This window comes from Pituophis catenifer, unplaced genomic scaffold, assembly GCF_029215685.1.
Source record: "Pituophis catenifer annectens isolate HBS135680 unplaced genomic scaffold, rPitCat1.0.hap2 SCAF_5, whole genome shotgun sequence".
Taxonomy (NCBI): Eukaryota; Metazoa; Chordata; class Lepidosauria; order Squamata; family Colubridae; genus Pituophis; species Pituophis catenifer.
This window is the reverse complement of record NW_027256885.1, coordinates 16,555,625-16,699,803: the sequence shown is the minus strand read 5'-3', so window position 1 is coordinate 16,699,803 and position 144,179 is coordinate 16,555,625. Positions and strand designations below refer to the sequence as shown.

The 144,179-nt window shown below is 43.3% G+C and overlaps 1 protein-coding gene across 1 annotated transcript; it reads left to right on the top strand.

Annotated features, from left to right (window-relative positions):
• The first annotated feature begins 34,957 nt into the window (after nucleotides 1-34,957).
• On the top strand, nucleotides 34,958-91,823 carry DHX30 (DExH-box helicase 30). The gene is made up of 19 exons (XM_070944401.1): nucleotides 34,958-35,008; nucleotides 51,307-51,437; nucleotides 52,935-53,045; nucleotides 53,786-54,111; nucleotides 56,754-56,877; nucleotides 56,986-57,135; nucleotides 58,315-58,467; nucleotides 60,337-61,155; nucleotides 63,815-63,893; nucleotides 72,715-72,819; nucleotides 72,998-73,173; nucleotides 73,842-74,048; nucleotides 77,550-77,631; nucleotides 77,716-77,909; nucleotides 80,182-80,341; nucleotides 81,408-81,562; nucleotides 89,836-89,939; nucleotides 90,030-90,169; nucleotides 91,507-91,823. Exons 1-19 carry the CDS (start codon nucleotides 34,981-34,983, stop codon nucleotides 91,740-91,742), a joined length of 3,480 nt encoding a protein of 1,159 aa, XP_070800502.1. The 5' UTR covers nucleotides 34,958-34,980; the 3' UTR covers nucleotides 91,743-91,823.
• The last annotated feature ends 52,356 nt before the right edge of the window (nucleotides 91,824-144,179 follow it).

Sequence of the window (144,179 nt, the reverse complement as noted above, 5' to 3'; positions counted from 1 at the left end):
AGACCCAACGGGTGCCAATTGCTTTCCTCTTTTTGGGGACTTCCATGGGGATGAAGACTTTCAATTTTTTGAGACTGTCCATTTCCCGCTCCATTGCCACCCTCCACCTGCGCTGTTCTTCCTCGGGAATCTGGAGGACATCTGAGTACGTTTTAGGGGCCATGGTAACGCTGTTGACCGAGGCAACACAGCCAATGTCCAACCTTTTGGGTGGCACCCCTTTATTGGAGCGTTTTGATCGTCTGGGAAATTGCCACTCACCATCATCATTGTCATCCGGAGCATCGGTGTCAGAATTGGAGCTGCCGGAGGTATCTTTCCAATCAAAATGGGGTGGGCCTCTGTCCCAGGCGCTGCGAAGATATGGTCGTTTAGGTGAGGCAGGAGGTGTGAAGTCACCCAGGGATTCCTTGTCTGAATCGTCAGAGTCAGGTAGGGATTCATCACCATCTGGATCTTCGCTGGTCAGTTGCTTGGAGTTTGTTGGTTCATCCTCTTCAGGTGGTGCTGCTTGTTCAGTGTCGCTTCTAATAGGGGAATAACCGGGTTCATTGGAATGAATTTTTGACCAATTTGACCCCTCCTTAAAGGAAGCTGATCTAGAGACAATGACAAGGTTATTTTTGTCTACAAACCTAGAGGCCTTGCTTCCGGTTGCATAACCTATAAATCTGAGCCTCCTTGATGCTTTGCCCCCCTTTCTTCTGAGGTGCTTGGGAATATGGACCCAGGCATAGGAACCAAAAATTCTCAGGTGTGAGAGGCTAGGTTTCCTTCCATGGACCAGGAAGTATGGGGTTTGGTTAATGGCACTACTCCACGTCCTGTTGACTAGATAATTAGCCATTTTGACCGCTTCTGCCCAAAAAACTTGGCTCATGTCAGCATCTGCAAGTAGGCAGTTCATGACATTCTGCAGCACGCCATTTCTCCTTTCTGCAATGCCATTCTCGGATGGAGTTCGAGGGGATGATTTAAAATGGAGGATACCTCTCTCCTTCATCCACTTTTCAAAAATCTTGGATGTAAACTCAGTCCCCCTATCACTCTGCACCTGAGCGATGCACACCTTGTGTTGCGTTTGGATCTGGTTGTAAAGATATTTGAAGTTGGTAAAGACTTCAGTTTTGTCCTTTAAAATAAATACATGGCCGTAACAAGAGTAATCATCTACTACTGTTAAAAAATAACGCCCCCTACCAAGGGAGGGTCTAAAAGGACCAACCAAATCCATGTGTACCAGCTGATAAGGGTACCTTGCACGACGGGAAGAGACCTTAGGTATAGCAGCAGTTTTAGATTTTGCTGCCTTACAGATGGCACATTCCAAATAGGTATTACAATTCTTTATCTTAAGCCCATCAGAAAAATCTTGCATTTTCTTAATAACCGGGAAGCTGGCATGGCCGAGCCTGCGGTGTAATATATGAGCACAATCCAAATGTAAAGGTTTACCCGTGCATACTTTGTCAACCTTATGTATCTTACCATTACAAGCCTTGGTCTGTTCAGTAATGAGAGTAGGCACTGGATTAATGGTCACCTTAGAGTTCCTCAGGGTTGGCTGAGGAGTTGTGACCTTAATGGGCTCAGCCTTAATGGCTTTGGATGTCCTAGGAGCTGGTTTAAAAGCTTCATTGGTTTTAGGTCCAGGGTCCTTGAGTTTGGACAACCTGGGGGCTGGCACAGAAGCTTTCTGCTCTATCTGGGCGTTAGCTCCCTGAGCCCTCTTGTTAGGTTTCTTGTGCCTTTTGACCTGTGCTTTTGGGGAAAAATAAGGCAAATTGTTGATTTTTACAATATCGCCAACAACACCCCCATTTTCGAAAACATAACCTCCACCCTTCTCAAAAACCAGTTTTACGTTTTTATCCTCAGTCAATTTTAAGATGCTTAAAAGGTTGTTCTTGATTGAGGGAACATACAGTGCCCCTGTGACATCTCCTATACCAGGCACATTGATCACGCCTTCCCCAGTTACCTCTGCCTTGTCCCCAGTGGCAACTTTTACTGAGGACTTGAGTGGGTGTAAAACCTTAAATCGTTGCTTCGTGTTGGCTATATGCGTTGATGCACCTGAATCAAGAAGCCACAGTCCCTCAGCATCCTTTACCTGGGAGGTGTGATTGTCACTAGTGACACTACAGTATTGGTATCCTTTATGACCACCTCCCCCTCTTCCACGGCCTCTTTTATTTTTATTGTGCTTAAGTCCAGCCGTGTTGGCCCTAGAGCGAGGGCACTCCCTTTTAAAGTGACCTTGAATGCCACAGTCAAAGCAGGTGGGAAGGGTATTAATCCTTTCACTTGTGTCCTGGCGCCTCCTCTGAGGCCTAGGTCTGTGATATGCCTCCTTCATTTCTTGTTGTTCCTCATCTCTGCGCCTTAAATCTTCCTCAATAAAGCGGCCAGAAAAGTATTCTATATTTCTTTGTTCCCTAGAAACCCCTTCTAGAGAAATAATAAAGGGACTCCAGGATTTGTCTAGGGAGTTCAACATCACACTAATTAAAGTGGATTCAGAAACAGGCTCCCCCCTCTGTATAAGCTCATCCCTCATGACTTTAAGCGTTGCCAAATGTTCCCCCATTTTGACACCAGGTTTGAGTTTATAGTTGTGGAAAATTCTTGACAATCTGCTGGTTGCAGCCATATTGTCACTATGGAACAAATTATATAGGGCAGTCCAAACTTCCTGAGCTGTGAGGCCGTCTGAAAGACTGGCATACAGAGCTGTGTCTATAGAACTTAACAGGGTTGTGTAAGCTCTTTTATGCAGGAACTCAATTTCAGGGCTCCAAGGTAAAGGGGGTGGTCTTTTGATCATGTCCAGAGTATTTTCTCTTAAGAGAATTATCTGAATCTCTTTACACCATTTTTTAAAATTCTGACCACTTAAATGTAATTTTTCAAAATTATTTGGCAAAGTTACAAAATTATTGCCATTAAACTGCATGGGGAGTTGTTCAAATGGCTGAAAAGAGCCTGTTGTGAATGGCATTGGGATCCCTAAGCCTGGGATCGATTGCTTAGGTCTGGCTCCTTTTTGTAGTCCTTCTGTAGTTTGAAGCAACTGGGCACGTGCAGGAAATGGAGCATGCTCCAAAGCCTTTTCTTGTTGGAGCTCCGATCTCCCTCTCTGAGCTCTGAAGTCAAGTCTGGCTGGAGCTTCAGTATAGGCCCGGACATCAGCGATGTGGCGGGGAAACCTTGGAGGAGTGGGAAGAAGGCCTGGAGATCTTTCTGGAGACTGGGGGCCCATCAGATGAGGTCCATGGGCTGGATAGGCCTGGAAATGTCTCTGGATCTCCTCTTCTCCATCAGAGGAGCGGGATTGCAGCTCTGGATCATCCCAGCAGGACCGGAAAGGTACGGGGGCCTCAGCCTGGGCCTCCGTGGAGCATTCAGTGAATGGTGAGCGCCTCTGCAGTGGGGGGTGGGAGGCTGCAGGTCCATCTGGGTTCCTCCGGGGGTGGGAGGTTGGATTTGGGGCCCTCCTTAAGTGGGCAGCTGGGTCTGGGGCCTCGGGGCGGCCGGTGGGTGGTTGCTCCATAAGTTCCAGGGCAGCGACCAGGGCCTCTATGGCCTCTTTGATGTTTGCCTTGGCAGGCGGGGCCTGGCAAGGGGCTTGTGGATTCGGAGTGGTCCTCTGGGCCGCTGGAATGCTGAACTGACTGGCTGGCGTTGTAAGCCTGGGCTGTGGAGCTGGGGATGGCCTGGCTCGTGGTGCTGGCAAAGTGCCCAGGGGAGCAGCCATCTTGGAGGAAGTTGCCTCCGGAAGTGGCCTGGCGGCCATTTTGTTTGGCGGGAAACTGGGTGGGGGGGAGTCTCTCTGGCGGCAGACGCCATCTTGGAGAGATCAGGCAGGGGAGTCCTTACCGGGATGGCAGGCATCTCTGGTACTGCCTCCTCAGGCCTCTTTCTGGCTGCTGCCCTTGTCTTCAGGAGGAAGGCGAGCGCTGCTCGGCACTCCTCTTCTGACATCTCAGCCACTTGCCTGTCCAGGCTTTCATATTCTCTTTCTGCCCCCTCTTCGTCAGTGCTGAAGAAGCCTTCTCCAACATTGCCTGGCTCGGCCCCTGGGATCTCTTGCTGCATCTTGGTGGCCTCTGGCTGCCAGGGTGTACCTGGAGTGGAGTTCTGCTACCATTCCCTCTGCTACCATTCTGTGGAAATTGGGATCGTAGAAACACCCAGGAGCATAGACGAGTCCAAAGGCAGATGCATGAATAAATGTGATAAATGTATTTATTCATATAACAAAACATATTAACTATATACAAAGGCTGTCTTAATATCCATTAGGATAGGGGGCACACAGCGTGTGTGACTACCCCTATCAAAGATCATGTCTCATGGAGAACAAACGTAAAAAGAGAGCTTGGTGGAAAGGTTAGAGGAGGTTTTATACTCAGTGTAAGCCCCTCCTCTCCACATAGGGGTGGGGGCACTTTCTGCCTCCACTAGTGTCTGTATGATATATGTGCCAATGGCTTGCAAATACTTGACACTCTCCTCCGGCGCTTCAACTCCCGGAGCTCCTCAGTAAACCAAGGGGCCAACCAGGATCTGCACCGGGTCAGAGGTCGCAAAGGCACGACACGGTCAAGAGCCCCGGCGGCCGCCATTTCCCAGGCATCCACCAGGGTCTCGACTGGGGCATGGGAGAGGGAGGCAGGTATCGTCCCAAGGTCCATCAGGCGCCTGGGGCGGAACCAGTTGGTCGGTCCCGCATCCCAGTGGCGAGGAGTGGCATAATGGAAGCCCAACCGGAGGAGATAATGATCGGTCCATGAAAGGGGATGAATAACTGGTATTCCCCCACCGAACTCATCACGCCACTGTCCCGAGATAAAGACTAGATCGGGCGCGTGTCCCTCCCCCATGAGTTGGGGATGGGGGTTGTTCCTCCATTCTGGTGCTACTTGACCTCTCAGTGGCTTTTGATATCATCGACCATGGTATCCTACTGCAACGGCTCCGGGGGTTGGGAGTGGGGGGGCACTGTTTTGCAGTGGTTCTCCTCCTACCTCTCGGGCCATACGCAGTTTGGGCGGGGGGGTCAGAGATCCTCTCCGAGACCCCTCACTTGTGGGGTACCACAGGGGTCGGTTCTCTCCCCCCTGCTCTTTAACATCTATATGAAGCCGCTGGGTGAGATCATTCGTAGTTTCGGGGTGAGGTATCATCAGTACACTGATGATACCCAATTGTACATCTCCACCCCAGATCAACCCAGGGATGCCCTTTCCGTGATGTCTAAGTGCCTGGAGGCGGTACGGGTCTGGATGGGTAGAAACAGGCTCAGACTCAACCCCTCCAAGACCAAGTGGCTGTGGATCCCAGCATCTCCTGATCTAGTCACCCCATCACTTTTGATGGGAGGGGAGTTGCTTACTCCCTCTGAAAGGGCTCGCAATCTTGGCGTCCTCCTTGATTCACGGCTGTCCTTGGTGGATCATCTAACGGCTGTGACAAGGGGGGCTTTTGCACAGGTTCGCCTAGTGCGCCAGTTGCGGCCTTTCCTAGACAGGGATTCCCTCCGCACAGTCACTCAAGCTCTCATCATCTCTCAGTTGGATTACTGCAACGCCCTCTACATGGGGCTGCCCTTGGGGTGCACCCAGAGGCTCCAGCTGGTCCAGAATGCAGCCGCGCGGGTTATTACAGGAGCTTCCCGTTACTCCCGTGCAACACCTCTCCTGCGCGAGTTGCACTGGCTGCCGGTGGCCTTCCGGATCAGCTTCAAGGTGCTGGTACTTACCTATAAAGCCCTTCATGGCATGGGCCCGAGGTACTTGCAGGACCACCTCCTACCGGCCTCCCACCGCCCAGTGCGTTCTCATAGAGCTGCCCTCCTCCGGGTGCCATCAGCCAGACAATGTCGGCTGGTGACCCCCAGGATGAGGGCGTTCTCTGTGGCCGCACCGACCCTCTGGAATGGGTTACCCACTGAGGCCCGGACGGCTCCCGATCTCCACACTTTCCGCGCTGGCCTGAAGACATGGCTTTTTCAGCAAATTCCCTGACTGACTATGAGGCTTTTAACTTTGGGGATTTTAAATGTGGATTGGTCTTTAGTATTTTATTGTTGTGGTTTTTATTGTGTGAGCCGCCCCGAGTCCTACGGGAGAAGGGCGGCATATAAATTTTAATAATAAATAAATAATAAATAAATTTTATTCACCAGCTCTTCATTTTCCATTAGGTTCATCTTATGCTTTTTCAAGTCCATCAAATTTTTAATCTTTTTGTCATGGGGATCTTTCTGCAACTCCATCTCTAACCTCTTATATTCCTCCTCTAGTTTCTTTTGCGTTTGCCTGTTTTGTTTATTTCGTTTTCCTAAATATGTCATTGTCAATCCTCTAATATATGCTTTGCTAGTGTCCCACACATTTTGTAATGATGTATCTTCTTTCTTATTCTCTTTAAAGAAAAAAGTCAATTCTTTTTCCATATATTGTTGAAAATTCTTTTCATTTAGTAATTTTTGATTTAATGTCCATCTCATTTTTTTTTTCTTGCCCTTCCACGTCATTGTTATTGGATTGTGGTCTGCCCATACATTTGTTTCAATATCAATCTTTTGTATTCTAGCTATTAATTCTGTTGACATCCACATCATGTCTATTCTTGACCACGACAAATGTCTATTTCAATAATATGTGTATTGCTTTTCTTTTGGGTAACTTCGTCTCCAAGCATCTTGTAGACTTAGTCTATCATTGTGAAAAAAGTTTTTGGAAGTGTCTTTCTTAACTTCTTATTCAGTTTTGTGAATTTATAATCCAGCTCATCATCTACTATCGCATTAAAATCCCCTAATACACATATGTCTTCATATTCATATTCTATTATTTTTTATGCAACTTCACATAGTATTCTTCTTGACTATCATTCGGGGCATATATTGCCACTAACAATATTTTTTTTAATTCATATTTATTTCAACCATTAATATCCTTCCTTCCTCATCTTCAAAAATTTGTTTAGATTGGATTGTCTTTTTAATGTATAGTGCTACACCTCTTTTACTTTGACTAGCGAGTGTTGTATATAATGTTCCCAATTTCATTTGCTCCAATAAATATTTATGCTGTTTCCTAATATGAACTTCTTGTAAGCATATAATCTCTAATTTTAATTTTTCTAGTTTATTAAATATTCTTCTTTTTATTGCTGAGTTTAGTCCATTTATGTTTACTGATATTACTTTTACTTATTCCATTTTTATTTGTCTGTTTGGTTGATCTAGCCGTTCTTATTTCTCTTTGTTCTCTTGCCTCTTTCGCCCTTGCTCCCTCTCTTAATGATCTTTCCTCTTGTTCCTTGGTTGTCTCTTTTAATTGTTCTTTTTTCTCTTCTTGGCAGCTTGCCCCTCCTTCTTCTCTCACTCTCTCTTTTTCTTGATGTTCTATGTATTGCTGATAAAATAGTTCTGCCTTTTCTACTGTATCCAATCTGTGTCTTTGTTCTTGTTGGTTCACCAAAATTCCTTCTGGTACCAACTATCTAAAACCCACTCCTTTTTTAATCAAATGTTTCGTCAAGAATTGGTATTCTTTTCTTAAGTCTCTCACCCTTCTTGGAACTTGGTTCAACACCGTTATCTCTCTACCTTTATATTTTATCATCGTGTTCCTCATAAGCTGCAAAATCTCTGTTCTCAATGTTTGTTTGGTGAATCTGACATGTATTTCTCTGGGTAAATTATTTCTCATTGCGTATCTTGTATGCACTCTGTAGATTTCATCTATCCCATTTATTATCTTTTCTGCACTCTTTCATGACTTCTGCTAGTATTTCAGCAATTTTTTCTGGTAGATTCTCTCCTTTTTCTTCTATATTTTGGAATCTTAGATAATAATCAACCTTATCCATTTCCAACTGTATAATTGTCTTTTCCTGATTTTTGTCTGTAATTGTAAATCTATAATCCATCTCCACCTTTTTCTCTGTTGATTCAGCTTTATCTTCCACGGCTGTCAACCGTTGTTCATTTTTTCCCACCATGTCTTTCACCTCTTTTACTTCTTCTTCCACTTTGTTTATTCGTTCCTTAAGGTCTTCATGCATTGCCTGCAATACATTTTTAAAATTCCATATTAGTTTTCTCTTGCTGTGTTGCAATATCTGCTGTTTTTTGCGCTGCGGCACTCGATGCTGTTGTTATTGACGATGATGATGATGTGATGTTAATTTCTTCATCTTGGTCTTTCAAACCACACAATTTGTAATCCAATTTGTAATCCAATTTGTAATCCAAATATCGCAATTAATTATCCACATTTGCTGTCTTGACCACCACAAATCTTCAGGTTCTTGTTACCTTAATCCATATACTTAGAAAACAATAGTTGCAGAAACCAAACAAAGATATTCCACGTGAAAGGAAAAAAAAGAAAAAACCACGATAAGAAACAACCCCCCACACAAAACAAAAATGAAAAAAAAAATTCCAAGCCCCAAAAAAAGAAAGGCATCAAAAACCAACCAAAAAAAATCTAATTGGAAAGAGACAAAAATAAAAATGCCATAAAAGCAGAAGAAAAAAATAGGCACCAAAAATACAAAGTCATACAAAAAGAGAAAAAAGAAAATAAAGAATAACAACAAAAAAAAACCCCAACAATATCCAAATTCTTGACTTCCAATGTTTCCAATGTTAGAAAAAAGAAAAATCCAAAAGTCTTAGATCCACATAGCAGGAAAAAATAATAGGACAGTAGGCAGTGTATATAAAAAGAAAAAGAAAAAACAATAGCAGTCAAACAGGACAGTCTTTAATCTGTTATTCGGCCGATAGCCTTCCCCCCCTTCTTTTCCCCTTCTCTTCTTTTCCCCTTCTCTTCTTTTATTCCCCACAAATCACAAGACAGTTTATTTTCAACGTTCTATTTCACCATTTATAAACATTACTCAAGGTCGTTCTTTGTTTTTAAGTCCGTTATTTGTCCATACAAAGAGAGCGAGAAAAAAGAAGAAATTTTTTTTACACCACTAGATGGCACTGTATAGCTCCGCAATTCACTTCCACTGATTTTAAGTCTATTTGATCCAATTTAGATCTTTCAACTGTAACTTTGAATTTTAAAAGTCCCAAATTTCTCGGTATTTCAACCAAAAATCACTCTACCCAATCTGCTTTCCATTACTTTCCAAATCATTTCATACTTCTTAAAAAAAGTTTTTCATTTTATGGCCGCCGCCTTTTCGCTGCTAGCCCGGAAATGGGGAGGTAGCCCACTTCCTCCCCTTTCTCTCAGCTGTTTTTCTTTAATTATACCTCTTTAAAACTCAGGGAGTATGCTAAAAATAGGAGTCTTGTTTCCAAGACAGAACTTTCACTCTCACCCAGACGATGTGTCTTGCTTTCTGCTTTACTCCTTTTCACGCATGGCTGCTCCAGCTTTGCGACAGCTCTCAATGGCTGTCTTCCCAGCTGCAGTCGAGGGCTCTCTGCCGGCGCTACAGGGAATTTGCAACTTCCCTGTCCACACCAGCCTGTGCCCCCTTTCTTCCCTGTCCCCACGGGACAGCTATGGTCCGCTGTGGACCCCCAAAACAGCTGAAACGTCGGCGCTCACCCCGGAGCCTCTGAAGCACGCGTTGTTCCGCTGTGGTGCTGGCCATGCCCCCTCTAATTTTCTTGAAGAAATCTCTGGTCCTCCCTATTCTATTGTTTTCTATTTCTTTGCACTGTCCATTTAAGAAGGCATTCTTACCTCTTCTAGCTATTCTCTGGAATTCTGCATTTAATTGGGTGTACCTTTCTCTTTCTCCCTTGCCTTTCACTTCCCTTCTTTCCTCAGCTATTTGTAAGGCTTCCTCAGACAGCCATTTTGCTTGCTTGCATTTCTTTTTCTTTGGGATGGTTTTAGTTGCTACCTCTTGTACAATGTTGCGAACCTCTGTCCATAGTTCTTCAGGCACTCTGTCTATCAGATCTAATTCCTTAAATCTATTTGTCACCTCTACTGTATATTCATCAGGGATATGATTTAGCTCATACCTGAGTATCCTAGTGCTTTTCCCTACTTTCTTCAATTGAAGTCTAAATTTTGCCATGAGAAGCTCATGATCTGAGCCACAGTCAGCTCCTTGTCTTGTTGTTGTGATCTAGGCTTCCTGAGTCATTAAAACACACGAGTAGTCCCAAAAACCTCTTTTATCGCAACAGCTGTGAATTACATTCATTCACAGCTGAGTCCCAATTATTTGCAAAAAGTCCTTCCGGTGATTATCCTTTGGGATAATCACCAACCTTTATCTCCCCTGACACGCTACCAAAGACCTACTTGGTAAAGCCACACAGAGTCCAGAATCAAACAGAGATGCCGACTGGGAACAGAATTAACAACATTGCTTTCCTGCAAAGGTCCCACGTGCCTTTGCTCTCCTTTTAAGCCTTATGGGAGGGGCCAATCATCTCCAGGCCTTACTCCCAAGTTGTCCCTTTTGTTTTAACTGTTCTTGCCTTCTGGCAGCTCTGCACATGCGCGTACTAGGAACAGGCTCCTCCTGTTCCTCTCCCTCTCTGATGTCCGACTCTGGAGGATCCAGAGTCCGCGCATAACTCCCAGATGGCCCTGGCCCCATCTCTGCCTCCAACGCAGAGCCCTCATCCAAGCCCTCCCCATTCTCCAGGACTGGCCCATGTTCCTCCCCAGCCTCCTCAGTGTCCGACTCCGCTGCCAGCTCCGCAGGCTGCTGGTGGACCACAACACTTGTTTTTACTGACTGTATAGAGCTTCTCCATCTTTGGCTGCAGAGCACATAGTCAATCTGATTTCTGTGTTGACCGTCTGGTGATGTCCGTGTGTAGAGTTGTCTCTTGGGTTGTTGGAAAAGAGTGTTTGCTATGACCATTGTATTCTCTTGACAAAATTCTATCAGCCTGTGCCCTGCTTCATTTTTTACTCCAAGGCCAAACTTGCCTGTTATTCCGGTTATCTTTTGGCTTCCTACTTTAGCATTCCAATCCCCCATGATGATAAGGACATCATTTTTTGGTGTTAATTCTAGAAGGTGTTGTAGGTCTTCATAGAACCGGTCAACTTCAGCCTCTTCAGCACCAGTGGTTGGGGCATAGACCTGGACTACTGTGATGTTGAATGGTTTGCCTTGGATTCAAACTAGATCATTCTGTCATTTTGGGGATTGTATCCCAGTACTGCTTTTCCTATTCTTTTCTTGACTCTGAAGGCTACTCCATTTCTTCTGAGGGATTCTTGCCCACAGTAGTATACCTGATGGTCATCTGAATTAAATTCACCCATTTCTGTCCATTTTAGTTCGCTGATTCCTAAGATGTCGATGTTCAGTCTTGTCATCTCTTCTTTGACAACATCCAGCTTGCCTTGATTTATGGATCTTACAGTCCAGGTTCCTGTGGAGTATAGATCTTTACAGCATCAGACTTTCCTTTCATCACCAGATACATCCACAGCTGAGCGTCCTTTCGGCTTTGGCCCAGTCACTTCACTCTGGCGCTACTAGTGCTAGCCCTCTGCTCTTCCCCAGTAGCATATTGGACACCTTCCGACCTGAGGGGCTCATCTTCCAGCATCATATCTTTTTTCCTTTTGGTACTGTCCATGGGGTTTTCATGGCAAAGATACTGGAGTGGGTTGCCATTTCCTTCTCCAGTGGATCACGTTTTGTCAGAGCTCTCTGCTATGACCTGTCCGTCTTGGGTGGCCCTGCCATAGCTTCATTGCGCTGTGCAAGCCCCTTCGCCATGACAAGGCAGTGATCCATGAAAGGACATCCATTCATTAGAATGCTGCAGAAGGGCATCATTCATTCGTTCGTTCGTTCGTTCATTAGATTTTTATCCTGCAGGAGACAATACCTCATAAATTCATTTGATCGTTTGTTCATTCATTCATTCATTCACTTGATTTTTCTACAGAAGACCATAACTCAGTTCCCCCAGTACCTGGATGAAGCAGTCTATCTCGATCCGTTCCAGTCGAGCTTCAGACCTAGGCATAGCACGGAAACGGCATTGGTCGCATTGGTTGATGTTCTCTGGAGGGCTTGGGACAGGGGTTGTTCCTCTGTCCTGGTCCTATTAGATCTCTCAGCGGCTTTTGATACCATCAACCATGGTATCATGCTGCGCCGGTTGGAGGGGTTAGGGGTGGGGGGCACCGTGCTACGGTGGTTCTCCTCCTTCCTCTCTGACCGGTCGCAGTTTGTGTTGACGGGGGGCCAGAGGTTGACCCCGAGGCCCCTTGTATATGGGGTGCCGCAGGGGTCGGTCCTCTCACCCCTTCTGTTCAACATTTATGTGAAGCCGCTGGGTGAGATCATCCGTGGTTTCGGGGTGAAGTACCATCAGTACGCTGATGACAGTCAGCTGTACATCTCCATCCCGGACCACCCCAATGATGCCCTTGACGTGATGTCCCAGTGTCTGGAGGCTGTACGGATCTGGATGGGGAGAAACAGGCTCAAACTCAACCCATCCAAGACCGAGTGGCTGTGGCTCCCGGCGTCCTGATATAGTCAGTTGGTGCCATCTCTGACTATTGGGGGCGAGTCGCTGGCCCCCACAAAGAGGGCTCACAACTTGGGTGTCCTCCTGGATGCACGGCTGTCTTTAGAAGAACATGTGACGGCCGTGGCCAGGGGGGCTTTCTATCAGGTTCGCCTGATTCGCCAGTTGCGTCCCTTTCTGGATCGGGACTCCTTGCGCACGGTCACTCATGCTCTCGTCACTTCCCACCTGGACTACTGTAACGCTCTCTACATGGGGCTCCCTGTCACTGTGTTGTTTGTTTGCCAACTGAGCTCCCATTCTAAGACTTATGGTAGCCTGGCCAGGGGACTTATCTGTAGCTGAGATAAGGCTGGTCTTCTGAGACATTGGACTGCTGCGCATGTCTACATTTTTTCTTTCCTTTTTCCTTTGTCCGTCTGTGTGATGAGACTGCCGGTAACAATGTAGTTAGCTAGTTTTGTACTTTTATAATAAAATGTTTCTTAGAATATGTACTTCGGGTTTTCTTTCTTTAAGAGTATGCACCATGGAAAACAAGATTCAGTCACCTCTAATTAATTACAGTTTCCCCAGGGGGGGAACGAAGCTGATTCACGTTTCGACAATGGTAGCAGGGGCTGGTTTGATTTATTTTGTTTTCCTTGGATGTTACTCAACTGATAAGCGAATAGGCTATTTAGGCAATTAGTTTTCAGCGACTGCAGAACGCTGATTATTTACTGCAAATATGCCGAGAAAGAAAACGAAAACCAGATACAGAGCTGAAGACATAAATCTCTCTGATCTCTCTGATGAAGCAGTGGAAAGAACCATAAATAGGTTTTCAATTTTCCAAACACCACTTGCTTCAACAACCAAGCTCGAGGAAGGTGCTGTTGGAGAAGCTGTTGGGGAAGCTTATCATGAAGACGACGTGCTGCTGAGGTCAGTGATGCCCCCTTCTGATTCCATATGCCCCCAATTAGTTCCTATCGAAGCCCAGGAATTTGAAAGGCTTGGTGCCAAACCTAAAATTCCACAAGTGGCTGAGTTTTCTTTACCCACAGAGAGAGGTGATATTCATTACTCTCCTCCTAGCCCTGAAGAAACTCTGCATGATAAGGCTGTGCGAAATTATTGTGATCAAATAGAGTTTCTAGAACATGAGCTGCACAAGGCAAAAGCGTTTGTTTCTATGCTCAAACCAGATAAGAGGGACTCTCATCTTTTTCAAATTCCTAACTCCTCCATCTTGTCTTCTCCTCCGAAGCCAAAGCCACTCCTCCAGGAGGGTTTTGTGTCAAGCGAATCAGAACAGAAAGCAGTGTCCACGTCACATTTAACTCGTGATGCTGGACCTTCTCTGATTACACATGACTCTGCAATGCCTGAAACTAATGTTGCGGCACCACCTGCTGGTGAAAGTAATTTACAAGATAAAGCTGAAATGCACAGAACGATGCAACAGCAGTTAAGCAAATTACATCAAACTATTTCAACAATGTCTCTAAATCAATCAATTCTTCAGGCTGCAACCGAGCCTCCACAGGCTCAATCATCAGCACCCCCTGGTGGTACTGATGACATTTTTGTCCTAATTCCTAATTTAGATGGGGCACAACAATGCTTAATGCAGCAAAGACAAGTGCCAACGTCTCCAGCAGGCCATTTTGGTATTGCAACTCAAGCACCAGGTGCAGATGGAGCACAGCAACCACAGGTTCAACCACAAGTGCCTTTAGCTGCACAGCCCGCTCAGCCAGGACCAGCGCCTGTTCCAATGGTACCACAGGTGTTTCCGCAACAGGCAACTTCTATTGTTCCACTAGCTGGTGATTCAAAATTAAAGCGTTCAGGACTAAATTATAAGGCATGGGTCAGTGAGGTTGGACTTTTGCTCCGTAGAGAAGGTACCTATTGCATGGTGTTTAATCCTCCTGACCAGCCATGGACTCCTGCAATAAGAGACTTAGATACTAAAGCATGCACAACATTATTGATGTCCATGGATACTGAACTGCAGGTTACTTTTCCACCTGATGTAACTGCCCAACAAATTTGGGCCCAATTAGAAACTTGCTACCGGCCTGTTTCAATTGAATCTACATGTTTGCTCTTGTCTGAGTTCCATGGTTCGAGATTAAAACCTGGTGAATATATTGGAGAACATTTAACAAAAATGAAAGGAATGAGAAAGGAATTGGGCGAAAGAGGGTATAATATTGATAATTTTCAAATGATCAGCATTATTAACTCATTGAATTATGAATGGAAAGATGCCATTACAAAGATTAACCAAGTGCCTACTGCTCAACGCACAGTGGATTATGCATGCAGAATTTTAACTGAAGAAGAGGCATTTATGTTAGCCACGCCACATTTGAGAGGACCACCCGCATCAAGAGCTCCAGCGCGGCGCTCCTTCCGAGGAAGAGCCTACGTTCCAAGGATGCCAAGATGCTACATCTGTAATCATGTGGGACATGCCACCCGGGATTGTCCCCAACGATTTCCAGCTCCCATCACGTACCAGCCCAGAGGAACAGACTCCAGAGGAGGCAGAGGCAGAGGCGGAAGAAAAGGTTGTCGTGGTCCAAGGCGTGATCCGCAAGCTCCACTCGCCACATTGGCTTTAACCAATGATCCACAACCTCGTCCAGAATACAACAGACAACTTCTGTGGACTTTGGATAGTGGTGCAGCATTGCATGTTACCTACAGAAAGGAACTTTTCACAGAGATGCACGAGCCTGAACCTGAACTACGTGAACTTTATTCTTTTTCCAATCATCCTTGTCAGGTCAGGGGAAAAGGAACTGTTTATGTTGAAGAGCTCGATGCATTCATTCCTGATGTTTATTACATACCAACAGCAAATAGTAGTTTGCTTAGTTGGAGTCACTTGTCCAGGGTATTAAAGTTCCAGGTCCACCACCTTGAAAAAGCAAGTTATATAGTTAAAAATGGAGATATTGTTGCTGAAACCATGTTAATTGGTGGTGTTTATTACATAAAGCCAAAATCTAAACCGCAAGCACAGGCAAGTATACAGACTCCAAAAGGGGAGAGCACAGGCCCAGAAAGAGATGTTCCAGTGAGAGATCCTGTTGCTACTCCAAAGGCTCCTAAAGCCAACAAAAAGAAAATTAGGAAACAGGTTGCTCAGAGCAAGCCTGAGGTTCCTCACAAAACTGTTAATGTTGAAAATTCACTAACTGGTAAACCTTTGCATTACAGGTGTATCCATAAGTGGCATAGAAGATTGGGGCATGCCAGTTTCCGTGTTCTTAGGAAAATGCCGGAGTTCGCAAAAGGTTTGGATCTAAAGGGGTGTAAGGTGTTTTTGGATTGTGCTGTATGCAAGAAAGCCAAATCCAAAGCAGCAGCCATTCCCAAGACGACAAGGGGTTCTGCAAACCATGATGCGTTGTCTCCTAGAAGACGCCAACCTCAGTATCCCATACTGGGGTGAAGCTATTAAATATGCAAATTACATTGTCAACTGTAGTTGGAGTAGTGTAATAAATCAGACTCCTTTCTTCATGTTGTATGGGTACAAGCCTGATCTCAAAAACATCCATATTTTTGGTTCATACGCTATGGTGAACATTCCCTTAGCTCAAAGAAGGAAAGGAGGTCCAGCAGCAAAGAGGCTGAGATTTATGGGTATTGATGATAATTCAAAGTGGAGCAAATTTATTGACTCCAAACATGTGATAGTGATTTCCCAATCCGCCAGTTTTGAGGAAGATGCTGACTGGTCCAGGATTCACTCCAATGATCCTGGAGTTTTTTTTCCTAGAGATGATGTTGCTGATGCCGTGCAATCTGATGACCAAAATCTACAGGCAAATGTTCCAGCCACTAGTTCTTCTCAACCTGATGTTCCGTCTTCGCAAGCCGCAGATGCTGATGCTAGCAATGATGGTGAAGACGAGGACGAAACAGAAGAAGAATGGACGGTTGTTCCGAGGCGTTCCAAGAGGGCCACAAAGGGGATCCCTCCACAGCAATATTCGTGGCAACTGACAAAAGCACCCTTGCCTTTGATTTGTACTGTTACACTTCCTCCTGATAAGTTCACACAAATCAAGCATCTTCCCAACTCAGAGCAAGAGAAGTGGTATGAGGCAATGCAGGCTGAAATGGACAGTCTAAAGAAACTTAAGGTGTTTACGCCTGCAAAACCTCCAGCAAACAAAAAAGTCATTGGCACTCGATGGGTCTACAGAATCAAAAAGAAGCCAAATGGTGAGTCATTGTACAAAGCCAGACTTGTAGCTCAGGGTTTCGCTCAACGTTATCCTGAGGACTACACAAATACCTACTCACCGACAGTCCGGACTGAGAGTGTAAAAATTGCTTTAGCCACCGCCACTATTCTTGGTTTAGAAGTTTTCCAGTTCGATGTTGACACAGCTTATCTACATGCTGACCTAGATGAGGAGTTCTACGTAAAAGGTCCTCCAGGGTTCCAACAGCAAGAAGGGGATACCTGGTTTCTACACAAAAGTCTTTATGGTCTGAAACAGTCTGGTTTAATGTGGTACTTATGTCTTACTGACAAACTAAATTCAATGGGCTTTATTAAGTCCGAAACTGATGAATGCGTGTTTACAAAAAGATCTGACAATATGTATGAGATAGTTCTTGTTTATGTTGATGATATTGTTTATATTGGTCCAAATAAGCAGATGAGTGAGAATTTTGCTAAAGCTTTGCAGAGATATTTCACATTGAAATCTTTAGGTCATGTTAGCACTTATTTAGGTGTTCAGATTGACAAAACACAGAAGGGGTTTAGTCTTTCACAAATAAAATTGAACAAATTTTGCATCATTGCAACATGAAAGATGCTAATACAGGATGCATACCCATGCAAACAGATTTTCACAACTTGACACATGAAACAAGTCCTGAGTTCGCGGATCAAACACTTTATCGTTCAGTTATTTGGTCACTGTTGTATATTAGTAGTTGGACTAGACCCGACATTGTACTTAGTGTTAATCTCTTGTCTCGACACATAGATAAGGCAAAACAGTTTCATTGGACATGTGTTAAGAAATTATTGAAATACCTAAAACACACTAAACATATGAGGTTATTGTTAGAACCGACACATACTGATTATGCAAAATTATGTTGTTATGCAGATTCTGATTGGGCAAGTGATAAAACACGTAAAAGTACTTCAGGTTATATGATGTTCTTAAATGGATGTCCTGTTTAGTGGCATGTGCGAAAACAGAATTTTGTTTCTTGTTCATCTACTGAGGCTGAATATGCTTGTGTTTCAGATGCATGTAATTCTCTAACGTGGTTTGATGCTTTGGTCACAGATATCTGGACACACCCGAGCCAACCAATCACCGTGATGAAAGACAATGAATCTGTAGTTTATATTTCTGAATCACGTTTCACGGGTTCTAGGTCCAGACACATTGACATCCGTTATAAAAATATCAAACAATTAGTGAAACAAGGTTTTGTTAAATTGCAGTACGTGCCTACACATGATCAGATTGCTGACATGCTCAACAAACCATTTCCAGCAGCTCAGCACGAGTATCTGCGTAAGAAGATGTGCCTTAATTGATGGCAGTACCTGATGTCCGCTCAACTGACAAAAAAGGGGTTGTCACTGCGTTATTTGTTTGCCAGCTGAGCTCCCATTCTAAGACTTATGGTAGCCTGGCCAGGGGACTTATCTGTAGCTGAGATAAGGCTGGTCTTGTGAGACATTGGACTGCTGCGCATGTCTACATTTTTTCTTTCCTTTTTCCTTTGTCCGTCTGTGTGATGAGACTGCCGGTAACGATATAGTTAGCTAGTTTTGTACTTTTATAATAAAATGTTTCTTAGAATATATACTTCAGGTTTTCTTTCTTTAAGAGTATGCACCATGGAAAACAAGATTCAGTCACCTCTAATTAATTACAGTTTCCCCAGGGGGGGAACGAAGCTGATTCACGCTTCGACACTCCCCTTGAAGAGCACCCGGAGGCTCCAACTGGTCCAGAATGCGGCCGTGCAGGTGATTATGGGAGCGTCATGGCGCTCCTATGTAACACCTCTCCTGCGTGAGCTGCACTGGCTCCCGGTGGGCCTCCGGGTGCGATTCAAGGTGTTGGTGACCACCTTTAGAGCGCTCCATGGCTTAGGACCTGGATACTTAACGAGACTGCCTTCTGCCACCGAGAGCCTCCCACCGGCCAGTACGCTCCCACAGAGAGGGGCTCCTCCGGGTGCCATCGGCCAAACAATGTCAACTGGCAGCCCCCAGGGGAAGAGCTTTCTCTGTGGGAGCACCTGCCCTCTGGAACGAGCTCCCCCCGGAGATATGGACGATTCCGGATCTACGTACTTTCCGTCGGACCCTCAAAACTTTTTTATTTCATCAAGCCGGGCTGGCCTAATTCTCCAATGGTGTAATTTTAATTTGAATTTTAAATGGGGGATTTTAACTGTCGGGCCAAATTGCTTAATATATTTTTAAATTGTTTTTAAATTTTGTATTCTATGTTTTTTATCTATGGCTGTTCACCGCCCTGAATCCTTTGGGAGAAGGGCGGTATATAAATTTAAATATTAAATTAAATTAAATTAAACTTATTAGTCTCTAATGGTCTCATTAGAGACCATTCGTTCATTTGTTCGTTCATTCATTCATTGGATTGTTTATCCTGCAGCAGACAATAGCTCATGTATTCATATGTTCGTTCATTCATTCAGTCATTCAATTTTTATTCTACAGTAGACCACAATTTATTAGTCTCTAATAGAGACCATTCGTTTCTTCGTTCATTCATTCATTGGATTGTTTATCGTGCAGGAGACAACAATAGCTCATATATTCATTCACTAGCTGTTGTGGCCCGCCAGCGGCCTGCGCGGATCCCGACGATGAGGAGGCTGGTGTGTCACGCCAGCAGCCTGCACAGCCGGCGCTCGCATCGGACAGTGAGGAGGCCGAAGAGGATGTGAAGCCAGAGGCAGAGACTCAGCCAGGGCCTTCAGAACCTCCAGAGGCTCCTTCCAGTGGAGAGAGCGAAGTGGAGGAGCCTCTCCTCAATGCTCGGGCGCACAGGGCTGCCAAAAGGCAGGAGTGGCTACTCAGGAGGAGGAGGTCTACTCGAGAGTAGGACTTAAGGATAATTAGCCACTCCCTTAGCCTATTTAAGTCGCATGCAGCTAGTGCTTTCTTGCTAGAAACAATGTCTCAATACTACAGAGCATCTTGGAGAGTGAGCGACTTCTCATATCTGGTTTTCTGGGCTGGTTGCCAACCTTTGTCGGACTTTGTTCTTAATAACTTTGATAAGGACCCTTTGCACGGGAAGCCTGCATTCTTGAAAGGGATTTGTTTGGAATTAAACAGTGTTTGCGAAGCTTGGTGTGTGTCACATTCTCTGGGAATCCGAAGCTGGGGCAGAACACTAGCTGGATACCCGTGCTTCACTACAAAACTATGTGATCGGGCTTGATAAATCAACGCAGCTTGAAAATTAATGAGTAGTTATGATCGGCCTCTCCTTTCCCCTTTTCTCCCTCAGCCTTGCCCCACAGTAACGTCTCCTATTCTAGCCCCTTCTCTCCCTCAGGCTTGCTCCACAGAAGCCTCCCCTATCCTATCCCCTTCTCTCCCTCAGGTTTGCTCCACAGAAGCCTGTCCTATCCCCTTCTCTCCCTCAGCCTTGCCCCACAGAAGCCTCTCCTATCCTATCCCCTGGTTGCTGCTGTGAAAGTAAAACTGAAAGTGAAACTCCTCTGCTTGTGTTTTGCATTTGGAACAGATTTCAGGTGAGGAGGGGGAATAGAACTCCTTAGCATCAGAGTGTGTTAATAATAATATAGGAAATACTAATGCTCTGATGGTCATTTCGAAAAATCCTTTCTTAGTGAGCACCTAGAAGCCAAGAGGAACATACATGGCAAATTTCAAGTTTGTAGGCTTTACGGTTCTGGAGATTTTGTGATTACAGTGTGAGTGGTTTTTGCGTTTATATGTATAGATTCCTTCGTTTAATTTTTAATGGTCTCAGTAGAGACCATTCATTCGTTCATTCATTCATTAGATTTTTAACCTGCAGGAGACAATGCCTCATATATTCATCAATTCAATTCAAACCTTTGTCAACGCATAACGTGTACAATGAGATTGGCTGAGCCTCCCTTAGTGCACCCCCCCAACACAATACATCTCAATAACTCACAGTGAAAGACAGAAAATCCCTAACCCAGGAAATCATACTAACAAACACAATCCTCTATACATATATGTGCATAACATTATTATAATATATTGCGCCAATATGAGCATGTTGCACGTTGCGCCGGCCCTGCAAGTCTATCATACTACATACTTATGAAGTTATGTGGCATTTAGGAGTCTGACAGCCCACGGATAAAAGCTGTTCTTCAGCCTGTTCGTATGATTGGCTATGCTTCTATATCTCCTGCCCAATGGTAGGAGAGTAAAGAGGTGCTGACCAGGGTGTGAGTCGTCCCTGAGGATTTTCCTCACTCTTCTAAGGCAGCGAGTCCTAGCAATTTTGTCTAGTGGTGTCAGGGGACAGCCCATGATGTTTTGTGCCTTACTCATCACCCACTGTAGTGTCTTTCTAGCTGCGGTTGTCAAGCCAGCATACCATACCGTAATGCAATAAGTGAGGACGCTTTCTATTGTGGACCGGTAAGAGGAGGTCATCAGTTGTTGTTCCACCTTATTTGTTTGTTCATTCATTCATTCATTCGATTTTTATTCTACAGAAGACCATAACTTATTAGTCTCTAATGGTCTCATGTTCATTCATTTTTTTTTATTGAAAAGTTTTACAAAAAGTTTACATATTCCCCCCCTTCCCTACCTCCCCCACCCCCTTACCTTACCTTCCCAACCACCCACCCACCCCTCCTCTTCCCAGAACAAGTTACAGGGTATAACCTTCAACAATCATAATCAATTCTAGTCTAGATAATTATAACATTCCACATCTCTTGTTCCTTCAATTCCCTAATTTCCCTACTAACTTAATTACTTAAACAGACACCAAATATCTGTATAATCATTCATAACCTATCTGCAATTTCTTATTCCGGTATTTATTTTGGATATAATCTATCCATCTTCTCCAATCCCTTAAATATCTTTCATTTGAATGGTCCTTCAGGTACGCCGAAATTTTTGCCATTTCCGCTAGGTTTATAACTTTCAATGTCCATTCTTGGATTGTAGGTAAATCTTGCTTCTTCCAATATTGTGCCACCAACAGTCTTGCTGCAGTTATTAAATTCAAAATCAATTTAGTCTCTAACCGTACAATCCATAACTATACCCAGCAGAAACAGCTGTGGTGCAAATTTCAACCTCTTTTTAAGAATATTTTGTAAAATCCACCACATTTTTATCCAAAATGCTTTAACCTTTTTACATGTCCACCAAATATGAAAATAAGTAGCAACCTCACAATTACATCTCCAACATTTTGGTTGAACATTTGAATACATACGAGATAACTTTTTTGGATCTAAGTGCCATCTATAAAACATTTTATAAAAGTTCTCCCTTAAATTTTGCGCTTGAGTAAATTTCACATTTGTTAGCCATATTTTTTCCCAAGTTTCCATCATTATTGGTTGTTCAAAGTTCTGCGCCCATTTTATCATACAGTCGTTAACTAGCTCTGTTTCCGAGTCTATCAATGTATTATACAATCTTTTTATATGCATTATACTTTGGTCTCTAATTTGTTTTATTAAATTTTCATCACTTTGTGTAACACCAGTTTTCTGGTCTTTTCTCCATCTGGCTTGTAATTGTACATACTGAAACCAAGTTTGAATTATTTTTTCCTCTTTCAACACATTCACAGGTTTTAGTTTTAATATACCTCTTTCAGTGTTAAGTATGTCTATATAAGTAAATACATCCTGTCTACTTTCTATACTCATGTTTTCTATTGCGTGCCTGGGTACTGTCCATATAGGTATCTTTTCATTTAACTTGTATTGATATTTCTTCCAGACATGCAATAAAGCATTCCTCAATATATGACTCTTAAATGTTCTATCAACCTTTTTATCATACACTAAGTAAGCATGCCAACCGTAAACCAAATCATGCCCTTCAATATTCAATATTCTTCCATTTGTTAAGTTAATCCAATCACTAATTGCTGACAATGCAGCTGCTTCATAATATAATTTTAAATTTGGCATTTTCAACCCCCCTCTTTCTCGTATATCCTGCATTATTTTCAATTTTATCCTTGGTTTCTTACCTTGCCACACAAACTTATTAATACCTTTCTGCCATTCTTCCAGGTTGGCATCCTTTTTTAGTATTGATATCATTTGAAAGAGGAATAAAAACCTAGGCAAAACATTCATTTTTATAACTGCTATTCTACCTAGCAAGGACAATTGTAATTTCTTCCATTTATCCATTTCGGCTTGTATCTTATGCCATATCAGTTCATAATTATATTTATACAATTTACCATTAGAAGGTGCAATATAAACTCCTAGATATTTAACTTTCTTAACTATTTCACATCCCGTTACCCTTTGTAGCTCCTCTTTTTGGCTTGTTGTCATGTTCTTAACTATCATCTTTGTTTTTCCAATGTTTATTTTGAACCCAGACACCTGACCATACTGATTTATTATATCCATCAAAACCTTCGCTGATTCCACTGGATAAGTTAAGGTCATAACCAAATCATCTGCAAATGCCCGTATCTTATATTCATACTCTCTATCTTTAATTCCCTTTATCTCATCTATGTTACGTATTTTGTTTAACAACAGTTCTAAAGTTAATATAAATAATAATGGCGATAAGGGACATCCCTGCCTCGTACCTTTTTCAATTTTAAAAGTTTCTGTCAGACTGCCATTAACAATTATCTGTGCTGTCTGTTCCTGATATATTGCTTTTATAGACTGCATAAAATAATTCCCAAATTGCATCCTATTAACCACTCTCAATAAAAATTGCCAATCCAATCGATCAAAAGCTTTTTCCGCATCTAAAAATATAAGCACCACAGGGATTTGGTTATTCCTTTCCAAATATTCCAATATATCAACAATTTGTCTTACATTGTTTTTCATTTGTCTACCTTGTATAAAACCAGTTTGGTCAGCGTGAATCATTTTTTGCATTACTAACATTAACCTACTTGCCAATATCTTAGCAAATATCTTATAATCTGTGTTCAATAATGATATAGGTCTATAATTCTTGGGATGTGTCAGATCTTGATCTTCTTTTGGTATTAACTAAATAAATGCTGTTTTCCATGAAGGTGGTACTCCTTCCCCCAACTGAATCTATTAAATAATTCTTTAAGAGGTACAGCCATCTCCAATTGTAAATATTTATAATACACAGCTGTTAATCCATCCGTACCAGGAGCCTTACCAGTTTTTAACTGTTTGATTGCTGAGAGGATCTCCTCCTCTGTTATTAATTGGTTTAACCGTTCTCTTTGCTCCTCTGTAATTATAGGGATATTCTGTCTATCCAAATATCTCTCTATCTCTGCACCTTGTATTTTATCTGCAGTATACAGTCTTGCATAAAATTCTAAGAATGCCTTTTTGATCATATTTTGATGATAAACCTCTTTACCTTTATACTCTATTTTCTCTATGGTACGAGATTTTTGTTTTTTCCTTAGCATATATGCCAACCATCTACCTGGTTTATTAGCATTACAAAAAGTATTATGTTTAGGACTTGGTCTTCGTCATCGCTAGACGGTCTTTTTTTAGACCGCCAGCCCCGCCGTCTGTAAAGAGCCGCTTCGCGAAAAGAGAAGCGGCTTGAAAAACTCCAAATCCATAAGGAATTGCGAGCAGAGCCGGCGAGACTTGGTTGAGCCCCTGTGAAGCCCCCAGACTGCTTTTTTTTTTGCTTCTGGGGGAGGAAACAGGCGAGGCTCCCTCTCCAGACCGCCGAAGCTCCGGACCTCGGGGACGCTTCTACTTTGTAGAACAAGATGGCGTGACCATCCTAACAAGTGAAAACAAAGAAAACTTCCTAATTGTACAGGGTGAAACCGGGACTTGAACCTCAAAACCGCAAGTATTTGTGCTGTGCTGTGCTAGCCCTGTGATTAAGCTTAAGTGAGAGATTGAAAGTTTCCTGAAAATGGCGCCCGGCTTCAGTGCAGAGGAATGCTGAAAGTGAAAGTGGATTTGCCTAGTTATTTTAACATGCTACAAAGTCTCACTGTCAACTGAAGAGAAAAGACCAAAAAATTTTCCTAAAAATAAGCAAGCTTGACTTTGACTTAACTTCTAATTTGATCAAACCTGGGGGAATTTTTTAGAGGACTTTGTGGAGGAAGAAGGGAAAAAAGAACCTCCCTTTTTGAAAAAGTTAGGCTACGTGGCAGAATGGCTTCTAAACAGCCAAAGCAAGATATGAAGGTGGCAGGGGGGGATCCCCCACGCACAAGCCGCATCAACAGCCTTCTAGCCAGCAGAGTCAGAAAAAGGAGATTGATCTTGAAAGTTTGAAAGAGTTTATTGCCCAGGCTTTGATGAGACAAGATGAAAATATGGATGCGAAGTTTAAAAAAATCTCAACAGGAAATTAAGCAGGAGATTAAAGAAATTAAAGAGGTGGTTCAAGAAAAATATGACAAGGTGACTAAAAAGTTAGTGACAGTGGTGACTGGCCTCTCAGCTGCAGTTGTGCAAACTGATAAAGTAGAGGAATATAAATCTGAGATGGATATTAAAATGAAGCAAACAGATCATAAAATTTTTAATGTTGATAATAAAATGCAAAGGATGGAAAATGAGCTGACAATGATGCAGTTCAGGGCTATGGAATTTGCTATAAGACTTAGAGGTATAAGAGAGGATATTAGAGAAGATTTGAGAAAGATCTGTGCTGATGCCTTAGCTGTGTTGTTAAAGATTAGTCCTGAAGAGATTTTTTGTAAGATGGATAAAGCTTATAGAGTGAATTCCTGGGTGGCTAGACAAAGACAATTGCCTAGAGATGTGGTAATATATTTCACAGATAGAAGAATAAGAAATGATATTCTGCAAAGGTCCTTTGTCTCTACTGTGCAAGTGGATGGAAGAGAAATTGGAGTTTACAAAGAGTTGCCACCTAAGATGTTAAAAGATAGAAAGGACTTTGGATTTTTAGTGTCTGAACTAAAGAAACAGCAAATCCCATTCAGATGGGATGCCCCAACTGGTATAATATTCAAGTATGAAGGAGAAAGGTATAGATTGAACACAGTTGAGAAAGCGGAAGAATTTTACTCTGCAGTTTTTAAAAAAACAGGTACAACATCCCCACGCACATCTTCAGTGTTGGAGATAAAGGAGAGCGATAAGGAGAAGCAGTTTGAACAAGAGACTGAGGAGCAGCGCAAACAGTCGGAGCGGGAGGCAATGGAAACGCAGGGAGCTACAGGTGGATTTCTAGATGAGCCTTTGTTAGATCTCCTTCTGGAACCTGCATTTGGAGTACCCACTAATACAAGAGAAGTGGCTTTGGACCTGGCCCGGATGGCTGAAGCTAAAGAGCAGCGTATAACTCGAGCAGTCTATAAGCAATTTAAAGAAAAACAACAACAGGAGAGGTCCAAGCCACAACAAGAAAAGAAGGGAGCTAAGGGTACACAAGCACGTGAAGCCATGGGGGGAGCTGAGCCGAAGACTATCAATCTGGATGAAAATCTTCAGCAATTGCTCCTATCGCTTCAAGAGATTTCAGATGACAATTAAGTTCTTATCTTGGAATGTGAATGGATTAAACTCACCACAGAAGAGGAGAAAATTATTTAATTATCTGAAACAGTTTAACAATGATATTATTTGTTTACAAGAAACTCATATTCGAATACAAGATCAAAAATACTTAATAAATTCCAGATTAGGAACACAATTTATAGCTTCTAGTTCGGAAAAAAAGAATGGAGTAGTGATTTATGTAAATAAAAGACTATCATCTAAAATTGTAGAAGCAGATGATTCTGGGAGGTTTATAGCAATTGAACTTTATACAGAAAATGGTCCAATTTTGGTGATTGGAATCTATGCTCCTAACCAACAACAAGAAGATTTTTATAAAACATTGTATTCTAAAATATTGCAATGGGACTATAGATCTATCTTAATTATGGGAGATTGGAATGGAGTAATTGATCCGAAAATAGATAAACAGAGTTTGGCAAAGTCAAGGAATAGACTGCCACAGATTTTTTTTGATATGAAAGAAGATTTGGAATTAAAAGATATTTGGAGAATACATAACCCAAAAGACTTGGACTTTACCTTTTTTTCAGACAGACACAGATCCTTCTCTAGGATTGATTTTATTTTATTATCATCTGACTTACTTGCAAAAACAAAAAAAACAAAGATTTTTCCAAGGACTCTAACTGACCATAGCCCGATATGGATAGAAATTGAAATGGGAAAGACTGAGAGAAGATCATGGAGAGTAAATGAAAATCTGTTTAGATATGAAAAAAATGTAAATAAACTTAAAAAGCAAATGAAAGAATTTTTTGAAATGAATTTGAATAAGGGTACCCCTATTGAAATTGTGTGGGATGCGAGTAAGGCATATATGAGGGGGGTACTTATTCATATGAATTCTAAACATAGATTAAACCGACAAAAGAGAAGATTGGAAATGGAAGCAGAGATAAAGAAGAAAGAGCAGCTACTTATAAAGAACCCAACAGATGAAAGAACACGAGGAGCTATTAAACTTTTGAAAGATCAATTTCATATGCTTATGGCGGAGCAAACAGCAACTAATTTACAATTTGTGAAACATAATACATTTTGTAACGCCAATAAACCGGGCAGATGGCTGGCCTACACATTGAGGAAGCGTCAGAGTACACAGGTTATTGGCAGTATTGACATTGGAGGGAAGGAAATTTTTCAACAAAAACTGATTAAAGAAGCTTTTTTAGATTATTATACTAAATTATATGCTAAAGATGAAATAAAGACTGGTCTTATAGATAAATACTTAGAAGAAAAAAGAGTTATAAAAATTTCTAGTGATCAAAAGGAAAGAATGAGTCAATTAATTACAGCAGAGGAGATTATTGTCGCAATTAAACAATTGAAAACAGCCAAAGCGCCAGGGACAGATGGCTTAACTGCGGTGTACTATAAAACTTTACAAGCAGAAATGATTGAACATCTTAAAGACTTATTTTGTAGTATACAACAAGGGGGTAAAATACCTCCTTCATGGAAATCAGCCTATATTTCATTGATACCAAAAGAGCAAGTAGGTCTTAAAAAAACTGAGAATTATAGACCAATATCCCTTCTGAACAATGATTATAAAATTTTTGCAAAAGTATTAGCCAACAGATTAATGCCAGTTATTCAGGAGGTGATTCATCATGACCAAGCAGGATTTATAGAAGGCAGATACATGAAAGATAATGTAAGGCAAATAATAAATTTATTGGACTATCTTGAGAAGAATAAACAGCTATCTGCAGTGCTGGTGTTTTTGGATGCGGAGAAGGCCTTTGATAGAGTGGATTGGAACTTTCTATTAAAGACTTTGAGAAAAATGGACTTTGGGAATCAGTTTACACAGGCGGTTTCAGCAATCTATCAACAGCAAACGGCACAAATTATTATTAATGGAAGTCTGACTACAAATTTTAGTATTGAAAAAGGAACAAGACAAGGTTGTCCGCTATCCCCATTGTTATTTATTTTAACATTAGAAGTCTTGTTGAATACAATATGGGACTCAAACTTATTACATGGCATAGCTATCAGGCATGAGGATTACAGGACCAGGGCATTTGCAGATGATCTGGTTGTTACCCTAACACAGCCGACGGAATCAATAATCCAGATGAAAGACATTATAAACGAATATGGTCTGATATCAGGATTTAGGTTCAACCAGAAAAAGACTAAGATGATTGTTAAAAATATGACACAAGATCAGAAGCAGGAACTTGAAAGCAAGGCAGGCTTTGAAATAGTATCAAAGGTTAAATATTTAGGAGTTCAAGTTGCAGATTCAAATTCAAAATTATTCCAAAATAATTATGAGGTGTTGTGGCGAGAGGTACAAAAGGATATGGAGACCTGGAAAAAACTGCAGCTGTCTCTACTTGGAAGAATAGCAGCAGTTAAGATGAATGTTTTGCCTAGATTTCTTTTTTTGTTTCAAATGATTCCGGTGCTTAAAAGTGATAAGCAACTGAGAGAATTGCAAAATGGATTGAATAAGTTTGTTTGGAATGAGAAAAAGCCGAGAGTCAAACTGAAAATAATGCAAGATGCTCCAGAAAGGGGAGGCCTTAAACTTCCAAATCTACAATTGTATTATGAAGCAGCAGCTTTGACGCAAGCGATTGGTTTGGAAGGAAAAAGACTGGAATATTGAATATAGAAAGTTTTGATCTTGAATTTGGTTGGCATGCTTACTTATTTTATGAGAACAAAGTGGATAAAGTATTCAAAAGCCACATACTTAGGAATTCTTTGATGAGAGTTTGGAAGAAGCACCGATTTAAATGGGATTACAAAATACCGTTATGGCTGGATCTTGGTCATATCATGTGGAATACAAATATAATGTCACTCGGGGGGGTTTTATACAAAGAAGTTCTTTTTATGGATGGGGGCAGATTGCAATTAAAGACATTGGAAATGCTGTTGGAAGAAGGGATTAACTTAACTTGGTTACAGTATAATCAACTTCAACTGAGATAGAAAGAAGATCAAAAAACTGGTATAATGATGCATGAAGAAGAATTGGTTAGAGATATAAAAGAGAAAGGTCCAATGCATATTAAGAGGGTTTATAATGTTTTGCTAGAAAGGGACTCGGAAAATGAATTGGTTAAAGATTGTATGATAAAGTGGGCACAAAATTTTGCAGAACCAGTGATGTTGGAAACATGGGAAAAAATATGGGTCCAGAATGTTAAATTCACACAGTCGCAGAATTTGAGGGAAAATTTTTATAAAATGTTTTATAGGTGGCACCTAGATCCTAAGAAGTTATCGTGTACGTATCCTAATGTTCAACCAAAATGCTGGAGATGTGATTGCTTAGATGCCACATATTACCATATGTGGTGGACTTGTAAGAAAGTGAAGGCTTTTTGGATAAAAAATTGGTGGGTTATGCAAAATGTTTTGAAGAAAAAACTTCAGTTTTCTCCACAATTGTTTTTATTGGGTATAGTTAAGGGTTTTACATTGGGTGAAACAAAGTTGATATTGTATATGGTGACAGCAGCGAGATTACTGATAGGTCAATATTGGAAAAATGAAGCTATGCCCACTATTGAAGAATGGACTTTGAAGATGGCTAGTTTTGCTGAGATGGCGAAGATTTCAGCATATTTAAAAGACCGAACTCAAGAGACTTATGTATGGGAGTGGAAAAAGTGGATAGATTATGTGCAGAATAAATATCAAATTAAGAAATATCAGATAGCTTTTAGCTGAATGAATGTATTATGTAGGGACAAATTAATAGAGCTTTATGAAGGTATAAATAGTATATAGAGGGAGGAGGGGTTTAAGTTTTATAAAATGTATTTTTCGATTAGGATTTTATATTGTGGAAGTCCAGGAGGGGAAAAGGGGAGGGTTAGGGAGGGTATGGGGGGTTTGGGGTGGGGGGAACTGGGGAGAAAATGTATTTGTAAAACTTTTTAAATAAAAAAAAAAAGTATTATGTTTAGCATATTGTAGATTGGTTGCCACTTGATCTGAAAGCATCATATTAAATTGTCCCCGTAATAGGGTGATCTCTTCTTTGATTTTCTTATCCCCTGGGTTATGAATTAACCCCCTTTCTTTTTTTTTAATCTCTTCTTCTAATTCCCTCCTTTTTTCCACCTGTCTGCGCCTATGTGCATTATTCATATTTATCAGAACTCCTCTCATATATGCTTTGCTAGCATCCCATACCATATCCATAGATGTTCCCTTGTTCATATTAAAAACAAAAAATTCTTTCATTAGTTTTTTACATTCTATTACATTTTTCTCATATCTGAAAAGATTTTCATTTAACCGCCAAGATCTCCTGGATCTTTCCCCACACTCCAGTTCCATCCAAACTGGACTATGATCCGTTAAAATTCTGGGACAGATCTTTATCTTCTTTACCCTGGAAAAAAAATCATTTGTAGTTAGTATAAAGTCAATTCTCGAAAAGGATTGATGTCTATCTGAAAAAAATGTAAAATCTTGTTCTCTATAATTCCTTTCATGCCAAACATCTCTTAATTCCATATCCTCCATCATATCAAAAAAAGATTTAGGCAGTCTGGATCGCAATTTAGTAGATTGTACTAATCTTTTCTTATCAATACTAGGGTCTATTACTCCATTCCAATCTCCCATCAATATACATGAATTATAATTCCAATGTAGTAATTTTGAGTGTATCAACTTGTAAAATTTTTCTTGTTGTTGGTTGGGAGCATATATCCCCAGTAAAAGTGTTTTCTTTCCTTCTATCAGTAACTCAATTGCCAGAAATCTTCCTTGTTGATCTGCCTCAATTAATTTAGCCATCAAATCTCTTTTCAAATAGATCACTATTCCATTCTTTTTTTCCGGGGCTGATGCGACAAAATGTGTTCCCAATTTTGTATTTATTAAATATTTTTGATCAATTGTCCTTATATGTGTTTCCTGCAGGCATATTATATCATTTTTAAATTGTCTCAAATGGTGAAATATTTTCTTCCTTTTTTGTGGTGAGTTTAAACCATTAACATTCCAGGTTATAAACCTAGAAACCATCTTCAGATTCTCGAAGCTTGGCAAGAACCGCTTGATAATCCTCTTGGAATTTCCTTTTCGGTCTCGCCCCTCCCACAGCTTCTGTGCCAGTACTCAACTTCTTGTGATAAAGCCTGCTCTTGTAACTTTTTTAACTCCTGTTCTTTACATTTAGTAACTGCTCTGGTTTGTCTTTGATCTTTTTTATTATTATTATTATTTATTTGATTTGTATACCGCCCTACTCCCGAAGGACTCAGGGCGGTGAACAGCCAAACAATAAAATACATAGATACAAAAAATTTTAAAAACCAGATAAAATCAAATTAAATAGTTTTGGCCCTGATTTAAAAAACCAGATAAAATCAAATTAAATAGTTTTGGCCCTGATCTTTGCCTTCTTCTTGTTTTTCTACTATATCCCATGCTTGAACAGCACTTGAGAGTTGCAGTACTTCTTCCTGCATACTCATAGTTCCGCCTTCTACTTGCTTCTGTTGCTCCTCTTTCCTTCCCTCTGTCGCCTCTCTTGCTTTTTTAGATCCCACCGCTGGTGGGTATCCAGCCTTTAATATGTTACTATAAAAATCTCTTGCTTTCCATATTGTATTGAGGCGATGTCGCTCTCCTGCATAGTCCACCGATAATCCAAATGGAACTTCCCATCTGTATTGTATCTGTCGGTTTCTCAGCTCATCTACCAGGAAAGCATACTCTTTCTTGGATTTCAACATTTTAGGTGGTATTTCTTTAAATACTGCAACTTCTTGTCCTGCCACTTGCAATTTATTTTTATAGGCGGCTTGTAGAATCTCGTTTCTAATCCTTCTGGTAACAAAGTAGATTATGACATCTCTTGGTAGTTTCCTTTGTCTAGCTACCCATGAATTAACATGAAAAATCTGGTCAATTTGCCATTCAAGTTCTCCTCTGGGCTCTCCTATAAACAATGCCAGAGCATCTTCAAACATCTCTTTCAAATTTTCCTTAGGATTTTCTTTCAAGCCTCTTATTCTCACAGCAAATTCCATCATTTTGTATTGTGTCAGCAACACTTCAGCTTCTGTTTTATCAATCTTTGTTTGTGTTTCTTCAACTTTGCCATCTAAGACCTCATTGGCTTGAACAACCTCATCAATTCTATCTTCTACATCAGTGGTCCCCAACCTTTTTATCGCCGCGGACCAATCAGCCTTTGATAATTTTACCGTGGCCCGCTGAGCGCGCGCAGGGGTGGGGGCTTTGGGCCACACGTGCGTACCTGCGCGGGGCTCTCTTCCCTGGAGCCTTTGCGCACGGCCCAGGAGCTTTTGCGCACGGCCCAGGAGCTTTTGCGCACGGCCCAGGAGCCTTTGCGCTGCAGCGTTCATGTCCCCCGGCCGCTGCGCGGCCCGGTGCCAGGTACTCCACGGCCCGGCACCGGTCCGCGGACCGGGGGTTGGGGACCACTGTTCTACATGATTAACATGCTTTGCCAGTCCCTGGAGTGCAAGAACTATATCTTCCCTTATATGTTTATTTCTTGTCTTAATTATGTCCTTCATTTCTTCCATTTGTTCTGAGACTCCTTTAAATGCAAATGCAATGTCCTCTTTAAAGCCTTCTTTAATTTCTTTCATGGCTTCTTGAAACATCTCAAGTGTTAATATTTGTGCTTGTGGTTGTGGTTGTGGTTGTGATTGAGTTTGTATATCTGCTGGAGGCAATAAGGTTTGCAACCTACTAGTCTGAGCAGGGGAACTTCCCGCACTCCCTGCTTTAGGCAGCACCAATTTTGTCTGCTTTGAAGCCATTTTAAAGTCACACAGTCTCAGAATCAATTCTTAAAGTTCTTGTAGCCAGTGAAGAAAAATTAGAAAATCTTTAAATTTTGATTCCCAAAGTCTAAAATACAATACTAAATCCAAATCCAGTTTTAAGCAGAGTTGTTAGCTATAAGGCGTTAATGAGTTAACAAGTCTATAAGAACTTTCTTCTTAACTTTCACTTTCGTCTCTTTGTCTTAACGAGCCAGCGCCATCTTCCCCTCCCTTTCCGCTCCAGCTCCGCTCTTAGAGGCTCGAAAAGAAGCGATGTTCCAAGGAATTAAAGCATAAATACTTGCAATTATGTAATCTCCTGTCCTTGTTCTGCCTGCTTCAGTTTTCAATTTGTATCAATTCGTAGCAGGGGCGGACGTGGCGTTTTGCTCTGCCTTCTGGCAGAGTCGTCCCAGCTTTGGAGCTTTCCCAAGCTCTTGGGGAGCACTCACCTTTCGAGCCCCAGAATCAATTCTAGGGGTCTTAGGGTGCTCTACCCTGCGCCTGGCTGCTCGCTTCCCCCTCTTCTCCCGGGGGGGAAGGTTCTTCGCCGCTAGACAGCTGTTGTTTTGCTGTTCTAGTGGCTAACTAAGTTGCGGGGCTAGCGCTCCACTGAGGAGCGTCCACAACGTCCTGCGGAGGCGCCGGAAGTCTATTCATTTAATTTTTAATGGTCTCATTACAGACCATTCATTCGTTTGTTCATTAGATTTTTATCCTGCAGGAGACAATACCTGATATGTTCATTTGTTCATTCATTCATTCATTTGATTTTTATCCTGTCTAAAGGTCTCATTAGAGGCCATTCATTCATTAGTTCGTTCATTCATTGTATTTCTATCCTACAGGAAAGCATAACTCATATTTTCATTCATTCATTCATTCATTCAATTGTTATCCTGTAGGAGACATTAACTCATGTATTCATATATTCATTCATTCGATTTTTATCCTGCAGGAGAGCATAATTCATACATTCATCTATCAATTTTTTATTCTGCAGGACAGCTCAACTCATGAATTCATCTATTTCATTTTTGTCCTACAAGTGAACATAACTCATATATTCGTTCATTCATTCATTCATAGATTTCTAGCCTACAGCAGAGCATAACTCATATATTCATCCATCCAGTCGTTCATTCTTTCCTTATATTTTGATCCTGTAGGAGAATATAACCCATGTATTCATTTGTTCATTCCTTAAATTTTTATCCTGTATGAGAGCATAATTCATATATTCATTTGTTCGTTCATTAGATTTTTATTCTGCAGGAGAGCATAATCCACATTTCTTCATTCATGCATTCATCCATCCATCCATCAGGGAGGCATTTCTTCAGCAAGTTTTGCTCCATTTTCTCTCTACGGTCGCTCAGTGAATCGCTACAGTTGATAAGTTAGTCCCACGGTTCTTAAGCAAATCGGGCTTCCCCATGGACTGTGCTTTGTCAGAAGGTTGCAAAAGGGGATCACCTGACCCCGGGACACTACAACCATCGTAAATATGAGTCAGTTGGAATGTTCATCGCATGACCACGGGGTTGGGTGCAATGGGTTTAAGCCTGAAAAACGGTCCAAGTCCCTTTTTTCAGGGATATTTCACGTTTGGATGGTCGCTAAATGTACTGTCATAAGTCAAGGACTTCCTGTGCCCCCCCCTTGTCTTAAGTGAATCATTGTAAATCGAGGACAACCTGCAGTGAATACACAGGCATTTACACAAGCACTTGGATGTTCTCTCCCACTGTTTCAAGATTTTAAAACTTTTCTTGGAGAATTGGTACACAATTGTCTTGCTTTCCTGAAGGTGTTTTATTTGATTGAGTGACTGAGTGACTGACTGATTGATTGATTATGAAAAATCATCTCCTTTTTTTCCAGGAAGTGGATCATTTCGGTCTGCCAGAGATGTTCTCCCTGAATTCATGTAGAAGAGGTAAGAGTTCGATTGAGCCGGGAGCAGAAGGGTTGGGGTGTAAAAATCCTTGCGATTACAGAACCTTCGAATAACAGAAGAGACCTTGGAGGTCATCTAGTCCAACCCCCTGCTCGAGCAGGAGACCCTGTACCATTTCAGACAAATAGGCTGTCCACTCTCTTTTTAATAGCCTCCAATGATGGAGCACCCCTAACTTTTGGTGGCAAGTCGTTCCACTAGTTAATTGTTCTAACTACCATATCGAGAAGTTTCTCCTAGGTTTCTCCGCCCCCGACGTCCATCCTAATTAGGAAAATCATGGAATGCTTTCGGATGAGGTTAAGATTATATGCTAGGTAGTGGGTTGGATTGCAATTCCCATTGTCCCTAGCCAGCATTCTCAGAAGGGGCAGGAATTGTAGTCTGGCAGATCTGAAGCTCAACCCATTGGTTCGTCTTGCCTTAGAACAAGATTTCCCAACGTTTAAGACGTGTGGACTTCAACTACCAGAATTCCCCAGCCACCTGACTGTGGGGTCCTTGATGATGTCTGACCTTGGGGGTTTCCTTGCAGATGTCTCATGACCTGACTAGGGAACCTCATCAATGCTGGAAGGGAGGAGTAGGAGGAAGGACTGTTGTTGTAAATCAGAGGTCCAGGCTTTTGCTCTGTTTCAAGATGTCTCCCAAGATGTCTCTCTCGACTTCGTAGAGAGCTTTATTTTTATACAGTATTACACAAGCAGATAAAAGGTAGCACAGTAACAGGGTTCTGATTGGATAGAAAATATTCACCCCCCTCTCAAGATGCCATCTTCTCTAGGTAATATTAGATCATCCACATCCAAGCCAAAATGAAGTAAGCAGGAAAGATTCACAGAGCACAAGCCGGCAGTGTGCTGCTACAGCCTGGAAACGCAACCTTTGACCTACTGACCCACAGACTGTGGGGTCCTGGTTGCTCCCTGAGCTGGGTGGTTTCATTGCAGATATTTCATGACCCAACTAGGTAACGTCATCAGTGCTAGACGAGAGGAGGAAGGGGAAGAGGAGGAAAAGAGGAAGAGGAAGAAAAAGACTGGGGGGTCCTTGGTTCTCTTTGTGCTGGGTGGCTTTCTTGCAGACATTTCATGACCCAACTAGGAAACATCATCACTGCTAGACGGAAGGAGGAGGAGGAAGAAGAAAAAAAGGACTGTGGGGTACCTGCTGCTTTCTGAGCTGGGTGGTTTTCTTGCAGTTGTCTCATGACCCAACTAGGGAACATCATCAGTGCTAGAAGGGAGTGTGGTTTGGGGAAAGGAGGAGGAATGTGGAGTCCTTGGTGCTGTCTGAGCTGGGTGGTTTTCTTGCAGGCGTTTCATAGCCCAACTATGTAACATCATCAGGGAAGCAGGGAGGAAGGAAGGCTGTGAAGTTCATGGTGCTCTCTGAGCTTGGTTTTCTTGCAGACGTTTCATAGCTCAACTATGTAACATCCTCAGTGCTGGAAGGAAGGAGGGAGGGAGGGAGGGGACTGTGAAGTCCATGGTGCTGTCTGAGCTTGGTAGTTTTCTTGCAGACGTTTCATAGCCCAACTATGTAACATCATCAGTGCTAGAAGGGAGGGAGGAGAGGAGGAGGAAACCGACTGTGGGCACCTTGGTGCTCTCTGAGCTGAGTGGTTTACTTGCAGACGTCTCATGACCTATCTAGGCTACAACATCCACCTGCTCTCCGCCATCCCCTGGTGATGTTCCCTAGCATTCGAGGCAGTGGTAGGTTTCAAAATTTTTTACTACCGGTTCTGTGGGTGTGGCTTGGTGGGCATGGCAGGTGAAGGATACTGTAAAATCTCCATTCCTTCCCCAATCCAGGGGATGGTTAGTGCAAAATCCCCATTTCCTCCTGATCAACTGGGATTTGGGAGGCAGAGAATAGATGGGGGTGGGGCCAGTCAGAATTTTTACTACCGGTTCTCCGAACTACTCAAAATTTCCGCTACCGGTTCTCCAGAACTGGTCAGAACCTGCTGAAACCACTTCCGGTTTGCTTCCTGTCGCCGAAAGACGGTCCCGTTTTTGGACCGCCAGCCCTGCTGCCTGTCAGAGCCGCTTCGATCAAGAGAAGCGGCTTGGAAGTTCCCGAATCCTCAAGGATTAGCGGAATAGAGTTGGTGAGAAGCAGGTTGAGCCCCTGTGAGCCCCCAGACAGCTACCCTTTGCTTCTGGGGAGGAAACAGGCGTGGCTCCCTTCCAGCTCGCCGAGACTCCGGACAGCGTGGGACGAGTCTACCCAGCGTAGAACAAGGCGGCAGGAGCAACCTTTCTACCGAAAACAAAGCAAATTCAAACAACCAGGGTGGAATAACAACTTGAACCACGAAACTGCAAGTATTACTAGCCCTGTGATTAATTTTAAAACAGAAGAGTGAATGAGTGAAAGTCTCTTAAAAATGGCACCCGGCTTCAGCGTTAACGAGCTGAAAGCGAGAGTGGATTAGCAAAGTTATTTCAACAAGTTACAAAGTAGCACTGACTGCAACAAGTGGAGGAAAAGAAAATCCTTTTTAAAACAAGCCTGATTTTGCTTCAATTTCACCTTTAATTTGACTAAACCTGGGGGAATTTTTTAGAGGACTTTGTGGTGGAGGAAAGGGAAAAAGGATTTCCTTTTTTGGAAAAGCTAGGCTACGTGGCAGGATGGCTTCTAAGCAGACTAAACAGGAAGTGAAGGCGGCAGTGGGGGGATCCCACACACACAAACCTGAACAGCAGCCTCCCAGCCAGCAAAGCCAGAAAAAAGAGATTGATCTTGAAAGTTTAAAGGATTTTATTGCTCAGGCTTTGATGAGGCAAGATGAAAATTTGGATGAGAAATTCAAAAAGTCACAACAGGAAATCAAGCAGGAGATTAAAGAAATCAAAGAGGTGGTGCAAGAAAAATATGACAAGGTGACCCAAAAATTAATGACAGTGGTGACTGGATTGTCAGAAGCAATTATTAAAACTGATGCTAAGGTGGAAGAATTTAGATCAGAAATGGATGTTAAAATGAAGGAGACTGATTATAAAATCTTTGATGCTGACAATAAAATGCAGAAACTTGAAAATGAGATCACAATGATGCAGTTCAGGTCTATGGAATTTGCTATAAGGCTGAGAGGCTTAAAAGAGAATGATAGACAGGACCTGAGACAGATTTGTGCTGATGCTCTAGCTGTGTTGTTAAAGATTAGCCCTGAAGAGATTTTTTGCAAAATGGATAAAGTGTACAGAGTGAATTCGTGGGTGGCCAGACAAAGACAATTGCCCAGAGATGTGGTGATATACTTTACAGATAGAAAAATGAGAAATGATATTTTGCAAAAGTCTTTTCTCTCTGCTGTGCAAGTGGAGGGGAAGGAGATTGGAGTTTATAAAGAGCTACCACCTAAGTTGTTAAAAGATAGAAAGGATTTTGGATTTCTAGTGAATGAATTAAAAAAACAACAAATTCCATTTAGGTGGGATGCTCCAACTGGTATAATCTTGAGGTATAAGGGAGAAAGATACCGATTAAATACTGTTGAGAAGGTGGAAGAATTTTATTCTAATGTTTTTAAAGAGAGCTCACCATTCCCACGTACATCTTCTGTGTTGGAGATAAAGGAGAGTGATAAGGAGAAGCAATTTCAGCGAGAGATGGAAGAGCAGCCTAAGCAGCTGGAATTAGAGGCAATGGAAATGCAGAGAGCTACAGGAGGTTTTCTGGATGAGCCCCTGCTAGATCTTCCTTCGAAAATTGTGACTGAACCACCTAAGACTACAAGAGAAGTGGCTTTGGACCTAGCCCGGATGTGTGAAGCTAAAGATCAGCGTATAACTCGAGCAATTTCTAAGCAACTCAAAGAAAAACAACAACAGGAAAGGCCCAAGCCACAGCAATATAAGAAAGGAGTCAAGGGTAATATACAAGAATGTGAAGCCATGGGGGGAGCAAAGCCGAAGACTACCGACTCGGAAAATCTTCGGCAAATGTGCTTGTTGCTTCAAAAAAGTGTACATGACGATTAAGTTTTTATCTTGGAATGTGAATGGATTAAATTCACCACAGAAAAGGAAGAAATTATTTACATACTTGAGACAATTTAACAATGATATAATCTGTTTACAAGAAACTCATGTTAGAACACAAGACCAAAAATATCTGATAAATTCAAGATTAGGAACACATTTTATAGCTTCAAATTTGGAAAAAAAGAATGGTGTGGTTATTTATATAAATAAAAGACTGTCAGCTAAAATTATAGAAGCAGATGAATGTGGTAGGTTTATAGCAATTGAACTGCGCACAGCAAGTGGCCCAATTCTAGTGATTGGAATTTATGCTCCTAATCAACAACAGGACAATTTTTACAAAATTTTGCATTCTAAAATATTGCAATGGGACTATAGATCTATTTTAATTATGGGAGATTGGAATGGAGTAATTGACTCTAAAATAGATAAAAAGAGTTCGGCGAAGTCAAGGATTAGACTACCACAGACTTTTTTGATATGAAAGGAGATTTGGAAAAGATATTTGGAGAATACATAACCCAAAAGAATTGGACTTTACTTTTTTTTCAGATAGACACAGATCCTTTTCTAGGATTGATTTTATTTTACTATCAGCTGACCTACTTGTAAAAACAAAAAGAACAAAGATTTTTCCAAGGACTTTAACTGACCATAGCCCGGTATGGATAGAAATTGAGATGGGAAAGAATGAGAGAAGATCATGGAGATTAAATGAAAATCTGTTTAGATATGAAAAGAATATAACAGAACTTAAAAAGCAGATGAAAGAATTTTTTGAAATGAACTTGAATAAGGGTACCCCTATTGAAATTGTGTGGGATGCGAGTAAAGCGTATATGAGAGGGGTACTCATCCATATGAATTCTAAACACAAATTAAATCGACAAAAGAAAAGATCTGAAATGGAAGCAGAAATAAAGAATAAAGAACAGTTACTTATAAAAAACCCAACAGATGAAAGAATACAAGGAGCAATAAAACTTCTGAAAGATCAATTTCAAATGCTTATGGCGGAACAAACAGCAACAAATTTACAATTTGCGAAACATAACACATTTTGTAACGCTAATAAACCGGGCAGATGGTTGGCTTATACACTAAGGAAGAAGCAGAGTACACGGATCATTGATAGTATTGATACTGGAGGGAAGGAAATTTCTCAACAAAAATTAATTAAAGAAGTTTTTGTAGATTATTATACTAAATTATATGCCAAAGATGATACACAGAATGGACTTATAGAGAAATATCTAGAAAATAAAAGAGTCATAAAAATTACTATTCAACAAAAGGAGAGAATGAATCATTTTATAACAGCTGAGGAGATTATTGCCGCAATTAAACAATTGAAAACAGCTAAAGCTCCTGGGACGGATGGTTTAACTGCGGTGTATTATAAAACTTTACAAGCAGAAATGATTGAACATCTTAAAGATCTATTTTGTAGTATACAACAAGGGGGTAAAATACCTCCATCATGGAAAACAGCTTATATTTCATTGATACCGAAAGAGCAAACCGGTCCTAAAAAACCTGAGAATTTTAGACCAATATTACTTCTGAATAATGACTATAAAATATTTGCAAAAGTATTAGCCAACAGGTTGATGCCAGTTATACAAGAGGTGATTCATTGTGACCAAGCAGGATTTATAGAAGGCAGATACATGAAAGATAATGTAAGGCAAATAATAAATTTATTGGACTATCTTGAGAAGAATAAACAGATATCTGCAGTGCTGGTGTTTTTGGATGCAGAGAAGGCCTTTGATAGAGTGGATTGGAACTTTCTATTAAAGACTTTGAGAAAAATGGACTTTGGGAATCAGTTTACACAGGCGGTTTCAGCAATCTATCAACAGCAAATGGCACAAATTATTATTAATGGAAGTCTGACTACAAATTTTAGTATTGAAAAAGGAACAAGACAAGGTTGTCCGCTATCCCCATTGTTATTTATTTTAACATTAGAAGTCTTGTTGAATACAATACGGGACTCAAACTTATTACATGGCATAGCAAGGCAGGCTTTGAAATAGTATCAAAGGTTAAATATTTAGGAGTTCAAGTTGCAGATTCAAATTCAAAATTATTCCAAAATAATTATGAGGTGTTGTGGCGAGAGGTACAAAAGGATATGGAGACCTGGAAAAAACTGCAGCTGTCTCTACTTGGAAGAATAGCAGCAGTTAAGATGAATGTTTTGCCTAGATTTCTTTTTTTGTTTCAAATGATTCCGGTGCTTAAAAGTGATAAGCAACTGAGAGAATTGCAAAATGGATTGAATAAGTTTGTTTGGAATGAGAAAAAGCCAAGAGTTAAACTGAAAATTATGCAAGATGTTCCAGAAAGGGGAGGCCTTAAACTTCCAAACCTACAATTATATTATGAAGCAGCAGCTTTGACGCAAGCAAGTGATTGGTTTGGAAGGAAAAAGACTGGAATATTGAATATAGAAAGTTTTGATCTTGAATTTGGTTGGCATGCTTACTTATTTTATGAGAACAAAGTGGATAAAGTATTCAAAAGCCACATACTTAGAGACTCTTTGATGAGAGTTTGGAAGAAGCACCGACTCAAATGGGATTACAAAATACCGTTATGGCTGGATCTTGGTCGTATCATGTGGAATACAAATATAATGTCACTCGGGGGGGTTTTATATAAAGAAGTTCTTTTTGCAGATGCGGGCAGATGGCAACTGAAGACTTTAGAAACGCTGTTGGAAGAAGGGATTAATTTAACTTGGTTACAGTATAATCAACTTCAATTGAGATGGAAAGAGGACCAAAAAACTGGTATAATGATGCATGAGGAAGAATTGGTTAGACATATAAAAGAGAAAGGTCCAATGCATATTAAAAGGGTTTATAATGTTTTGTTAGAAAGGGATTCAGAAACTGAATTGGTTAAAGATTGCATGATAAAGTGGGCACAAAATTTTGCAGAACCAGTGATGTTGGAAACATGGGAAAAAATTTGGGTTCAGAATGTTAAATTCACACAGTCGCAGAACTTGAGGGAAAATTTTTACAAAATGTTTTATAGATGGCATTTAGATCCTAAGAAATTGTCGTGCATGTACCCTAATGTTCAACCAAAATGTTGGAGATGTGATTGCCTAGATGCCACATATTATCATGTTTGGTGGACTTGTAAGAAAGTGAAGGCTTTTTGGATAAAAATCTGGTGGGTTATGCAGAATGTTTTGAAGAAAAAAATTCAGTTTTCTCCACAATTGTTTTTATTAGGTATAGCTAAGGGTTTTACATTGGGTGAAACAAAGTTGATATTGTATATGATAACTGCAGTGAGATTACTGATAGGTCAATATTGGAAAAATGAAGCTATGCCTACTATTGAAAAATGGACTTTGAAGATGGCCAGTTTTGCAGAGATGGCGAAGATTTCAGCATATTTAAAAGATCGCTCACAAGAGACTTATGTATGGGAGTGGAACAAGTGGATAAATTATGTGCAGAATAAATATCAAACTAAGAAATATCAGATAGCTTTTAACTGAAAGTATTATATAGGGATAGAATAATAATAGAACTTTGTGAAGATGTGAAAAATATACAGGGGGTGGATGGGTTCAAGTTTTATAAAAAGGGGATTTTGATTTGGATTACTTTTTGAGGAAGTCTGGGGGGGAGGGGAGGGTTAGGGAGGGTTAGGGAGGTCTGGGAGGGTTGGGGGGGGAATTGGGGAGAAAATGTAATTGTAAAACTTTTTCAATAAAAAAGAACCTGCTGAATCCCACCTCTGATTCGAGGGCTCCCTGCATTGAGGAACTCCAGTTCTTGTGGCGGTGGCGGCAGCAAAAAGCTCTCTCCCCCTCGTCTCCTTCCTCGCGGACGCTCTGGCCCCACTCTCACTTCCCCCTGCCATTCTGCGCTCATCCTGGGGCCACTCGGGGTCGATCTCTTTCATCTTCCCCGCCACAGTCGCTCTGGCCGCACCCTAGATCTCTCTTCCCCCAGCTTTGCTGCACTCTATCTGGCGCTGCGTGGGTGTGCTCCCTCTCCTCTGCACACTATCCTTATGCTCTGCCTAGCGTGCTCTCTCTTCGTCATCGCCGCCGCCACCACAGACACTCTGGCCTCGTTCTCGCTTCCCTCTGCCGTTCCGCATTTGGCCTGGCGCCGCTTGGGGGCGCTCCCGCACATTCTCTTCATCGCGGTCTGCCCTGGCTCTCCTGCAATCTGCATGGCAGTCCCTTGCCGGCTTTTGCGGGGCCTCCTGCTGGGGGAGGCTTCACAGGAGCCCCCGGCTTGGTGGGCCTTGGCGATCCCGCTGCTACACCCGTGTAGCCGGGCCGGAGGAAGCGGAGGAGCCCTGCCTGGAAGGACACATGGCCCGGGAGGGTGAGGAAGGCACCAGCCTGCGGGTCTCCCCCCCCAGCTGCCCCGGGGTAAGTGGGGAGGGGTCCCTATAGGGCAGGATTGGGGGAGAGGAGCTGTATCCCGGGGTAAGTGAGGGGGGCTCTCATGCCCCTCGTTTTGGGGCCACGATTGGGGTGATTGAGCCCCCCTTTAGAGGCAGGATTGAGGGTGATTGGGCCCCCCTTTGGGGACGGTATTTTTTTTTATTAAAGTTTTTTATTTTTTAGACAAACATTTAATACATCAGTTTTCTCTTCCCTGTGACATCTCGATGTTATCTTCCAAAGTTTTTCTGTATAGTCGGATGCAGTTTGGGGATGGCAGGTGGGGAGGGGTGGGGCCGGGGAGACACGAGACATGCCTCTTAGTTGCCTTGGAGCTCTGTCACGTGTCTCGCCATTGTCTGCAGACAAACACATTATAGGGTAAAACCAAACTTCTCGCGAGTTCGAGAAATTTGATTGAACTCGCAAGGTTTCTTTTACCCTACAACGTATTTGCCAGCAGACAACAGCAAGACACGGGAGGGTGCTACAAGGCAGGTAAGACACATTTCACATCTCCCCAGCCCCACCCCTCCCCGCTTGCCACCCCCAAATTGCATCCAATTGGGGCAGGGACAGGAAGCCCTGCCATGCCCGGCGAGAGGGGGAAGAAGAGATGGCAAGAAGAGCGAACCCTGTCTCGATCCATGCCTCTCGCTTCTCCCCCACCCCCCTCAATAAAGAGCCGGGCACTGTGGAAAAGGGAGCCAGGCGGGCACAGGCTTTGGGCGTCTGGGGCTGCTGGGAGTTGCCCGGCGGAGAGGCGGGAGCAGGGCGGGAGTTTGTAAGGGATCACTTCCCCTTTGCCTTCTCTCCCAAAAGTGCTCCTTGGGCACAGCCACTTCTGCAGCAGGAGACTCGCGCCTCACGCCGGCCTTCCGAAGGGTACCATAGCAGCAGCGATCCACAATTTGTTAACCCTTATTTCGTCCTGACCCACGTGGCCCAATACGGTCGGGACAAAATAAGGGTAAAAAAATTGTGGATAGCTGCTGCTACAGTACCTTTCAGAAGGCCGCCGCGAGGCACATGGGGTGCATCGCTTGGCCTCCTGCTGCAGAAGTTGACATCCATATCATATCTATCCTTGACCATGATATGTGTCTATTTGAATAGAAAGTGTATTGTCTCTCTTTCAAGTGTTTTTGTCTCCAAATATTTTGAATACTTAATTCTTCTATCATTGTGAAAAACGATTTCAGCAGTGTACTTTATAGTCCAAGCCTGCATCTATTATTGCATTGAAATCTCCCATTATACATATATTTTCTTGTGTAGTTTCTGATAAAATTCTTCTTGTTTTTCATTCGGTGCATATAGTGCTATCAAAAGTATTTGTTTAAAGTTCCTTTTTACTTCCACCATCAAAATCCTGCCATCCTCGTCTTCAAAAATTAACTTGGGTTCTAATTTTCCTTTAATGTACAATACCACACCTCTTTTACTTTGATGTGCCAATGAAGTAAATAAGAGTCCTAATTTTGGATATTGTAACAATTTTAAATGTTGTTTTCTAATATGTACTTCTTGTAAACATATAATGTCCATCTTCAAAGTATTTAATTTAGCCAATGTTCTATTTCTTTTTATTGCCGCATTCAGTCCATTTACATTTAAGGAAATTGCTTTAATTTCTTCTTCCATATTTTACTTATTACTAGTTTTTAATTTCATCACTGTTGTCTCTCTGTTCCATTGGGTCTTTAGCTCTGGCTCCCTCTCTTAACGCTCTTTCCTCTTTTGCTTTTTCCTCTTTATCTTCCTCTCTCTCTTTTGCCCCACCTACAGCTCCCAAATCTTCCTCCAATGGTCCACAGAATTGCTGATAAAATAATTTTGCTTTTTCAAGCGTGTCCAATCTATATCGTTGTTCTTGCCATGTCACCATAATTCCTTCAGGAATTAGCCATCTAAAACTCACTTTGTATGTTAAGAATTTCGTTAGGAATTGATACTCTCTCCTCAAATCTCTAACTCTTCTAGGTATTTGTCTTAATGCCACAAGTTCTTTATCTTTGTATTTCAGTGTTGTAATTCTTGCCGCTTGTAATATCTCTGTTTTCTTTGCCCTCTTTGTAAATCTTACATGCACTTCTCTTGGGAGTTTATTCCTTATTGCATATCTAGTGTAGACTCTAAATGCTTCATCAATCTCATTTAATATCTCTTCCTTGGGTTGTTCCAAAGCCTCAGCCAGAACCTCGGCAATTACTTCAGGTAAATTTTCCCCCTTTTCTTCCTCTATGTTTTGAAATCTTAAGCAGAAGTCAGAACGCTCCATCTGCAACAGGATAATTGTTTTTTCTTGTGACTTGTCTGTTGAAACCAATTTCTCTTCCAGCTCCTCAACTTTTTTTTCTGTCATTTCTATTTTTTCTTCTACTTTCTGAATCCTCTCCTCCTTTTTCCCCACCATTTCTTTCATTTCTTTTAATTCCTGTTTTATATCATCATGAAGTGATTGCATAAAATTTCATAATTCCATCATCTCTGGATTTTTCTGCTTTTCTGGAGCTGAGGGGCTTGGTGCTGGCTGTGTAAATTTCTTCATTTCTCCTCTTCTCAAATACTTTATATTTTACTTGCAGTTTATTTATAATCCAAATATCTAATTCAATTGATTATTGAATTAATTAAAATAAAATAAAGTAATGTGGAGAGGAAAAAAAAGAGAAAAGAAAAAAGAAGAGAAAAGAAAAAACAAAAAAACAAGATTTCCAACTACCTCCACCCTCCAAAAGTTTAAAAAACTCCTCTTGTCAAAATAAAATCAAAAATCCAAAAGAAAGTGGGTTTGATAAAAAAAAAAAAAGGAAAGAAAAAAGAGAAGATAATAAAAACCAACAAGAAATAGAATAAATTAAAAAAGGTTTCTTCTTCTGGCTTCCGGTTTGCTCTTCGTAGCCACCAGACGGTCTCTTGGGACCGCCAGCCCCTTCGCCTGTAAAGAGCCGCCTGTACAGCGCAAAGGCGGCTCGAAAAACCCCATTTCCAGGAGGAAATGTGGGATAGAGCAGGTGAGTGTAGGTAGAGCTCTCCGTAGCCCCCAGGGGTTTTTTTTTTTACTCTTGGGGGCGGGCGGAGGAAGCTCCCTATAGCACTCGCCGCCCGCTCCGGGCGTTGGGAGACTTCTGCCTTTTTGCAGAACAAGGCTACGAAGACAAGCCTTTTAAGATATTTAACAGATTAACTAAGGATGATGAGATTTGGATTTGGATCTGTGACCCTAAATTGCAAGTATTAATACTTATTTTACAAAGGATATTCAACAAAGTAAAAAAGACCTTTTAAAATGGCGATTGCCGAAACTGGAGCAGGGAAGCTGAAAAGAGAAAGTCCTTCCGTTTCTTATTAAGTTACAAAATAGCAGAATAAATGCTCCTGGTTACATTAGAAGGGATTTGAGCTGGACCTGTGACCTCGAATTGCAAGTATTTCACTTATTTTATAACAATTATTGAAGAAGGAAAAGGAAAAGGAAAAAAGAACCTTTAAAAAGGGCGACTGCCGAGGCTTGAGAAGGGGCTGAAAGGGAGAGTCCTTCCGTTTCTTATTGAGATACAAAGTAGCTGAATAAATATTTTTGGCTACACTTTAAAATAAAGCTCTACTTTTGTGTTTTTTCTCTTCCTGGAGATTTGATATTGATCTTGGTTGGAAAGAGGTTTTTTTTTTTTTTTTCTCTGCTGCCTCTCTTTTCTTTTTTTTTAAAAAAAAAAATAGTTTGTGTTGAAACATGGCATTAAAGTTGGACAAACAAGCAATGGGGGGGGATTCCCCCATTAACAAATTACGTGACCAAGTTTTAAAGCTCCAGTCTCAGAAAACTGATTTTAATATAATTGAATTTCTTTTGGAGGAGATTGTAAGAAGGGATGAGATTGTGAATCAGAACTTTGAAAAATTTAAGCAGGAAATTAAAGAATTAGTGCAATTAAAGTTTGATATTTTGAATCGAAAGATTATAAAAATGGCTAATGATTTGGTAGGATTTATGACTAAGTTGGATGAAAATACTAACTTATTAGAGTCTAAAGTGGAAGAAATTGAGGACAATTTGGATAATAAAATACAAAAAATTGAAAATGATTTGACAAACACTCAAGACAATAGCTCAGAAGAAAAATCTAAAATGGAGGTTGAACAAAAGTCTTGTAATGCAGAAAATTTACAACAACGGATTGAAAGAGAGGTCTTAATGGTGCATTATAATTTTACAGAATATGCGATCAGACTCAGAGGTTTACAGGAAAATAACAGAGATGATTTAAGGAAAATATCTTCTGAAATTCTGGCTGGGATTTTAAAGGTTCAACCTGAGGAAGTGTTTTGTAGGATTGATAGAGTGTACAGAATAAACTCCTGGATTGCAAAGCAAAGACAATTGCCTAGAGATGTGGTGATTTATTTTACAGATAAGGAAATTAGGAATAAAATTGTGCAAAATTCCTTCAATTCTACTTTGCAATTGTATGGAAGAAAGATATGGATCTACAAAGAGCTTCCCCCCAAGATGTTAATGGAAAGGAAGAAATTTGGTTTTTTGGTGACTGAGTTAAAATACAGAAATATTTCATTTAGGTGGAATGCTCCAGTTGGCATAATATTGAGATATCAAGGAGAAAGATACCAATTAGATACTGTTGAAAAAGCGGAAGAATTTTATCAAAAAATTTTGAAAATGAACTTAACATCTATAGGCACAATACAGGATAAGCAGAAGGAGTTGGAAATAAAGGGAAAACATCGAATTACAGAGGTTGCGGTAGACAAACTGTCTTTGGATTCTCTTGATACTCCAGCTGGATTATCTACAAATATGAGAGAAGCGGCATCTGATTTCAACGTGATGATCCAACAAGATCAGTTTATAAAGCAGAATGAAAACCGATCAGTTGATATACAACTTGTAGAAAGGAAAACAGGATGGAAATTAAACCCACAAAAAGAAAAGAAAAAAAGAAATAGGTCTCATAAAAACAGAAATTTCTAAACTAAGCAACGGTGAAGCCAGTGATTTTAAAAAAATGAATGAATATGTGAAAAGATAGTGGAGGCGAAGTATTGGTTAATATCATCCTGAGGACAGTGACAGACCTCTGCAATGCCGTAATTTTGGGATGTGAAAAGAGCCTTAATCTGTTGGATTTGAATTATCTATTTTGGATTTCTTTTCTTGTACTGATATAATTATTCTGAGCTACAAGGCAAGAGAGTTACGTTGGGGCATGCAGAAGATCTGGTTGTTACCCATTACGATGATGGGAATTAATAATCCTGATGAAAGCCACAATTACAACTATATGGAATACAATTATAATGTCACTCGGGTGGTTGTTTTTATTTTTATATATATATGAGGATACTCATTACTGATGGGGGCAGATGAAGACTGAAGATTTTGAACAAACTGTTGCACCAGGATGCTACGTTACCCAATTATGGATGGGGGACTCAACAATCTAGTGGAAAGACATCAAAGAAGATATTATATGGATTATAAATTTAAAGTTATTGTCTTTTTTTTATATATAACGGAATATATGTATATATATATATATATTAGCAGAGTGGGCAGTGGATTGAAGATATTAAGAATTGTTGTGTATGGTAATTTTGTAGGAAAGTGGGTGGAAATATGTTGGTCCACTGATGGATTAGCTTAAGAAAAGGGATGTTTAAGTGATATATTTAGGGTAGTGGAGGAAATGGACAGAGTTGAATAGTTAAATTAGGACTTATGTGGAAGGCTGCTTTGAAATGTTATATTAATATACACAAAGAATAAATGTTAAAGTAGGATTTATTATACAGTCTTAAAGTGGAAGGTTGCTTTGAAATGTTGTAACAATACATAGATATAAGTTTTGGGGAGGACAAAAAGGGTAGATTATTGCTAAATTGGGAGTTATAATAATATTATGTTAAACTAGAAGTTATCATACAATGTTATAGCAGACTGCTTTTTTTTTTTTTTTTTTGAAATGTATGGTAAAAGGGGAAAGTAATAATATTAATAATATTTTTAGTAAGTAAGGGTCAGTATATAGAGGAGAGAGTGAGGCGATGGTAAAATATTATGTAATCTGTTATGAATTAGGTTTTTGGTGTGAAGAAGTCACGGGGGGGATGGGTGGCGAGGGGGGGTTAGGGAGGAGGGGGGGAAGGAAAAAAAAGGGGGGAAATTTGTATTTGAAAACTTTTTCAATAAAAAAAAAAAAAAAAGGTTTCTTCTGACTCTTCAAGTCTTAATCCAGGGGGAAAATATTTTAAAATCCAATTCCATTAACTATAGTGAAAAAAGAAAAAAAAAGGGGGGGGGGGAATCTCTAAATATTTAGAGAGAAAGAAAAAAAAAAGGAGTGAGTCTAAAGTCTTTTTCCACCAGCAATTCTCAAAACATAAAACTAGTCAATCCAAAAAATAAGAGGTAATAAAAAAGTTTGAAATCCAAAAAATCAGACAATCCGAAAGCTCAGAAAAAAGAAAGGAAGTTCAAAGGCAAGTTTCAGTCTAATCTTCACAGCTGTTCTATTATCTTCTATACAAAATGTCAAGGTCAGTTCTCACAGTTTCTTCAGAAATATATGTCTTTTTTCCTTCTGCCACTAGATGGCACTGCAGGTTAACTTTTAATATTGAGTCCGTACTTTCATCTCTTTACAGTTGCTACAAAGTTTCCCCGATCATTTTCTCTTATAAACAAAGTATCGTTCATTCAATTCAGTCAAAGTCTTAGTATCCAATTCCTTTTTTAAACCAATTTCAAATCTCCAAGTCTTTTTTCCCCCTTCACTCAAAGTCTGGTAAAATGTCTAAAATGCTTTCTTCCGCCTTCCTTGTAGCTAAAATACCCGGATGTGGATGCGGATACACACCCGCTCCCACTCCTCACTCAGCCAATCTTTTCCACCCTGTCAATCTTTCAGGTGGATCAAGAAAAAAAAACCCTCTCAAAAATAGTAAAAAAGATAAAAATAAACCTCACCTTGATGTCACAGGCTGTCTCTTTGCTTCCTCTTTGTTGCGGTAAAATACTGTTGGGGACAGTATTGAGCCCCCCTTTGGGTCCAGGATTGGAGGGCTTGTACCCCCCTTTGGGTCCAGGATTAGGGGGGAAGTGACCCCCTTCTTTGTGGCCAGGAGTGTGAGGGAGCTGTATCCTAGGTTGCCCAGGAGTAAGTGGGAGGGGGGTCCCAAACCGCCCCTTTGGGGTGAGATCTAGGTGGTGTGGTCTCAACAGCTGGCTGGGAAGGGCTGCGTGACCTTCAGCCTTTGGGCCATTGACCTTGTACAGCAATGGCCCCAGATTGGGGGATCCTGGGGGGTGGGGGTGGGGCTAAACAGATTGTGACCTTCAAATCCCCCTTCTTTCTAGCACTGATGATGTTCCCTGGTTGGGTCATGAGATGTCTGCAACAAAAACACCCAGCTCAGGGATCACCAAGGACTCCACAATCCTCCTCCTCCCCTTCCTTCCTTCCCTCCCTCCCTGATGTTGTTTCTTAGTTGGGTCATGAAATGTCTGCAAGAGACCCACCCAGCCCAGAGAGCATCAAGGACCCCACAGTCCTTCTCCTCTTCCTCCTCCTCCTCCTTCCCCCTTTTCTTCCTCTTCTCAAACACCCACTCCTCCTAGCCCTGATGACGTTCCCTAGTCGGGTCAGGAAAGGGCAAGGAAACCCCCCCCCAACCTCCGAGACTACCCAGGACCCCTCAAGTTAGTTCACCCTCGCTTAACGTAGGACATCCTGACCATCTGCAGCTGGTTTCAACTTCTGGACCGCTGGAAGATCAACAGGCTGTCAGGTTGAACTCACAACCTCCTTGTCCTGTTTTTATGACAGAAACCAGAGATTTGCTGAAGGAATTCCCGCAGCCGAAAAACCTTCTCAACAGTGTCATCGGACGTGCCCTCGGTATCTCCCATGCCAGAGACAAATTAATCTACATCCATTCCAACGGGCCACGAAAAAAGGTAATTTTTTTTTAAAAAAAAATCAATTTAACTTTCCCTTTTCCTTTAAAAAAGGAAATTGAAGCCCTGGTTAAATTTCCTACAAGCCGAACTCAAGAATACAGGTAGTCCTCGACTTATGATGGCTCGCTTAGCGACCGTAGTTACCGACAATGGCACGGGAAAAAAATTAACTGTGGGTTGTTTTTCAAGACTTCGGCATTCCCGTGGTCAGGATCAAAATTCCGTTTGGCAACCAATTCGTATTTATAACCATCTCGGCGTCCCTGGGTCAGGGGATCGAAATTCTGACATTTGTCAACCGACTCGTCTTTACGACCGTTGTAGCATCCTGGAGGGGTCCCGTGTTCCCCATTTTGCAACCTCCCGATGAGCAAAGTCCACGGAGATAAAAGCCAGATTCGCTTTCATGGCCTGGTTTCAGGGAATCCTCAACGTATGACCACAATTGAGCCAACAATTTATATTGTCAAGTAAGAAATCTGTTCGCTGAGCCTTTGACCCCATTTTACGACTTTTCTGGCCGCATTTGATAGGTGGCAAATGGTTGTTAAGTGAATCTGGTTTCAGCTTTGATGTTGCTTGTCAGAAGGTCGCAAAGCGGGAATCACATGAATCCTGGACGCTGCAGCCGTCGTAAATGTGAGTCGGTTGTCAAGCATCTGAATTTAAATCATGTGACATGGATGCCGCAACAGTCGTAAGTGTGAAAAACAGTCATAAGTCCCTTTTTTCAGGGATGTTGTAACTTGGTACGGTCACTAAATGAACTTGTAAGTCAAGTACTATCTGTATTGACAACTGCAATGATTCAATTAACAACTGTGGAAAGAAAGGTTGTAAGATGGGGCAAGACTCCCTTAACTCTCACGGTTTAACGACCACAATGGGGAGTTTTCATCACAGTTGTAAGTGGAGGATGAACAATAGTTTGCTTGACTGCTTTCTGTCACGACTTAATGACCGCAATGGGGAGGCTCTGTCAGTCGTAAATCGAGGATTAAAGGTTTTCTTTACAATTTTCTGTCACAACTTAATGACTGCAGTGGGGCGGCTCCATTACAGTTGTAAGGCGAGGATGAACGGTACGTTTGCTTGACTGCTTTCTGTCACTACTTAAGGACTGCAATGGGGAAACTCCATTATAGTCATAAGTCAAGGAGGAAGAGTAGTTTGATGATTTTCTGTCATGACTTAATGACCGCAATGGGGAGTTGAGGATGAAGGATAGTTTGATGGCCACTTTCAGTCACTACTTAACGATTTTACTGGGGAGGCTCCATTGTGTTCGTAAGTGGAGGATGAATGATAGCTTGACCGCTTTCTGTTACGACTTAACAACCGTAATGGGGAGGTTCCATTACAGTCGTAACTTGATGATCTACAGTAGTTTCCTTGATGATTTTCTGTCATGTCTTAACAACTGTAATGGGGAGGCTCCATCACGGTTGTAAGTCAAGGACAAACAGTTCAGGCTTGACTGTTCTCTCTCCCCAGAAAGTCACACTGCTCATCAAGTGGCCCAAAAATGTCGAAGTGGAAGGCTATGGGACCAAGAAGATTGATGCCGAGAGACAGGCGGCCGCCGCTGCTTGCCAGCTCTTTAAGGTGGGAATTTCCAGGGCGGGTTTTGCACACACACACCTTCTTGGACGGGTCAAGATTTTTCCTTTTAGCAGGACTCGAAGGCTGTGGGGACAGCCGCATCACTTAACAATGGAACTGGGATCCCAACTGACATGGTAACGTAGCTTGGTTTCCTTGCAGACATCTCATGACCCAACTAGGGAACATCATCAGTGTGATGAGGGGGAAGAGACTGTAGTTTGGTAATGAAACGCCTGCAAGGAACCCCATAGTTCTCTTCTTCCTTCTCCACCTCCTCCTCCTTGCAATCCCTCTTCTAATACTGATGATGTTCCTAGTCGGGTCATGAGACGTCTGCAAGAAAACCACCAAGATCAGAGAGCTTCAAGGACCCCCCAGTCTTCCTCTTCCTCCACCACCCTTCTACCCCTGATGATGTTCCATAGTTGGATCATGAGATGTCTGCAAAAAAAATATCACCAAACTCCGCATCATTGTCCTCCTCCTCCTCCTCTACGCAAGCCCCTCCTCCTAGCACTGATGATGTTACCTAGCTGGGTCATGAAACATCTGCAAGAAAACCACCCAGCTCAGAGAGCACCAAGGACCCCGAAGCTTGTCTCTACCTAGCTTGTCCTCCGTGGTGCCATCCAAGCTAATTTCTTTCTTTCTTTCTCTCTCTCTCTCTCTCTCTCTCTGTTTCTTTCCTTTCTTCTTCCTTCCTTCCTTCCTTCCTTCCTTCCTTCCTTTCTTTCTTTCAGGGTTGGGGCCTGCTGGGACCCCGAAACGAGCTCTTTGACGCCGCCAAGTACCGAATTCTCGCCGAACAGCTGGGCTGCGCCGAGAACAAGTGGTTTGCCGAAAGCCACTGGCGCGCCAAATCTGGCCCTTCCCTGGCCGACCTCTCAACCTGCTGGCGACGGATGGAGCCGGAAGACCCCGTCCACCCCCTGGAGCACACACCTCACCCCAAACCCCTCCGAAATGAAGAGCTGGAGGAGGGGGAGCTGGAGGAAGACGCCATCGACCTCCACAACAGTCTGTCCGTGGCGCAGCCAGGCGCTCAGACGCCGGCCACAGAGCTCAGGTACTACATTGGTAACATCCATTCAGTGATTTTGTGTCTTTTGTCATCTGCCCTGCTCGTTGGGCGCAACTTCTGAATAGGCTCGGGTTTAGGATTTGTTCCTCTGGCAGCGCCCGTCGCAAAACAATTCTGGGAGTGGAAGTCCAGCCCTCTTAAAGCATGCCGTCTAGGGGATTCTGGTAGTTGAAGTCCACCCATTTTAAGGCATACTGGCTGGGGGAATCTGGGAGTTGAAGCCCACCCCTCTTAAAACATACTGGTTCGGGAATTCTGGGAGTTGAAGTCCTCCCCGCTTATAGCTTACAAACTGGGAGATTCTGGGAGTTGAAATCCACCCCTCTTATAGCATACCACTTCTTCGATCATTAGAAGCCGACAACCTCCCTACAAGGTGGCCTAAATCCCCTGGGGAACATTCTAGAATGCCCAGAAACTTCTGCTGGACAATGTGATGCAACAGAGCAGGCCTTACCCTGCTTGGAGAGCATGAAGAACCTGATTGGGAGGGCACTGGATAATGGTCCATCATCCCCTACCTCGCTCAAATGTGGGTCACTTGGTTTGGACTGTCCATCCTCCCTCCGTTTGGTGATTCAAGGAAGAATGGAAAAAGGGGCTTAAGAGAAAAAGGAAGCCGGGAAGTTGTGGGTTTTTTGTTGCATGAACACGGGAGAAATGTCTTTGCTTGTGATTGGGTCAGGGTGTGTGTGGAAACACTCTCATTGGCCTCCAGGCCTTAACAGCGTCCTCCCATCGTACAGCGAATCCTCGAATTATGACCACAATGGAGCTCCAAATCCCTGTTGCTAAGTGAGAAAGTCACTGGGTGAATTTTGCCCTCTTTTACGACTTTCCTTGCCACAGTCGTTAAGTGCAGTTCTTAAGTGAGTCACACAGTTTGAAGTGATATATGGTTTCCTGCCTCAGCATGGGGTTGGACTAGAAGACCTCCAAGGTCCCTTCCAGCTCTATTCCGATTGGTTCTCAAATGACTCTGGCTTCCCTGTTGACTTCGCTTGTTGGAAGGTCACAAAAGGGGATCACCTGACCCCAGGACACTGCACAACCGTCATAAATATGAGTCTGTCATCAAGCATCGGAATTTTGATCACGTGACCCCCGGGGATGCTGCCACGGGCATACGTGTGAAAAATGGTGATAAGTCACTTTTTCCAGTGTGAAAATGGTGATAAGTCACTTTTTCCAGTGAAAAATGGTCATTTCACTTTTTCAGCATGAAAAATCATGATAAATCACTTTCCGTGTGAATAATGGTCCTAAGTCACTTTTCAATGAAAATGAGCTCAACTCGTGAGTAACTATACTAACTTCTTGTAGTTGACTTGCAAATAGGACGTGAGGATTTTAATACAGATAGTCCTTGACTTGCAACTGCTCATTTAGTGACCGTTCAGAGTTATGACGGCCCTGAAAAAAGTGACTTAGGACCATTTTTCGTACTTGCGACCGTTACCGCATTCCCATGGTCACGTGATCAAAATTCACACACTTGGCTACTGACTCACAGTTACAATGGGTGTAGTGTCTTGGGGTCCCTGTGATTCCCCTTTGTGGCCTTCTGATGAGCCAAGTCAGAGAGGAACCCAGATTCGCTTAACAACCATGTTCCTAATTTAACAACTGCAGTGATTCACTTAACAACTGTGGTGTGAAAAGCCATAAAATGGGGCAAAACTCACTCAACAGATGTTTTGCTTAGCAACAGGAATATGCAGCTCAATTGTGGTCATACGTCGAGGAAGGGGACCCCGTCATAACTTTGACTGGCCCTTAAACCGTCGGTCATTAAGCTAGAACTACTCTCATGTCCAGCCCTCAAACCCAGTTGAACCAAGGGTAGTCCTTGCCTAAACGACCACCACCGAGCTTCTTGTTGTGGCCCCGCCCTCTGAGCCTGTCCCATCGGAGGAAGAAAGCTCCGAGCATGAGGAAGAGGAGTCAGCCAGGCCTCCCTCTCCAGGCCCCTCCCCTCTGGCATTGTCTCAAGTGCCGGTCGAGGGAGAGGAGACAGCTGATTCGAGTCAAAGTGATAATGAAACATCATTCCTGGACGCACGCCTCCGAAGGCGTGATAAACGTTTGCAGCAGCTTAGGAGGCGTGCTAGGGATTAGCACTGAGTCACTGGACCACACCCCAGAGACTATATAATAGAGGGTAGTGGTCAAAGGATCCTTGTGACGAACAAAGCAAAACCTTGGAGTCACTAAAGCCTCGTCCGGAACTGCTGGGAGGAATATTATTTCTGTTTGGACTTTCTTGAACGTTCGTATCTTATCTGTCTGTTTGTGAAAATAAAGACCCTTGGCAGACGGTGTGTCTATCGCTGCCAAGTCGGAGATAAGACCTGGGTGCGTTCCAAAGTGTTTCCTTAACCCTCGACTGGCTGTGTGGGTGTGTGTGTGGGTACGGGGACAGATCACTTCTACTCTCCATGGCTCAGAGCGAAAATCCAGTCCCAAGTCCCTTTTCCCAGTCCCAGATGGTCGCTAAATGAACGGTTGTAAGTTGAGGACTCCATGCACACTCCCGGTAATAAAACAGGTGATGGCAGCAAACAGACACGCGCGTGGGGCGCAAACCAGACACACACACAGATACGACATTTTCTTTCCCCACACAGAGACGCACTCTCAGTGGAAATGACCGATGACAACACCGCCCTGCGCGCCCTGACTCAGTTTCCCCTGCCGAAAAACCTCCTCGCCCAGGTCATCCAGATCGCCACCTCCTCCTCCACCATCAAGGTGAGTTGCCACCCAAAAGGGGTGTGTCTGCACTTGTGTCAATGTCTGCATAGGTGCGCAGATTTCAGCCAAACTGGAGGATACAAACCAGGGTTGTCGTCTTCACAGGAGTACATGCAGTTCCGCACCATCGGCACCAAAACCAAGATTTGCAAACTGACGTTACGCTGGCCCTACCCGATGACCTTCGCCACCAAGGGACGTCGCAAAGTGGAAGCGGAGAACAAGGCCGCCGCCCTGGCGTGCCAGAAGCTCAAGGTTAGTAGCCCGCTGGCAGGATGCAGAAAATATTATAGAATATTACAGAATATTGCAGAATGTTACCGAATTACTAAATGTTACAGAATTACAGAATACTGTTGAACAGGGGTGTCAAACTTGATTTCATTGAGGGCTGCATCAGGATTGTGTTTGACCTTGGGGGGCCAGGGTGGGCGTGGCCAGCTCGATGTCACTCATGTCGGCACCTGTGGTGGCCCGAATGCTCTGCCAGCAAAAACGGGCTCCCAAGCTCCGTTTTCGGCTGCGACGGCCTCCTGCAACCCTCTGCCAGCGAAAACGGAGCTCGGGAGGGCCACCCGCAGCTCTCCTGTTTTCACTGGCAGAGGCACTGCATGCCAGTTCTTCGCTGTTTCCAGGGCGGCTCTGCGGGCCAGATCTAAGCACCCTGCGGGCCAGAACCGAACCCCAGGCCTTGAGTTTGACACCTTTGCTGTAGATTATTGCAGTTACAGAATATTGCAGAATTGCAGAATGTTATAGAATATAACAGAATTGCAGAACATTGCACAGTTGCAGAATTTTACAGGATATTATAGAATATTACAGAATTGCAGAATGTTGCAGAATTACAGAATATTAACGAACATTACCAAATATTGCAGAATTACAGAATATTGCAGAATTTTACCAAATTACCAAATGTTACAGAATTACAGAATATTATGGAATATTGCCATTACAGAATATTACAGATTACCTAATATTATAGAATGTTACAGAATTGCAGAATTACAGAATATTACCAAATTTAATAATACTACAGAATTATAGAATATTAGAGAATATTAACGAATTACCAAATATTACCGACTTATTTATTATTATTATTATTTATTCAATTTATATACCGCCCTTCTCCTAGTGGACTCAGGGCGGTGCACTTATACATTATGGAACGTTACAGAATTGCAGAATATTACAGAATATTGCCAAATTACAGAATATTACAAAACATTAATGAATATTAACAAATTGCAGAATTACAGAATTACAGAATTATCGAATTTTACCGAATATTACAAATTTACAGGATATTACAGAATAATACATAAAATTACAGAATTACCAAATGTTACCCTCTCCCCCTTGATTTCTGGGGACCCCCATATCCCAGCCCTCCAATTGCCTCACGTGCCCCTCCTTCCCTCCCTGCAGAGTCTCGGTTTAGTCGACAAGAATAACAACCCGCTGAGCCACGCCATGTACAACGTGACGTCCCTACGGGAGCTGGGCGAAAACCAGAGGAAGCCCTGCTACATCAAAGTCCCCGAGGCCACGCTGCGCAAGATCGAGAACTACTTGAACCATGTAAGTCAGGCTGAGAGCCAAGGGTCCAAGCCGATGGGAAGCAGATGATACAGGTAGTCGTTGATTTGCGACTGCATAGGCACCCAACATTTCTGCCAAGGGGTACCTTTGCAAAGTGAGTGGCATCCCATTTTACGACAGTTTGCCACCACGATTAAGGGAACCACTGCAGTTATGAAGTTAGTCGCACGGTTCTTAAGTGAATCCGGCTTCCCCATTGGCAGAAGAAGGTTGCCAAAAGGGATCACACAACCCTGGGGCATTGAAACCGTCATAAATATGAGTCAGTGGCCCAGCGCCTGAATTTGGATCACTTGACCATGGGGATGCCGCAGCGGTTATAAGTGTGAAAACTGGTCGTAAGTCCCTTTTTTTCAGTGCTGTTGTAACTTTGAACAGTCACTAAATGAACGGTTGTAAGTCCAGGACCACTTAGGGTAGTCCTTTGGTTATGGCCATAATGGCGCTCAGAATTTCTGTTGCTAAGTGAGACAGTTGTTAACTGAGCCTTGCCCCATTTGATGACCTTTCTTGCACAGTCATTAAGTGAATCCTGAAAAGGGAAATCCTTGCAGCTGTTAAGTGGGGATTATAGGTTGTACTCGATTTACAACCATTCATTTAATGACTGTCAAAGTTACGACACCGCAAAATAGAACATAACTTAAAATTTCTGAAAAGTGACCACAATTACCAGAGCCTGGTGGCTCAGCAGACTGATAGCATTGTGATTAACACCAGCTGTCTGCAATTACTGTAAGTTCGAATCTCACCAGGCTCAAGGTTGACTCAGCCTTCCATCCTTTCAAAGGTAGGTAAAATGAGGACTCGGATTGTGGGGGCAATAAGCTGACTTTGTATAAATATACAAAAGTATGAAGGCTATTGCTTAACGCATTGTAAGCCGCCCTGAGTCTCCGGAGAAGGGCGGCATATAAATCAAATTAAAAAAAAAATAAAAATTCTGTCCCTGAGTGAGATGATGGTTAACTGAGCCTTGCCCCATTTGATGACCATTCCTGCCATAGTCATTAAGCGAATCCTTGCAATTGTTCAGTGATTCTGGCTTCCCCATTGTCTGCGCTTGTCCACAGGTCACAAAAGTTGATCACATGACCCCAGGACGATGCAACCGTCATATATACAAGTTCGCTGTCCAGCGTCTGAATTTTGCTGATGCGACCCTGGGGATGCGGCAACAGTTGTAAATGTGACAAAAGGTCCTCAGTCACCTTTTTCCGCGCCATTGTAACTAGGAATGGTCCCTAAATGAACTGTTGTATGTCTAGGACTAGGTAGATGATAGAGAGAGATAGAGTGATATGGATGGAGAGAGATGAGAGAGAGAAAGAGAGAGAGAGAGATGGAAAGAGAGAGACAGATATATAGATATGGATGGATAGAAAGATGATAGAGAGAAAGAAATAGAAAGGGAAAGATAGACGGATAGATTTAGATCGATAGATGAGAGAGATGGATGGATGGATGGATAGAGAAAGATGATAGAAAGACAAAGAGATAGAAAAAGAAAGATATAGGAAGATAGAAAGGCAGACAGACAGACAGACAGACATGGATGGATTAGATAGATGATATAGATACATGGATGATTTTGTGTGTGTGTGTGTGTGTGTGTGTGTGTGTGTGTGTACACATATGAGTCACCTGACTGGGGATGTAATGACGGTCATAAGTGTGAAAAACAGTCTTAAGTCGCGTTTTGTAACTACGAACAGTCGCTAAATGAACAGTCGTAATTCGAGGACCACCTGTATTGCAGACGGCCCCTTCCTCTTCCAGGCCGAAAGCTCTCCAGCGCGTGACAATATTGCAAAAGGATCATAAAACCCCCTCTTTCTTTTTCCTCAGTACCCCATCGACTCCCGGGACTCTCAGCTGCCCCAGCTGACAGACGTGATGAACCTGAGCAAGGAGAGTGGCGGCGCCCTGAGTGACGCCATCACGGGCAAAACCTACATCCCGCTGTCCGAATCGGAAGAGGTCCGTCTCAGCCAGAACCTCCTGGCACTCTGGAAACGGCGGGGAAACCTGTGGCAGGACAGCCACCCGCTGCCCGTGGACTCCCACAAGGAAGCCATCCTGTCAGCCATCGAGCAGCACCCAGTGGTGGTGATCGCCGGCGATACAGGCTGCGGGAAAACCACCCGTATCCCCCAGTTGCTGCTGGAACACTTCATCCTGGAAGGCCGCGGCACCCAGTGCAACGTGGTGGTCACTCAGCCCCGTCGGATCAGCGCCATTTCTGTGGCCCAGCACGTGGCCCAAGAGTTGGGCCCCAGCCTGCGGCGGAACGTTGGATACCAGGTGCGGCTGGAGAGCAAGCTGCCGTCCCGTGGGGGCGCCTTGCTCTTCTGCACTGTGGGCATCCTGCTGCGGAAACTGCAGGGCAACCCCTGGCTGGAAGGGGTCAGCCACGTGATCGTGGACGAGGTCCACGAGCGGGACGTCAACACCGACTTCCTGCTCATCCTCCTGAAGGGGATTCAGAAGCAGAACCGGCAGCTGCGCCTGGTGCTCATGAGCGCCACAGGGGACAACCAACATTTCTCGCAGTACTTCGGGGACTGTCCTGTGATCAAAGTGCCGGGCTTCATGTATCCGGTCAAAGAATACTACCTGGAGGACATTATGTCCATGATCGGCCAACATCGTCACTACGAGATCAAGGTGGGCACTGGAGCGATCGAAGGGGGGAGGCGCGGTGGGGACCGATGTGGGTGGGTGGAAGGATGGATATGTGGAGGGATGGGTGGTTAAATAGGGATCAAGAGATAGAAATAAAAACAGACAGGGAGATAGAGATGGATGGACTGACGTGTTGCAGGAAAAGAAACGGGACCAGGCCAAGCTCTTCAATGCAGGAAAGAGTTTATTGTGCACGGTTCAAACAGCCCAAAGGCAAACAAAAGCTTGAACCCCGAGGGGTCCTTTGTGACAAGTATTTATACAATCCAACTACATATGCATATCAGGGAGCATTACATTTAACACGTAGAAACTAACTTCCATCAGTTTGCAAGGATCAAAGAGGAGAGGAAATAATAATAAACACCCACTAACACATTCATGTTCTCTGGTCAGTGTCTCAAGACAAAACGTAAGAAGATAAGGGACAGGAAGACGCCTCAAGGGTAATAAAGGAAGCAACATTTGTTATCTGGGGATATACATGACATTTGGGGTGCAATAAACAGTGAATAACAGGATGCATTTGTTTTGGGTCAATTTACCCTTTTACAGATAAGTACCTTCGTCAAATACCTTCGTCAATCCAGCAACCTTTTATCGGCACAGAAGAGGAAAGTCAGCCCTGGCTAAAGTTTTGGGCCTTTAATATTTGAAGTTTGGAAAATATCAGAATTTGGTCTGCCTCAGACAGAGAGGTAGATAATGAATAAGTAGATAGGAATAGAGAGAGAGAAATAAAAGAGATTGATGGTTAGATGGATGGATGGGTAGATAATGGATAAATAGGGATAGAGAGAGAAATAAAGGATGGATGGGTAGATAGATAATGGATAAATAGATAGGGATAGAGAGAGAGAAATAAAGATGGACATAGATATGGACGGATGGGTAAATAATGGATAAATAGGGGTAGAGACATAGAAATAAACACGGAGATAGAGATGGATGGGTAGATAGGGATAGAGAGATACCAATAAAGACAAAGATACATAGATAAAGACAAAGACAATAAAGACAAAGATACATAGATAAAGATACATAGTCTATCTGGATCCGCTCCAGTCCGGCTTCAGACCTGGGTACAGCACGGAAACGGCATTGGTCGCGTTGGTGGATGATCTCTGGAGGGCCCGGGATAGGGGTTCTTCCTCTATCCTGGTCCTATTAGACCTCTCAGCGGCTTTTGATACCATCGACCATGGTATCATGTTGCGCCGGCTGGAGGGACTGGGAGTGGGGGGCACCGTTTTGCGGTGGTTCTCCTCCTATCTCTCCGACCGGTCGCAATCCGTGTTGACAGGGGGGCAGCGGTCGACCCCAAGGCGCCTTGTTTGTGGGGTGCCGCAAGGGTCGGTCCTCTCGCCCCTCCTGTTCAACATTTATGTGAAGCCGCTGGGTGAGATCATCCGTGGTTTTGGGGTGGAGTTCCATCAGTACGCTGATGATACTCAGCTGTACATTTCCACCCCAGACCATCCCAATGATGCCTTGGAAGTGATGTCCCAGTGCCTGGAGGCCGTGCGGGTCTGGATGGGGAGAAACAGGCTTCGACTCAACCCTTCCAAGACCGAGTGGCTGTGGCTGCCGGCGTCCCGGTATAGCCAGCTGACGCCATCGCTGGTTATTGGGGGCGAATCATTGGCCCCCACGGAGAGGGCCCGCAACTTGGGTGTCCTCCTGGATGCGCGGCTGTCTTTAGAAGGGCATATGACAGCCGTGGCCAGGGGGGCTTTTTGTCAGGTTCGCCTGATACGCCAGTTGCGCCCCTTTCTGGACCGGGACTCCCTACGCACGGTCACTCAAGCACTCGTCACTTCTCGTCTGGACTATTGTAACGCTCTCTACATGGGGCTCCCCTTGGGGTACACCCGGAGGCTCCAACTGGTGCAGAATGCGGCTGCGCGGGGGATTATGGGAGCGACGGGGCGCTCCCATGTGACTCCTCTCCTGCGCGAGCTGCATTGGCTTCCGGTGGACTTCCGGGTGCGCTTCAAGGTGTTGGTGATCACCTTTAAAGCGCTCCATGGCTTAGGGCCAGGGTACTTACGGGACCGCCTTCTGCCACCAATAGCCTCCCACCGGCCGGTTCGCTCCCACAGAGAGGGCCTCCTCAGGGTGCCGTCGGCCAGACAATGCCGGCTGACGACCCCCAGGAGGAGAGCCTTCTCTGTGGTGGCACCTACCCTATGGAACAATCTACCCCCAGAGATACGAGTGATCTCCGACCTTCGGATTTTTCGTCGGGCCCTAAAAACTCATTTTTTCCAGTTAGCCGGTCTGTCTTGATTTTAGGGTTAGTTTTTAAAATTTTAATATTGATTTTAATTGACAAATTTTAAATTATGGGCCAAATTATAAATTATTTTAACTTTATTTTTAAACTGTGATGTTTTGTATAGATGTTTTTATCTTGGCTGTTCACCGCCCTGAGTCCGAAAGGAGAAGGGCGGTATAGAAATTTGAATAAATGAATAAATAAATAAATAAATAAATAAGAACATATGTATAGTTGTAGATTCATATATACAACTACATATGTCTTGCTTAGTGACAGAAATGTTGGACTCCATTTTGGTAGTAAGTCGAGGACTACCCGCCCCATCTCTCTTTTTCACCCACCCCCACCCCCCACCCCCAGCAATCGGACGACGAATGCATCGTGGACCTTGAGCTGATCACCAATCTCGTCCTTCAGATCGATGCCCATGGTGAACCAGGTGGGTGACCCCCGTTGCTCAACCATGGTGGGGTTGCCGGAGAAGTGAGTCCAAGCTGGGTTTGCCGGGGGGGGGGGAATTTACAGGGGTTGCTTTGTTTTGAGTTGGGGAGATCCAATGACAGTTCGTTTAGCCGACAACATGCCGGCATGTTGACTGAGGTTATCGTACTCTGCTCTCCATTTTCGGACTATACGGCGATCCAACTTGTTCTCTTTGCAGAAAGCCCTGAGAGTCCTCCACAGTTCCTTTCTTGAATTCAACAAAATCGCTCTTTCTTTTGGCACTCATATTGTCTGTGGGTCAAAATAAAAATTCACTTTAAATCAATACGTAAATCCATTAACCCATTAACCCAAAGGCCTGGGGTGGTGCTTGGGATTTGCAATTGTGAGTTTTGCCTTAGTTTAAATCTTTCTAGCCAGTTAAGTGAACCAGCTGGTAACCCCCCCATTGGTAAGTTCCCGTTGACTTTCCTTGTCAGGAGGTCACAAAAGGTATGGACCAGTTGCCAAGCTTCTCATGTTGACCATGTGACACCCTGTCAATGTATGGCTTGGGATCTGCTGTTTAGCAAAGACATTGCAGGCTCTGGCAGATCATCTGTTTGAGGGAGGCCGTTAAGGTTCCGAAAGCAGAGGCAGTTCTGTTTAGCAAAGGCATGCCGGCTCTGGAAGATCAGCTGTTTCGCTGAGGCCATGGTGGCACTAGGTGGGAGGGGCAGCTCGCCTGCCCCATTCCCAGCAGGGTAAAAAATGGGGGGGGGGGGAAGTGGACTTCCGGTTGGAGCCGTTGTCGCTGATAGACGGTCCTTTTAAGACCGCCAGCCCCGTTGCTCGTAAAGAGCCATCTCTGCAGTTGAGAGGTGGCTTGGAAAACTCCACGATCCGGAGGAATCGGGAGAAGAGCCGGCGCGACAAGGTAGAGCCCCCTTTGAAGTCCCCAGATTGTTTTTTTAGCGTCTGGGGAGGAAGCGGGGTGAGGCTCCCTATACAGCGCGCTGAGGCTCCAGGCTCCGAGGACGACTCTGCAATTGCAGAGCCAGGCGACGCGACCAACGAAACAAGAGAAAGCCAAGAAAATTGTTAAAAATAAGCAGGGTGGAATCTGGACTTCAAAATTAAACCGCAAGTACTTTTTTTAGCCCTGTGAATGAGTTTAGTAATTGAGAAGAAGTGAAAGTTCTTTTAAAATGGCGCCCGGCTTTAGCAATAAGGAATGCTGAAAGCGAAAGTGGAATTGTTTGAGCTTATTTGTGCTACAAAGTAACAAAAAGTAACAGCGCTGGCCTGAAGAAAGAGGAAAAGTTCTTTTAAAAGTGATTTGACTTGTTCCCTCTCCCTTGGGACTTGACTAAAGCTGGGGAAATTCCTGAAAGGTTTTTGTGGTGGAAAGGGAGAGAGGATATCTTTTTTAGAAAGAGTCAGGCTGCGTGGAAAAATGGCTTCAAAACAAAGTCAGCTAAAGCTGATGGGGGGGGGCTCCCCCACTCATAAACCAAAAGAGCAGCCTTTGAGCTCACAGACACAGACCCAAACACAAGAATCTGGATTTAATGATTTGAAGGAATTTATTGCTGGGGCTTTAGATCAGAAATTTGAAAAATCACAGCAGGAATTTAAAGAGATGGTTCAAGAAAAATATGACAAGATGAAAAGGGAAATACTGACAGCTGTGACTGGTTTGTCAGAAGTAGTGCTCCAAGTTGATAAGAAAGTGGAACATCTTAGCTCAGAAGTGGAATCTAAAATGAAGGAAGCTGATCAAAAAATTTCTAATGTTGATAATAAAACACAAAGGCTTGAAAATGAAGTTACAATGATGCAATTCAGATTTATGGAGTTTGCTGTGAGACTCAGAGGTATAAAAGAGAACAATAGAGAAGACCTGAGAAGGGTTTGTGCTGATGCTCTGGCTGTTATGTTAAAGGTTGACCCTGAGGAGATTTTTTACAAAATTGATAAGGTCTATAGAGTGAATTCTTGGGTGGCAAGGCAAAGGCAATTGCCTAGAGATGTGGTGATCTACTTCACAGATAGAAGAATAAGAAATGATATTTTGCAAAAATCTTTTGTTTCTACTATTCAAGTGGATGGAAGAGAGATTGGGATCTACAAAGAATTGCCACCTAAGATGTTGAGAGATAGAAAAGATTTTGGATTTTTGGTGACTGAATTAAAGAAACAACAAATCCCATTCAGTTGGGACACTCCAGTTGGTATAATATTGAGGTATCAAGGAGAGAGATATCGATTAAATACTCTTCAAAAAGCAGAAGAATTTTATTTCAGTGTTTTTAAACCTGGTGCAGCATCTCCACGTACTTCCTCGGTGTTAGCCATAGTGGAGGGTGAGAAGGATATGCAATTTGAACAAGAGCTTGAAGAGCAGAGGAAACAGACGGAGAGGGAGGCACTAGAGACTCAAGGAGCGGCAGGGGGCCTACCCTTGTTGGATCCTCCTTTAGAGTTTTCAGTTGAACCACCTAAAAATACAAGAGAAGTGGCAGTGGATCTTGATTTGATGTTGCATAGTGCTAAAGATCAGCGTATTACTCGAGCAGCTTATAAACAATTTTTAGAGAAACAACAACATCAGAGTTCAAAGTTATCACAAGACAAACAGGGAGTCAATGGTAAAGCACAAAAATCCGAAGCTATGGGAGGAGCTAAGCCGAAGACTATCAGTGTGGAACAGAAACTTCAGCAAATGCTCTTATCGCTTCAAGAGCCCGCAAATGACAATTAAGTTTTTATCTTGGAATGTGAACGGATTGAATTCACCACAGAAAAGGAGGAAGATATTTCATTATTTGAGACAATTTAATAATGATGTTATTTGCTTACAGGAAACTCATATTAGAATACAAGATCAAAAATATTTGATAAACTCTAGATTAGGAACACAGTTTATAGCTTCAAATTCGGAAAAAAAGAATGGTGTAGTGATTTATACAAATAAAAGATTGCTAACAAAAATTATAGAAGCAGATGATTGTGGAAGATATATAGCAATAGAACTTCTTACAGATAATGGCCCAATCTTGGTGATTGGAATTTATGCTCCTAATCAGCAACAAGAAAATTTTTATAAATTACTGCATTCTAAAATACTACAATGGGACTATAGATCTATCCTACTTATGGGAGATTGGAATGGAGTAATAGATCCTAAAATAGATAAGAAGAGCTTGGCAAAATCATGTGTTAAACTACCACAGTTTTTTTTTTATTTGAAAGAAGACTTGGAACTGAAAGATATATGGAGAGTGCATAACCCAAAAGAATTGGACTTTACTTTTTTTTCAGATAGACACAGATCCTTCTCTAGGATTGATTTTATTTTACTCACAGTTGACTTGCTTTTAAAAACAAAGAAAACAAAGATATTTCCGAGGACTTTATCTGACCACAGCCCAGTATGGATAGAAATAGAAATGGGAAAGAAAGAGAGAAGATCTTGGAGAGTAAATGAAAATTTATTTAGATATGAAAAAAATGTAAATGAACTTAAAAAACAAATGAAGGAATTTTTTGAAATGAACTTGAATAAGGGTACCCCTATTGAAACTGTTTGGGATGCGAGCAAGGCCTATATGCGGGGGGTACTGATTTATATGAACTCTAAACATAAATCAAATCGACAAAGAAAAAGCTTAGAATTGGAAGGGGAGATAAAGAAAAAAGAGCAGTTGCTTATAAAAAATCCAACAGATGAAAAATTACAAGGAGTTATAAAACTTTTGAAAGATCAATTCCATATGCTCACAGCGGAACAAGCAGCAACTAATTTACAATTTGCGAAACACAATACATTTTGTAATGCCAATAAGCCGGGCAGGTGGTTGGCTTACACATTGAGGAAACAGCAGAGTACTCGGACTATTGGGAGTATTGAGTATAAAGGGAAGGAAGTATTTCAACAAAGACTAATTAAAGAAGCCTTTCTAGATTATTATACCAAACTATATGCTAAAGATGATATACAGAATGAACTTATAAATAAATACCTAGGAAAGAATGAGTTTACCAATAACAGCTGAGGAGATTATTGTTGCTATTAAACAACTGAAAACAGCTAAAGCTCCAGGAACGGATGGTTTAACTGCGGTGTACTATAAAACTTTACAAGCAGAAATGATTGAACATCTTAAAGACTTATTTTGTAGCATACAACAAGGGGGGAAAATACCCCCTTCATGGAAAGCAGCTTTTGTTTCTTTGATACCGAAAGAGGAGGCAGGCTCTACAAAACCGGAAAATTTTAGACCAATATCTCTCCTGAATACGGATTATAAAATCTTTGCGAAAGTATTAGCCAACAGATTAATGCCAGTTATTCAAGAGGTGATTCATCATGATCAAGCAGGATTTATAGAAGGCAGATACATGAAGGATAATGTGAGGCAAATTATAGACTTATTGGAATATCTTGAGAAGAATAAACATCTCTGCAGTGCTGGCGTTTTTGGATGCGGAGAAGGCCTTTGATCGAGTGAATTGGAACTTTCTATTAAAGACTTTAAAAAAGATGGACTTTGGGGATCAGTTTCTACAGGCGGTTTCAGCAATTTATCAAGAACAAACAGCACAAATTATTATTAATGGAAGCTTAACTACAAACTTTAGTATAGAAAAAGGCACAAGACAAGGTTGTCCGTTATCCCCGTTGTTGTTTATTCTAACCTTAGAAGTCTTGTTGAATACAATACGGGACTCGAGCACTTTGAAGGGAATAGTGATAAGGCAAGAAGATTACAGAACAAGGGCATTCGCAGATGATCTGGTTGTTACCCTAATGCAGCCGATGGAATCAATAATTCAGATGAAAGACATTATAGAAGAATATGGTATGGTATCAGGATTTAGACTGAACCAGAAAAAAACCAAGATGATAGTTAAAAATATGACAGTTGATCAAAAGAAGGAACTGGAAAGGAAGGCAGGCTTTGAAATAGTATCAAAGGTGAGATATCTAGGAGTTCAAGTTGCAGATTCAAATATAAAACTGTTTCAAAATAACTATGAGGTGTTGTGGCGAAAGGTACAAAAGGATATGGAAACCTGGAAAAAACTGCAGCTGTCTTTACTTGGAAGAATAGCAGCAGTTAAAATGAATGTTCTACCAAGATTTTTATTTTTGTTCCAAATGATTCCGGTGCTTAAAAGTGATAAATATTTGACTGAATGGCAAAAAGGAGTGAATAAGTTTGTTTGGAATGAGAAAAAGCCAAGAGTTAAACTGAAAATTATGCAAGATGTTCGTGAAAGGGGTGGTCTTAAACTTCCAAACCTGAGATTATATTATGAAGCTGCAGCATTTACACAAGCAAGTGATTGGTTTGGAAGGATAAAGACTGGAATATTGAATATAGAAAGCCACGATCTTGAATTTGGTTGGCATGCATATTTATTTTATGAAAACAAGGTGGACAAAGTATTTAATAGCCATATACTTAGAAGCTCCTTGATGAGAGTATGGAAGAAGCACTGATTCAAATGGGATTACAAAATACCGTTGTGGTTGGATCTTGGTCACATTATACGGAATATAAATATAAAGTCACTCGGGGGGGGGGGTTATATAAAGAAGTACTTTTTAATGATGGGGGCAGATTGCAACTAAAGACATTGAACACATTGTTGGAAGAAGGGATTAATTTAACTTGGTTACAGTATAATCAACTTCAATTGAGATGGAGAGAAGATCAAAAAACCGGTTTAATGTTGCATGAAGAAGAATTGGTTAGACAGATAAAAGAGAAAGGCCCAATGCATATTAAGAGGATTTATAATGTTTTGTTAGAAAGAGATTCAGAAAATGAATTGGTTAAAGATTGTATGATAAAATGGGCGCAAAATTTTGGAGAACCAGTTATGATGGAAACATGGGAAAAAATATGGGTTCAGAATGTTAAGTTTACACAGTCGCAGAATTTAAGGGAAAATTTTTATAAAATGTTTTATAGGTGGCATTTAGATCCTAAGAAATTGTCATGTATGTATCCTAATGTTCAACCGAAATGTTGGAGATGTGATTGTTTAGATGCTACATATTATCATATATGGTGGACATGCAAGAAAGCCAAGGCTTTTTGGATAAAAATTTGGTGGGTTATGCAAAATGTTTTAAAGAAAAAAATTCAATTTTCTCCTCATTTGTTTTTACTGGGTATAGTTAAGGGTTTTTCAGTGGGTGAAACAAAATTGATATTGTATATGGTGACGGCAGCCAGGTTACTGATTGGTCAATATTGGAAAAGGATTGATATGCCTACAATTCAAGAATGGACTTTGAAGATGGCCAGTTTTGCAGAAATGGCGAAGATATCAGCATACTTAAAAGACCGGACTCAAGAGACTTATGCATGGGAGTGGAAGAATTGGATAGATTATGTGCAGAATAAATACCAAACCAGGAAGTACCAGATAGCTTTTAGCTAAATGTTGTGTAGAAATGTATAGTTTATAGTGGGCAAAATAGTTTATTGTTATGTAGAAATTTATAGTGCACAGGGAGGAGAATAGAGGGGTGGTAAAGTATGATATAATACAATGTGGATGGATTTCACCTTGGGGAAGTCATGGGGAGGGAGAGTTTGGGGGGGTTAGGGAGGGATGGGGGGGGGAAATGGGGGAAAAATTGATGTTTGTAAAACTTTTTCAATAAAAAAAATGGGGGGGAAGTATAAGACCTCCCCGAAAATAAGTCCTGGTGCCTTTTTTGGCGGCTCAAAAAAATATAAGACCCAGTTTTATTTTTATAAATAAAAATAAATAAAAATATAAATAAAAATTTATATTGTGATACATTTTTAAATGTTCAGTTAATTTGAGTTTCATGTTTAATGAATAAAAGAAATAATAACATTAGTAATAATAGTAAAAGTAATAGTAATATAAGAAGAAGAAGAATCCCAAAAGAACTGAAACACCACTTGAACACCATTGACATTGACAAATTTGCCATCAGTCCAGGGGTGAAATCCAGCAGGTTCTGACAGGTTCTGGAGAACCGGTAGCAGAAATTTTGAGTAGCTTGGAGAACTGGCAAATACCACCTCTGGCTGTCCCCAGAGTGGGGTGGGAATGGAGATTTTGAAGTATCCTTAACCCTGCCACGCCCACCAAGCCATGCCCACCAAGCCACACCCACAGAGCCGGTAGTAAAAAAATTTGGATTTTACCACTGCATCAGTCAATTTCCGAAGGCACCTTTAGTGGGAACAGCTTCCATCCTGCGATGATATCTGTAACACTGTCAAACATCCAGATTTGCCTATCCCAGGTCCTTGGTAAGGACTCAGTAGGTAAACAAAAATGCCAAACCCAGTCTGAACATCTGGCTGACTGTGCGGCTAATAATAATAATAATAATAATAATAATAATATAATAATAATAATAATAATAATAATAAATTAAAGATTAACCAATAATAATAGCAGCAATAAAGGAGAATATTTGTAGCTCAGGGTTGAGATGAAGAATTCTCAGTGCTCTCTGAGATGGGTTATTTTCTGGCAGACACTTCACGACCCGACTAGGTAACATCATCAGGGCCGGAAGACTCTGGGATTTCTGTACAGGAGGAGGAGGAGAAGGAAAAGGAGGAAGATGAGAAGGAGGAAGGGCTGTGGGGTCCTTGAGGCTCTCTGAGCTTGGTGGCTTTCTTGCAGACGTTTCATGACCCAACTAGGTAATATCAGAGCTAGAAGGGAGTGGGGAAGAAGGAGGAAGATGAGTGAGGGGGAGAGGGAGAAAGAGAGGAGGAGGAGGACTGTGGGGTCCCTGGGGCTCTCTGAGCTTGGTTGCTTTCTTGCAGACGTTTCATGACCCAACTAGATAACATCATCAGTGGTAGAAGGGGGTGTTGTGGAGAGGAGGAGGAAGAGCAGGAGGATTGTGCAGTCCTTGGGGCTCTCTGAGCTTAGAAACGTTTCATGACCAACTAGGTAACATCATCAAGGCTAGAAGAGGGTGGGGATTGTGTAGAATAGGTGGAGGAGGAGGACAATGACTGTGAGGTCCTTGGTCCTCTCTGAGCTTGGTGATTCTCTTGCACACCTTCCTCTCATTGCACGTAGTTCCACTGGTTACCGTATTTTTCGGACTATAAGACATTCTGGACTATAAGACGCACATTAGCTTTAGAGGAGGAAAACAAGAAAAAAAATATCTGCCTCCGTGGCATGTTTGCCGCCAATCACCATGAACGGGTGGCGACGATAGGTGGCAGCAGTGATCCCAGCCACCTAGAACAGCGCCACACCAACCCCCCTCTCCCCCCTCGCCTGCAATATTTGCTCTATAAAACGCACAGACATTTCCACCCACTTTTGGGGGGGAGGGTTAGGGTTAGGGTTTTGGGCCTAGCAGGCCTCCCTGCAGCCTCCTGGGACCAAAAATGGGCCGTGGGGGTGGGCACCGGGCTCCTCCCATCCCCCGCGCATGCGTGTGCGTCTCCTGCATGCGCCCCACCCCCCATGCATGCGTGGCAGAGACCTGAAAATCAGCTGACCGGTGGGAGGCGTGCACGCATGTGCGGTGGAGCTTAGCTGGGGTGATGGCTCGCGTGCCCACAGAGAGGGCTCTGCATGCCACCTGTGGCATGCATGCCATATGTTTGCCATCACGATTCTAGGTTGCTTCTCTCCTTGGTGAGTTTCTATCCATTGCTGCTTCTCCTGCCTTCAGGTTCTTTGGAGAATTGGTGGACCCCCTCTTTCTTTGGGGCAGCCCCTCAAATATGGGAAGACCGCTATCCTGTCACCCCCAATCCTTCTTTTCATGAAACTGGACGTACCCTGTCCTCTCTTCGCAGGTGGCATCCTCTGCTTCCTTCCAGGCTGGCAGGAGATTAAAGGGGTCCAGCAACGTCTTTTGGAAATCCTGGGGTCCCACAACAGCTGCTACCTTATTTTACCAGGTGAAGAAGAGGCTAGTCCTGCCCTCCGTTGCTCCCCGGGGTGGGCCCAGAGCCAAGGCCGGTGGGAACGTTTCGGCTGTATCCGGAGTGTCCTATTACTATGAAAGATACAGTTCAACAATAATCCAAGATGGATGGTTGTATTCATCATCTTCCTCCTCCCCCAACCTCTTTTTAGTTCATTCCAATATCCCAATGATGGACCAGCAGAGCATCTTCCCCCAGCCTCCCCCCGGTGTGCGAAAAATCGTCCTGGCGACCAACATTGCTGAGACCTCCATCACCATCAACGACATTGTGCACGTGGTGGACAGCGGGACCCACAAGGAGGAGCGCTACGATCTGAAGACCAAGGTTGGCTCCATCAACTGGATGGGGGGGAGGGCTTTTTCGCATGGCTTCCTGGCCCTTTCGAAGAGAGGGGTGGACTATTCTTCCCCCTTCTCTATGTTTATATCAATGGGTGCTGACCCCCCCCGGTCATCCTTGTGGTGTTCTCCGGGGTCAGGAGATGCTTTCTGACCTTCAGTCTTGCTTCCTTCTAGTTGTGGTGGAGTGTCCAGCTAGGGTTAGGGTTAGGGTTATGCATTAGGGCTAGGGTTAGTCTTAAGGTTAGGGTTAAGGTTAGGGCTATGTTAGGGTTACGCTTAGTGTTAGGGTTAGGTTTGGGTTAGGGTTAGGGTTTGGTTTAACGTTAGGGTTAGGGCTAGGTTCGGATTAGGGTTATGCATTAGGACTAGGGCTAGGTTTATTGCTAGGGTTAGGTTTAAGGTTAGGGTTGGGGTTAGGTTTTAGGTTTGGGTTAGGTCTGGATTATGGTTAGGTTTAAGTTAGGGTTAGAATTATGCATTAGGGTTAGGATTAGGGTTTCTTCTTAAAAAAACCCAATGTTAGACCACCCACAGCTTCTTGTGGCGAGCAGTTCCACTGGTTAATTGTCCTCACCGTCAGGAAATTTCTCCTTCATTCCTGCTAGTTTTTCCCTCTGTGATTAGTTTCCCTCCATCTTCCCCACTTCATAGGTTTCGTGTTTGGAGACCGTCTGGGTGTCGAAATCAAACGTCATCCAGCGACGAGGACGGGCTGGGCGCTGCCAGTCTGGGTTCGCCTACCACCTCTTCCCTCGCAGCCGCCTGGACCGCATGCCCACCTACCAAGTGCCCGAAATTCTGCGCACACCTTTGGAGAACCTGGTGGTACAAACCAAGATCCACCAGCCGGAGAAGACGGTTAGACTCCGGCCAATCCTTGTCTTTTTGTGTCCCAGTTTTCGATGTTTGTCGCAAACAAGCTGAGATCTTTGAACATGGCAAGGGCACAGGAGGGGGTTCCTAGAGGGGGTTTTCTGATGTTTTAGACTCACTTAAGGACAAAGGTACCCTACTAGTGTCCAACCCCCTGCCCAAGCAGGAGACCCTTACAGAATCACACAGTTCAAAGGGACCTTGGAGGTCTTCTAGTCCAAGCCCCTGCTCAAGCAGGAGACCCTTAGAGAATTACAGAATAACGTAGTTAGAAAGGACTTTGGAGGTCATCAGCCCCTGCTCAAGCAGGAGACCCTTACAGAATTACTGAAACACACAGTTGGAGGGGAACTCAGAGGTTAGGGTTAGAGTTGGAAGTGACCTTGTAGGTCTTCTAGTCCAACCTCATGCTCAAGCAGGAGACCCTTACCCAATCATGGAATAACATCCAGTTGTGGGCTCTCCCATCACTGGAGGTTTTTAAGAAGAGCCTGGACCGCCATTTGTCTGGAATGCTCCTGCTTGAGCAGCTGGTCAGACTAGAACAGGGGTCTCCAACCTTTTGGACCTCAGGGACCACCAAACTCATAATTTTAAATCCCATGGACCACTGGGGTTGAGGCTCAGCCACCTTTCGGGCCTACCTGTCTGCTTCTGTGAGGCCTTCAGGTGGGAGGCCTGAGAGAAAGTGCCTGGTCCAGGCACACAGCCTAGAAACCTCTTTTGTGTTCCTTCTCTCAAGAAGCTTGGTCAATCTGAGTGAAGGAAAACGAAGACAGGCAGACTGACGGTGGCTTGCTGCAGTGGTGAAATGTAAAATTTGCTACTACTGGTTCTGTGGGTGTGGCTTGTGGGGGGGGTTAATGTGACAGTGGGCGTGGCCAACCTTTTTTTTTTTAACTTTTAAAAACATTTTTTCTACAACCTCTTTGGCCGAAGAGGTTGTAGAAAAAATGCTTTTAAAAGCCTCTGACGATCCCAGCTGAGCCGCGCAATCATCAGAGGCTTTTTTTTTTTTACTTTTAAAAGCATTTTTTCGGCTGAAGAGGTTGTAGAAAAAATGCTTTTAAAAATAAAATAAAAAAGCCTCTGATGATCGAGTGGCTCAGCTGGGGATGGGGGGGTCAGGGATTTTTGCTACTGGTTCTCTGAACCACCCGCTGCCATCGCTACCAGATCGGGTGATCCTGTCCGAACCGGGAGCATTTCACCCCTGGCTTTCTGATGGTGGTGGGAAAATCGGTCCCATATTCCAGAGCTTTGGTCAGGGCCAGTCCTGTGACTACCATGGTGGGGCTGGAAATTTCCACCATAGGGTGTGGCATGTGCAATGTGCAACTTTGCAGGTGGTGCAACATGCAAAAAGGAGCACAGCCCTTGCTGGCCGGAACAAGATAATAGTGCTGTTATGGAAGCGGGGGGCGGCCCAAGCGGGCAGAAGTGGTGGTGGCGATGGCTGGAAGGTGCAGGAGTGAAGTGCTACTTGCATTTGCATGGCATCAGCATTCTGCCTTCGCCATGGTATATTTGTGCCAGCTGGTGGCACCAAGGCAGCCCTTGTCTCCTGCCACTTGGGGCTCAGAGTGGTAAACCGCATCCAGGAAGCACTACAGCTTTTTTCCATTTTATCATTTCTTCCCTACATTACAGTACACTGTTCATAACTGTCCTATTTTAAATTTAATCAGCATCAACCTAGAATCTTAACCGGTGCACTATTATTTTTTGTACAACATATGGTAATCAAGGCAATGCAGCAAAGAAAACAAAGCTAACAAATCTCAGTTCCCCCGCTTCATGCTAAATTTCTTTTAAGAATTTCTGGTCATTCCCATTTTAAATGTATAGGCATATTCATGCCTGAGATTTATCCACCAATCCAATACAAAGAGAAGTCTTTAAAGCCCGGTGTTTCTAAATCTTTGTTTTTAAATCGCACAGGCAAAAAAAAAGCAGGTTGGAAGCAAATGGAGGACTTGGGAAAGTAATGGTTGGGGGGAAAAAAATCAATGATAAAAACGGAAATGTCTGGAAAGGGATGGCCGATGTAAATAATAATAATTTTAAAAAATCACAATCAAAGGGGATTTGGGCAGCGAACGCTGGAAAAGCCAGCTTTGGAAAGCGCCAGCTGGGTACAAAAAGAGGAAGGGGTCTTTTTTTTTTCCCCAGAAAGAGCCACAGGGAGAGAATGGGAAAGAGCCAGTCGGCTTTGTGTGGAAAAGTTGGGCAAAGATACCTCAAAAATATCTCCAGGAGGAGGAGGAGGTGGTTTCCTCCTCCTCCTCCTAGAACCGCTGCTCTTCTTCCTTTTCTTCCTGGCCATAGCCACCCAACCTATGAAGATCCAGTATTTCTACCTCATCTAAAAGGCTGGTTGGGGGCAGAAGGATGGAAGGGGTGGCGAGGGCTTTGTGGGGTCCCCCTGATGGGGGATGGCTTGAAGTAGACGAAGGGCTCGGCTTGGCATACGAGAGCCGGCGCTGGGCTCGACCTGCTGGCTGGAGGGGAGCTGCTGCAGGGGACTGATGAGGGGGTGCTTGGGGCTCAGAGCCTTGTGGCTCAGAGTGGTAAACCGTGTCCAGGAAGCAGTACAGCAGAGAGAAGCAGCCAGAGTCAACCCTGGCTTTGCTGTCTATTGCAGACGCTAGATTGGCCCCCTGCAAACTCTCGTCTCTCAAGGAGTGCTCACTGAAGTGGCACGGGAAACTTTGGCTGGGCTCCTCGAGAGACGAGAGTTTGCAGGGGGCCAATCTAGTGTCTGCAATGGACAGCAAAGCCAGGGTTGACTCCGGCTGCTTCTCTCTGCTAACAGGCGGCCTAGCTAACTGCCTGAAGGACCCCATCCCAGTGGTGAAATCTAAAATTTGTTACTACCGGTTCTGTGGGCGTGGCTTGGTGGGGGGGGTAAAGTGACTGGGTGGGCGTGGCCAATTTTTTTTTTTACTTTTAAAACCATTTTTTACATGTAAAACCATGTAAAAAATGCTTTCCAAAGGCTCTGACGATCCCAGCTGAGTTGCCTGATCGGCAGAGGGTTTTTAAAAAATCCTCTGCCGATCAGGCAACTCAGCTGGGATCATCAGAGCTTGGATCATCAGAGGCATTTAAAAGAAAAAAAGCCTCTGATGATCGCGAGGCTCAGCTGGGCATGGGGGGCGGGGGCAGGGATTTTTGCTACTGGTTCTCCGAACTGCCCGCTGCCATCACTATCTACTCGCCCGAGCCGGTCCGAACCAGGAGCATTTCACCCCTGCCCCATCCTGTCTCTGGGAGTCAAAGCGCTGAAGCATGAGCAGTGCAGGAAACCTTGGCTGGGCTCCTCAAGAGAAATGCAACGATTTCTCTGCGGACCACCAAAATTTTCTCACGAACCACCATTGGTCCGCGGACCACCAGTTGGTGGCCACTGGACTAGAAGACCTCCAAGGTCCCTTCCATCTCTGTTCTCAATTCAATTGAATTGTTTTCGCTTTTCCCGTGCAGGCCGTCGAGTTCCTCTCCAAAGCCCTGGACAGCCCTGACATCAAAGCCGTAGACGAAGCCGTCATCCTCCTGCAGGAAATCGGTGAGTTTCCGGGGGGGGGAAAGGACCAGCTTCAGAGATTCTTGTTTAACCTCTCGGTCTGCTGACGCCGAAATCCCTTCCCAGGAGTGCTGGATCCCCAAGAGGCACTGACCACACTGGGCAAGCGCCTGGCTCAGATCTCCACCGATCCCCGGCTGGCCAAGGCCATTGTGCTGGCTTCCATCTACCGTTGCATCCAGCCCCTCCTGCTCATTGTCTCCTGCCTGACCCGGGACCCTTTCAGTAGCAGCCTGCAGAACCGAACGGAGGTGGACAAGGTGAGGGAGCCCAGACGGGTTGCCGGGGGGGGCTTTCTGCTAGAGTGAGGAGTGGGACTAGATGACCTCTGAGGTCCCTTCCAACTCTGTGATTCAGTAAGGGTCTCTGCTTGAGCAGGGGGTTGGACTGGATGAGCTCAGAGGTCCCTTCCCACTCTGTTCTTCTATGATTCTGTAAGGGTCTCCTGCTTGAGCAGGGGGTTGGACTAAATTTTCTAGAAGACAAAATCACTTGACTTCGTTCCCAGTTAGATGCCAACGTGGTTGCTGGTCTGGTGGAAGCCCCTGAGGCAGGTTCTTGCCCTGTTATCTGGGAACGGTTTGATCCTGTTGCTCCCGAGGAACTGGACAGGATCCTAGGGAGTATGCGCACAAGCACCAGTGTGTTAGACCCATGTCCCTCCTGGCTTGTGAAAGCTTCCCAGGAGGTGACAAGCGGGTGGACTCTGGCGGTGATTAATGCTTCCCTACAGGAGGGGGTAGTGCCCCAGCACTTTAAGGAGGCTGTGGTCCGCCCTCTTCTTAAGAAGCCATCGCTGGACTCCACCCTGTTGGATAATTTTCGACCTGTCTCCAATCTTCCCTTTTTGGGGAAGGTGGTTGAGAAGGTGGTTGCGCAGCAGCTCCAGAGGTTTCTGGATGAATCGGATTATCTAGACCCCTACCAATCAGGATTCAGGCCTGGATTTGGGACAGAAATGGCATTGGTCACACTTTTGGATGTTCTCTGGCAGGAGCAGGATGGGGGTAGTGCATCCATCCTTGCTCTATTTGACCTCTCGGCAGCTTTCAATAACATTGACCATGGTATTCTCCTGGAGTGGCTTCGGGGGATGGGAGTGGGAGGCCTTGTGCTATCCTGGTTCACTTCCTTCCTCTTCAGCCGCTCTCAGTCAGTGTTGATAGGAGGGGAGAGATCCAGCCCTTGCCCACTGCTATGTGGGGCGCCACAGGGCTCGGTACTCTCTCCATTCCTGTTCAACATTTATATGAAGCTGCTGGGTAAGATCATCCGTCACCATGGACTACGGTATCACCAATATGCTGATGATACTCAGCTGTATGTCTCAGCCTGTGGTGAGTTAAGTGATGCCGTGTCCTCCCTCTCGCAGTGCCTGGAGGCTGTTAGGGGGTGGATGGGGAGCAACGGGTTGAAACTAAACCCTGGCAAGACCAAGTGGCTCTGGGTTTGGGGTTCGTTGGCTCAGGGAGAATTGCCATCTTTGGTCTTGGATGGTGTGGCATTACACCAAACAGACCCTGTGCGTAATCTGGGGGTTCTCCTGGACTCACGACTCCTGCTCAAAGAGCAGGTGGCAGTTGTGGCCAGGAGGGCCTTTGCGCAACTGCGGGTTGTGTGCCAGTTACGCCCTTTCCTGGACCAAGAATCCCTACTCACAGTCACTCATGCCCTAGTCACTTCCCTTCTTGACTATTGCAACGCGCTCTACATGGGGCTGCCCTTGAAGAGCATCCAGAAGCTCCACTTGGTGCAAAATGCAGTGGCCCACATGGTTTTGTGCAGACCCTGATTTGCACATGTATCAACTCTCCTGCAGGAGCTGCATCGGCTGCCGATTTGCTTCCAGGTGCAATTCAAGGTGCTGGTTGTCACCTTTAAAGCCCTTCATGGCTTGGGAACAGGTTGTCTGAGGGACCATCTCTTGCCGGTCACATCTATCCATTAGAGCGGGGAGGCAGGGAATGCTGTGGGTCCCATCCCCGAGGGAGATATACCTGGTGGGACCCAAAAGAAGGGCCTTCTCCATGGTGGCTCCCTCTCTCTGGAACATCATTCCCCCAGAGATTAGAACGGCCCCCACCCTAATTCTCTTCCAGAAGGCGCTGAAGACCTGGTTCTGCCAGCGGGCCTGGGGAACCCAGAGCGGGATGGAGCCCATTAAATGACTCGTATGATCTGCTGTCGCCAGGGCGGGGGGTGATTTTATTATGATTTTATTATGATTTTATTATATTAATTTGATTCTTTTTATTAGTTTTATTGTTTTAAATGTGGTTTTATATTCTGTAAGCCGCCTTGAGTCTCCATGGGCAAATAGGTGGCAATATAAATTTAATAAATAAATAAACAAACTCTTAAGATTCTGTAAGGGTCTCCTGCTTGAGCAGGGGGTTGGACTAGATGACCTCCAAGGTCCCTTCCAACTCTGATTCTATCAGGGTCTCCTATTCAAGCAGGGGTTGGACTAGAGGACCTCCAAGGTCCCTTCCCACTTTGTGATTGTCATTCTTTGCAACGGTTGCTCCTTAGGCCAAGGCTGTGCTGAGTCGAGAGAGCGGCAGCGATCACCTAGCCTTTGTGCGGGCTGTGGCAGGCTGGGAGGACATCCTTCGGCGCCGAGACAGCCGCGCTCGTGACGACTACCTGCAGGATTACTCGCTCTATGCCCCCAGTTTGCGCTTCATCAACGGTGAATGGCTCACTCTTTCGAGCGACGCAACTGCTCTCTGTCATTCTCTTTTCCCATTTTAGCGCTGGCAATAGCCCTTAGATCATGGGTGTCAAACACAAGGCCCACGGGCCGGATCCAGCCCACAGTGTGGTTGGATCCAGCCCGCAGGGCAGTCCTAGAAAATGTAAGGGGCCGGCCCGTGCGGCTTTGGCCTGGTTTGCCCAATGCAAAGAGGAAACATGCCAGCAGTTTGGGGAGTGGTGTCAAGCTGGCCACAACCACCCAGTCAGCCATGCCCACCTGGCCCCCCGACATCAACCACAGCCCTGATGCGGCCCTCAATGAAATTGATTTTGACACCCCTGCCTTAGATTTATATACCTCAGAGTCCTTTACAGCCCTTTCTAAGAGGTTTAGAGAGTCAGCATGTCGAAACCCCCGCCCCCAACAATCTGGGTCCTCATTTTACGACCTCGGAAGGACAGAAGGCTTGAGTCCACCTTGAGCCAGTCAGGATCGAACTCCTGACAGTGAGCAGAGTGGAGCTGTAATACTTGCATTCTAAGCACCGCGCTGCCACGGCTCACCTTCCAGGGAAAGGAAGGAAGGATGGAGATGGGGGAGGGAGGAAGAAAGGAAAGAAGGAGAGAGGGAGGAAAGAAAAGGAGGGGGATAGAGGAAGGAAGGAGATGGATGGGGAAGGATGGAAGGAAGGGAATGAATGGAAGGAAGGAAGAAGATGGGGAGTTAGGAAGAAAGGAAAGAAGAAGGAAGGAAAGGAGGGAGAGAGGGAGGAAGGAGATGGTTGCCCCGCAACCCCCTGGGTCCTCATTTTGACCGACCTCGGAAAAGGATGGAAGTCTTTTTTTTCCATGCCGTTGTAACTTCAAATGGTCATAAGTCAAGGACAACCTTCATTTGGCAAGCAGCTTGTATTTACGATCTGCTCGCCAGGGAATTCTGGGAGTTGAAGTCCATCAGTCTTTTGAATGTTGCCGAGTTTGGAGACTCCCGTGCTGGATGGACGCTTCCTTCCTCGGGGTCTTTACTCTTCTGTGGTTTTCTGCCCCCCTTCCCCCGGCAGGCCTCGTAAAGCAGTTTTCCAAGAACCTCTATGAAGCTTACCTAGTGCCGACCCCATCAGATTGCCTATTGCCATCCGTCTGCAACCAGTACAGCGAGGAGGAGGAGCTAGTGAAGGGAGTCCTGATGGCTGGGCTGTACCCCAACCTCATCCAGGTAAGAGAGAGAAAGAGAGACCTTACTGAGGTCCTTGGTGCTCTCTGAGCTGGGTCGGCTTCTTGCGGACATTTCATGACCCATCTAGGTTAGATGGCAGCCGCTGCGCAGCGATTGGGAGGGGATGTTTAGCTGGATAAAGATGGCTGCGAAAAAGGGTGAGGTGGAAGTTGTTGGACATTCGATGCTGGTGGAGAGGCGAAGCGGAGGTCGCCAACGGAGGCATGATATGGCTCAAATGACGAGGGGGGATGGAAGATCTGAGATTGGAGAGTCCGGTGGATGGCTCTGGGATGGGGCCTCCATGGGTGGCCTCTCCTCCCCCTCCTCCCCCCCTTTCTGGCCCTGTTATCGGCCTGGGAGTCAGCCTTCCTCCCCCCCCCCTCACCCTCTCCTCTCCCTTGTGTATACATCTATCCTCCTACGGAATTACTGGGCAACTACTGGGCAGCTTTATTTGTACCCCGCTTCAAATCAAATCAAATCATATTAATTACTTCCATCGAAACTCCCGGCAGATGGGGACTTGGACAGTATTTTGTGGACCCTGAGGGAAGTTGGCTGTTTGAATCATCTTTTATCAGAAGGGATGATACCATCAAATTCCTTGCCTTTTGGACATCTGGCCGGCCACTGTGAGAGGGTGGCTGGGAAAAACTTTTCTCCTGCTGACTGTATAAACCAACTCCTTCCGCTGCTGTGAGAGAGCAGGGGATTCCGGGTTGCTGCTTATAAAAAGACCTTCTGTCCTAGGACTCTGTGGACCCTACCAAACTGCTTTCTCATTCTGGTCTTATTTGATGTACTCGGCGGCGGAGCTATGTGCACTGCGAGACTCCCCCCTCTCGCAGGTTTGGCCCTCCACTCTATCGAGGGCCTACCTTAATGACGGGCTTTGGAACCCCGAGAGGTGGCATGGTGCGAGAAGGGGGTTGAGGGGTTTTTTAGCTAAATTTTTAACCAAAATTTTAAGGGGACCCGGGAGGAAGGGAGGGGGTTGTAAAAGTGGACCCGGGGGGGTTCAGATAGCAACTGAGCGGGGTGATGGGTCGATTGGCTGCAACAGAGGGGTCGTGAAAGGAAATTTAACCGGGGAGCAGGGGGATGATAGGAAGGGCTGTGTAATTGAAACAATGAGTGGGAGGGGCAGGTATGACGGGCGCAGGGGGCCATATGTGCTGGGGGTGCGCACACGCTGTCTACAAGTAATTACGCACCCCGGCCCCCAATGCGCGACTTGTGTCCTGGGTTGTGCAGAGTCTCAGGCCCAGGGTCCGCGGCTGATGTTGTGTAATGCCAGGTCGGTCGTTAATAAAGCCCCCCTCATTTGTGATCTTATTTTAGAGGGGGGTGCAGACCTGGCAGGTATTACGGAGACCTGGTTGGGCCAAGAGGGGGGGTCCCCCTCGTTGAAATGTGCCCACCAGGTTTCCGTGCATTTCATCAGCCAAGGGCCCAGGGGAGGGGTGGGGGAGTGGCGGTGATTATTAGGGAGAGTCTTTGTCCGAGGGAGACCACTGTTCCTCAGATAGCCGGATGTGAGTCCCTCTTTGTGAAGTGGGGCCGTGGGGTGCAGATGGGTTTGCTGACTGCGTACCTGGCTCCCTGCCACGTGGCAGCGACCCTGCCCGAGCTACTCGACGTCATTGCCGGGGTGGCGGTTGACACCCCCAGACTTATTGTCATGGGGGATTTCAACCTTCCGTCTGCGGGTGAGGCGTCAGAGGCGGCTCGGGAGTTCATGGCTTCCATGACGGCCATGGACCTGACCCAGTTAGTTCAAGGCCCAACTCACATAGGGGGACACACTCTGGACCTGATTTTTGTCTCTGGTCAGTGGTTGAATGATCTTGGTAGAGGGGATCTAGACATCAAACCCTTGTCATGGACAGATCATTCGCTCCTTCACTTAGACTTTCCTACCGCTTTCCCCCGCCGCAGGGAGACGGAACCGACCAAATGGTTCCGTCCCAGGCGCCTGATGGACCCCGAAAGGTTCCTGATGGAGCTTGGGCTGTTTCCTGAGACTCTGGCACACGACTCGACTGAAGAGCTGGTGGCCGCCTGGGAAAGTGCGGCCGCCGGAGCTTTGGACCGCGTCGTGCCTTTGCGGCCTCTGATCCGATGCCGATCTCAATTGGCTCCTTGGTTCTCTGAGGAGCTGAGAGAGATGAAGCGTCGGAAAAGACGCCTAGAGAGCATTTGGAGGACTAGTCAATCCGATTCCGACCGGACACAGGTGAGGTCTTATATCAAGACCTACCTAGTGGCGATAAAAGCGGCGAAATCTAACCATTTCTCCGCTCTTATCGCATCTGCAGAGAACCGCCCAGCCGCCCTGTTTAGGGTGACCCACTCCCTTCTTCAGGGGGGAGTGCGGGAAGATCCCTTGCAAGGCCGCGCTGAGGATTTTGTGCAATTCCTCATTACCCGTGAGAGGGTAATGGCGACTCTTCCGATTAACTTAGTCTTGCTTCCTGGACATCTGAAACCATCATTATAAACCCCTAGGCCATGTCTAGGCCAAACTTGTATTATCATTTTAGTGTTAAAATGTATTCTAGGGCAAAGCTTCTTGTGCTGCGAGATTCCCCCCTCTCGCAGGCCTGGCCCTCTATGTTATCGAGGGCCCACCTTAATGACGGATCTTGGGACCCCGAGAGGTGGCATGTCGCAAAAAGGGGATTGAGGGGTTTTTTAAATACTTTTTTAAATAGACTTTTAAGGGGTTCTGAGGGTGGGGGAGGTTATGTGGGTTTGGGGGAAAACCCACGGGGGTTGCAGACCAGTCCGGTTGCTATTAATGGTGCCGTAGGGGGTGCGGACTCTGGGGGAAAGGGGACTGTTAGAATGCCCTCTAGTGAGGGCTTCTCTATTAACACGCTGAGTGGGAGGGGCAGGTATGGCGGGAGCAGGGGGCCATATCATGTGGTGGGGGCACGTGCTCGCTATCTTTGAGCGATTGCGTGCCCCGGCCCCCTTAGCTCTTCCCGTTCCCCAGGCTGCTTAGAGTCTCAGCGCCCGAGTCTCCGGCTGATGTTATGTAATGCCAGGTCCGTGGTAAATAAAGCCCCCCTCATTTGTGATCTTATTCAGGAGGGGGGAGCGGACCTGGCAGGTATCACGGAGACCTGGTTGGGCCATGAGGGGGGAGTTCCCCTCGTGGAGATGTGCCCATCAGGCTTCCGTGTATTTCATCAGCCGAGAGCTCAGGGCAGGGGCGGGGGGGGGGGTGGCGGTCATTCTAAAAGAAGGTCTTGATCCGAGGGAGACCACTGTACCTCAGATAGCCGGATGTGAGTCCCTTTTTGTGAAGTGGGGTCGTGGGGCGCAGATGGGTCTGTTGATCACGTACCTGGCTCCCTGCCACGTGGCAACGACCCTGCCCGAGCTCCTCAATGTTATAGCCGAGGTGGCGGCTGATACCCCCAGACTTGTGGTCATGGGGGATTTCAACCTGCCATCCATCGGTGAAACATCTGAGGTAGCTCGGGAGTTCATGGCTTCCATGACGGCCATGGACCTGACCCAAGTAATTCACGGCCCTACTCATATGGGGGGACACACTCTGGACTTAGTTTTTATCTCTGGTCAGTGGTTGAGTGGCCTTGATATAGGGGATGTAGATATCGAACCCTTGTCATGGTCTGACCACTCGCTCCTTCGACTTGACTTTCTGACCGCCGTACCCCGTCGCAGGGAGGCGGAACCGACCAGGTGGTTCCGCCCCAGGCGCCTGATGGACCCTGATAGGTTCCAGATGGAGCTTGGGCCATTTCCTGAGACTCTAGCTCATGACTCGGCTGATGACCTGGTGGCCGCCTGGGATAGGGCGGCTGCCGGGGCTTTGGACCGGGTCGTGCCTTTGCGGCCTCTGACCCGGCACCGAACTCACTTAGCTCCTTGGTTTTCCGAGGAGCTGAGGGAGATGAAGCGCCGGAAAAGACGCCTAGAGAGCAGTTGGAGGGCCAGTCGTTCCGAGTCTGACTTGACACTGGTAAGGTCTCATATTAAGACCTACCTAGTGGCGATAAAAGCGGCGAAATCTAGCTATTTTGCCGCTCTTATCGCGTCATCAGATAACCGCCCAGCCACCCTGTTTAGGGTGACCCGCTCCCTCCTCCATCTGGGAGCGCGGGAGGACCCCTTGCAGGGCCGAGCTGAGGATTTTGTACAGTATCTGGATGATAAAATAACTCAGATTCGGGAAGACTTGGCCGCCGACTGGGTTAGTTCAGACGAGATGACTGAGGCAGGCCTTGAGAGTGTTATCTGGGGGGAGTTCGATCCTGTGGCTCCCGAGGACGTGGACAGGATCTTGGGACGACTGAACGCAACCACATGTTTATTGGACCCGTGTCCCTCCTGGTTGGTGCTGGCTTCCCGGGAGGTTACACGAGGCTGGCTCCAGGGGATTATTAACGCTTCTTTGAGCGAGGGTGTCCTGCCGGCCGCCTTGAAAGAGGCGGTGGTGAGGCCTCTCCTCAAGAAGCCATCCCTGGATCCGGCTATTTTGGCTAACTATCGTCCAGTCTCCAACCTTTGCTTTATTGCGAAGGTTGTTGAGAGTGTGGTGGCGCGACAGCTCCCCCAGTACCTGGATGAAGCTGTCTATCTGGATCCGCTCCAGTCCGGCTTCAGACCTGGGTACAGCACGGAAACGGCATTGGTCGCGTTGGTGGATGATCTCTGGAGGGCCCGGGATAGGGGTTATTCCTCTATCCTGGTCCTATTAGACCTCTCAGCGGCTTTTGATACCATCGACCATGGTATCATGTTGCGCCGGCTGGAGGGACTGGGAGTGGGGGGCACTGTTTTGCGGTGGTTCTCCTCCTATCTCTCCGACCGGTCGCAATCTGTGTTGACAGGGGGGCAGCGGTCGACCCCAAGGCGCCTTGTTTGTGGGGTGCCGCAAGGGTCGGTCCTCTCGCCCCTCCTGTTCAACATTTATGTGAAGCCGCTGGGTGAGATCATCCGTGGTTTTGGGGTGGAGTTCCATCAGTACGCTGATGATACTCAGCTGTACATTTCCACCCCAGACCATCCCAATGATGCCTTGGAAGTGATGTCCCAGTGCCTGGAGGCCGTGCGGGTCTGGATGGGGAGAAACAGGCTTCGACTCAACCCTTCCAAGACCGAGTGGCTGTGGCTGCCGGCGTCCCGGTATAGCCAGCTGACGCCATCGCTGGTTATTGGGGGCGAATCATTGGCCCCCACAGAGAGGGCCCGCAACTTGGGTGTCCTCCTGGATGCGCGGCTGTCCTTAGAAGGGCATATGACAGCCGTGGCCAGGGGGGCTTTTTGTCAGGTTCGCCTGATACGCCAGTTGCGCCCCTTTCTGGACCGGGACTCCCTACGCACGGTCACTCAAGCACTCGTCACTTCTCGTCTGGACTATTGTAACGCTCTCTACATGGGGCTCCCCTTGGGGTGCACCCGGAGGCTCCAACTGGTGCAGAATGCGGCTGCGCGGGGGATTATGGGAGCGACGGGGCGCTCCCATGTGACTCCTCTCCTGCGCGAGCTGCATTGGCTTCCGGTGGACTTCCGGGTGCGCTTCAAGGTGTTGGTGATCACCTTTAAAGCGCTCCATGGCTTAGGGCCAGGGTACTTACGGGACCGCCTTCTGCCACCAATAGCCTCCCACCGGCCGGTTCGCTCCCACAGAGAGGGCCTCCTCAGGGTGCCGTCGGCCAGACAATGCCGGCTGACGACCCCCAGGAGGAGAGCCTTCTCTGTGGTGGCACCTACCCTATGGAACAATCTACCCCCAGAGATACGAGTGATCTCCGACCTCCGGATTTTTCGTCGGGCCCTAAAAACTCATTTTTTTCAGCTAGCCGGTCTGTCCTGATTTTAGGGTTAGTTTTAAAATTTTAATATTTATTTTAATTGACAAGTTTTAAATTATGGGCCAAATTTATAAATTATTTTAACTTTATTTTTAACTGTGATGTTTGTATAGATGTTTTTTATCTGGCTGTTCACCGCCCTGAGTCCGAAAGGAGAAGGGCGGTATAGAAATTCGAATAAATGAAAATGAAATGAAATGAAATGATAAAGTCGCTCGGATTCGGGATGGCTTGGACTCCGATTGGATGAGTCCAGGGGAGGAGACAGGGGCAGGCCTTGAGAATATTGTCTGGGAGGAGTTTGATCCTGTGGCTCCTGAGGATGTGGACAGGGTTCTGGGTAGGATTAGTGCCGCCACATGTTTATTGGACCCGTGTCCCTCCTGGTTGGTACTGGCCTCCCGGGAGGTTACACGAGGCTGGCTCCAGGGGATTATAACTGCTTCTCTGAGTGAGGGTGCCTTTCCCGCCGCCTTGAAAGAGGCGGTGGTGAGGCCCCTCCTCAAGAAGCCTTCCCTGGACCCGGCTGAATTAGCTAACTACCGTCCGGTCTCCAACCTTCGTTTTGTGGCGAAGGTTGTTGAGAGTGTGGTGGAACGACAACTGCCCGGGCACCTGGATGAAGCTATCTATCTAGACCCGTGCCAGTCGGGCTTCAGGCAGGGGCACAGCACAGAAACGGCATTGGTCATGTTGGTGGATGATCTCTGGAGGGCTCGGGACAGGGGTTGCTCCTCTGTCCTAGTCCTATTAGATCTCTCAGCGGCTTTTGATACCATCAACCATGGTATCATGCTGCGGCGGTTAAGAGGGTTAGGAATAGGGGGCACCGTTCTGCGGTGGTTCTCCTCCTTCCTCTCCGACCGCTCGCAGTTCGTGTTGGCAGGGGGGCAGAGGTCGACCTCGAGGCATCTCGCATGGGGAGTGCCACAAGGGTCGGTCCTCTCGCCCCTTCTGTTCAACATTTATGTGAAGCCACTGGGTGAGATCATCCGTGGTTTTGGGGTGAAGTGTCATCTGTACGCTGATGATACTCAGCTGTACATTTCCACCCCAGACCACCCCAACGATGCCCTTGATGTGATGTCTCGCTGCCTGGAGGCCGTGTGGGTCTGGATGGGGAGGAACAGGCTCAGACTCAACCCGTCCAAGACCGAGTGGCTGTGGCTACCGGCGTCCCGATATAGTCAGCAGGTGCCATCGCTGACTATTGGGGGTGAATCTTTGCCCCCCACAGAGAGGGCTCGCAATCTGGGTGTCCTCCTGGATGCACGGCTGTCTTTAGAAGAGCATATGACGGCCGTGGCCAGGGGGGCCTTTTATCAGGTTCACCTGATCCGCCAGTTGCAGCCCTTTCTGTACCGGGACGCCTTGCGCACGGTCACTCATGCCCTTGTCACCTCCCGGCTGGACTATTGTAATGCTCTCTACATGGGGCTCCCCTTGAAGAGCACTCGGAGGCTCCAACTGGTCCAGAATGCGGCCGCGCGGGTGGTTATGGGCGCAACTCGTTGTGCCCGCGTGACACCCCTCCTGCGCGAGCTGCACTGGCTCCCAGTGGTCTTCCGGGTGCGATTCAAGGTGTTGGTTACCACCTTTAAAGCGCTCCATGGCATAGGACCCGGGTACCTTCGAGACCGTCTTCTGCCACCAATAGCCTCCCACCGACCAGTCCGCTCCCACAGAGAGGGTCTCCTCAGGGTGCCATCAGCCAAGTTATGTCGACTGGCGACACCCAGGAGGAGGGCCTTCTCTGTGGGAGCCCCAGCCCTGTGGAATGAACTGCCCCCGGAAATACGCAAGATCTCCGACCTCCGGGTGTTTCGTTGCGCATTGAAGACCCTGTTGTTCCGCCAGGCCGGGCTATCAACTTAATAATTTTAAATTGGGGTATTTTAAATTTTTGGGGTTTTAAATCGGCCAAATCTATTTAATTATTTTAATTTTTAATTATTGTTGTGTCTTGTGTTTTTAAATAGGCTGTACACCGCCCTGAGTCCTTCGGGAGAAGGGCGGTATAGAAATAAAATAATAATAATAATAATAATAATAATTATTATTATTATTATTATTATTATTATTATTATTATTATTATTATTATTATTACAACCTCAGTCTAGAAGGATGTGGGGGTGTTGCTCTTATTTTTCTGTCCTAGTGGCTTGCCCCATGAGTGGGGTCTTGTCTGTGGATGGTCCCTGTGGAATCTCATCTTTAGCTCTTGTCAACTCCAAAGTCCACCCCAAGGGGTTAGTGGCTTTGGCTAATGGGGGCCTTTGTTGTTCTCGCCGAACTTTGAGAAACGGGGAGTCTTCCTCTTTTCCCTTGAAGTTCCTGCAGAGAATGGCCTTCAGTGTCCTATCGGGGGGCCCCTTCCAATGACCTGGAAGAGCCCCTAAGAAATGTCCCTTTTCTTCCAGGTCCGGCAAGGGAAGGTGACCAGGCAGGGCAAGTTCAAACCGAACAGCTACACGTACCGGACCAAGGCGGGGACCGTCCTCTTGCACAAATCGACCATCAACAGGTAGGCAAGTTGGTCCCTCGTGGGATGCCAATCGGTTGGCTGAATGGCCAAAAGCCAGTGCTGAGACACTCGTCTCCTTGTCCCCTGCAGAGAGTCCTCCAAGCTGTACAGCCGTTGGCTGACCTACTTCATGGCAGTCAAATCCAACGGGGGCGTCTTCGTGCGCGACTCCTCACAGGTGCATCCGCTTGCCGTGCTGCTGATGACCAATACGGACGTCTACGTGCAGGGTGAGGAATTGTCCCTCAGCTCAGTTTCCTCACTGTCACCTAGACCAGAAGGCCTCACACACACACTGATAGCTGTCTCCCCCCCCACCTCGGTTGGGTTGTCCAGCCCCCCCCAAGAACATTTTCATCCCTCCCACTGGCTGAGCTTCCTCTCTCTTTCCCACCTACGGGTAGTCCTTGACTTTACAACAGTTAGTTTAGTGACCGAAGTTACAACGGCACTGAAAAAAATTATTTGTGACCGTTTTTTCGCACTTACAGCCATTACAGCATTCATGTGATCAGAATTTGGACGCTTCGCAACTGACTCATATTTACGACGGTCGCAGCGTCCCAGGGTTATTCTGACAAGCAGAGTCAACAAGGAAGCCCGATTCATTTAACAACCGTGTGATGAACATAAGTGCAGGGATTTGCTTAATAGTTGTGGCAAGAACCTCAAGAGCCTTGGTGGTGCAGCGGACTAAGTGCTGTTATGTAGCACTTAGCTGCCATCTGCCTGCAATTAGTGGGAATTCAAATCTCACCAGGCTCAAGGTTGACTCAGCCTTCCATCCTTCCGAGGTAGCTAAATTGAGGACCCGGATTGTGGGGGCAATAAGCTGACATTGTAGAAACACCGCTTATGGGGGGCCAAAAGCCCTAATAAGCAGGTATATACAAAAGAATGAAGGCTATTGCTATAAGTGCATTGTAAGCTGCCCTGAGTCTTCGGAGAAGGGCGGCATATAAATTGAACAAACAAACAAACAAACAAACAAACAAACAAATAAATAAATAAATAAATAAATAGAAAGGTCATACAGTGGGGCAAAACTCACTGTCTTGCTTAGCAACGGAAATGTTGGGCTCCCTTGTGGTTCTAAGTCAAAGACTATCTGCACGTTTTGTTAGACTTGGTTAGGGCTTGACTTTTGACTTTTGTCCTGTTTTTACAACTTTCCTTGCCATGGTGGTTAAGTGAATCACTGCAGGTGTTAAGTTAGTAACAGCGTCATTAAATGAATCTGGCTTCCCCGTTGACTATGCTTGTCAGAAGGTCGCCAAAAGGGATTACGTAACCCCGGGATACTGCAACCATCATAAATATGAGTCCATTGCCAGGCATCGAAATTTTGATCACGTGCCCACACAGATGCTTCAACGGTCGTAAGTGTCCGAATCAGCCATAAGTCACTTTTTCAGTGTTGTCGTAAGTTCAAACGGCCACTAATTGAATTGTTTTAAGTCGATATGATACATAGCACCGCATATGATTGGATTTTTTTAAACATATATATTAAGAATTCTCATCCTTAAGTACCGCCTCGTCACCTCTCTTTGTTCTTTTCCCTAAGACGACGGTTGGCACGCCACCATCTCCCTGGTGGATAGTGACCTGCTGGTCCTGGAAGGTGACTCGTACACCATATGGCTGCTCCGCGACTTCCGGGTGGCTCTCTCCCAGATGGTGGAAACCTGCCTCTGCTATGAGATGTCGGCCATTCCTGGCGACCTCCACCACCAACACAGCCAACTCTTGGATATCCTGGTGGACCTCCTAAAAGGCCCTTCCTCCAACTTTGGCACCTAGGATGTGGACCCGAGGACTTGTAATTTGTACAAAGATGTTGAGATATGTTTATTTAAATAAAATTCTATTTATCCCTTGTGACACCTTTCACTTCCCAGGGCCGGCTCGACTGTGGTTGGCGTTGCCCCACCATGGTGGGAGAGGCAGCACCCTGTTTCTTCCTCCAAGCTGTAGGCAAAGCATGCCAGTTGCACACCTGGACACATACTAAGACAGTGTGGTGGATGGTCTTGGCTCACCCCCTGGGCGTGCGTGTGCCCTGGCTGCACCGGGTTTACACGCAAGGACGGATTTTGCCCACTCCGTCGAGAACAGGGGCGGCTGGGGGTGCCCTCCAGGCGTTCGAGATGATGAAGCGAGACGAATGTCAGGATTCAAGAACAGTGGATAGGGCTATTTATTTATTTATTTATTATTTATTAGTTCAATTTATATGCCGCCCTTCTCCGAAGACTCAGGGCGGCTTACAATGCACTTATAGCAATAGCCTTCATTGTTTTGTATATACCTGCTTATTTTGGCCCCCCATAAGTGGTGTTTCTACAAAGTCAGCTTATTGCCCCCACAATCCGGGTCCTCAATTTACCTACCTCGGAATTATGGAAGGCTGAGTCAACCTTGAGCCTGGTGAGATTTGAACTCGCACTAATTGCAGGCAGCTGGCAGCTAAGTGCTACATAACAGCACTTAGTCCGCTGCACCACCAAGGCTCTTACCAAGGGTTCGGCAGCGTTTGGATGGTGGCATCTACAGGAGCAAGTGGGACGGCTAGTCTTGTTCCAGATGAGAGAACGAAGCTGTTTCTGACGACCGACAAGAGGTCAAACTTAACCTCTTGGTCTACAGCAAAGGTGTCAAACTCAATTTCATTGAGGGCCGCATCAGGGTTTGTGTTTGACCTCGGGGGGGGTGGAGGGGCGTGGCCAGCTCCACATCACAAGCTCTGTTTTCGGCTGCGACTGCCTCCTGATGCGCTCTGCCAGCAAAAATGGCCGGGTTCTGTTTTCGCTGGCAGAGGGTTTCAGGAGGCCGTGGTGGCCAAAAACGGAGCATAGGGGGGCCATGCAGAGGCGCACCACAGGCTGGTCCTTTGCTGTTTCCAGGGTGGCCCCGCGGGCCTTGAGTTTGACACCCCTGGTCTACAGAAGCAGCCTCGTTCTCATCTAGAATGAGCCTAACCCGTAGATGCCACCATCCTGGCTTGGGCGCCTAACCATGATTTCCATGCAAGAAAAATTGAGGCGGCGTTGCCCACACTGGGCAGCAAGGGGGGACTGTGAGCCACAGGACGTATCATGGCACCTCTGTCCCTCTCCTCAAACGGAGCATTTGCCAAATTTCAGATGCAAATCAGCAACCTTTTTGGGAGAGCGCAAGTCAGCCATTTCCACCGGGACTCTCTTGAGTGCCCTAAGGGCTGCTGGGAATATCCTCAAAACGTACCTGTGACTCTCGATGCTCGGATAGGCCAGTGGTTGTTACTTGTCCTGCACCCTTTTTACAACCTAGATTAAAGTTAATAAATGGGGATAAATATCATCCGCTGGCTTGGCACTTGTGTTGGGTGTGTTTGTGTCGTGTGTGTGTGCGCGCTTTTTGTATTCCAGCAAACAAGAAACCCCATTTTTTTCCCCCCACAATGGATGGGGTGAAGAAGATGCAAAGTGTCCTGAGATATTAGGAATTTTCCCAAGAAACAGTTGGTAGAGGTAGTCCTCGCTTTACAACTTACGATTTATGATCACGATTGAGACCAGATTTTCCATCATAAGTTGGAAGTCGAGAGTCAGACCCGGTTTTACCACCCTTTTTATTGCGGATGTTAAGCAAATCACCGCAGTCATTAAGCTGATCGTGTCATTAACCAAATCAATGCTGTTGTTAAGTGAATCTGGCTTCGCAAAGGGACAGTTTTCTGCCAAGAATCTACACAAAACATCACAACATAAATGCCAAAAATTCTACACAAAACGTCACAACATATTTTTTTAAAAAAATTTATTAAACATTTTTAAAAAACAAAAAGAAAGCTTTAACACTTTTTCCTTTTCAACAGTTTTGCATCAGTCAAGAATTTCTTTCTTATACATTTTTTTCTCCCTTATTCTACTATATCTTTTGTACATCTTTTTTTTCCATATTTTTTATTATTAACATATTAAAAAAAAGAAAATAACATAACATACATGAATCATAATATATAATATATAACAATATACAGAATACAAACAATCAACGAGTGCGCCCCCACCCCTCGGGATCATTCCTGCTTCCAGAATCTTAAAGCTTCTTCTGGTGGTGGTATCCCTCTTCCTCCAGAAAACACATGTATTAGGAACTGTTTCCAGATTCCATTGAAATCGTTTACCTTCATTATGCCTCTCCTTACTTTAATATTGCAAGTCAAGTTATCATTTATGGCAATATCCCATACTTCCTTATACCATTCTTCCAAATTATAAACACCTTGTATCGTCCATGTTGCAATATTTTCAGGATCAGACTCAATAAGATTAGTGAGAGTTAGAGGTTTGAATATATTTTCTTTTATTTACAGCAGGCATTCTATATTCACTGAATATTCTCAGATAGAAGCAAGGAAAAAGATGCAGACAGCTCCTTATATATACAATGGGAGGAGCTAGATGTGGGAGTGGTGAATTATGAATACATTAAGGAGTGAAGAATAAATTAACCCCTGATACCCCGTTCATATACTATTTACACATTGGAGAATAAGGCATTTACATCTGACAAATCCCCCTCTAAATGCCGATTCGTTATGCAACACCAATTACATTCAGATTCAGGACAATACAAAACATACAATTTAGAAGTTAAATATTTGTGCTGCTTAGAAGGTAAAGGCTTTGTCAATATGTCAGCTAATTGTTCTGAAGTATCACAATGCACTGCTTTAATAAATCCATCCTGAGATAATTGTCTCACATGTTTAAATTTTATATCTATGTGTCTGGACCTTTGTCCAATGGCGTCAGATCTAGATATTTCAATGGCTGCTTTGTTGTCTTCATGCATAATAAAAGGCAAAGCAGGTTTTTTCCAAACATCTGAAATTAAATCATTAAACCATACAAGGTTATTTGCAGCTTTGGATAAACAAACATATTCTGCTTCTGTCGTTGAAGTGGCCACTAGTTCTTGTTTACCAGTGTACCAGTAAACTGGACAGTCATTTAAGAGGAATATATAGCCAGATGTGCTTTTTCTACATGAGGTGTCTCCAGCCCAGTCCGCATCTGCGTAACATGTAAGCTTTGGTTCTTTATTATCGTTAGGTTCTAACATTAAACAAAAGTCTAGTGTACTTTTCAGATATCTTAAAATTCTTTTAACAGCTTCCCAGTGATACATTGTTGGCTTGCTGACATGTCTGGATAATAAATTGAGTGGTAAAGCGATATCTGGTCTTGTCCAATTAGATATATAAAGAAGTGAACCTATGATTGATCTATAAAATGTATTATCTTTGAATTCGGGAGAAGATTCATCAGTATTTCTTAGAAAGTCAGTTTGCATAGGAGTATCACAAGGTTTGGCATTATTTAGATTGCATTTATTTAAAAGTTCTGTGATCTTATCTCTCTGAGTAAGTTTGAATCCTCTTTTAGTCTTATTAATTTGAACACCAAGATATTTGTTTACTTTGCCTAGAGATTTTAACGAGAAATGTTCATTTAGCTTAGTTACAAAAGTTTATCTTCTCTCTTTATGTTTTCCTATGTATAAAATGTCATCCACATAAATCAATACAAATTCTATGTAATCATCACCCTTTTTTACAAAGAAACAGTTATCAGCAGTGGTAGCATTGAAGTCCATGGTTTTAAGTACTTTTACTAAACAATCATACCATTGTTTACCAGATTGTTTTAACCCGTATAAACTCTTGTTTAACAACCAAATCTCATTTTTGTTTGTGTATTGACTGTGAGGTGCTCTTACATATATTTCCTTATCTAGTTTTGCGTGTAGATACGCAGTCTGTATGTCATATTGGAATACATCAAGATTGAGTGCTGATGCTACCACTAGAGCTGTTTTGACACTCTCTGTTCTTACTGTGGGGGAATACGTGTCAGTATAGTCCTCCGGATATTTCTGTGCATAACCTTGTGCAACTAGTCTAGCCTTGTATAGGGTATTGCCTCCCTCTAAGTTCTTAATTTTATATATCCACCTGGTACCAATAATTGTTTTATCTTTAGGTGCAACTGCAGGTGTAAATACATTTAGTCCTTGTAAACTTTCCATCTCTTTTTTCATCGCTAATTCCCATTTTTCTTTTTCTTTACTAGGGAGTTTTAACACTTCCTCATATGTATTAGGTGTTGTTGGCTCACCATCCATATGCATTATATAATCCTTGTATTTATTTGGTATTTGATTTCTGGTGTTTCTAATAGTTTTTTTAGGTTTACTATCGTTATCATGCAAATATCTTGCTTCCTTTTTTGTTAGTGTATCTGTTTTTATTTTGTGTTGGCTATTTGTCCATGTTTTGGTTTTGTTTTTATATTTGTTGATATCTTGCTTTTCTATAGTCTCTTTCTCATGAGATTTTGTATCTTTGTTGTTATTTGGAAATATTTCATTAAGATGTATTTTAGACCAGTTGGCCTGTTCATGGAACACAGCTGTTCTGGAGACTATAAATTTGTTATTATTATCAATGAATCTGTATCCTTTAGTGCCTGTCTCGTAACCCATAAATCTGAGTCTTCTGGATACGTTTTCTCCCTTTCTTCTTAATTGCTTAGGTATGTGTACGTCTGCAGTGACTCCAAATATGTGCATGTGTGCTAATTTTGGTTTCCTATTATACATCACTTCATATGGTGTCTTATTTACAATGCTGGACCAGGTTCTATTCTGTGTGTAATTTGAATAATGTAAGGCTTCTGACCAGAATTGTTTGCTTAAGCCAGCATCTTCCAATGTGCATCTAATCATGGTTTGTAATGTTGAGTTCTTCCTCTCCGCAATCCCGTTCTGGAACGCAGAAAATGGGCTAGATGTGTAATGTAACATTCCTTTGTCTTTTAACCATTGGGAGAATTCTTTAGACATGAATTCACATCCCCTATCTGTCATAATTTGTTTTATTTTGATATTGTGTTGTGTTTCTATGCGTTTGTAAAATTCTTTAAATTTTTGAAAGGTTTCATCTTTGTGTTTTAATGTATAAACAAATCCATAGCGGCTATAATCGTCTACTATTGTCAAGAAGTAACGTTTTCTATAAGTGATTGATGGAGTTAATGGACCAACTAAGTCCATGTGTACTAAATCAAAAATTTTGTTGGTTGATCTAGTAGATTTTCTTGGTCTGGGACTAGTTTTTAGTTTTGTGGATTTACATACTGAGCATTCCAAATAGTTTTCACAATTTTTTATTTTAACACCTTCTGCGTGTTCAGTCATTTTTTGTACTACAGGAAAACTGGCATGTCCTAACTTCCTATGTAAGATGTGAGCACACTCATCATGAATTGGCTTACCTATTTTTGGTTTTTTTTCATTGTGTGTATCTACGTGATCATGAGATATTTTACATTCATCATTGTCACTGTTGCTAATATTTTCATTATCTACTTCAATACAATCTTCCATATTTGAATCAATGTTATGCAACCATTTTTCCTTTGTTATCAGATAAGGTAGGCCTCCTTTAATCATCACAGTGCCTATATTTATTTTATTCTTCTCCAAAGTCGCTTTTCCTTTAGAAAAAACAATGTTAATGTCAGAATCTCTACTTAGTTTTATGGCACTTAGTATGTTATGAGGTATTTCAGGTATTAACAATACCCCCTCTATTTTTCCTAGACCAGGCAGGGTTACATTCCCTCTACCTAATACTTGAACCTTTTCTTGGTTAGCTACCTTTATTACAAATTTATCTTCTATAAATGAAGACAATATATTTTTGTTATTAGTGGTGTGATTAGTTGCTCCAGAATCAATAAGCCAATTATTGTTCTCATTTTGCTGTATGTTAGTGTTGTCTTGTTTATTTAATCCATTTAGTGAACCAGATTTTCTATCCTTTGAATTATCTCTGCCCCCTCTATTCTGTTTGTAATTTGGTGGGCTTCTATATCTATGTCTATCTATGGAAGACTGTCTATAATTGTATTTGTTTCTATATTCTGACCTATGTCTTTCTTTTGAAATTTTGGGGCAATCTCTCCTATTGTGTTCCCTGGATCCACAGTTATGACATTTAAATGTTTCATTATATTTTTCTTGGAAAGCTACTTTCCTATATGGTTTGTGTTCTATGTGATTGTTAGAACGATTCCTTCTTGAATTGTCTTCTGCTATTAATTTATTGGATAGACTTTCTATGGATAAGTATCCTAGATTGATTGTGTCTAAATGTGTTATATAATTGTCCCATGATGGATCAAGTGAGTTGATAATAACACTTTTCATTGTTTGGTCTGAAATCACCTCCCCCCTCAAATGCAGCTCAGCTCTTATTTTGTTTAAAGATATTAAGTGCTCACTTATGGAAACCCCTGGTTTTATCCTAGATGAAAAGAAATCTTTAGACATCCTTGTGGTGGTAGCTACACTGTCACTGTGAAACAAATTAAACATGCATTGAATAATTTCTGAAACAGTCAGATTTGGCTTAATGCTGTGATACATTGCAGGAGACACACTAGATATTAATAAGAAAAATGCTCTATGGTGTAAACAATCTATTTTTAGAGTCCAAGGTCTTTTTGGGGGACTAGTGATAAAAAATAGTAAGTTTTCCTTCATAAAGACAACCTGGAGCTGTTGATACCATTCTTGCAAATTAATGCCATCTACCCTTAGCTTTGGGAAGTCACTGGGTAAATTTCCGACATTATTAGGTCCATTACTTACAACCTGAGGCAGTCCGTGGTCTCGTAAATGCAGAAAGTTACAAAACGGCATGGGGATGCTTGCAACGAGCCTGCACGGTCTCCTCGCCAGTTCATGTCTTCCCGGGCCGTCTGCGTAGTCTTGCGCATGCGCGTTGTCCATTTCTTCCTTGAAGTCGTCGTGAAAGGTTCTCCTCACCGCGGCTCGCTCGTTCCGCTCCTCCTCAGATGAATCGGTCTCTGGTTCGACTTTGGGAGTCCTGACGACGGCGGCTGTTCTTCCTTTTCTTCTGAGTGCGTTGGTGCTTGCTTCGGTCTGTGGCGTGGGGCGGTATCGGCAGGGCTCTCTGGGTTCGGGCGTCGGCGCTCTCGTAGTCAGGATGGGAGCGGGCAGGTCTTGAGGCATTGGCTTGCTCGCTCGTTTCTTCGTTAGCTTTTTAGTAATTTTTAGTTTTGGCCCAAATGCAGCAAAAAGCGTTTTCATTGCTGATTTTATTTGGTAGTTTGTTGAATCACCTTCACTTTCTGATTCTGATTCTTCTGAGGAGTTTGAATCTTCTTTTTCATTTTCGTTGTCTGATAACGTTTTTCGCGCCAGAAATTTTGAATTGAGCTTTTTGATTGGCTCTGCTTCGCTCACCTTGGAGGCCTGTTGAAACCAAGATGGCTGCCATTCAAAATTTCGCGCTGGATCACCGTTTTTCTTCTTCACAATATTTTTTTCTGCAGTCATATCACTCACTGTTTTTGGGTCTTTAGACTTTTCATTAGTGATGTTTTTCTCTCTCGCTGCTCCGCTGTTCTTCAGCATGTCTTGGAGGTTCGCGATGAGGCTTTCATCGTTCTTCTGGCTCTTTAATAGTTTTAATATTTCTGACCTGAGTTCGTTATTCTCTATTTCGATTTCCTCCTGGTCATCGTTTTCATCTATAATTTCTTCGTCTTCAGTGGTGTATTCTTCGGATTCTCTCGAAATTGCGTTTGTGGATTCGTTGAATATTTCTTGTTCTGTTTCCATTTCTTTGCTGTATGCCCTGGTGTTGGGCCTATCTTTCTTAGACATTTTTAAGTTTTTATTGAGTCAATTAACCATCCTCTGCTACCAGCTTGTTGCAATATTTTCAGGATCAGACTCAATAAGATTAGTGAGAGTTAGAGGTTTGAATATATTTTCTTTTATTTACAGCAGGCATTCTATATTCACTGAATATTCTCAGATAGAAGCAAGGAAAAAGATGCAGACAGCTCCTTATATATACAATGGGAGGAGCTAGATGTGGGAGTGGTGAATTATGAATACATTAAGGAGTGAAGAATAAATTAACCCCTGATACCCCGTTCATATACTATTTACACATTGGAGAATAAGGCATTTACATCTGACAGTCCAGTTCCTAGAAATCATTAGCCTTGCTGCGGTCAACAAATTTATTATCAATTCTTTAGTCTCTTTTTTACATTTTATATCTTCCAATAGTGAGAGTAATGCTACCTTTGGTGCCTCTTCTACCTTTATTCCTACAATTTCTTCTATCTCCTTAAACACCATCTTCCACAATTTTTGCACAAATTTACAATCCCACCACATATGTAAATACGTTCCTTTTTCCCCACAACCTCTCCAACAGTTATCTGAATAGTGCTGATTCATATTGTTTAATCTAACCGGAGTTAAGGACCACCTCCATACCATTTTGTAGTAATTCTCTTTTATTCTTACTGACATATTTCTCAACACTCTTTGTTGCCAAATTCTGTCCCAACTCTGTTGCCCTATTTGTATCTTCAAATCAGTTTCCCATACCATCCCTCCTAAATTTCCCCTCTCCTCTTCCTCCAACAATATTTTATAGATTCCGCTCATTAAGCCTTTTATCCCTTTATTTTCTTCCTTTACAGTTTGATTTTTTCCAATTAATTCCTCAAACCTCGTTAACTCTCTACACTCTCCATTTTCTCTTATCCAATTTTTAGTCCATTGTTCCACTTGGCTATAATTTAACCAAGACAACCGTTTTCCTCCTAGAGCCTCTTCCAATTCCCCACGTGTCCTCATTCCTCCTAACCATTCCCTTAGTTTCATTTTATTTTTCTCTTTTAAAATTTTATTCACTTTATTCTTCAAATTCCCTGGGAACTTTTCCAAGATTACTACCGGTGATAATGGAGAGTTCTTCGGAAGCAACCTCCCTTTATATTTACTCCAAATTTCCCAATGAAACTTCAGGAGAGGATTGCTTATGCTCTCAGCCCATTTCTTTCCACCTTCCATAAAAAATAGATTTTCTAACTTCCATTCTAATTTGGTTTTAATTTTAGATTTATCTTCCAACCATTCCAATTCCCCTATTCCTAAAATTGCGTCTATAACATGTCTAAGCCTGTTAGCGACATAATATAATTTAATATTTGGGAGTCCTAAACCCCCTTTTTTTTGGCTTAGATACCACTTATTTTTATTTATCCTCGCTTTCTTATTCCCGTTACAATAGTTGTTCAGTATAGTCTGCCAACTCTTTAACTCTAATTCTGATATTTTTATTGGTAGCATCCTAAAAGCAAAATTGATCTTTGCTAAAATCTTCATTTTTACTAAGGCAATTCTTCCAAACCATGATAAATTCAACCTTTTATATTTATTCAAACTTTCCAAAATCTCCTTCTTTAAGATGCCTAGATTTTCTTTTTCTAACCTCTCCAAATTTTTTGTAATTCTAACTCCCAGGTATTTAATATGATCTTTAATTCTCATTTCGCTTTGCTTCCCTTCCCAATCCTTCTCTTCCCTTTTAGTGTAATTAAACAGCATCAACTCAGATTTTGACCAATTTATTCTTAATCCAGTTATTTCTTCAAATTCTTTTAGATGCCATCCAATTCTTTCCATCTTATCCACTATATTCTTAACTGTTAACAATGTATCATCAGCAAACATATTTAGTTTTATTTTACCTATCCCTTCTATCTCTCCGTCATCTCTTAATGCATTGGCCAATAGTTCCATAACCAATACAAATAGGACAGGTGAAGGGGGGGCGGAGCCTGACAGCCTGATGAGCCGGTAAGAGTTTTTCCCGGCTCCGGAATAGTGGGCCGATAAAATTTATCATCTAACTAAAATGGACAGAAAGTTGTGAAGGTCTGTTTATGATTATCTGGGCCAACAGCGGAGGAAAAAAGAGAGTTGTTTGGGACAGTGAAAAACCGATAAAGAGTGTTTAAAGTGTGGGGCCTAATCACTGTTGTTGGAATGCCACAGAAGAATGTTTGGAATTGTTTTTAGACAGCAGCTAGCTTCAAGGAGTGATTAATAACTTTACAACCTACTTCCGGTTGGTGACTTGCAGCGACAGGGTGTGGAGTGAGTGCTCGCTGCTCCTCTTCACCTCTTTTCATCACGTTTTGGGGATCCCCTGGGGGGCGCAGGACCCGGAGAGCCCTGCGGACAAGAGGGGAAGCCAGGAGAGTGGGAAAGTGGGGCGCAACCACTTCTCGCTGGACCCGGCGGCTCTGTCAATCCAACGTGGTGAGCTGGCCGCTAATAGCCGGCCTGAAGCTGCAATAGCCAGCAAGTGACGGGGAGTTAAGGAGATCGGAGGTGCGGTGTTAGCTCTAAAACCTTATTCCCATACCCTGGAGTGATCTAGCGCCGAAAGAGGAGGTCGGTGCTGTCGGGAGAGGAGCGTTTTGATCCGATGTGAGGCGGCGACGGAGAGGGTAAAGCGGATTGCAACTACAGAGACCCGACAACCCGACGAGCTGACGAGAGTCACAGAGGGAGCAGATTGTCTTTTTAAAGAGCTCCAGATGGTGCGGTGAGAAAGGGAAAGCAAAGGGAAAGTCTATTGGGGCGGTTGGGTTTTGTTTGGCGATCAAAGTGAATAAGAAGAAGGAGAAATTTGCGACCTGCCTTTGAGAGCTCTAGAGAGTGTTGGAGAAACAGGAAGTGCGTCCATCGAAGTGGAAGACTGAAACAGCGGAGGACTGACAAGGAGACGCTCTAGTCGTGAGTGTTTACCACTGAGAAGTGCCGGAACCTAGCAGAGCTGAGAGGCGAAGACTTAAAGCTGGGCGATCACCGTTTTACATCATAGATATACTTTTATTTATTTCCCTTCCTGCTCTTTCGAGTATCTGGGACTTTAATACTCAGAACTTTGATTCTGTCCCTGATAAGTACTTTTAAAATTACCAAAAAAAAATTTACACTATACTATCAAGTAGACTATCTATCAAGTAGATTTCCTTAGTGTTAAGAAATATTGAACTCATAAAATTGATTAATTAATTAAGTATTGACCTTATTTAATAGTTATTGGATAAAACTTTATATTAGGATATAGACTTGTATTTATTGAATTGATTTGATATAATATTGATATTTTATATATATTTATCTAGTTATATTTATTTTATCTATTGAATCTATTTAATCTTAAATATTTATTCCTATTGGTAATAGTTATTTCATTGATATTCACTTTTTAGTAATATTGTATTCCATATTAAGGGCTAAACTTAGATATATAAGAATTATTGAGAGAATTGATAAATTTTATTAATTAATTATTAATTAATCTATTAACGTAATTTATTAACTGCTCAACTTATTAACTTATTAATTCATTTATATTAACAAACTATATTAAGACTGTACTTAGCCTTATAAGAACCCTACTTTTACATATTGCGGTTAGCTGTAACGTAGAATTATTGTATCATAGTAATCTTTAAATCAAGTTCTACCTGAAACATATTAAGAGATTAGTGGGAATTAATTAAGGAGGTTGGGACTTAAGATAGTGCCCCGGAGTAAAAGGTGGCAAGCGCCATTGGATGATTATTTGGAGAAAGATAGAAAATATAATTAGAGATCAAAAAGCACTTTTGAAAGAAATGGCAAGCTTGACATCAACAATCGCAAAAACCAATAAAAAAGTGCCATCTATCCCCACATTAGCAATGTCATCTCCAGCCACCCAGAAATTAGTAGAAGGTCTACAGAAAACAGACAAACCCCCAGCAACTCCAACACTGCAGACGGTACAATCGTCTCTGTTAACAATACAAGAAACCATGCTTGCGATGCAAGAAAAACTTTTGAATAGCCATTCTGAATTGAAACTGGATATACATGGACTTGATGCTAAAATGAATGAGATTCAAATTTCGATCGCTAGTAACGAGAACAGAATTCAAAAAGCGGAACAAAGAATAGAAAAAAACGAGAAGAAACTGGACATGGTTGATCAAACCCTGTTGGCGCAGAATAAAGAAACGGAAGATGCCCTAATTCAACTCGAGATGGACAAGGCCTCATTTTACTTGCGATTCCAAAACATAGTGGAAGACAAAGAAGAGGACTTAGGAGATAAGATGGCTGAGTTGATTGCAGTGACTCTCCAACAGGATAAGCAAGAAATAATTCGAGAGATCGACGAAATCTACAGAGTCCAAACAAATTACGTGAGAAGGAATAGGCTCCCTAGAGAAGTCCATGTTCGGTTCGCTAGGAAAAAAGTGAGAGACATTTTGTATAATATTGCCAGGGAGGAAAAAATTATCTTTGGGGGAAAAGAAGTGAACATCTTAAAACAAATTCCAAGGAGAGTGAGGGAGAGGAGGAAAAACTATAGATTTTTGACAAACCAACTAAACAGGAGAAGTATAATATTTAGGTGGCTTTTGCCAGAAGGAATGCTTATATCCTGGCAAGGGAGGAAAATCAAAATCGATTGTGTAAGCGATGCCCAAGACTTCCTAGAGCAATTAAGGGGAGGTGAAGAGGAACAAATTAGTAAGGAGGAAAACGAAATAGTAAATACGGAAGAAGAGACATCTCAAGAACAAATCACAACAGAAGACATAGAAGAGGAGAAGAAAAAGGAAGACACAGAAGAAAGGGGGAAAAAAACTAGACCAGTGAGAGCAGTTACTTTAAAAGGTAAATAAGAACCAGAGATTAGAGAACAGTTACAGGAATGAATGATACTAAGATCTTATCGTTAAATGTGAACGGTTTAAATGATTACAAAAAAAGGAGGATAGTATTGTCGAAATTGGCGAAACAAAATCCCGACATAATTTGTATCCAAGAGGTTCACATAAAAAAAGAAGAAGCCAACTACTTAAATTTTATTAAATTTGGTAAAGTATTCTTTTCATTAGCTGAGACAAGAAAAAGGGGGGTGGCTATCTATGTTAAGAAAGGAATAGAGGCAGAATGTAAATATAAAGATGAAAAAGGGAGAATACTTATAGTAGAAATAATGAGGGGTAATTCTAAGGTGTTACTGGTTGGGGTTTATGCCCCGAATAAAAAACAAGGGAAATTTTACCGGAAATTACACGAACAGCTGGCAAATTGGGCAAATTACGAAATATGTATGTTAGGGGACTTTAATGGAATAATAGATCCAAAATATGATTACAAATGTGATATAACTAAAAAGAATAAAAGATCTCCCTTACCAAAGTCCTTTTTTGATTTAGTGGACGAGATAAACCTAGTCGATATGTGGCGTATCCTACACCCCCATGACAGACAATTTACTTTCTATTCAATGCCACAAAACTCTTGGTCTAGAATAGATATGGTCTGGGCTACCAGAAAACTGGGCCTAGAAATTAAAAAGGTCAACATGTGCATAAATGCTTGGGCAGACCATAAGTTCCTTGAAATTAGCTGGCACCACGATACAAAGAAAATACAACAGAGATGGAGCCTAAGGACTAAGCTGCTATATGAAGAAGAGTTTATACTGAAATTGAATGAATATAATTGCGGAGAGGTTCAAAAAAATTTTAAATCGGTGGATACACAAGGATCAAAATGGCTTTCTCCCAGGGAGACAGATTAGAGACAATCTGAGAATAGTTTTAAACACCTTTGAATACTACGAACAACATCCTGAAAAACAGCTGGCCTTAATGTTTGTCGATGCCCAAAAGGCATTCGACAACTTGAATTGGACGTTTATGATAAATCAAATTGATCTAATGGGATTCGGTACTAACTTTAGGAAGATGATTGAGAATATCTATAAAAACCAGAGGGCAAATATACTAGTGAATGGAGACAGAACCCAAATGTTCCAGATTCAAAAAGGAGTGAGGCAGGGATGCCCCCTGTCTCCCTTATTATATATTTTGGCGCTAGAGGTGCTACTTAGAAAAATAAGAGCTAACAATGATATCAAAGGATTAAAGATTAGGAACGAATTATTCAAAACCCAAGCTTTTGCTGACGATGTAGCCCTCATAATGGAAGACCCATTAGAATCCGGTGGAAAATTAATGCAGGAAATACAGGAATATGGAGAGGTGGCCGGCCTTAAACTCAATAAGGATAAAACTAAATTATTAGTGAAAAACATGACAGACCTTCAAAAAGAAGAATTGGAAGATTTATTAGGCCTCCAGACAGTTAGGAAAATAAAATACTTGGGAATATGGATCACCGTGAGATTCTCCTCATTAAAAGATGATAACTACATCCCCCTTCTGCAGAAAACACACCAAGATCTTGAAAGATGGAAAAAGCTCAAATTGTCTCTGATTGGCAAAATTGCAGCGATTAAAATGAATATCCTACCAAAAATTTTGTTCCTATTCCAAAACATTCCACTATCTTTAGATAAAAAATTCTTTTTGGACTTGAACAAACATATCAGGAATTTTTTGTGGGAGGGCAAGAAATCGCGGATTTCTTTTAAGATACTCCAAGGGAAAAGGAATTTGGGAGGTTTTGGGCTCCCTGACTGGGAACTATATCAAAAGGCGGCAAAAATAATCTGGATTAAGGAGTGGATCAAGTTACAAGATAGGAGAACCCTGACCTTGGAAGGACATGACCTTCTAGAAGGATGGCACTCCTACCTTTGGGATATAAAGAATAAGAAAAAATCCTATTTTCATAAACATAAAATTAGGGAGACCCTTATTCATACGTGGGTCGAAATTAGACAGAAGATCTATACGAAAGTACCCAACTGGCTTTCCATCATGGAAGCGTTGGCGGCACCAAACAGGAGAGATGAGTACAAATGGGGTACATACAAGGATATCCTCGATGAAGAAGGGAAACTTAAATCACTGGACCTATTGAGAGATCAGGGCCTAAACTTGGATTGGTGGAACTATTTTCAGATCAACTCAAGATTCCAAAAAGACAGAGACAAATTTGGTATAGCAGCGAAATTTGGGAACTTTGACAAAATTATTTGGGGAACAGATAAGAAAATGTTATCAAAAATCTATAACTTTCTATTAGATGAAGATAGGGCAGAGTCCATAGCAAGAAATCAACTGAACATCTGGGAAAAAAATTTAGGACATAGACTAAATTTTAATGATTGGGAGATAGCTTGGAATAGAAACTACAAAATAACTAAATCGACAACGTTTAGGGAAAATCATTACAAATTGTTACACAGGTGGTATCTAGCCCCAGCGAGGCTAGCCAAGATGTTTCCAAATCTCTCCCCCACATGTTGGAAATGTGGAAAAACGGTCGGTACCTTCTACCATCTATGGTGGACCTGCCCTGAGACTAAAAAGTTCTGGTCCAAAATCCGACATTGGCTCTGTGAAATAACGGCACAGGAGGTAGACCTAGCCCCAGAGCTTTTCCTCCTAGGCATAACCGAAGAAGGCTTCAACAACAATAAAACCCAACTGATAATCCAGATTGTAACTGCGGCTAGATTAGCTTTCGCAAAATGCTGGAAAAACAAACTTATGCCCTCAGAAGAAACTCATAAGATCCTAGAGTGCGCAGAAATGGCGAAACTGACAAGTGAGTTAAAAAACGAGGACAACTCAAAATATTATGACGTATGGGGTATTTGGTACCACTGGTTGAACAATAAGACGAAAACATGACCTTAGAATTTGACTTGGCACATGTATTATAGTTGTATTGTATAAAATAATGTATAGTTAAGGATGAAGTCTTTTTTTTTAACTTTTGTTTCACAATATTGTATAAACACTGCACCTCCGAAAGGAGAGATAGATTGTATACTTTCTTTTTTGTTTTGGAAAACTCAATAAAGTATTTAAAAAAATAATAATAATAATAATAACTTTACAACCTCACACGGTTAAGCAGCCTGTTTTATTACGGACAAAAAAGAAAAACAGAAAAAAAAAAAAGCGCCCGCTGGAAGCAGAAGGTTTATTTGATTGTTGCCCAGGCTTTGGAGATTTATGCTGTAGGAAGTTAGCACCCACCCCTTTCCTGGAAGAGTGAAATATTTTAGGAAATATGAAAAAGGCAGAATATTATATTTCCCTGGGAGAAGCATGTTTTACAGACAAAGCAGCTCCCACCTTCCTGCCCCCCACCCTTTGTTAATGGGACAGAGGCAGAAACCCAATCCTTTGTCAAAGGACATTTGCAACACAATAGCAACAGAAACTAACACAATGGGACCCATCTAGACAGAGGCTCACCACATGGCACCTGGAAGATTGCATCAGCCAGCAAGACCCCCACCCCCTGGGAGTCTGACAACCAATCAGGATACTCTTTTGGGGCCCCAAGAAATGCAGAGCCAGAGAGAGCATAAAAACCCGAGGATTTTCTGTATCTGCCCCTTTTCTGTTCAGGAACTCAAGCCATGTGATCCTGTCCACCATTAAACCATCTTTCCAAGCAGTCTCCATGTTTCCAGTGTCTGTTTTCCACACTTGGAGCAGAACCTAGAAGGAGATTTCTTCCAACAATTGGTGACCCAGATGGGACTCCAAGCTAACCTAACCAATGGACCAGGCCCAGGTAAGCCTCCCTTGCTAGCAGCAGACCCATTGAGTCTGTGGGTATGTTTTCATGGACCTTGGTCATTTGGAACTAGGTTTTGAAGGGGTTTTGAGTTTGATCTCAAAGGCTGCTTGGAAAGAAGGTGAGTACCTCTAAATTTTAATTTTGAAGTATGGAAAAGCATGGGAAATGTGTGTATGCCTGCATGTGTGTGAGTGAAGGCCCTTCTCCCAAGTACAGCTGGATCTTGCTTCCTCTGTGCATTTCCTAACCGCAGAAAGACTAACAGTCTGGAGAGCATGGGGGTTTTGCCAGAGCACAGGACCTTCTGTTAGGGAAGGAGGAAGTGTATGTGTGGGATTCCATCCAGAAAACAGTCTGATTTCACCTCTTTGAGTGACCTCTAGCCGCACCTCTGCCTACTGCTAGCTCCACCAAGCAATGACCGGTAGGATAGAGAAAGCAAGGGGGGGGGGGTCACCGAACGTGGAACTTTGTGTTTAAAAGGAATGGAAGCCGAGCGAAAGCCAAGCGTTTGAAAGGGGGGTAATAAATTGTGAAAGGGAATCCCGGTTTTGTCCAGCCCAGACACGGGGCAAGCGTGTGTGTGTAAGAGGAGGTGCCCACACCTGGCTGCAGGGGTTAGCAGGTCCTCGCGGATCCCCTTTTTGGATCCGAAAAGTTGTGGTGATTCCCTGGAGGAAGGGGCCCATACTTCGCAAGGGAATCGAAGTCCTTCCCAGAGCTTTTTCCTCTGAAAACTGAGAGCGTGCCACCCGGCTAAGTCGAAGTGATCCTTCCGGAGAAAAGGAAAGGGTCATGGGTAGCGATAGTTTGCGGGTGGCGGGAACCCCAGTAGATGAAGTGCTCGCGGCCTGGGACGCCAGGCGGCTGCCCATATTGAGGGGCATGGATAAAAGGAAATTAGGAAAATTGTGTCAAAAATGGGCTTTGCTAAGAGATAACACCGGGAGACAAATTTGGCTAAATAAAGGTACTTAAAAGAAAAGGGAAATATATAAATAGGAATGTTGGGGTTTTTGCTTGTTTTGTTTGTTTGTTTTGTTTGTCTCTCTGTCTTCTATGCAACCACGTGGTATGTTTCTTAAGATTTGTGCCTTCCCTAATTTAACTGAGATTTACGTGGGAATGATCAGTATGTATGAAATCTCAAAAGTTCTGCTTTCTTCTCTTCGTCCTTCTTCTTTTTATGTGTGTGTTTGTCTAAGTCTTTGTGCACCCTCGAGGTAATTGTAACTGTAAAATGTATCTGATCTCTAGAGACAAGAATTTTAAATTGTTAGAAAAGAAAAAAAAAAGGTTGAAACAATGAAAAATGGGAGAGAGAGAAAAAAGAAAGAAAGAGCCTTTGCCCTGTATTTGTCTGGCCAACAAATACAGATTAAAGAGAGCTTTTCATTTCATTTCTATTTTTTTTTCTCCTTCCCTCTCTGTATCTTAAAGTAACAACTCAAGTTTATGAGGAAACGTTTTAAGTTCATTTACAAGGAAAAAATCAGTCTTGCATTTACTGTATGTGTTTAAATAGGTTTACCTGTTCATCTCTTTCCTGAAGCATGTGAATCCAGTTTTTCTTATCTGTTGTGTCTCCATTTTATTGAAACTGCATTATCTGTTTAGTAACTGCAATACTGTTGTGTTGTTTATTTTCAAACTCTGCCTGCAAGCTATCTACCCCCCCCCCATCCCTAATCCTGTTACAATGCCTTTCCTGGGAAGATTACCCACAAAAGGGGGGAGGGGACCCTGTTCTCATGTCTTTCAGCCCTGCACAAAGGACTCTGCAACCTGTGGAAGCAGAGCACATGGATCCAGATGCTGCCTCCAGAGGAGACTTTCCCTCTGTTTGAACCAGGAATTGGGTTTGAATCCAGCCTCCACTGAAAGTCATCACAGCAACCAGAGTGGAGCAGATCTTCCCAAACCTGACTGACCAGCCTTACCACCAAGCATGCTACCCAGCAGACATGAAAGAAAAGACCCTGAGATGTACAAGTAAAGACCAAAAGACTCTTTTCAATCCCCAGAAGACAGCTGGAAAGACTATGGAGGGAGGGTGGAAATTCATTGTAAGGTTTTCTTTCTTGTCTCATTTATATTGTAATCAGTTTATTGTAAGGATTGTATTTGGGAGTGGTTGCCACAGCAAGTTATGTACACTCTAGATTTCTGTCTGGTGGGGAGGAGAAATATGTCCAAAATGTTTGTATTGCCTGTATTGTAAAAGTAGCTGCATACACATGCACACACAGAGAGACACACTATTCAGAATTAGATTGAAACTATTCCCTTCCCTTACCTCCACACAAAGCTTCTCCTAGGTTGATTTTTGCTCTGTGGCACTAAAAGCCCAAGGAGTCATATCTTCCTGATAATTCCATGGGGGAGGGGGCAATCCCCCTCAGGCAATTCCCTCACTTGAAGAGATAACAGAAAAAGTGATCTCTAAAACCCAAGCCCTGACTGTGACTCACAAATGATGCTGCCCAGTTGCCCAGTAAAGGAACATATATTGCACTGGTGGTCTCATGAGTAGAAATCCCAGGGCTCATTATGTGTAACACCAAAAAAAAAAAAAAAAAAAGAATGGATATTGTACACTGGCTAACCTCAATTTGGACTCACAAATCCTGGATGCAATAAAGAGCTAGGGCAGGTTCAGTAACCAACCCTTAGAAATTGGCAGCCTGTAATTTAAAGGAAAACCATGGCTGTGAAAAATTTTGGGACATGTGCTTGCTTGAAACCTGACTGGAAGCTCACAGAAAGTAATATCTGAAGTCTGAAATTAATTGGCATAGAAATTGGATACTGTAAAATTCTTTTCTCCTGAAAGAACTTTTCTCCTGGCTGCTAGACCTTCATGAAAGCTTTTGGAAGCTTTTGGAAGCCACTGAAGGAATCCTTTTCTGTTGCCTCTATCAATGCCTTCCCCTTTGCATTAGAAAATTAAAAGCACCCATCAAGCCTCCTTGACCTGATCAATTTTAATCTTTGCCAAGAACTTGTTTCAAAACTCACGTTTTGAAAAAAAAAAAGTAGGGATTGTAGGAAGTTAGCACCCACCCCTTTCCTGGAAGAGTGAAATATTTTAGGAAATATGAAAAAGGCAGAATATTATATTTCCCTGGGAGAAGCATGTTCCCTGGGAGAAGCAGCTCCCACCTTCCTGCCCCCCACCCTTTGTTAATGGGACAGAGGCAGAAACACAATCCTTTGTCAAAGGACATTTGCAACACAATAGCAACAGAAACTAACACAATGGGACCCATCTAGACGAGGCTCACCACATGGCACCTGGGAAGATTGCATCAGCCAGCAAGACCTCCACCCCCTGGGAGTCTGACAACCAATCAGGTTACTCTTTTGGGGCCCCAAGAAATGCAGAGCCAGAGAGAGCATAAAAACCCGAGGATTTTCCCTATCTGCTCCTTTTCTGTTCAGGAACTCAAGCCATGTGATCCTGTCCACCATTAAACCATCTTTCCAAGCAGTCTCCATGTTTCCAGTGTCTGTTTTCCCCCACTTGGAGCAGAACCTAGAAGGAGATTTCTTCCAACAATGCCACCGAAAAAAACAAAAAGGTGTTAGCAAATGTAAGTGGCAACGTATCCATCCTTCAAATCACACCGCAGCATGATTAAAAAGACAATCTCTGGGTGAATCGGAGCAAGAGAGCTCAGAAAGTGAAACAATAATGGCGGCGAAAACTGGCTCACAGCCAGCAACAGTCGATGAACTCAGAGAAATGCTGACTAGCACTAAAGAAGCGATATTCAAAAGAATGGATGGTTATGCAGAAAAAGTTGACAAGCGCATGGACCAACTAGCTATAAATATTAGTCATAATGATAAACAGATTAAGCTTCTTAGAGTGGAAACTGACCAATTAGGGAAACAAATGAGGCAGTTGGAGGAAAAGCACTCTCTGGAGTTTGATGAGCATGAGAAAAGGCTGATTTCTCTGGAAGATCAAAGCAGAAGATCATCAATACGAATTCGAAATTTACCAGAGATGACAGGAGAGGACTTGAGGAAATTGATACCACGATGGTTTAAAGAAATAATCCCTAACTTGGCCACGGGAGAAGAGGACATTGAACGTGTCCACAGAGTGGGCGCTTTCAGAGCTGGATTTCGCCCCAGAGACATTTTGGTAAAATTTTCTAATTATTACAAAAAAGAGTAGCTAATGATGAAACTGAGGTCGTTACCTGTGCTGAAGTTTCAAGGATCTACAGTTCAAGTTTATAACGATCTTTGTTACCAAACAATTAAGTGGAGGCGTAGTGTTAAATCAATCACCGAAGAGCTCAAGAGAAGGGAGATAAAGTACGCATGGGGATACCCAGTATTTATGAGGTTTATGTATGATGGGAAACAATATAGGATTACCTCTTTGGAGCAAGGCATTGAGCTACTTAAAAGTCTGGGGCTGGAATTGCAGGACGATGCTGTTCCTAAAAGTGCCAATGGTGGAAGAAGAGGAGTACATACTTCTAATATTAATTTATTTACATATATACATATAAATACCCATGTACACAATTTCATTTCTACAATTTTTGTTTCCTCATATTTGCTATTACACTTCTACTCCTATTTCGACCATTATTTAATTTTTCCTTGCCTTTTATCTCTCTCCTCCAGCCATTCATACCATTTCTCCCACACTAAGTAATATTCTGTTTCCTCTTTTTCTTGTATCTCCTTTGTTAATTTGTCCATCTCCGCACATTCCAAAACTTTTCTGATCAAATTATCTTCAGATGGTATATTATTATTTTTCCAATTCTGAGCGTAGATTATTCTTGCTGCTGTGATAATATGGATAATTAAATATTGTATTTCTTTTTCATATGACCCTGGGAGTATTCCTAGTAAAAATGTTTCTGGCCTCATCTCTATCTGTTGTTTGGTTATTTCTTCTAATTGTGATCTGATTCTACTCCAACATTGTTTCACTTTATGACAGGACCACCACATGTGGTAATACATTCCCTTTTGCTGTTTGCATTTCCAACACATTGGTGAGGTATTGGGAAACATCTTTGCCAATCTGACGACAAACGCTGACGACGCTCAGCTGTACATCTCCACCCCGGACCACCCCAACAATGCCCTTGAAGTGATGTCTCGGTGCCTGGAGGCCGTGCGGACCTGGATGGGGAGAAACAGGCTCAGGCTCAACCCATCCAAGACTGAGTGGCTGTGGTTTCCGACGTCCCAATATAGTCAGTTGGCGCCATCACTGACTATTGGGGGCGAATCGCTGGCCCCCACGGAGAGGGCTCACAACTTGGGCGTCCTCCTGGATTCACGGCTGTCTTTAGAAGAGCATTTGATGGCCGTGACCGGGAGGATTTTTCATCAGGTCCACCTGATTTGCCAGTTGCGTCCCTTTCTAGATCGGGACTCTTTACGCACAGTCACTCATGCCCTCGTCACCTCCCGCCTGGACTATTGCAATGCTCTCTACATGGGGCTCCCCTTGAGGAGCACTCGGAGGCTCCAACTGGCAGAGTGTGGCCGCGCGAGTGGTTATGGGAGCGATGTGGCGTTCCCATGTAACACCTCTCCTGCGCGAGCTGCACTGGCTCCCAGTGGTCTTCCGGGTGCGCTTCAAGGTTTTGGTTATCACCTTTAGAGCGCTCCATGGCTTAGGACCTGGTTATTTACGGGACCACCTGCTACCACCAATAGCCTCCCACCGGCCGGTACGCTCTCATAGAGAGGGGCTCCTCCGGGTGCCGTCGGCCAAACAATGTCGACTGGCGGCCCCCAGGGGGAGAGCCTTCTCTGTGGGGGCACCTACTATCTGGAATGAGATCCACCCGGAGATACGGAGGATCCCGGATCTGCGCACCTTCCGTCGCGCTCTCAAGACTTTTATTCCATCAAGCCGGCCTGGCCTAAATCTTTCCCCTTTAAAATGTAAATTTTAATTTGTTTTTAAAATTATTGGGTGTTTTAAATTTGCCTCGGCCAAATTGTTTAATTCGGTTTTATTCTGTTTTTAAATTTTGTATTTATGTGTTTTATTCTGTGGCTGTTCACCGCCCTGAGTCCTTCGGGAGTAGGGCGGTATATAAATCCAATAAATGAAATGAAATGAAATGAAATGAAATCTGGCTGGTGGCAAGTGCCACCTGTAAAACATTTTATACATATTTTCTTTATAGGATACAGACATTGTCAGTTTGTTGTTCCATAATTTCTCCCATTTATCTAATTCAATGTTATATCCGAAATTTTTCACCCAAATTATCATATTTTCCTTAACTACCTCTTCTTCCAATTTGTATCTTAATAGATAATTGTAAATTTTTTTGATCAATTTATCTATCTTCTGTGCCTTGGAGGATTTTGTCTAATTTGTGTACTTCTCTCTGGAATCCATATTGTGTCAAATCTCTCTTCTATCTAGATTTTATTTGCATGTAAGGCCACCAATCAATGTCTGTACCCTGTTCTTTTAATTCCTGCCTTGTTTTCAATTCCCCTTGATTATTTAACAAATCTTTATATCTTTTCATTTTGTCAATGTCTAATGCATTTGGGTAGATTTGTGCCTCCATTGTGGATAACCATTCTGGAATTTTGTCATAATGATTCTTTTTTATCCCTTGCCATGCTTGTAGTAGTGCATCTCTGATTAAGTGTCATTGAAAATAGTTATGCTGTCTATTTTTTCCTTCCCATAAAAAAGTGTGACACCCTCTCTGTAAATCATATCCCTCTAATGTAAAAATTCTTTTATTTCGTAATTCCATCCAGTCATTGACCCATATAAGTGATGTTGCTTTATAGTAGATTTCCCAATCTGGGAGTCCAAATCATCCTCTTTCTCTACTATCTTGCAGTGATTGTATTTTGATTCTTGATTTTTTTTCCCTGCCAAATATAGTTCACTATTAATTTATTTAGATCTTTAAAAAAGTTTTTTCCTAATTTTATGGGCACTACTTGGAATAAAAAGAGTAATCGTGGTAGCACGTTCATTTTAATCAATGCTATTTTTCCTAAAAAGGATAATTGTAATTTGCTCCAAATTTCCAAGTCTTTCTTTATCTGTAGTATTAATTTATTATAGTTGTCTTCTTTGATCGATGAACCTTTATTTGTTAACCATATTCCTAAATATTTTTTGTTGTTGTTGTTTGGATACCCATTTTTTTTTTTTTTAATTTGATTTATATGCCGCCCTTCTCCGAAGACTCAGGGCGGCTTACAATGTGCTCAGCAATAGCCTTCATCCTTTTTGTATATTTATACAAAGTCAGCTTATTGCCCCCACAAACTGGGTCCTCATTTCACCTACCTTAGAAAGGATGGAAGGCTGAGTCAACCTTGAGCCTTGGCGAGATTCGAACCCTGCAGTAATTGCAGGCAGCTGGTCTTAAGCAGCTTAATAACAGGGTGCTTTAAACCCTTGTACTACCAAGGCTCTTTTGGCTCATTTTGTCTTCTAATTCTTTCTCCTGCTGCTTGGTAAGGTTTTTTGTTAGTGCCTTTGTTTTGAGTTTATTAATTTTAAGTCCCGCTACTTTTCCATATTCCTCTATTTGCGTTATTAATTTGGGTCCTGACAGTATTGGTTGTTCTAAGATGAAGACCAGGTCGTCAGCAAAAGCTTGGACTTTATATTCCTCTTTTTTTATTTTCAATCCTTTTATTTCGTTTTCACTTCTAATTTTGTTTAACAGTACCTCTAGTGTTAAGATAACTAATAAGGGGGATAGAGGACAACCCTGTCTCACTCCTTTTGCTATTGTGAATTGTTCGGTAGTGTCTCCGTTTATTGCTATCCTTGCCACTTGAGTTGAATATATTTTTTCTACCATCTTTACAAATTTATCTCCGAATTTCATATTTTCTAATTGTAGAATAAGGAATCTCCAATTTAAGTTATCGAAGGCTTTTTGTGCGTCCAAAAATATTAATGTCAATTGTTTGTCCGGATTTGTTTCATAATATTCTAATACATCTATTATAATTCTCATATTGTTTTTTATTTGCCTTTTTGACAGAAAGCCATTCTGATCAGGGTGGATATATTCATTCATTACTTTTTTTAATCTTTCTGAAATTATCAATGTAAATAGTTTGTAGTCTGCATTTAACAATGAAATGGATCTATAGTTTTTGATTTGTTGTTGGTCTGTATCTTCTTTTGGGATAAGCGTTATGGTGGCTTCCGTCCATGAGTTAGGTATTCTGGCCTTCAAGAGTGCTTCATTAAAATTTCTAGCAGTGTTTCATCTAATGGTTGTTGACATGTCTTATATAATTCTGCCAGAAGTCCATCTGGACCTGGTGTTTTGTTGTTCTGTTTTTTCCTTGCCTCCATTAATTCTGTCATACTAATTGTCCCGTTTAATATCTCCCTCTGTGTCTCCTCCAAGTTGACTAAATTCATCTTTTCTAAATATCATTTAATATCTTCTTCGGATATATTCTCTTGTGTATATAAATTTTGGAAATAGTTTTTTGCTATATTTTTTCCCCTCTTTTCTGAAGTGTATCTCTCCTTTCTCATCCTGTAACTGGTTTATCATTTTTTTCTCTTTATCTTCTTTCAATTTGTATGCAAGCTATCGTCCCGTTTTGTTGGCATGTTCAAAGTAATTTTGCTTTGCTGATTTAATTTTCCGTGCCATCTCCGCTTGTGTAGTCAAATTAATCTTATGTTTTATCAAATCTATTTTTTCCTTAGTTCTTTTGTTCTGGAGTTCCTTCTGTAAATCTAGCTCCCATTTTTTAAGTTCTTTTAACAAATTACCTCGTTCTTGCTTTTTATTTTTGTTTTTCTTCACCATGTAAGTAATTCTTAGGCCTCTTATATATGCTTTTGCAGTGTCCCACAAGTTTTGGAGGGATGTTTCTTCTTTTATGTTTATCCTAAAAAATATGTTCATTTCTTTTTCAATCAATTGAATATATTCTTTATCTTTCAATATTTCTTTGTTCAACATACACCTTTTTCTTTTCTTCTGGCCTTTCCATATTACTCTTAATGGATTATGATCCGCCCATGTATTAGTCATTATTTCCACTTCTTCTATTCCCTTTCTAAGTTCTGTCGTCATCCATACCATATCTATCCTAGTGTCAGCGCCTCAGCGCTGACATAGAAAGGGAGATAAGCCCTGGACTTTTGCCTGCTAAATCCCTTTGAAGCTCAGTCTCCGTGGAAATGAAGAGGGGGGGAAACATTCCTGTGAAATGATGAGACAAGAAGTCAGGAGAGTGACTTGGAAGATAGCGAATGAGAAGCAGAGAATTGGGGATTGGAAAGGGAGGGATTGGGGGGCAAAAGGTCAGTCTTGTCCGCACGAGTCATGATCCGGTTGCTGTACTCGAATAAAGAGAAGATTTCCTTAAAGATTGGCAGTTTGGAAATTCATTTATTTTGAGATAGCATCGAAGTCTGACACCTAGACCACGATTGATGTGGACTAGAATAGAATGTGTATTGGTTTTTTTTCTTTATTCATTTCCCTCCATGTATCTTGAAGACATAATTCATGTGTCATCTCGTGAAATGTAGTGTCTTTTTCTTTGTTTTCTTTTCTTATTGCTTCGATAATCTTTTTTCACATCTATAATCGCATTAAAGTCTCCAATTAGGCAAATATGTTCTTATTCTAATTCTTTTACTTTATTGTGTATCTTTCTATAGAATTCATTTTGGCTGTTATTCGGTGCATAGATAGAAATCAATAATATTGTTTTTTGTTCTGTTTTTATTTCAATCATTGAAATTCTTCCCTCATCTGTATATATTTGTTTTGATTCTAATTGTTTTTTAATGTATATTGCTATTCCTCATTTTTTTTGTTCTGCTAATGATGTATACAGTTCGCCTAATCTTGGGTATTCTAGTAATTTTCTGTGCTTTTTCTTAATATGTACTTCCTGCAAATTTATAATGTCCATATCTAATCTTTGTAGCTTCGTGAATGTCTGTGTTCTTTTAGCTGGTGAGTTTAGACCATTTATATTTATTGAGATCATTTTTATTTCTTCCTCCATATTTGTTCTTATTTGTTCATTGTTCTTAATCTTCTTGTATTTCTTGTTTCTCTTTGTGTTTTTTCCCTTGCTCCTTCTCTCTCTGTTCGTTCCTTTTTCAATCTTCTTTTTTCTTCTTGGTCTCCTTCGTTTTCTTCTGTTAGATATTCTTCCTGACTTTTACTCTTGGCTTCTTCCCTACTCTCTTGATCTTCCTCTAGGGCAAAATGGTGTTCAAAAAACTCCTGCACCTTATCCAGTGTGTCTATCTTAAATTTTTTCTCTTGCCAGAAGATTAGGATGCCTTCCGGTATCAACCATCGGAACATGACTTTGTATTTATTCAATTGCGATGTAAGGAAGTTGTAGATTCTTCTCTGGTCTCTCACTCGTCTTGGGATTTGCTTGAGGGTTATTATTTCCTTTCCTTTGTATAGTATTGATTCATCTCTCATTTTTTTATAGATTTCATCCTTTATCGTTTTTTTGGTGACTCTAACATGAACCTTAGGCAATTTGTGCCTGCGGGCATAGTTTTTGTGAACTCTGTAGACCTCATCAATATCTGTTCGTATATCATGTTTCTCTCTTTGTGTTGCCTCTGCTAAAATTTCCGCCATTATCTCTCCTAAGTCTTTGTCTTTATTTTCCATGATATTCTGAAATCTAAGGTAGAATGATGCTTTCTCCATTTCCAAATACAAAATAAATTCTTCTAGTTCTCTACCGATTGACACATGTTTTTGTTCCATCATCTCTATTTTCTTATCTGTTTGTTCCATTTTTGATTCCACTGTTTGGATCCTTTGTTCATTTCTGGAAATATTCTGTTGGATTTTTTCTATTTTATCGTCCATTTTTAAAATATTTTCCTTCATTTCTCCCATATCAGATTTGAGATCATCATGGTTTCTTTTTGTTTCGTCGTGATTGTTCGCAATGGCTTCTTGTGTCTTAGTCATTGCCTCCTGAATCATTAACAAAGTTGATTGAATACTTTGTATATTGGACATAGAGCCTGCTTTATCTGCTCCAAACATACTTTCTATTGATTGCTGCTGTGCTGGTGAAGATGTAATGCATGTAGGGTTTGAAGCTGTTTTCTTACTTATTTTAGTTATCGTTGTTGTACCTGTACTTGTCATTTTTCCTATCTGTTGTAAATTCTTCCAAATGTTCATACAATAGATTAATTCTAGTGTTCTTAAATGTATTAACTATGAGAGTGGTCAGTTCTCTTCCCTTATATAGTTTTTAAATTTGTTCTATACAATATAGTTCCTTAGATATAGATATAGATATATAACTATCAACTACAATTATATTAATAAGTTTGGAGGTCTACAAATATATTTTACTATATTTCTCAAATCCTTATTTTCTATATTCTATATACTTCTATATACTTATTTAAGACTATGTAAATTTTTACTTATATGTGGAATTATAAGAAAAAATAGAAATCTAAACACTTATTAGTAATATATTAAAACTACATATATATCTAATTATACAAATAAGCAGATATAAATATAAATTACTCAAAATTAATTTTCAGATATCAATAACCTGATGTATATCAATAATTATTAACAATTACTAATAATTTTCTAACAATAATCAAGTGTTTATCAATAATCACTTAATCATGCAAAACTTCATAAACTTCTTAATTTATATATTCCACCGTTTATCTTAATAACTTGATTGCTTTCAATTAGACATATATTTCATCTCTCACAATTATGTTTGGTTCTTAATGTTTTTATATTCCAAAGGGTGAAAGTCTCTTGTATATGTATATGTATATATATATGTAGGTCTTTGGTTATTCGGGTTTTCTCCCATGTAAAATTGGAAGTATCTTGGCGACATTTCGACAAAGTCTCATTCGTCATCTTCAGGCTAGTGTTTTTGGCTTCGTGCTTCTAGGACATGAAATTGACTTTAAAAAGACCAGAACTATCGCCAAAACTGAACACTTTAACAACAGAATTATCAGAGAAGCCATCGAGATAGAAAAACGCCCACACAGCATGAATAAACGAGTTGATACCTCCCGCCTACCAGCCATTTGGAAACCCGCCCTTATTGACAAACGAGTCCCTAATGCAAAGAATAACACCAGACCCACACTCACGAAAACCACACAGGATGTCACCACCACACATCCACGCAAAAAGCAAACCCATACCGATGAGGCATGACCACAAACCAGAAGCCAGACCACAGCTGCATCATTAGCCACTTTAAACCCCTCCAATCCATACATGAAGCAAACTGACACCCACCATGAAGATGTGGCACGACCACGAACGCGAAGCCAAACAACAGCAACGCAGCTCACCAGCTCAAATCCCCCTGCAACTCAGACTAACCCGAGCAAAACCAAGCCCCCACCCAAACAGAACACACCCCCATCCAATCAGAGCACAGCCAACCCCCCCATCCAATCAGAGCACAGCCAAGCCCCGAACCAATCAGAACACACCTCCACCCAATCAGAACACAGCCAAGCTCCCACCCAATCAGTTCACACCCCCACTGGCAGTTAAAAGGAAGAAACAGCTGCGATCACACATTGCTCCTAGAAGCATGAAGCCAAAAACACCAGCCTGAAGATGGCGAATGAGACTTCGTCGAAACGTTGCAAGAAAAAGTATGTGAACCCCTTGGGATTACGTGGAGTTTTGCATGAATTGGTCATAAAATGTGCTCTGAACTTCATCTAAGTCACAACAATAGAAAAACACAGTCTGCTTAAAATAATACTACACAAACATTAGATGTTGCCATGGTTTAATTGAACATAACATGTAAACATTCACAGTGCAGGGAGGAAAAAGTATGTGAGCCCCTAGCCTAATGACTTCTCCAAGAGCTAATTGGAGCCAGGGGTGAGCCAACCTTGACTCCAATCAGTGTGATGATATTGGATGTGTTGCTGACAGCTGTTCTGCCCTTTAAAAACACACACCTGTTTTGGGTTTACTGGTTTCAAGAAGAACTGTCTGATGTGAACCATGCCTCGCAGAAAAGAGCTCTCAGAAGACCTACGATCAAGAATTGTTGACTTGCATGAAGCTGGAAAGGGTTACAAAAGTATCTCCAAAAGCCTTGATGTTCATGTGTCCATGGTAAGACAGACTGTCTACAAATGGAGAAAGTTTAGCACTGTTGCTGCTCTCCCTAGGCGTGGTCGTCCTGTAAAAATGACTGCAAGAGCACAGCGCAGAATGCTTCATGAGGTAAAGAAGAATCCTAGAGTGTCAGCTAAAGACCTACAGAAATCTCTGGCACATGCTAACATTTTTGTTGACACATCTACAATAAGGACAACATTAAACAAGAATGTAGTACATGGGAGGACACCACGGAGGAAGCCATTGTTGTCCAAAAAAAATATTGCAGCACATTTGAAGTTTGCAAAAGATCACCTGGATGTTCCACAGCACTACTGGCAAAATATACTGCAGACAGATGAAACCAAAATTGAGTTGTTTGGGAAGAACACACAACACTATGTGTGGAGAAAAAAAGGCACAGCACACCAACATCAAAACCTCATCCCCACTGTAAAACATGGCGGAGGGAGCATCATGGTTTGCGGCTGCTTTGCTGCCTCAGGGCCTGGACGGATTGTTGTCATTGATGGGAAAATGAATTCCAGAGTTTATCAAGACATTTTGCAGGAACACATACGACCATCTGTCCGCCAATTGAAGCTCCGCAGAGGATGGGTGATGCAACAGGACAATGACCCAAAGCATACAAGTAATTCAACAAAAAAATGGCTTCAACAGCACAGAATACGCCTTCTGGAGTGGCCCAGTCAGAGTCCTGACCTCAACCCAATTGAAATGCTGTGGCATGACCTTAAGAGAGCGATTCACACCAGACATCCCAAGAATATTGCTACACTGAAACAGTTTTGTGAAGAGGAGTGGTCCAAAATTACTTCAGATCGTTGTGCAGGTCTGATCTGCAACTACAGGAAACGTTTGGTTGAGGTTATTGCTGCCAAAGGAGGGTCAACCAGTTATTAAGTCCAAAGGTTCACATACTTTTTCCTCCCTGCACTGTGAATGTTTACATGTTATGTTCAATTAAACCATGGCAACATCTAATGTTTGTGTAGTATTATTTTAAGCAGACTGTGTTTTTCTATTGTTGTGACTTAGATGAAGTTCAGAGCATATTTTATGACCAATTCATGCAAAACTCCACGTTTTTGTTTCTTGCTGACAGACAGCAAACTCTGCTGCCCTTTGGGAGACTCAGATAGCTATTTCTGCCTTATAAGGCTTCATCAGTGAGCCACACCCTCTTCTCAGGTATCCTCCCTGTAAAGGTAAAATGTTTCTTTTTCTTTCTTTTTCGTAGGCTTTTATATGCATATTCTTTCTAGCCAGGTTTTACCTATGTAAGCTATGATGTTATGCAGCCCTGGTTCTGTGAAATCTCATTCACAAGTTTCTGGGCTTGTGAATGAGATTTCACAGAACCAGGGCTGCATAACATCATAGCTTACGTAGGTAAAACCTGGCTAGAAAGAATATGCATATATAAAATTATTATTATTATTTTAGTCCTTAATTCCATGCAATCTTCTCCCAGTGTTGCATCATTCTCTGTCCAGTCCTTTTTTTTCTTTGTCTGTCCTTTATCCTCCACTTCAATTTTCTTCAATTGTAAAGTTTATTGTCAATCTCCAAAAATGTCCAAAATATCCAATTTCAACAGCCTTAATTAGAAATCCCCGATCTTATTGTTTTCCAGTTCTATTCCATTTACACCTCCATTAAATTCACCACGTCTCGAATCAACACTCAAGTTCCGCCTTTAATTAAGTCTTTTTCGCTCTTTAAAGCCTTCCGTAAATTTCAGTCCTAATAACGTGAACATGTCAAATATAAATGCCTTACTCATGCCAGGGGTCAACAGGGACACAGTAGTGCAGGGGTTAACATCAACACCCACTTGGTCAGCTCCACCCACAGACCACTCCTTACCTGAGTCTCCGCCCACAGGTATAAGAAGTAGACACACTCTTCCCCATTCCTCACTTCCAGATGCAGTATGTGATGTAATGATGAACCTGTAAATAAAAGAGACTTGATCAATCAATTGACTCATGTCTGTTATTGGGCCTGATCCATGGATCCTGTAACAAATATGGTAGCAGAGGATGGTTTGATGGCCCAATAACCTCCAAACCCACAACGAGGACACATCACTGCCTACGAGATGGCGACTTCTCCGAAACAACGGGATGGCAACCCAGCGGGATCGCCAGGGAAGGCAGAAACCACGACAGACCCCAAAGCCAGCGCAACGGAGGAAAGAGGGGAGACCAAGAAAGGAAAAATAACAGACCCTGGTGACCGGAAGGAAGAAAGACTGCGGCTCGACGTCCTACGACTGCTAAAGGAGCGAGCCAGCAACAAGAACCTCCTCGCGGACCTGCGAAGCTTCATAATGGACCGCGAGGTGGCAAGGAGCGAGGAAGACTCGGATCCGGAGCTCGAAGAGCTGGACTCGGTGAGTGGATCCCCACCCAATCGGAAGCCGGAATTTAAAATGGCCGGCGCGCGAAAAATGCCCGACCCTAAGCGGCGATGAAAGCGACTGGGGTGAGGGGGCAGAGTCCGATTCGGACCACGGATACACCCCAACCGAGCGGCAAGTCGACAAGGCCATGAAGACCCTTGCCGCTGCCTTCGGCCCAGGCCTCAAAGTCTCTAGAGGGGAACCGGAAGGGCCCAAGCGAAAGGGAAAGCGAGGAGAGGGGCACCGGAACACCCACTCGAGGGTCGAGGATGCCCACACCAGTGTACCAACCCCCCTGCGCACCCCAAGGACGCCGCGCCACCGATCGCCCAGGCCGCGCACCCCAGAACGCAGGGATTGGGGCAGCTACTTACTTTCATCGCCGAGACTCCAACGCCATCAGGATCTTCACTCCGAAGAAGCCTCTGCAAACCAACACCTTCCGGAGCACACCTGGACCCCCAAGACCGAAGCCGAGGCCTACCTGACCGATAGAGACCTCTACGCCGGAGCTGCGATGAACAGGTCCTTCCACGACGACGGCAGAGCAGAAATGGACTTCGCGCATGCGCTGTTTCGCCTAGAGGAAGAAAAAAGAAAAAAACTGCAGAGAGGGACTTTTAAACTACCGGCAAGCGTTCCCATGCCGTATTGCTGTTATAGACACATAAAGAACCATGGACAGCAGCCTGCAGTAAGTAATTTTGCAAATAATGCTGGGAACTTACCAAGTGACTTTCCAAAGTTGAGGATGGATGGGGGCAATATCCTAGAGTGGTCACAGCAGCTTCAGGTGGTGTTCCTAAAAGAAAACATGTCACATTTTATTAATGACCCCCCAGAGAGACCATGGACTTTAGAGTTGGACTGTGTGCACCATAGGGCATTTTACCTTTTAATTTCTAGCATATCTCCCACAATTTACCACAGCATTGGTCACAATCTCACTGTGTCGGAAATCATACAAAAAATGTTTGGGTTATTTTACAGTGAAAGTGTGGCAACCACCACCCAGATTTCCAAAGATTTCTTCTCTGCTAGAGTCAAACCAGGGACCCCCATAAGTGAGCACCTGGTGTCCCTAAACGCTACCAGGGCAGAACTTCACCTTAGGGGGGAGGTCATATCAGATCAGATCAGATCATGAAGAGTGTAATAATTAACTCTTTAGATCACTCATGGGACAGTTTCTTAGCACACTTAGACACCGTTAGTCTAGGCCTACTGTCCATTGAGAAGCTGTCCAACAAACTGATCGCTGAAGACAATTTGAATAGGAGCCGCTCTGGCTCCTCCAGGGAACATAAACACGAAAAGAAAGTAGCCTTCCAAGACAGACAGCATAGCGCAACAGAGTGCTATAGCTGCGGGTCAAGGGGACATCTCAAGAGAGACTGCCCCAAAAACTACAGAGAGAGGAGCAGACCAGAACATAGGTTCAGACAGACAGAGAGACACACTTCTGAGGAGAGATACAGACGCAGAGACTCACCCAACCCCAGAGACAGGAGGGGAAACAGAGATAGCTCACGTGACAGCAGAACAGGATCATTATATGGGATAGGGGAGCACACTCACACTACATGTCAGGGTAGGGAGGCCAACTCTTGGCTTCTGGACTCTGGGGCCTCCAACCATACAACCTTTAACCAAAAACTGTTCTCCTCATTCACAAAGGAGAACTTTTCAATCAAGGTTGCAAACCAAAGCGAGGTTAAGGTAACAGGCAAGGGGGTCAACTGTACCGAGGGCATCAAAATAAAGAGTTGTGAAAATTACCTCGAGTGCTCGGTGTGCAAATGTTCTAAGTTAAAGGTCAAGCCCAGACCTAAGAAATCCACACGCGCCGCCAAACAGGTATTCAATTTAGTCCACATGGATCTGGTGGGGCCCCTAAGGCCATCCATCAAATACAAGAAAAGATACTTCCTCACCATCGTAGATGATTATAGTCGTTATGGCTTCGTCTATACTCTAAAACGAAAGGATGAGGCTTTCCAAAAATTCAAAGAGTTCTACAAAAGGGTAGAGACCCAAAACAACACCCAAATCAAACAAATCATGACAGACAGAGGGTCTGAGTTCCTGTCAAAGGATTTCTCCCATTGGCTCAGATCCAAAGGCGTGCTTCACTTTACGTCGTCCCCGTTCTCGGCCTTCCAGAACGGTGTCGTAGAACGACGGAATGCCACGCTACAGACCATGATCAGGTGCGCCTTAGAGGACGCGGGAATTGGTCAACACTTTTGGTCTGAGGCCTTAGTTTACTCAAACTACACACTCAACAGAACCTGGTCCAGTGTAATAGACAAGACGCCATATGAACTCATGTACAACAAAAAACCACAGATAGCACACCTACATGTATTCGGCGTAACCGCTGATGTCCATATACCCAAACAGCTGCGCAGGAAGGGGGACAAAGTATCCAGAAGACTGAGATTTATGGGGTACGAGCCAGGTACCAAGGGGTTCAGATTTGTGGACAATAACGACAGATTCGTGATCTCTAGGACAGCGGTATTCCATGAGCAAGCTAACTGGTCTAGGATACACCTCAACGAGGTATCCACCAGGCAGGAGACTAGACTAGACGAGCAAGCACAAGACAAACATGAAGCGACAGATAGACAGGATAGGAAGGAACACAAACCCAAGCGCCAAGGCATCAAGGTTGAGGAATGGAAAGGGAATCACCCCAAGATAAGTGTAGACTCACTAACGCAAAAGGAAGCCAGGTACTTACATGACACCGAACAAACGATAGATAGGCCAGTCAGAACAACCAGGAACCAATTACCCAGAAGGTTAAATGACTACATGATGCACATACACACAAACCACATCACACCCAACTCATATGAAGAAGTATTGAGACTACCTCAAGAGGAGAGGTCGAAATGGGAATCAGCCATGGCCAAGGAAATGGACAGTCTGAGAGAGCTAGAGGTTTACACCCCAGCCGAGGTCCCAGAGGGCAAAAATATGATAGGTACCAGGTGGATCTTCAAAATCAAGAACCTAGAAGGCGGTCAAAACCTGTACAAGGCTAGGCTGGTTGCCCAGGGATTTGCCCAGAGGTTCCCAGAAGACTACACTGACACTTACTCACCTACCGTAAGGACTGAAAGTGTCAAGAGTGCCCTGGTCATCGCCTCCCTGCTAGGACTAGAGGTACATCAGTTCGACGTGCAGACAGCTTACCTGCACACCAACCTAGATAAGGAAATATACATTAGGGCACCACATAGTAAAGAGACCAACAGGGGGGACACCTGGCTACTTCACAAAAGCCTATATGGACTGAAACAATCCGGCAAATGCTGGTATGAATGCCTAGTTGAGGTCCTGAAGTCAATGGGATTTACTGCAACCATAGCCGACAACTGTTTTTTCACTAGGAGAGAGGGGGATTCACTAGAATACATCCTAGTCTACGTGGATGACATACTTTACATCAGTAAACACGAAGGGAACCGTAACGCCTTCGCCAGTAAACTAAGTGAACACTTCACATTAAAATATCTAGGGAAAATAAACAGATACCTAGGCGTGCAAGTCAACGAAACCCCCAAAGGTTTTCAACTGTCCCAGAAAGAAAAGATAGAAGAAATACTACACAAATGCAACATGGCAGATGCCAAGGGGTGTGAATCACCCATGCAGCCGGACTTCCTAAAAAATATGCATGGTGAATCACCCGAATTTGAAGACAACACTCTGTACAGGTCAGTCATAGGCTCCCTTTTATATATCGCCAACTGGACTAGGCCAGACATTGCATTATCAGTTAATCTATTGTCCAGGCACGTAGGCAAACCTACCATGTACCACTGGGACGCTGTAAAGAGGGTACTGAGGTATCTGAAGCAAAGTGCCGATGCGTGCCTAGTCCTAGAACCAGAACCGTCCAACGAGCCCGTCCTCTCCTGCTATGCTGATGCTGACTGGGCCAGGGACACCAAAAGCCGGAAAAGCACATCAGGATACATATTCTACTTGAACAATAGCCCGGTGCATTGGTACACAGGTAAACAAAACTTGGTGGCCACCTCAACCACAGAGGCAGAGTATATATGCCTATCCAAGGCCGCAAACAACCTCATCTGGTTGGATGACCTCCTCGCCAGTGTGTGGTGCGAACCAGCATATCCGATAAACATCTACGAAGACAACAAGGCCGCCATAGAAATCTCCATGGCCGACGCGGTAGGACAGAGATCAAGGCATATTGACATAAAGTACAAGCATGTGAGGCAGCTCTCCAAAATCGGGTTCGTAAAGGCCATACACTGCGACACAGAAGAACAGACTGCAGACATACTCACAAAACCACTACAGGGCAGGCAACACTCACACCTGGTATCCAAACTCAATATCCGCCCTTGGGCAACACTTAAACAGCCAGATCCACAGCCACAGGTCAGGCATTTAGAGGGGGATTTGTCAAATATAAATGCCTTACTCATGCCAGGGGTCAACAGGGACACAGTAGTGCAGGGGTTAACATCAACACCCACTTGGTCAGCTCCACCCACAGACCACTCCTTACCTGAGTCTCCGCCCACAGGTATAAGAAGTAGACACACTCTTCCCCATTCCTCACTTCCAGATGCAGTATGTGATGTAATGATGAACCTGTAAATAAAAGAGACTTGATCAATCAATTGACTCATGTCTGTTATTGGGCCTGATCCATGGATCCTGTAACAGAACAATAATGGAATAAATATATTTAATTTATAATCACCACTTCGCTCAATCCTCAAGATATATCCAGCCGGAGTTTTCTTTCCTCTTTTCATCTAATATCTCGCCTTTTATGCAGTCACTGCTTGTCAGATTGTTTCTTCTGCTCCTCTTCTTCCTAGTCGCTGCGTTTATTTGGCAGTATTTCTGCCTCAAGTTTTGGAATCTCGGTATCTCTGCTCCCCCGTTCAGCAATATAATTGTACCTCCTTTTTGGGATATTCTCTCCTACCGATTGCAATTCTGTTGGTTTCGATCTTCGCTTCCTACTCCTCGGCTGTCAGCACTTCAGGACAGTCAAAATGGCTGGTTTCTTCCCCGCCGGAATTAGGAGGTTTCTCCTGAACCTTCAGAGGAATTGCTTTTTCCCCCAAGGTCCTCGAAAATTCCTCTTTTTTCTATCAATCTCTCCGGGATTGATAGTGCCTATTTAGGCTTCCTAGGTGGGAAAATTTGAGCTTCAAGAACGGAGCCCCGTTCCCTCGCTCCACTCACGCTGACGTCACCGCCAGAAGTCAAAAACGTCACAACATAAATGCCAAAAATTCTACACAAAATGTCACAACAAACATCCACACAAAACATCACAACATAAATGCCAAAAATCCACACAAAATATCACAACATAAATGACAATAATCCTCACAAAACATCACAACATAAATGCCAAAAATCCACGCAAAACGTCACAACATAAATGCCAACCGGTTGCCCAGTGCCCAAATTGTGATCTCTTTGAAGTGGTTGTGATGGTCTTGTAGGAACCTGTTGTGAGTCAATTAGACTTCTAATTTTGTGTCGTCATTAAAAAACAGTTGTTAAATCGAGGACTACGGTATGTGTATATTTTACATCAGATTTGAAACAACTGTCAAGAATTTCTAAATATTCTCAGCCTCACTTTGACAAGAGGGAGACACATACAACTTCACAAATCCAGATAGTCCTCGGCTTAACAACTACAATTCGGCCCCCAATTTCAATTGTTCAGTGAAACGTTTCTGAAGTGAGTTTTGCCTCATTTGATGACCTTTCCAGCTGCTGTCACTAAGTGAATCACTGCAGTTCTCAAGTCACACCATCGTTTAGTGAACGGTGGACTTTGCTCATCGCAAAAGGGGATCGCCTGACCCCAGGATGCCGCAACCATCATAAATATGAGTCGGTTGCCAAGTGTCTGAATTTTGATCACTCTGTAAATGTGAATAACAGTCCTAAGTCACATTTCTCAGTGATGCCGTAACTTGGAACCGTCACTAAACAAGTGGTTGTAAGTCGAGAACTGCCTGTCCCTGGAAGATATTTTATCTTGGCATACAGTATATATTTTTAAATGAAGGTAGAGATTCATGCCAGGGTTAGGATTAGGGTGAAAAAGTCAAGATGGCGCTGAAAACACACACACACAGGCCACTGATTGTTGTCTTGTGTAGGCCAAGGTGACTTCGGAATTTTGCATCCTTGATTGTCCTCCATTTTTCAGCCACAATTTTTTAAAAAATGGTGAAAAAGAAGAGAATGGGTGTTGGTTATTACCAGGGTTGAAATCTAAAAATTTTCCCTACCAGTTCTGTGGGTGTGGCTTAATTGGTGGGGATGTCTTGGTGGTCAGGTGACCTGGTGGGTGTGGCCAATAATAAATAATAAAAATAATAAAGTACACAAAACAATAAGAGGTACCAAAAACCAACTTTCACACTTTACACGTACACAACACAACACAACACAACACAACACAACACAACACAATTGACTCACACACAATGTAAAAGCAGCTGCACTTCACCCAAAATGGCTCCTGCAACAAGCAGCAACCTCACACACAGCCACAAAAAGCTCAAAAACTAACTTTCACACTTTTTCCACACAAAATGCCACATACAGCTTTGTGAGATTTTTTGTGTTTGTGTAGTTAGAGTGAAACACTACAGAAACACACCAAATCTCAGAAAGCTGCACAAATATTTTATTATTTTATTTTATTTATATTTTTAGATAAAAGCAGCTAAATTTAAAACTTCCTTAACTTTAAATTGCTATGTGTAAAAAAGAAATAAAACTCCTAAAAAAAACCCAATTAACTATTTTTTTAAAGCTCCCCCCCCCAAAAAAAATCCCCAGTTACTTACCAAATTGAAGGCACAAGGCAGGCAGGCAGATTCAGCTGCTCACCGATTGCACTGATTGCAGGCAGGCAGATTGAGCTGCTAGCGGATGCAATGGATTGCAGCAGCTGAAGCAAGGCAGGAAAAGCGAGTGAGCCCGAAAGCAGCAAGCTGCCAAGTAGGCAAGTGGGGACCGAGCGATTAGGTGGGCATGGGTGGAGGGGGCAGGGATTTTTGCTACCAGTTCTCCGAACTACCCACCGCCATCGCTAATGGATTGCCCGATCCAGTCCGAACCGGGAGCATTTCACCCCTGGTTATTACCTGATACGCCCTTTCTCAGCTTAGAGGAAACAGCAGTCAGGAATGGGTTAACTCCGTCTGTTAACTGCTTGGACTGAGTCTGCGAATTGTTGAGCCACACCTCTTCCTGTTGCTTGCCAGCTTTTTGATGAAGGTGTCAACACAGACTGATGTGTTGAGCTGTAAAGACAAAAGAACAAAACCCTACCCTCCCAATGCCAGGGCCGGATGAATAAACCAAGTGGGGCTGACTGCTGTTTCCTCTAAGCTGAGAAAGGGTGTATCAGGTAATAACCAACGCCCATTCTCCATCAAGGAGGAAACAGCAGTCAGGAATGGGACATACCAAAGCCGTGTCCTATTGGGAGGGAGAAGTCCGGGCCTGCAGTCCTAGGTCTGAATGAACCCGCTGGAGAACCCGTCTGCCAAAAGCAGCCTCAGCCGAGGTGTAAGAGTCAAGCTTGTAATGACATACAAAAGGTGAAGGGGAAGACCAAGTAGCTGCTCTGCAGACCTCCTCCAGAGAGGCCTGGGTAGCCCAAGCTGCAGAAGTCGCAGTACTTCATGTCGAATGAGCTGTGATACGCTTGGGCACAGGTAAGGCCTGGACTTCATATGCCATAGATATACAAGCCCTTATCCAACGACCCAAGGTGGAGGAAGTGACCCTGCCGCCGAGGGTGGCAGGCTGAAAAGAAACAAAAAGGGACTCTATCCTCCGCAGAGAAGAGATCTGTTTAACATATATGTGAAGAGCCCTCCGTACGTCCAATGTATGCCAAATACGTTCCAAACGGTGTGAAGGCTCAAGGCAAAAATTGGGCAGAATCAACTTCTGAGCCCTATGAAACCAAGTGTTGACCTTTGGAAGGAACATAAGGTCGAGGCGTAAAGCTACTCTGTCAGCGTGGAAAACACAGAGATCCCCCCCTGGTGGGCAGAGCCGCCAGCTCAGATATGCGCCTAGCAGAGGTGATAGCCACCAAAAATGCCACCTTATAGGAAAGAAATTTCAAGCTAACCTCCAGTAGGGGTTCAAAGGAACCCCGGGTAAGGGCAGTTAAGACTTTGTTTAAGTCCCACATGGGAAAGCAGTGAACCACGGGTGGTCAAAGGTTGGAGGCTCCCCTGAGGAACTGTCGAACTACTGGATGCCTCAACAGGGAATCCCTGGTTCCATAAGTAAGAATGGAAGAAAGGGCTGTCACCTGTCTCCGAAGAGTATTAGGGGCCAACCCAGCATTCAAACCGACTTGAAGAAAGTCCAAAACCTGAGCCACAGAAACTTCAGTGGGAACTAGATTCCCTTTCTTGCACCAGGTACAAAACGACCGCCATGTAGCATTATAGATACGGTTGGTGGAATCCCTGTGGGACACCTGGATAGTGGCGATGACCTTGGAAGAGAATTTGTCCTCCCTCAGTAGGCGCCGCTCAAGCGCCAAGTGGTTAGTTGAAACCACTGTGGGTCTGTGTGTACTAACGCCCCCTGGCTGAGGGAGATCCTGTCCCGAGGCAACCTCCAGGGTCAGACCAGTGAGAGAGCCACTAGATCTGGCCAATGAGGAGCCAGAAGTAAAAGTTCCGCCTTCTCCTCCAAGAGCTTCTGGATGACTCTGGGAATCAGAGGAAGAGGAGGGAAGGCATACAGGAACCCTGATGGCCACAGGCTCCGCAACGCATCCACTGTTTCCGCCTCCAGAGACGGGAACCGGGAGAAGAACCTCGGTACTTGATGGTTGTCCCGTGTGGCGAACTGTTCTGCCCCAGCTATGGACCCCGCGTACAGGCCACAACACGAACAGATCCACCACCGGGGGTCCGAAGTGATCCGTCAGAGCCATGAACAGAGACGGATCCAAACACCACTCCGCCTGGTCAACTGAAGTCCGACTGAGCCAGTCCGCCTGGATGTTTGCCACTCCCGATATGTGGTCCGCTCAGATGGAAGACAGATGAGACTCCGCCCAGAGAATCAGCTGCTCTGACTCCTGCATCAGACCTAAGGATCGGGTCCACCCTTGACGATTTATGTGGGCCTTGGAGGCCACATTGTCCATCAGCACTAACTATGTCCCACCCCAACACAAGGGACTCGAAACTCTTGAGACCCAGGTGGACAGCCCGCAGTTCCAGCCAGTTGATGTTGTGTGAAATATCCTCTGGGGACCCCTGACCTTGAGCCATGTGGGATCCGAGATGAGCATCCCAGCTGAAGAGGCTGGCGTCGGTCATCAGGGTGAGACGATGAGGCTCCCGGAACCTGCAACCCTGGGCAATGGCATCAGAAGACCACCATGTGAGGGAAGACCGGACCACTGGTGGAACCTCCTGTTCTGTCCCCGTCTCACACACGCACACAAACAGTCAGCCAGGAGTTAATAAAACCAGCAGTCAGGAATTCCTTTGAGATAACAGAATTGGCAGCAACCCAGTAGCTGCCTGCCAAAGACTTTACTCACAAAGGGAGGTTTTTCTCCTCCGTCCGATACACCAAAATAAGTCCACAAAGCCAAAGAATTGTCAAGTTCAGTCCATAATAAATCCAAGGAGGGCATATAACGAAGTTCCAGAAACGCAGTATGACTTGCTAGCTTTTCAGTTTTGTCCGTCACAAGGCCTGAATGGCCACCACACCCCCTTTTATCCCCTGTGGGGTGTGGTCCAGTGACTCAGCTTAATCTCTGGCACGCCTCTTTCTCTGCTGCGCGCGCTTGTCTTCCCGACGCTGTCGGGGATCCAGCCAAGACTCATCTCCGTCGCTGTCTAACTGCAGCTGCTCGGAAGTGCCTGGCTCCTGGCCTATCTCTTGGCCTTCGGAGGACACCTGAGGTCCTGGAGAGGGAGGCCTTGCCAACTCCACTCCTTCACTTTCGAAGTCTTCTCCCTCCGATAATACGGGCTCGGGGGTCAGAGTCACAACACCTCCACTCATACTGGAGATGTGCTGCGCCGAGCTCATTGGAATGGAAGGAGAAACCACTGCAGGGCCCTGCTGTGGAGACGAGCCCAAGGCGTGATGCCGAAACACGACACCATCTTTCCCAGCAGCTGAGAGAGAAGCAGCAGGGAAGAGGCACAATCCAACCAGACTCTGACTGCCAGGTCCTTCAGGCTGGATTGATGGTCCAGTGAAAGATACACCCTTGACTCCACTGTGTCTATTATTGCCCCTAGATGGAGCAAACACGTTGTAGGGATCAGATGACTTTTGGAACAGTTCACTGAGAAGCCATGACATTGGAGGACCTGTATGGTGGTATCTAAGTCCTGTCTGGCTTGGGATACTGAACTGGACTGGATGAGGATGTCGTCCAGGACAGCGGACGAAGAACCTTGGGGTTGGATAGGAATTCCAGGGAGAGGCCCGACCTTACCGTCTCCCTGACCCAAGAGTCCGAAGTGGAAGCCTCCCACTGGTCGGCAAAGAGAACCAGCTGGCCCCCTATGGGAGGCTCGGAAGAGCAGTCATTTGGACCATCGATAGGGGTGACCCCTCCTGCCCCGAAAGGAACGTTTGGGTGGATAACGGTGCCCTTGTCTGTCCTGACCCTGTCTGAAGGCAAATTGTCTCTGCGATCGTTGCCCTCCAAAACCACTGTCCGCTCCCCAAAAGGAAGAGGGACGAAAATACAGGCTCGAGCGGACCTCCGCCCGCCTGGTCAAATTAGGCATAATCTTGCGTTTGTCCCGAGACTCCACCAGAATTGGGTCTAGGGATTCGCCAAATAATTTATCTCCCATATAAGGGGAAGAAGCTAGTTTCCACTTGTTCCTAGCGTCAGCCTGCCACTGGTGAAGCCACAGGAGGTGACGAGAAGTGATGGAAGATCCAATAGCCTTAGACGCAAATTGAGACACATTTAGCGTCGCATTGGCGGAAAATTCCACCGCTGCCATGATCTTGTTGAGATCTTGTTGGGACCTGATATCTGTGACTGGGAGGCGGTCCTGTAATTGCCTTAACCAGAGCAAAGAAGCCCTGTTAAAAAATGATGCAGCTGAGCCCGCCTTAACGGCCCAGGCCACAGCCTGATGGATCTTGACCAGAGATTGCTTTGATCTCTTATCCTCGGGATGGAGGTGTTCCTCCGGAGGACCTGGTAGGTTGGATTGTGATGACAGAGCCACCAATGGAGGGTCAACCACTGGAACCTGTACCAACTTGGTCATATCGGAACCAATGTTGTACAGGCGTCTGTCCAAACTGCTGGGAATAGGGCCCGAGCCTGGAGAGACCCACTGTCAATGCACCATGTCAAGAAAAAGTCTGGGGGCCAGAACCTCCTCAGACTCAATGGTGGGTTCTACAAACAAGGGATCAGCCAGGTCAGCGGGCTCCAAAACAATACCAGGTGTTGACTGGACTGAGCCCTGTCGAGTGGTTACCTTGGCCTTGTGCAGCAATGACCAGAAGAGATGAGGCCTAAAGAGTCCAACGAATGATGGTTGGTCAGGTAAAAGATCCTCAACATCAGACAACTCAATATCACGCTGCATCTCCTCCCCTGAAAGGGAGGCCTGGCCAGAAGATGCCTCGGAACACTCTGGATCCTGAAAAGGAAGGGAAGATCCCAACCCTTGTTGCCTATGATGGAAAGATTGAGCTCTAGAAAAATCAGAAATCATAGCAGCAGATATTCGTTGTAACCCTGTTTCAATGCCCTGACTTATGGCATTAGTAATCAAGGTGGACAAATGATCCAGATATTGAGTGTCACCTGGCTGACTAGGCTGTAAGACTGCAGAAATGGGCGTGGATGAAGACCCAGGTGAAGGAGACCTGTGTTTCACTTGCTGCTCCCAAGGGATCACCGATGGTTCAAGAGCAGGCATTGCTCCAAAAAGCAAGTCACTGCCACTGGGCAAGGCAGGAGCTGGTGCTGAGTCCCCATCTGGAGACCAGGCAGATGGAGGAGCTTTGTTGTGGCCCACCAGCGGCCTGTGCAATTGGTAGCTGATTCCGACAGCGAGGAGGCTGGTGTGGTGATTCGCCAGCAGCCTGTGCAGCTGGCACCCGAGTCAGACAATGAGGAGGCTGGAGAAGATTTGGTGCCAGAGGCGGGGATTCAGCCAGGGCCTTCAGAACCTCTAGAAGCTCCCATAAGTGAAGAGGAAGAAGAGGAGGAGCCTCTTCTCAATGCACGGGCGCGCAGAGCTGCCAAAAGGCAGGAATGGCTCCTCAGGAGGAGGTCTCCTCAAGAGGATGGCTTGGGGCTAATTGGCCACTCCCCTAGCCTATTTAAGGAATGACGATGACTGAGGCAATTTGCAGAAAACAACTTCGTTCATATTCCTTTGCGTATTGACTCCAGAAACGTCTGATCGGCTCTTGCTTCTCTCTTGTCATTTTTCCTGCAAATTGCTTCTGGGCATTCTGCCAACCACAGTAAGTTTACGGTTATCTGAAAGACTGTGCCTCAGAATTGAGTTATTATTCCTTGGACTCTTGTCGGCTGTTAATGAAGTTAAATTAACAGCCTTTGTTCAGAAAAGACTGATTTAAACTGTACTTGTGTTTGAACAACTACTAAGAAAGCTCATTAGTAGTCCTTAATTAGTAAACTAAGGTTTGTACGGACTTTGTGTGTGCTGCGTTCTTTGGGGTCCGTAGCTGGGGCAGAACAAGCTTCCTCTGGAATAGCAGACAGCTCCTGTATCCCCTCAGAGGCCACCTAGGCCCTAGGGAGATCCTTGTCCTGGGAACTCTTCCCTTTCGTTATAGCCTCCTCTTGAATCTTCTGAGGTGCCTTTGAAGAGACCTTATGCTTTTGCTTGGACCCCCGTTTAGAATGCTTTGAATGCTGGGAATAAGGCTTCTGAGCTCAAGAACGAGCCTTGCTTTGGAAAAATGGACTTTGGGGATCAATTTATATTGGCGGTTTCAGCAATTTACCAAGAGCAAAAGGCACAGATTATTATTAATGGAAGTTTGACAACAGACTTTAAAATTGAAAAAGGTACAAGACAAGGCTGTCCGTTATCCCCTTTGCTATTTATTTTAACATTAGAAGTCTTGTTGAATATAATAAGAGATTCGACTAGCTTGAAAGGTATAGTGATAAGGCAAGAAGACTACAGAATAAGGGCATTTGCAGATAATCTGGTTGTTACCCTAACACAGCCGGTGGAATCAATAATCCTGATGAAAGACATTATAAAAGATTATGGTACAGTATCAGGATTTAGACTGAACCAGAAAAAAACTAAGATGATAGTCAAAAATATGACACAAGATCGACAGCATGAACTTGAAAAGAGGGCAGGTTTTGAGATTGTTTCAAAGGTTAAATATTTAGGAGTTCAGGTTGCAGAATCTAATATGAAACTGATTCAAAATAATTATGAGGTGTTGTGGCGAGAGGTACAAAAGGACATGGAGACATGGAAAAAACTGCAGCTTTCTTTACTTGGAAGAATAGCAGCAGTGAAGATGAACATTTTGCCAAGATTTCTTTTTTTGTTCCAAATGATTCCGGTGCTTAAAAGCGATAAACAATTGAAAGAGTGGCAAACTGGAGTGAATACGTTTGTCTGGAACGAGAAAAAACCGAGAGTGAAATTGAAAATTATGCAAGATGTTCCGGAAAGGGGAGGTCTTAAACTTCCAAACCTACAGTTATATTATGAAGCAGCAGCTTTGACTCAAGCAAGCGATTGGTTTGGAAGGAAAAAGACTGGAATACTGAATATAGAAAGTTTTGATCTCGAATTTGGTTGGCACGCTTACTTGTTTTATGAAAACAAAGTGGATAAAGTATTTAAAAGTCATATACTTAGAGATTCTCTGATGAGAGTATGGAAGAAGCACAGATTCAAATGGGATTATAAAATACCGCTATGGCTGGATCTTGGTCATATTATGTGGAATACAAATATAATGTCACTCGGGGGGGTTTTATACAAAGAGGTTCTTTTTACAGATGCGGGCAGATGGCAGTTGAAGACATTACAGACACTGTTGGATGAAGGGATTAACTTAACTTGGTTTCAATACAATCAACTACAATTGAGATGGAAAGAGGACCAAAAAACTGGTATTATGTTGCATGAGGAAGAATTGGTTAGACATATAAAAGAGAAAGGTCCAATGCATATCAAAAGGCTATATAATGTTTTGTTAGAAAGGGACTCAGAAACTGAATTGGTTAAAGATTGCATGATTAAATGGGCACAGAATTTTGCAGAACCAGTAATGTTGGAAACATGGGAGAAAATATGGGTTCAGAATGTTAAATTTACGCAATCGCAAAATTTGAGGGAAAATTTTTATAAGATGTTTTACAGATGGCATTTAGATCCCAAGAAATTATCCTGTATGTATCCTAATGTTCAGCCAAAATGTTGGAGATGTGATTGTTTAGATGCTACATATTATCATGTTTGGTGGAATTGTAAGAAAGTTAAGGCTTTTTGGATAAAAATATGGTGGGTTATGCAGAATGTTTTGAGGAAAAAAATTCCATTTTCTCCACAATTGTTTTTATTGGGTATAGTAAAGGGTTTTACACTGGATGAAATCAAGTTGATATTGTACATGATAACTGCAGCGAGATTATTGATAGGTAAATATTGGAAAAATGAAGCTTTACCCACTATCGAAGAATGGACTTTGAAGATGGCCAGTTTTGCGGAGATGGCGAAGATCTCAGCATATTTAAAAGATCGCTCACAAGAGACTTATGAATGGGAATGGAAAAAATGGATAGATTATGTGCAGAACAAATATCAAGTTAGAAAGTACCAAGTAGTTTTTTATTGAAAGTATTATATAAAAATAGAAATGTATGAAAACTGTGAAGATAAAAATTTTTTTAAGGGGGTCTGAGGGGTTCAAGTTTTATAAAAAGGGGATTTTGATGGGATTATATTTTGTGGAAGTCAGGGGGGAGGGTTAGGGGGGGGTTTGGGGGGGGTTAGGGTGGGGTGTGGGGGGTGGGATGGGTGGGGGAAATGGGGTGAAAATGTAATTGTAAAACTTTTGCAATAAAAAAAAGAGAACGAGCCTTGCCCCGCCCAAGGGATTGAGAGCCAGAAGGCCCTTCCCCTGGATCACTGTCTTGTTCAGGATGGCCTGATCCTGACCTGGATCTGGAATGTCCCGAAGCTGTGGAGGCCATTGTGACAACTCCTGCAAGGAGAATATGGTCACGATGAATTAAGGCAATAAAACTACTGCTGAATGCAGAAAATCAGCATTACCTTATAATAAGTGACACAGAGAGCATGAACAAGAAAAAACAGCAGATTTATTTAAAAAATATATATAAAGCTATATATATATTTCAAGCTTTTGCAAAAGGGTCCTTCCATGAAAGAGAGGACGTCTGACCACTTCGATTACACGGTTTAAATAGTTTTCAGGATACAGAAGCCCGATACAAACGGATACAAACTGTCCACCAGGGAATTGGTTTCAGGTCTTATATAACATATTTGGCACATGTTCCGCCCTGGAAATTCCCATCCAACAATACCCTTCGAAAATACCCTACACAGATGTTTCCATGCTAAATGGTATCGTTATTTGTGGACTTCCCCTTCTGGAATGGGCAGGCCCCAAACAGACCCAATTCGGAATTTTACCAGAACATCCATTTCCTAAAAATATGCATCACATATCCTGCAAAATAAGCATCACAGAAGCAAAACAATTCCTCTTCTCATGTTCTTATTGCTCAGTTATATAATCAGGTTATACAAGGTAAAATAAGGTACTTAAAATGGCGTAGCTCAGGGTATACTCTTTACAGGAATAATCCATATTTCTCTCAATCCCTTCTTTTCCTTTTTATCAGTTTTATTATTCCTGTAAATTGCAGATGTCTTGCAACATTATACAAACTTCCTGTTAGCAAATCCCAAATTCCTTTAAAAGCAGTGTTTTCAGTTATATGTGTTACATATGTAGTATGTAGTGATATTATGCACTTTTTGCAGTTTAGACTCGAGAAATTGCAATTTATCGGATATATCAACACATACTTGGAATTCATCATATCCATGTCTCATTCTTTTTTTTTTTTATTGCAAAAGTTTTACAATTACATTTTCACCCCTTTTCCCCCCCCCACCACCCACCCCAAACTTCCCAACCTCCCTAACCCTCCCTAACCCTCCCCTCCCCCCCAGACTTCCCTATATTATACTCATATCTGGTAAAAAAAATTAAAAAAAACCCCTTAATATAAAACTTATGTAAAAACTTGAACCCCTCCCTCCCCTTTATAATTTTTCTTTTTACCCTCATTACATTAAAATATTTCTAATACATTATTTTCAAATAAAAGCTATTTGATACTTTCTAGTTTGATATTTGTTCTGAACATATTCTATCCACTTTTTCCATTCCCATTCATAAGTCTCTTGTGAACAATCTTTTAAGTATGCTGAAATCTTCGCCATCTCTGCAAAACTGGCCATCTTCAAAGTCCATTCCTCAATAGTGGGCAAGGCTTCATTTTTCCAATATTTACCTATCAACAATCTTGCTGCATGTCTCATTCTTAATAACATAGCCATATTATTTTGTAATAGAGATTTTATTCCTCTATATGCTCCATCCCCATATGGTCATATGATACTATAGGTGTTATATGTCATTTAATAGGTTCTTACAGGGGCATAAATAATTAGATGTAGTTCCTTCACAGGACTAGGTGCTTCCACATGTTCATGTCCATGCACATGTGACTTGTTTCCAACGTACCATCATGTGTAGCTACTTTCATAGCAACCTTATTAGGAACATGGTTACTATGATAACGACTCCCCAGGAACGGGCATTCCCACAAAACATGTTTTCAATATATCAGAGACAGTAGTCTCTTCTCTTATACAAAAGGATGAACTGTTTAGGGCTACCTTCATTAAATCCAGAAATAAATTGCCATCCTTCTTCTTCGACTCTCCAATACTTCTAGTATATCTTATTGGTGCCTTAAGATAGCCAACAGTGCATCACCCCATATAAAAGGTAATTGGGTCAATGCAATATTACCACATAAAAACATCAGTTTGGAGGGAGCTTCAATTCCAGATATGGGAAATGTAACCCCTCTTTCGTAATCCTAAACTTCAATAAGAAGGGGTATAATTACCATATCACTCAGTGCATTGATTGTATAAGAACTCCATTTTGTTTGAAAGATCTTTGTACTGGGAAACTATTTCATATGTATGGTTGCACCTGGGGTATTTCCCCAACGGTACACCATCATCAAGAGATGATCTAATACAAATCCCAGCTTCATCTGTAGTTTCTATCAGGGTTAGTGGTGTCTGTATCAGGGAATATTGGTGCTCAAGTTCGGTATGGAAACATAGCTGCTGCCATGTTATGGGATAACTAGGCAACACAGCCAAAGTCCCCATTCCTATCTGCACCTGTAGTATAAGATTTCACAAAGTAATTACCATCACCACCGTAAACCCCATCTTCCTAGTGGACTAGGCCCCCTGTTTAAAGTATGTTTTAGATGTGTAAAAGCATAAAAGCTTACCATTAGACTTCAAGTCTTCCAGCCGATCATAGGGAACTTACATCCACCAGATATCACAGCATTAATTTACACTATTCAATTGTCTCCTTTCTTAATACAATCAATAACACAATAAAAACGTTTATTACTCCCAACCAAATGTTCAGTTCAGTTCAGCTCAGCTCAGCTGTCCAAAGTTCCATTTGTCGGTAAAATAATCCATCAATCATTGGAAAGTTCCATCAATTGTCGGATATCTATCTTCTGAAGGTTAATATAAGCAGGTTTGTTGCATCTATTCATATAATCCATCCATAAGGCAAATCCACTGGTCCTTTCACTCTGGAGTAATGGTATCCAGCCCTGTTCCTTAGTTCTCACCGCCGATTCAGTGGTTAACAACACTTGGAATTGTCCTTCCCACACTGACTATAATTTCCTCTCCTTAATAGCTTTTATCAGGACCCAGTCTCCACTTTTGTAATCATGCACTTGGAAATCAAGAGGTGGAGTTTATGTCCATAGTCCTTTAGACCTTAAATGAGAAAAACACTGGGACAGTCCCTGTATATTTTTCTAAGTAAGACATCTTTAAGCTTTATTTCAGGCAGTCCCATACGCTCAGTATAGGATAAACCAAATATCATATCATATACTGAATCTTTTCTTTAGATGGAAAAGAGATAAAGGCAAACATTTCGTCCAAAGAACCTGGAGCTCCAACATTAACCTTTTCACTGAATGTTTCTATTGCCAATATGTTTATTGCCAATCAATCCCCAATTGCTCCATTACCCTTATCATTTGGACAGTGAAATGTGTACCCCATCACTATCAATAATATCAACCAATCCATATTTGGGTATTATTTGCTCCAATATGATTTTAACAGTCATCCAAGCATTTACCTTTGCACAAGGAAAGGCTTCAAGCCAGCCAGTAAAATAATCCACTATTACTAGCACATATTTCAATGTTCACACTGCCGGCATTTCAATGTAATCTACTTGGATTCACTGAAAAGGCCAAATGGTCAAATCTCTACAAGTTTGCACATACACAATGTATTTATGCATTTGTACACAATGTAAATAGCATCTCCCCACTTGTATGGCTATCATTTACATGCCTCTACAAATATATTTTCATTTAACAAACTCAATAAGAACATGGGTTCCCCAATGAGTTCCCTCATGCACACTCTCAATCACATTCCGCATAAATGTTTTATTAAACACTTGCACCCCCCTCCTTAATCATCCATTTACCATCCACTTTACGCACCCCATCATCCATCATTTGTTTGTCTTCATCATCCGTAAATACAGGCTTCACATCAAAGTCCAAAGCAGGGATCAAATCATTAATGCCTCTTCTACTAACGTTGCCTCATGTACTTCTATGTCCACCATCCTATTTCCCACAACTAACTTCAAAGTCCCTTTTTATGTGCTCCTATATGTATTATAGTCTTTCCAACCATCTTTTTACCAAAGATCGTTAAAAGCCCACAAGCAAATAAAGCAAAGACGTCACATATTTGTGTCAATCAATAAGAAGAAAACCGTCCAGCTTCCAATACTCCAGCAGTGTCTACATTCACTACTGTATATCCACTCATCCTCGTTCCATTCTCCACCTCGGAAGACCCATTAATACATAACCACACAATTATGTCCCACAACGTCCCATTCCTTTCTCTCTCCCCTGACAGGAATTCAACTAAATTTAAATTCCTATTGGCCAAGAGAACCAAATTCTCTTGAGACAATAAAATAATCCCATATTTCAAAAGCCTAGCATTGGTGCACCACCTTTGGGTTTTCCACATCAGGTTTGTCCTGATGTGGACTACTCACCACCAATGCCCCACCAAAGGTTAATTTTCTACTCTCCTCCACTGAAGGTGCAATTGCAGCTTCAGCTTGTATACACAAGGGCTAACCTTGCACCACAAGATCCATCAATTTTGACAAAAATATTACAGGTCTCTTCTTCCCAGCCCACATATGAACCAACACTCCTTTGGCTATGCCATCTTCCACTACAGACAAGTGGAAGATTTTTCTTAAATCAGGCAAGCTCAACACTGGAGCCTGTATCACTGCTTTCTTCAACTCTTCAAACCTATCTTCATCACCTTCCTTCCAAACAACTTCCTATGGCTTTTCATCAATAAATACTTAACTCTCCCCACTTTGGAGGAATCCCCACTTCAGAGGAATCACACCACACCTCTATCACAAGTTAGCTAAACTATTTCCACAAGCTTCAGAGAAATACAAAGTTTGATCTAATTCACAAGTCTAAATCACAAGTCTGTACAGACTAACTTACAGGTAACTTGCTAGCCAGACCAAAAAGTCCATCTTTACCTTCTACCAGTAAGTAATTCTTCCCTCAAGGGAACATCCCTTAGGGTAGGATCTAGCATTTTAGATAAATATACCTATTAGTCTTTCCTTCCCACCTCTGGGTTAAACTCCTCAAAATCCATTCCCTTATCTGGGTAACACTAAGCTAAAATAACATAGATAACTATTCACCAGGCTCTTCAATATCCAGGCTAT

Bases quoted from the DNA above. Each gene is read 5' to 3' on its own strand.
- DHX30 (XM_070944401.1), top strand. From the start codon at position 34,981: ATGTTCTCCCTGAATTCATGTAGAAGAG. The intron at 89,940-90,029 runs GTAGGCAAGTTG...TGTCCCCTGCAG, and splicing joins CACAAATCGACCATCAACAG to AGAGTCCTCCAAGCTGTACA. The intron at 90,170-91,506 runs GTGAGGAATTGT...CTTTTCCCTAAG, and splicing joins TACGGACGTCTACGTGCAGG to ACGACGGTTGGCACGCCACC.